Genomic DNA, 144,179 nt, shown 5'->3' with positions numbered 1-144,179 from the left:
GGAAGGAATCCAAGTGTTCTACTTGCAATTACCCTAATATAATATATTCCCTATATTCTCTATGGCTTTGCATATATTTTCCTTTCTATTTGAACTGCATTTGCCCTCTTCTCTAGCTTCTGTACCTATGTAAGTTAAACTCATCCTTCAAGAATCATCTCAGATGTCAATTACCCTACTGTCATGTAACTGTTGTATCATTGTCTATTTTCTCACTGGCCTGAAAATCCCCAATGTTCAAAAGATGTTTTATTTATCCGTGTGCACTCAGTACACCTGCCATATAGTTGGTGCTCAAGAAATGACAGGCAAATGTGTCAAAAATTCAAAAAATGAGAAATCACAGTTTATTAGTATGATCAGGAAAGTCTTTATGGAGAAATGAGATTTAAAGAGTAGGTATGATAAAGAGGAAACTTTGAAAACCTGGAATTTCATGGAAGGAAAAAGACTGTCCAAATATACTAGTTACAAATAGTGGGCTGCCCAATCAGACTGAAAGGGCTTGATAAAGGAGAAAGATAAGTCTTGGAAATGTAATTGTTAACTGGAATGCCAAGGCAATGACTTTAGAATCTATAAGATATAGGAAGGAACTACAGTTTTGTGACCAAGGAAGTGGTATGCCCAAAGCAAAGGTAGCCAAGCCTAACAGAATATCTGGCCCACATGGAAAAAAAAATTAACCACAAATTCCTAAGATCCACTCCAAGAGATTCTGATTCAGAAGCTCCCCAGGTGACATAGGCATAGCTGGATTTGAGAACCACCACCCTAAAGTAATTGTTTTTGAAGATTAATCTCATAGTAGGTGATAAATTTATTTTAAAATGCCCTCTTTGTTAATGATTTACCTTGATAACAGACTGAGTTAATGTTTAATAATCATTTACACACATATTATCACTCGCATTTATCCATAAAGTTTTTTAAGGGAAAGTAATGTTTAATTCATTTTTAAGCTTCTGAACCTTGGCACACCACATGGTATATATTTTGATCTAAACAAATTTTCATCAAATAATTGATAAATATCTTAAATGACATTAAAATCACAACTAGTAGTTTCTAGCTCAAAATAGAGAAATAAACCCGGTCACCCTTTTTCTCCCATTTTTGACTCCACAAATGATAATTTAAAATATACTGTAGGTTGTAGGTATAAGTAGAGAACTAAGAAGAAAATGGGAAAAAGACCACAGTGGACAAGTGCTTTCAGTAAATTTACCTTCAACATAACTTGGATGTGGTAATACTAAAAGATGCATATCAAAATAAGCCATAACTAAAAAACAGCCAAAGGCACATACAGCCAAGGAAGGACTCTACCCTTCTTTCCACCCTCCTGAATCAAAAGAAGAGAAAATTATTTAACTGGTAGGAATATATTTGAACACAATGTCTCTGAGTGGTCACTTTAGAGACTGGCCAGTCTATTAAAGAACTCCCACTGTGTTCCACGTGGAAGGAACACATATGTCCAAGACTGGAAGCTTATCATTATTAAGACCCAGTGGCTGTGGGATCTTAAACTGGGTAAATGTATATCCTGTTTATAGATTTAAACTGGGTTCAAATATAGGCTTTTGGAGAACTAATAATAAAAAGCCAGTGCTGCCACAAGTCCAACCTACCTCATCTCACCCAACTTTTTCAGGAATAAAGCTGATATTCTATCCCCAATATAATGTCTGTCTCTCTTTCAGTTGGTTGTCTTATGTGGAGAAGAAGGTTATGGTGGAAAGGCATGCAAATGTAACCTCAAGGGGAGACTCCAGGAAGAGTCTCAGGAAGACACAGAGGAGGAAATATGGAATTAGTACTGGAAGATTAAGTCAAAATCTTTATTTCTAAAATTATTAATAAACCCTCTGACCTATCTCTTCCATCCAAATCAACAAGTTTCATGAAAATATATGGAGCACACATGCAACTATTTTTAAAATTTTATGTATTTAAAGTATACAAAATAATATGTTGATGTACATACACATAGTGAAATGATTAACACAGTCAAGCAAATTAAACATATCCATCACTTCAAATAGTTACCTTTTAAGTTTTTTTAATTGACATAGTAATTGTATATATTTATGGGGTGCAATGTGATGCTTTGGTGTATGTATACATCATAGAATGGTTACATCAAGCTAGTTAATATATATACCAACTTACATACCTACCATTTTTGGGTTGAGAACATTTAAAATTACACACTTAGCAATTTTGAAATATGTGATACATTATTATTTACTATAGTCACCATGCTGTGCAATAGATCTCTAAAGCTTATTCCTCCTGTCTAACTGAAACTTTTTTCCCTTTGACCAATATCTTCCCATTTCCCATTCTACCCTCGCTTCCACCTTCCAAAGGTTAGTTATTATGAACAGCACTGCACTATTTTTACTTTTTTGAAGAGCCTTTATACTGTTTTCCAAAATGGCTGTATCAATTAAGAATTTTACCAACAGTGTAGGAGAATTCCCTTTTCTCCACTCTTGCTAACACTTGTTTCTCTTATCTTTTTGATACTAGCCATCCTAATATGTGTTAGGACATATGAAAATATTTATTGTCTCATTCTTAAACAAATATGAGCAATGAAAGAATACCAACTTGTTTAAAAATGACTAAATAATGATATACCTAGAAAAATGAACAGAAAAAGATTCCAAAGGAAACAAAACAATGTTCAAAGAATAGAAATTGATTTATATGTTAAATATTTCATTGGAATCCTCAGAGATGTTTGAAAAGATATTTTATACATAAAACCAGGACTAAGTGCTATGGAAAACAAACAAACAAAAAAGCATGCCCAGAGAATAAGAAAAACATCTTAGAAATTTATAATAACAAGGTTAATTTTTAAATTTTAGTATTTAGGCAAGAGAATAAAGATGCATTTTTACATAAAAAGCTTTGTGCATAATCATCTAAAATTGGAAAATACCTAAATGTCCTTCAACATGTGAATTCATTCTAAATTACATCTAAACTGTGGTATGTCCATAAAATGGCATGCTACTGAACAATAAAAGGTAACAAATTATTGATAATAAACAAAATGGGTAAGATTTAAATGCATTAGGCTAAGTAAAAGTAACCAGATTTAAATGTCTTTATACTCTTTGATTCTATTTCTCGACATTCTCAAAAGGGCAAAACAATAGGAACTGAAAACAGATCTGTAGACCTAAGGGTAGGAGGAGGATTTGACTACAAAGGAAATAGGGAATTTTTTTTTCTAATCTATATCTTCATTATAATGATGTTTACATTACTGTGTATGCTTGTCAAAGCTCATTGAACTGTATACTAAAAAGAGTAAATTTTACTACATGGAAAAGCATGACTTAATCAATCTGACTTTAAAAAATTTCAGCAGAATAACCAAAAGATGAAGTTAAAAGCCTTCCCTAGAAATCAAATAAAAATGACAAAAAGATGAAAATTAGACATTCCAAAGGATAGATATGATTTAGATTGTCAATTACAATTCAAAATAAAATATCAGAGCTCTAAGTCTTGAATCTTCAGATTGAAAGAAAAAGAAAAGATACATTTAAACATGCCATTATGAGCTTGAACATGCAGAGAACTGGAAAGAACATTGCTCCCATGGTTATAACATAAAAATAGCTGTACAAACTCCTCAAAATCAATAACTTTTATTGAACCCATTAAATAACTGAGTTTAGAGAAAGCAACAAACTTGTAATCTGAGGAGAGACAGAAATTTGCAGGGAAAAATAGAACCCAAGTATTTGCTAACCTCAGGGAGACACTGCTGGATATCATATACAGTAGGTCCCTTTTATCCATGCTTTCACTTTCCATGGTTTCAGTTACCCATGGTCAATCAAAAATATTATATGAAACATTCTAAAGACAAACAATTCATAAGTTTTAAATTGTGTGCTGTTGTAAGAAGTGGGATGAAATCTCATGCCATCCTGCCCCATCCCACTTGGAATGTAAATCATCTGTTTGCCCAGTGTATCCACACTGTCACTTAGTAGCTATCTAGGTTATCAGACCAACTGTCATGATATCACAGTGCTTGTGTTTAAGTTACCCTCATTTTACTTAATAATGACCCCAAAGCACAAAAGTTGTGAGGCCAGCATAGTTATAATTGTTTTATTTAATTATTAGTTATTATTAACCTCTTATTTTGACTAACATTTATGTTAAACTTTATCAGAGGTATATAGAGAGAGGTATATACACTTATCATAGGTATATATACAGACATATATATCAACATATAGGTTTATAAGTATATAAAGTTTATACTTATACCTATACCTATACCTACAGAGGTGTGTGTGTGTGTATATCGGGGGATGTGTGTGTATATCGGGGGATGTGTGTGTGTATACACACACAAATGTATACATATAATTGACATATATGTGTATGTATATATAGGTATGTATGTACAAATTTTACAAATTTTATCATAGGTATGTGTACATACATTCCATATATATGGAAAAAACAGTGTGTGTACACATATATATTATATATACATATATACGTATATATAATACGTATGTGTGTATATGTATATATACTATATATGTGTATATGTATATATACATATATAATATATATAATATTGTATATATTTATGGAGTGTAATGTGATGCTTTGGTGTATGTCTACATCACGGAATGGTTACATCAAGCTAATTAATATATATACCAACTTACATACCTACCATTTTTGGGTTGAGAACATTTAAAATTACACACTTAGCAATTTTGAAATATGTGATACATTATTATTTACTATAGTCACCATGCTGTGCAATAGATCTCTAAAGCTTATTCCTCCTGTCTAACTGAAACTTTTTTCCCTTTGACCATATATATATATATATGACATATGTCATAGTACCTAATTATATATATAATTAGGTACTATCCATGCTTTCGGCCATCCAGTATGGGTCTTGGACTCCAGCCTAGGCAACAAAGCGAGACTCTGTCTCAAAAACAAAAATGAAAATAAATAAACTAGATAAGAAAGAAATTATGGCCATGAGGGTAAATGAAGTTGAAAAGATAACAGTATCAAAACACTATATAGGTCTCAATGGGTTAGTGGAAATCAGAGTACTATAATACATGGAGCGGATTTTAGCCCTCTATAGTCAACCTATAGACAAGAGTTACACGACAAAGTTTAGTGTCAAGAATTTCGATTATATAAAAGTAAAGTTAGAGTTGGAGAAATCTTGAATTTGTTAGAAGGATATAAGCTGGAAAGACGACTAGATATAGTTTACAATACAAAATAAGGAGTCAAAAGATGCTGCCTATGGAAGAAGAAATGGAAACTAAAAATGTAATCTAAAATTGTAGTGGTAAGTATAAAAATACTAAATAACTAAGTTGAGAAGAAAGAGGAAGCAAATGGGTGTGCTATAAGAAAGTTAAATCTTTATTTATCACAGCAGTAATAAACAAAATCAAAAATTAATAAATTAAAAATAAAGACATATAAGCAAACGTAGGGAAAAATAATCCAGGAGGATATTGGACAAAATGTCTGAGAGTGTAACTAAAACCAGCATTTGTTCTGGAAGAGGAGAACTAATGGAGAGGGTAGGTAAAAGAGGAATGATATTGTTTTTGATGAAAATATCTTCTGTACTATTTGAATTTTAGTCATGTGAAGGCTTTTTATCAAAGCCCTTACTTTGATGAAAAAAAATTTTAAATTAACAGCCAATGCTAACACTAATCACAAGAAAGCAGAAGTAGTTATATTAATTTCAGACAGAACAGACATCAGAGCACGGAAACTTATCAGGGATAAAGAGAAGCATTACATGATGATAAATGAGTCAATTCTCTAAAAAGATATGGCAATTCTTAATGTGCATGTGCATAACAACAGAGCATTAAAATACATGAGGAAAAAACTGATAGAATTGCAAGGAGAAATTATGAATTCACTATTATAGCTGGATATTTCCACAATCCTCTATTAGAAATAGACAGATGTGGTAGGCAGAATATCAGTAACTCAACAACATCATAACTGGGTATAATTAAAATCTATGAACTACCACATGCACTGACAGTAGAAAACACATTCTTCCCAAGATCACGTGAAACATTCACCATGATAGACTATGCTCTGGGTCATAAAACACACCTTAACAAATTTTAAAAATAGAAATTATACATTGTCTGCTCTCAAACCACAGTGGAATTAAACTAGAAATACATAACAGAAAGCTGGAAAATCCCAAAATATTTGGACACACAGTTCTAAACAACCCCTGAGCCAATGAAGAAATTCTCAATAAAAGTAAAAAATATTTTGAACCAAGAAAAATGAGAATGCCACTTATTAAAATTTGTGGGGTATAGTAAAAACAATGTTTAGAGGGAAATTTGTAATACTGAATGAATATAATAGGAAAGAAGAAAGATCTAAAGTCAATCATCTAAGCTTTTATCTTAGGAAATTACAAAAAGAAGAGCAAATTAAATTTAAAATCAGCAGAGGAAAATACAGCATAAAATTAGAGCAGAAATCAATGAAATTGAAAATAGGAAATCAATAGGGAAAATTAATGAAACCAAAATCTAATTTTTTTTAAAGATCAATAAAATTGATACACCTTTAGCTGGGCTAAGTAGAAAAAAAGCACAAGGAGGCAAATTATTAATATCAGAAATGAAAGATGGGACATCACTACAGACCTCATGGACACTAAAAGTATAATAAATAAATACAATGAACAATTCTACGCCCACAAATTGAAAACGCTCAATGAAATGGACCAATTCTTTAAAATATACAATCTTCCAAAACTCTCACAAGAAGAAATAGATAATCTAAGTAGGTCTAAGTTTATTAAAGATAATAAATCAATAACCAATTACCTTCAAAACAGAAAGCACCAGGCCCAGATGGATTCACTGATAAAGTATATCAATATTTAAAAAAGAGATAATGTAAGTCATTTGCAATTACTTTTAGAAGAAGGAAGCAGAGAAAATACTTCCTAATACATTCTTTGAGGCCAGCATTACCTAATATCAAAACCAGACAAAGACATTACAAGAAAACTACAGAAAAATATCTCTCATGAACATGGATACAAAAGTCCTCAACAAAATTTAGTAAATCAAATTCCACAATATATAAAAAGAATTATACAATACAACCAAGTTGGATTTATTCCAGGTATCTAAGGCTGGCTCAGCATTCAAAAATTAATATACTCCATCTCATCAACAGGCTAAATAATAATAATCACATGATCCTATCAATAGATGAAGAGAAAGCATTTGATAAAATTAAACATCCATTTATAATAAAAACTCTCAGCAGACTTGGGATAGACCTTTCCTGAACTCGACAAAGAATACCTACAAAAATCCTACAGCTAACATTACACTTAATCATGAGAAACTTGAAATTTTCACACAAGATCAAGAACAAGGCAAAGATGTCCCCCTTCACCATTCCTTTTTAACATCACATTGAGAGTCCTAACTAATGAAATAAGAGAAGAGAAAAGAGAAAATGGAAAAGAAGAAAAGATTATAGTGACTAGTAAGAGAAAAATATAACCATCTTTGTTCTTAGATGACATGATTCCTTATGTAGAAGATGTTTAAAAAGACAAAAAAAAAAAAAAAAACTTGCTGGAACTAATACATGATTACAGCAAGGTTGCAGGTTACAAGGTTAATATACAAAAGTATAGGCCAGCAATAAAACAAATGGAGTGTGAAATTAAAAACATAATACCATGTACATTAGCACCCCCAAAAGTGAAATATTTGGGTATAAATGTAACAAAATATATACAAGATCTATATGAGGAAAAGTATAAAACTGTGGAACCAAATCAAAGAATAAATAAATAGAGATATATCATGTTTGTGAATAGAAAGACTCAATTTTATCAGGATGTTAATTCTTTCTCATTTTATCTATAGACTTAACAGTTCCAATAAAAATACTAGTATGTTGTTTGGTGGCTGTCAGCAAAATGATTCTAAAGCTAAAGACCCAGAATAGCCAACTCATGTTGAAGGAGAACAACAAAGTCAGAAGACTGATACGACTCAAATTCTAAGACTTATTATAAAGCTACATAAATCGAGACAGTGTGGTATTGGTGAAACAATAGACAAATAGATCAATGGAACAGAGCAGAGAGCCCAGAAATAGACCCACATAAACATGGTCAAGTAACTTTTGACAAAGGCAATGCAATAAAGCAAAGATCATCTTTTCTGCAAATGGTGCTGGAACAACTGAACATCGCCATGCAAAAAAAAAAGAAGAAGAAGAAGAAGAATCTAGACATCTAGACACAGACACACACTTTTCAAAAAACATAACTGAAAATATTTCACAGACCTAAATATTAAACAAAAAAGTATAAAACTCCTAGAAGATGACACAGGAGAAAACCTAGATGACCTTGCATATGATAATGATGTTTTAGATACAACATCAAAGGCATGACTTATGAAAGGAAGGATTGATAAGCTGGATTTTATTAAAATTAAAATTTTCTGCTCTGTGAAAGACACTGTCAAGAGAATGAAAGAATAAGCTACAGACTTGGAGAAAATATTTGCAAAAGACATCTGGTAAAGGACTATTATCCAAAATATGTAAAGAACTGCTAAAACTCAACAACAACAAAACAAGCAACCTGACCAGAAATGAGCCAATGGTCTCAACAGACAACTCATCAAAGAAAATATACAGGTGGCAAATAAGTACATGAAAATATGCTCCATATTATATGTCATCAGAGAAATGCAAATTAAAACAACGAGACACCACTACATACCTATTAGAATGATCAAAATCCAGGACACTAACAGCACCAAATGTGGAGCAGCAGGAACTCTCATTCATTGCTGGTGGAAATGCAAAATGGTATAGCCACTTTGGAAGACAGTTCGTCAGTTTCTTACAAATTAAACACACTTTTACCATATAGTGCAGCAAGTTAGCTCCTTGTAATTTATTCAAATGAATTGATAACTTATGTCTACAAAAAAAACCCCACATGCAGAAAGTCATAGAGATTTTATTTGTTAATTGGAAACTAAGATGCCTATCATTAGGTGAATGGATAGATAAACTACGGTACACCCAAATGATGGAATATTAGTCACTGTTAAGAAGAAATGAACTATTAAGCCATAAAAAGACACAGAAGGATCTTAAATCAATATTACTGAGTGAAAGAAGCCAGTCTGTAAAGACTATATATTCTGCTTCTAACTGTATGATATTCTACACTATAGAGATAGTAAAAAGCTTAGTGATTGACAGGAGAGGGGGGGATAGACAGAGCACAGAGGATATTTAGAGTAGTGAAACTGCTCTATATGACACTATAATGGCGGAGGCATGTCATTACACATTTGTCAAAACTCCTAGAATGGGCAGCACCAACAGTGAACCTGATATAAACTAAGGACTTTTGGATGTACATCTCTGATGGTGAATGTTAACAGAGAAAGCTGTGCATGTGTGGAGACAGAGAGCATATGAAAAATCTCTGGCCATTTGCTCATTTTTGCTGTGTACCTAATCTTTAAAAAAAAAAAAAGTCTATAAAAAAAATTTATGGCCTCATAAATTAGCAGTCAGATCTGGTGATTCAGCTGAACTTCTACCTTAAGTATATAGAAAAGAGCACTTGTTTTGATGTTTGAAAAAAAAATTGTTCTTTCACCTGGGAACCAAAAGGAAAAAAAGGCTAGATTTACAACCTTCTTATTCCTTTAGTATCCTTTAAAAAATCTGTAGCCAGAGTCTTCATATCTAAAGTTTCCAATTTTACTTCTAATTCACAAGGAGTGAGGAAAGGTTTTTAATTCTTTTTAAGAAAAAAAAACTAAGAAAATTTTTTTAGCAAATAGATTTTGCCCATAAACATTTTGATGAGTCCCATAAACATTTTGATGAGTCCAGTGGAAACAAACCAAAAATAGCCTCCCCCAAAAAAATGTGGATTGCGGGGAAAGTGCTAGAAAAACACATCTTGTTTTTCGTTATTGCAAAATATTTGAAAAAGGATTTGTGACTTCATTGAATGTGCAGAGCAGATAAACATGCTTGATTTAGTAGACAAGAGACTTCTTATATTCCTATCCACATCATGTCACAAAGAGTCTTTCTGGAGACAACTTATTTCTTCTGAACCTCTCAAGAATGCTGTATTGTCTCCCAAATCTACTGAAACATTTGACCCAGTATTTTCTCATCACCACTTTCAGATTTTTTCTGTTTCCTAAACCCCTATTCCAGCCACTCTCCCACCTTGCTGCCTTCAGCCCCTAACTTCCAGGTCACTCCCCATTGCTCCTATAGCTCCCAGCTCATTCTCAGTCTTTAGCTCCACTCCTAGTTGTCATCTTTTCAGTAGTCAGACCTCTCCATTCCTTGTATTCCTCTTGATCTTGTCCTCCACCCTACCTCCATCACACATTGCCACTGTACCCTCATCTTATCCTTAGCAATAGTTGCAATGACTTTAATCTTTATTACAGCATTCCACTCTCTTACTATAAGCTCATAGCTTTTCCATTTATTCTCCATAACAGACCCAATTACAGTAATTTTAAACCACATTTGGATATTGATGTATTAATTCTATCAGTGCCCATTCTTCCTTCTACTAAAATTTCATGGTCAGTCATTACAAAGTAACCCCCTTGTATACATCCTCAGTTCCTCAACACCTCTCACATTTTAATGTGCTAGCTTGACAAATCACAATCCTGATTAAATCCAACTCTTCTCTCATTATAGGCCTAACTTGGTTGAAGTGAACCACAGAACCATGATGTCAGGACTCATGAACCTCAAGTGAGCCCTGAATTCAGCCAGAAGTTGTACATTTCCCCAGACCATAGTCTTCAGTTTACTCTTATGTTTATTCTCTTGTTCACACCTCCAATTCTTACTCTCAGCAGATGATTCGACTTTCTCAGAAAATTGACGCAACCAAGGGAAATTTCACCATCTCCCACCATATCAATTATCAACCTTCCACAGTCTGTACCACACCTCCTGCCTTCCTGCTTATTACTGTGCTCCCCTCTAGAAACTGCCCCCCGACCTGGTGCCCTCTCACTCACTCAAGAATGCCAACACTCCAGCAATTTCCCCATCTTAATTTCACATCACATTTTGTCTTTAATGGATAGCTCCCATCAGCATGTAAAATCACTGCTATTTCTCTCATCTTAAAATCAAAACCACAGACATCTGCTCCTACCTCTACTTGTCCCACCAGCTCTTCTCCTCAGTAATCTCCACTTTTCTGTTCCCATTAGCATTTATACTCAAATACGTGTCCTGATTGACCAACAAAAAGAGAGAAAGGGGGAAAAAGTACAAATGAATATATTAGGAAATTTCACTACTCACATTGTAGATATTTTAGAAAATATTATAAGCAGCAATTTCATATATAAGTGTGAATTAGATGAAGTAGATGCATCTAATTCTAGATGAATTAGGGAGGATAATTTAGATGAAGGAGATAAGTTTCTAGTAAAAATATTAATTGCAAAACTTGATTCAAAAAGAAATAGTAAATATAAATAAAACAGTAGCCTTTAAATAAACTGAATTGGTAGTAAAAACCTTCACCATATGCCCTCACCAAAAAAAAACCCAGCAGATGCAAATGACTTAATAGACCAGTTTCATAACACCTGTAGGAACAGATAATTCCTATACCAGCTATCCAAGTGACTATGAACCCAGTATTATCTTGATAACAAGATATGATGTAGTCAGTATGAGAAAGGAAAATTGTGAACCAATCTTACTTAGTTTTTTTTTAAATCCTAAAAAAGAAATAGAGTCCGAAGCACACACACTATGTCCAAGCAAGGAGACATCTAATGGCTTTCCCCACTTTTCCTTTTTGAAGAGATATTTTAACTCTGATGTGTGCTTTGCTTCCAGAGTCCTTACTCTGTGGAATTAGGTGTTAGAACTGGCGCTATAAGAAAACTTGCATTATCTCCATTCATGTTAAGAAAATATATTCACAATGTTTTTCAGCTTACAAAAGGATATTAAGATTAGCTAGCCAATATTGTGACATTGAGTCACAATGTTCAGGAGCTAGCCAGTATTAGTTCATACAGAGTGTATTTTTCTGAATTTCCCATGTTCCTGATATTCCTGAATGAATAAGCATAGTCAGTCTGATTAGTAAATTGGCTTCAGTTCATTATACACTCTGGAGAAGGTTATACCTCAAAAGTAGCCACTTGATATTATTTTGTGTTAGGCTCTGAAAGTGGCTGGCAGACAGTCTTACACACATGAGATCCAATAAATGTTAGATTTTGTTTATTTCATTTCATTTCAGTCTACAACTTAGGGGAATTCAAAATAGGGAATGAGCCTAACCCTTGCACATGGACCAATCAAATTGAGCCTTCCTAGCAGTAGGCATTTTTATAAAGTGAAAAGAGGCAAATTATTGAAATCATGGACGAAGAAGAATGGGACACCAACCCTCTATGACCTCTCACCTGCCTGTCAAGCCTCCCACCCAAGGTCCCAAGACAGCAGAAGTTCATGGTCCAGGAGGCCCCCAAAGGAGATGAGCCTCTACAAAGTCTACTGACTGGGAAGAACTGAAGGCCATTGTCAGGGCCCCATCTGAGAAGGAAGAAGATGCCAGTATGTTAGGCAGACCTCACAACTATGGCTCAGATTCTACGGGTTCCCTCTCCTTGCTCTTCTCCATCAAAACCAGGTTCTACCTCTCATTGATTTATCTTCCCAAGTGGCTATGTCAAAAGAGTGAGGCAGGAGAAAAGAAAACACTCTCATAATCAAATCTTGCACACCCATAGAAAGCTATCTCCATTACAGAGTACATTCTGAGGCCTAAGTGAGTTCATAGCTCTCATATTGTTTTTTCCCAAGATAATCACACCAATGACCTTTGAGAAAATTTCAAATTCACCTTTCTTCATTCTTAATTTTTTCCCATGACTTCCTTTCAGAAACCAATAATAAATTGAGGTGGTTCTTCTCAAAATGGGATACAGTCTGCATATGTGGCTGTTCTTTGAGATAAATCATTTCTTAATCATTATAACATCAAAATATGGAACTTATTCCTGTAGTCAAAGATGTGGGGTGAAAACATTTAAAATTACAAGAAGCATGAATAAATTGTTAAATAGAACAAAAAATTCACATTAATTGTTAAGATAAAATGTTAGTCTCCAAAAATGTATTTTATCTCTGATATCTAGATATCAGCAGCTGGTATCTGACTGCAGCCAGCTCCCATTCTTTGCTCCCTTTTCTCTGCCATTGAGAATTCTTCAAGATTACTTCAGTAGAAAAGTCTGAAAAGCACTGTTTATGGTAACATCTTACAGTGAATGAGAGTATTGCAGTTTTACCTTATAACCTAAGACATTGTGGAAGATATCTGAAAATCTAAAGATCAAATAGCTTTTAGCCTTTGACTAGTCCTGAGTTTGGGGGTCTTATGTGAGCTTGCATCGTAATTTCTGCATGTTCATCTCCGTGAGAAAGTTCTTAGTTATTCTTGAACCTCTCTACATATGCACATGCACAGTTTTAGACACATAACTTTCTCTCTCTCTCTCTCTCTCTCTCTCTCATGCAAGGACACACACACACACAAACAGTGAGAGAGAGAATTCTTGGGACAATAGGCCCAAGGGACCAAATGTAGAATTTCAGGAGCTAGGTTCCCACAAAACACTCTGCTGAAGATAGAGATGACTTATAGCAAAAAGATGAGGCCTAATTAACTTGGTCCTACAAGCTTTCAAAAATGTTTTCCTTCCTGCTTCAACTCATCTGCCCAGCTTCTAGGCATCCATGTCCCCCTGGACTTCAAAGAGTCCCTACTGCAGCAGCTACAAGGACTCTAATTTTCTTATTTTCTAGTCTTCATCTCAGTTTAAAACTCACTCATTGAGTGATCCATTCAATTACATTGCTTTCCTCATGCCTGGTGACTATGCAAGGCAATATTTTCTTTTGCTTTGTTTGTTTGCTTATTGTTAAAATAACAAACATGCTAATCTTACTGATATACATATTTATTTGTGGCCATCCTAGAGTGCTATGATTATCAAAATGAAAAGAAAGGACATACCTATTGTAAGCTGTAGAAAGATGAATCAAAATCTCCAGCAAGATGTTGAGGATTGGAGGTAGAGGCAGTGGCATTCTCTTGAGCCCAAGAAGATTCTGAATCACACTAGGGTGAAGTACTTTGCCCCACTCTCCACTTCTATTCTCTATGGAAAAACAGTGCATACTATTATTAAGGTCACTGATGAGTATATTTGCCCATTTAAATAATATGAAGGCAGAAAAATTAAAAGTTGTGAATGAAGCCAATAAAATATTGGGCACTTCAAACACTGATTCTCTGTTGGTATGTCACAATTGCATATAAGTTACAAATGCCAGGCTTTGAGTAGTTGCTGAATAAATATTAGATGGATTAATTCTACCCAGAGTTAAATAGAATTTAAACCTAGTAACGAACCTACCAATAAACATAAAAGCAAACCAAAATTGGCAAAGCTAGTGTAGTAGGGAACCAAACCAACAACCAGAGCCATATCATCTGAAATAAATTGTTAAAGTGGCTCTGGTCACCACACAATACAATCTGCCACATAACCTCAGATAAGGAAGTGGTACAGTCATGGAGTCAAACAGAAATGGGTTTCAGGCCAGGTGAGATGGTGAACACCTGTAATCACAACACTTTGGAAGGCCAAGGAAGGAGAATTGCTTTAGGCCAGGATTTCAAAACCAGTCTGAGAAACATGGTGAGACTTTATATCTACAAAATAAAAATAAATTAGCCAGGCATGGTAGTGCAATTTGGGAAGCTGAGGCAGGAAGATCCCTTGAGTTCAGGAGTTCAAGGTTGCAGTGAGCCATGACAGAACCATTGCACTCCAGTTGCAGTGTAACAGGGCAAGGCCCTGTGGAAAGAAAGAGAAGGAAGAAAGAGAAGGAAGAAAGAGAAGGAAGGAAGGAAGGAAGGAACTGGTTAAACCAGAGCAGGCCGTGAACAGGCAGGCCGACAGGCGACGGGCAGGCAGGGCAGGATCAGGCGGGCGAAATCGGGCGAAACCGCTGCCACCAGGCGAAGCCGGAGGATCAAATCACTCGTCGATCCTGTTGTGGGGGCTTAGACTCCAAATTTTTCAGAAGATCTGCCAAATCTCAAAGTCTACTATCGGCTTGCTAGAATTTGGATATGGTTTGTTTGCCTCCAGCAGATCTCATATTGGAATTTGATCCCAATGTGGGAAGTGAGCCTAGTGTGAGAACTTTGTGTCCTGGGGGTGGATCCCTCTTGAATAGATTAATGCCCTCCCTTGCGGGTAAGTGCATTCTCACCCTATCAGTTCCCAGGAGAGCTCATTGCTAAAAACATCCTGGCACCTCCCTCCTCTGTCCTACTCACTCTCTCACCATGTGATCCCTGAATAAGCCAGCTCCCCTTTACTGTCCACCTTGAGTGGAAGCAGCCCGGGGCCCTAACCATATGCAGATGCCTAATCATGAACTGTCCAGCCATCAGAAATATGAGCCAAATAAATCTTTTTCTATAAATTATGCAGCCTCAGATACTCCTTTATAACCACACAAAATGGACTCAGATGTTGCCTTGTCAACCACTTTCTCTTGCCATGTTATCTGGGTAAGCAGCTTGTCCTGCAGCCAAATAGATCAGGACAAAGAAAACCAAATGAGAATATCCTCCTGTTTCTATGAACCAGAGTAGGTGAACTGTGTGGGGGCTGGGCGGGGAAGGAAAATTTTATTTTGTTTTAGATTCTTGATACAGGTGATAGAGTCAGTGCTCAACATGAACTGTCCCTGATGGAAGCTAAGCTAAGGTAGTAGATTTCTGTGAGATAAGGGCCTAGACTCTGTAGAGGATTATCAGGAGAATGGCCATCTCCTATCATTTTAATTCTACTTGAACTTTGTACTCAAGAAGCCACTCATGCAAAGAACATCTCACAGTGGTGCTTCAACCCAGGGTGAGCTGAGAGGGACAATACCAAGGCATGCAGAGGACCTTATGCACTGTTGGTGCATTTTGGGTTTTGGGGGTTTTTTGCTGTTTGTTTGTTTTCATTTTCTATTGATGCTGTTGGATGTTTGCTATCTCTTTGACTCTCAACCCCTTAGGAATTAAATCAACATTGTCTTACAATGTTGACAATGTTACAATCTAACAGCCCACGGCCTGTGTGGCTGAGGATATATTTACTCTTGCAAGTTCCAGTAAGACTATTATCCTTTTAAAGGAAAAAATTAAGTTTGTGCATTGGTTTCATGATTTCTCCCCAAATTTTTGCTTCCCCACCGATTGATTCTCCTCTAATTCCATTACTAAAACATCAATTTTTTTTTTAAGTTTAAGGGAATTTCCTATAAAAATGTAAGATTCCAGGGAGGAGTATGCTGTAATATATTTTAGCCATTTTGACTTGCTTTGCTTTCTACGAGCTGAAGAACAGGATTTCATTAGTTGAAAAAAAGAGAATGAGATATTCGGCTGTACTGAGGAAGAAGCAGAAGAGGGCAGTCAGAGTGGTGGATATCGTCAGTTACAAAAAATCTATCTCTTATGACCCAACGAGAATGAAAATATAGATATCTAAGAGGGTTGGTGCAAACAAACCTCTAATATACTATGTAGGGTATTACTCCCAAGAAAACAGAACATGCTTAAGATATATCCTCAAGTTCAAGTCATGAATACCATTATAAATTTTGGTTTTTTTTTTTTTTCTTTTAATTTATTTATTATTATTATACTTTAAGTTGTAGGGTACATGTGCATAACATGCAGGTTTATTTATATGTATACTTATTGCCATGTTAGTCTGCTGCACCCATCAACTTTCGTCATTTGCATCAGAATTATAACTCCCAATACAATCCCTCCCTCCCCTCCCATGATAGGCCCGGTGTGTGATGTTCCCCTTCCTGAGTCCAAGTGATCTGGTTGTTCAGTTCCCACCTATGGTGAGAACATCGCGGTGTTTAGTTTCTGTTCTTGTGATAGTTTGCCTTTAGAATGATGGTTTCCAACATCCATGTCCCTACAAAGGGCGCAAAACTCATCCTTTTTTGTCAAGCTGCATAGTATTCCATGGTGTATGTATTGCCACATTTTCTTAATCCAATCTGTCACTGATGGACATTTGGGTTGATTCCAAGTCTTTGCTATTGTAGACCAGTGCTGCAATAAACATGCATTATTGCATGTGTCTTTAGAGCAGCATGGTATAATCCTTTGGGTATATCCCCAGTAATGGGATGGCTGGGTCATATGGGTACATCTGGTTCAGATCCTTGAGGAATCGCCATACTGTTTCCATAGCAGATTTGAACTAGTTTACAATCCACCAGCAGTGTAAGGGTGTTCCCTATTTCTCCACATCCTCTCCAGCACCTGTTGTTTCCTGACTTTGGATGATAAGCCATTCTAGCTGGTGTGAGATGGTATCTCATTGTGGTTTTGATTTGCATTTCTCTGATGGCCAGTGATGATGAGCATTTTTTTTTCATATGTCTGTTGTAGATGTCTTTTGAGAAATGTCTGTTATCCTTGCCCACTTTTGATGGGGTTGTTTGTTTTCTTATGCCAAATTTGTTGGAGTTCTTTGTAGGTTCCTGGATATTAGCCCTTTGTCTTGGCAGATGGTGATTGCAAAATTTTCTCCCATTCTATGGGTTGCCTATTCCACTCCTGATGAGTAGTTTCTTTTTAACATTACGCAGAAGCTCTTTAGTTTAATTAGATCCATTTATCCAATTTTAGCTTTTGCTGCCGTTGCTTTTGGTGTTTAGACATGGAGTCTTTGCCATGCCCTATATACAGATAGATTTTACTACCCTAGGTTTTTCCTCTAGGATTTTATGGTGTGGGTCTAACATTTAAGTCTCCTAAAGAAATCCATCTTGAATTAATTTTTAGGTATAAGGGTAAGGAAAGGATCAGTTTCAGCTTTTCTACTGATGGCTACAGCCAATTTTTCCCAGCACCATTTATTAAATAGGGAATCCTTTCCCCATTTCTTGTATTTTCTCAGGTTTGTCAAAGATCAGATGGCTGTAGATGTGGTATTATTTCTGAGGACTCTGTTCTGTTCCATTGGTCTATATCTCTGTTTGGGTACCAGTACCATGCTGTTTTGGTTACTGTAGCCTTGTAGTATAGTTTGAAGTCAGGGCCATTGATGCCTCAGCTTTGTTCTTTTGACTTGGGATTGTCTCTTGGAGATCGCGGGCTCTTTTTTGGTTCCATATGAACTTTAAAGCCAGTTTTTCCAATTCTGTCGAAGAAACTCATTGGTAGCTTGATGGGATGGCATTGAATCTATAAATTACCTTGGGCAGTATGGCCATTTTCACGATATTGATTCTTCCTATCCATGAGCATGGTATGTTCTTCCATTTGTTTGTATCCTCTTTTATTTCACTGAGCAGTGGTTTGTAGTTCTCCTTGAAGAGGTCCTTTACATCCCATATGGTTGGTTCTAGGTATTTGATTCTCTTTGAAGCAATTGTGAATGGAAGTTTATTCATGATTTGGCTCTGTGTGTTTGTCTGTTATTGGTGTATAAAGAATACTTGTGATTTTTGCACATTAATTTTGTATCCTGAGACTTTGCTGAAGTTGCTTATCAGCTTAAGGAGATTTTTGGGCTGGAGACAATGGGGTTTCTAAATATACAATCATGTCATCTGCAAACAGGGACAATTTGACTTCTTCTTTTCTAACTGAATACCCAGTTTCTTTTCTCTTGCCTAATTTGCTAATAGAACTTTAACACTATGTTGAATAGGAGTGGTGAGAGAGGGCATCCCTGTCTTGTGCCAGTTTTCAAAGGAATTTTTCCAGTTTTTGCCCATTCAGTATTATTGGCTGTGGGTTTTGTCATAAATAGCTCTTATTATTTTGAAATTACGTTCCGTAATGCGAATTTATTGGCGTTTTAGCATGAGAAAGAGGCTGTTGAATTTTTGTCAAAAAGCCTTTTTCTGCATCTATTGAGATAATCATGTGGTTCTTGTCTTTGGTTCTGTTTATATGCTGGATTATGTTTATTGATTTCTGAATGTTAGACCAGCCTTGCATCCCAGGGATGAAGCCCTTGATCATGGTGGATAAGCTTTTTGATGTATTTGGTTGAATCGGTTTGCCAGTATTTTGTGAGGATTTTTTGCATCGATGTTCATCAGGGATATTCTAAAATTCTCTTTTTTGTTGTGTCTCTGCCAGGCTTTGGTATCAGGATGATGTTGGCCTCATAAAATGAGTTAGGGGAGGATTCCTCTTTTTCTATTGATTGGAATAGTTTCAGAAGGAATGGTACCAACTCCTCCTTATACCTCTGGTAGGAATTCAGCTGTGAATCCATCTGGTCCTGGACTTTTTTTTTTTGGTTAGTAGGCTATTAATTATTGCCTCAATTTCAGAGCCTACTATTATTGAGTCTATTCAGGGATTCAACTTCTTCCTGGTTTAGTCTTGGAAAGGTGTAAGTGTCAGAAAATTATCCATTTCTTCTAGGTTTCAGTTTATTTAGTAGAGGTGTTTAAGTATTCTCTGATGGTGGTTTTACAGCCATTTCTGTGGGGTGGGGTGGTGATATCCCTTTATCACATTTTTAATTAGCGTCGATTTGATTCTTCTCTCTTTTCTTCTTTATTGATCTTGCTAGTGGTCTGTCAATTTTGTTGATCTTTCAAAAACCAATCTCCTGGATTCATTGATTTTTGGAGGGTTTTTGTGTCTCTATCTCCTTCAGTTCTCTGATGTAGTTATTTCTTGCCTTCCGCTAGCTTTGGAATGTGTTGCTCTTGCTTCTCCTAGTTCTTTTAATTTAGATGTTAGAGTGTCAATTTTTGATGATCTTTCCTGCTTTCTCTTGTGGGCATTGGTGCTATAAATTTCCCTCTGCACACTGCTTTAAATGTGTCCCAAGAGATTCTGGTATGTTGTATCTTTGTTCTCATTGGTTTCAAGAGCATCTTTATTTCTGCTTAATTTCGTTATGTACCGGTAGTCATTCAGGGCAGGTTGTTCAGTTTCCATGTAGTTGGCGGTTTTGATTGAGTTTCTTAGTCCTGAGTTCTGGATTTTGATTGCACTGTGGTCTGAGAGACAGTTTGTTATAATTTCTGTTCCTTGTACATTTGCTTGAGAGTGCTACTTCCAATTATATGGTCAATTTTAGGAGTAAAGTGGAGTGTGGTGCTGAGAAGAATGTATATTCTGTTGATTTGGGTGGAGAGTTCTATATAGATGTCTAATAGGTCTGCTTGCTGCAGAGATGAGTTCAATTCCTGGACATCATGTTAACTTTCTGTCACCGTTGATCTGTCTAATGTTGACAGTGGAGTGTTGAGAGTCTCCCATTATTGTGTATGGGAGTCCTAAGTCTCTTTGTAGTCTCTAAGGACTTGCTTTACTTATGAATCTAGGTGCTCCTGTATTGGGTGCATATATATTTAGGATAGTTAGCTCTTCCCTGTTGAATTGATCACTTGACCGTGTAATGGCCTTCTTGTACTCTTTTGATGCTGATGGTTTAAAGTCTGTTTTATCAGAGACTGGGATTGCAACCCCTGCTTTTTTTGTTCTCCATTTGCTTAGTAAATCTTCCTCCAACCCTTTATTTTTGAGCCTATGTATGTCTCTGCGTGTGAGATGCGTCTCCTGAATACAGCAGACTTGTTGGTCTTGACTCTTTATCCAGTTTGCCAGTCATGTCTTTTCATTGGAGCATTTAGTCCATTTACATTTAAGGTTAAGATTGTTTATGTGTGAACTTGATTCTGCCATTATATTATTAACTGGTTATTTTGCTTTCGTTAGTTGATGCAGTTTCTTCCCACATAGCCTCGATGGTCTTTACATTTTGGCATGTTTTTGCAATGGCTGGTACGGTTGTTCGCTTTCATGTTGAGTGCTTCCTTCAGGGTCTCTTGCGGGGCAGGCCTAGTGGTGACAAAATCTCTAAGCATTTGCTTATCTGTAAAGGATTTTATTTCTCCTTCACTTATGAAACTTAGTTTGGCTCAGATGAAATTCTGGGTTTAAAATTCTTTCTTAAGTGTTGAATGTGGCCCTCTCTTCTGGCTTGGAAGTTTCTGCCGAGAGATCTGCTGTTAGTCTGATGGAGGCTTCCCTTTGGCCAGGTGGCCCGACCTCTCTCTTGCTGCCCTTAAGATTTTTTCCTTCATTTCAACTTTGGTGAATCTGGCAATTATGTGTCTTGGAGTTGCTCTTCACCGAGGAGTATCTTTGTGGCTGCGTTCTCTGTATTTCCTGGATTTGAATGTTGGCTGCCCTGCTAGGTTGGGGAAGTTCTCCTGGATGATATCCTGAAGAGTGTTTTCAACTTGGTTCCATTACTCCCCCCCTCACTTTCAGGCACCCAATCTGAGTGAGTTTGGTCTTTTACATAATCCCTTACTTCTGCAGGCTTTGTTCATTCTTTTTCTTCTTTTTTTCTTTTGGTTTTCTTCTGCATTTCATTTCATTCATTTTGATCCTCAATCCTTCGATACTCTTTTCTTCCAGTTAGTCGAGTCAGGTTACTGAAGCACATTGCATTTGTCGCGTATTTCTCGTGTCATGGTTTTCATCTCTTTCATTCGTTTATGACCTTCTCTGCATTAATTAGTCCTAGCCGTCGAGATTCTTCCACTTTTTTTTTCCAAGATTTTTAGTTTCTTTTTGCTGGAGTGCTGTGTAATTCCTCCCTTTAGCTCTAAGAATTTGATGGACTGAAGCCTTCTTCTCTCATCTGATAAAGTCATTTTCCGTCCAGCTTTGATCCGTTGCTGGCGTGAGCTAAACTCCTTTGCCGGGGAGATGTGCTCTTATTTTTGAATTTCCAGCTTTTTCTGCCCTGCTTTTCCCATCTTTGTGGTTTTTATCTGCCTCTGGTCTTTGATGATGGTGATGTACTGATGGGGTTTTGGGTGGTAGAGTGTCCTTCCTGTTTGATAGTTTTCCTTCTAACGAATCAGGACCCTCAAGCAGTCTGTTGGAGATTACTTGAGGAGTCCCTCCAGACCCTGTTTGCCTGGGTATCAGCAGCCAGAGGCTGCAGAGGCCAGGAATATTTCTGAACGCTGAGTGTACCTGTCTGATTCTTGCTTTGGAAGCTTCCTCTCAGGGTATACTCCCACCCTGTGAGGTGTGGGGTGTCGGGCACCCCTAGTGGGGGATGTCTCCCAGTTAAGGCTACTCAGGGTCAAGGGACCCACTTGAGCAGAGAGCAGTCTGTCCGTTCTCAGATCTCAGCTCCAGATGTTTGGGAGATCCACTGCTCTCTTCAAAGCTGTCAGACAGAGTCGTTTTGCGTCTGCAGAGTTTTCTGCTGCTTTGTTGTTGTTATTGTTGTTGTTGTGTAGCTGTGCCCTGTCCCCAGAGGTGGAGTCTACAGAGACAGGCAGGTTTCCCTTGAGCTGCTGTGAGCTCCACCCGGTTCAGAGCTTCCCAGCAGCTTTGTTTACTACTTAAGCCTCCTTGTGGCTGAGCCCCTCCCCAGCCAGCTGCTGCCTTGCGGTAGATCACAGACTGCTGTGCTGGCCAGGGGAGGCTCCGTGGGGCAGGACCCTCCCAGCCAGGTGTGGGATATGATCTCCTGGTGTGCCTGTTTGCTTAAAAGCGCCACAATATTGGGGTGGGAGTTACCCGATTTTCCAGGTGTTGTGTGTCTCTCAGTTCCCCTGGCTAGAGAAGGGATTCCCTTCCCCTTGCCCAAACTTCCCAGGTGTGATGCCAGCCCTGCGCTCAACTCTCGCTAAGGTGGGGCCTGCAGCAGCTGACCAGCACCGATAAATCGGCACTCCCAGTGGATGAACCCAGTACCTCAGTTGAAAATGCAGAAATCACCCGGTCTTCTGTATGCGGCTGAAGCTGGGAGTTGGAGACTGGAGCTGTTCCTATTCGGCCATCTTGCTCCGCCCTCCAAATCGACTCTATAAATTTTGTTTTATTTTGTTTCAAATCACTGTACACAATGTTTTAGACCCATTAAAACAGAACAGTATCCATAACAACCAATACTTACTGAGCTAGGTTCTTCTAGTAAGTTACCTTCTAGGAATAGATCCATGTACTCTGAGAATTCTCATTAATTCTTTTAGACCATGAGGGTCTCATTACATGAATTTCCAACTCAATATATTAAACAGTACCCAGGTGGCTTTACAAAATACTCAACCACTCATACAAGACAGTATGTTGTCCTGGGAGAATCTGTCTTGTTGATCATTTACCTTGTGTCACACATTATACCAAAACTGGCATTGCATAATTTTAGATGCTTGCATTATGTTAAAGTCTCATAACCAAACTAAAATACAAAATATTCACACCTACTCACACATGCACATACAACACACAGGCACATATTGAAAATACTTTTTCATATTTCTTCAAATATCATCTCCAGATATAAACAAAGCAGGAAACTGCATCATTCTAAACAAAACAAAAATTTAAAAACTTATCATTTCCTTATCCTCACATTCTCCCATTCCAGCACATATTTAAACCAAAGCATTTAACCTTTGTACGTCAATAGACTGTATACCGCATTTTCATGGAAGTACCCATACAGCCTGTACTACTTTCCTTTTCTTTGCAGTTCACTTAAGAGCCTACCATCAATTTTTTGTGGTAGCACATTCACAGTAACAGAATATAGTAGAGAAAGTCTCTGCCTAGAGATGCTTTCTTTTTTGCCAGTGTCAGACCTACTACACAAGCTCTTTGAATTATGCAACCCTGCATAAGCATTTGCTGCTATTAATTAACTCTGGAATCTGCCCTTAACTCCTTTCTGTAATGCATTTTTCTCTCCATTTCCTTGCTCTCTTTTCCACTCTCAGGTGAGTCTGTTTTGATGTAACCCCCTTTTTCCCATTTTCCCATTCTTTCCCTCCTGAAAATGTGGTCCATTCTTTTGCTGAAAAATAAAATTACCAACTAGCATACAAATATATGGCCATGTATGTTCTAAAGGAACAGCTGCAAAATTGCTAATATTAGGTCTAATTTAGCGACAATAAATTAGCAAATGTGTGGAAGCACAATGATGACAGCATAATTATAACAAAAGTCGATGTGTTGAAGTATATGGATGACAATACGTACTAATTTTAGAAGAAAAGAACCCTAAACCAAATGAAATGCATGTGACGAACAGACGGGACTAATAGCTCAGACACATACACTTAATGTGGCCAGTCACTGTAAAAACAAAAAGATAGATGAAGCTGTTCAAAAATCTAGCTAACAAGCAATGTAGTCTGAAACCATTAACTGTCAGGGGTAATAACACTCAAAGTGCTGAAGTGCAGTAAAGCAACCGCACTTCCCTGGGATGGAGGCTGTTGTACCAGTGCACACCTGTGAAGAGGGCGCTAAATCTATCCTTGCATTCATTATAACAGAGAGAGGAAAAACAACACTAATAATGTAAAGTATAAACGGAAATAGCAGACAGCAGAGAGTGACATTTGCATGGTCCCAGTCAGCTTGTTAGCTGAAGTGGGTTTTAATTAGCTATTTTCCAGCGAGCAAATGAGCAAATTAGTGGCAGCTATAAACAAGAAGAGACAATCAGGCCCAAAGAAAAGGAGAAAAGATCAGGGTGTCTTTGCAGGGAGTGGAAAGGAGAGGGTGAGGAAATACAAAGGTTTTACTTGAGACTTTTCTCCATCACAGAATTAATGTTTTCTTTTGAAAATTCCTTAGAGATGATCCAGTCCTTTCTTCTTCTGCAGGTAAGGAGACTGAGGTCCACAGAGGTTAGCTAATTTGTCCCAAGTTACACATCACATCTAAACATAGCTATTAAAAGGGACATGGTACATTTCCAAGTCTAGTTTTCTTTAAGAAAATTGTTTTTGAAATATTTTGAGTGGATCAATTCCTTAAAAATACAAATTGAAATATTTTGAGCAAATCAACTCCTTAAAAATACAAAGAATTGTGAAACCATGTGCAAAACATACATGATAATTTAGGGATACAACTGGTTATAATTTGGAGTCCAACTATGATGAGAGTTAAAACAAAATGAGAAATAATATTACAAATAGGATACTAACACCTTCATACAGCCAAACGTACCTTTTGATAAACTCTAAACGAACACTCATCATGTAGTCAATGAGTGCCTATTATGTAGGAGGCACAGGATTAAACCTAAGAATATAACCTTTGGTGTTTGGTAGATGTGCAGACAAGTAAAAAGACATTACACAACAATGGGATGCAAACCTTGATGCAACAGGAGACAGTGCTGAGGAGCCCTCCAGAGATGCTGCTAAGCTCATGGAGAAAGTCACAACGAGGCAAGCTTTTGAGAGGAAGGGCCATCAAAGCAGGATATGAAGCATGCCCAAGAGAAGCCAGCTCTCTCCCAACTCCACAGCAAGCAAGCATCTGTGTGCTCAAGGCTGTCATGTCTGTAAAAAGAAAATTCCAAAAACTAGTTATCCCACTGAACTAGATAAGAGGACCCCCAAATGCTCAAACACAAAGAAGCTCTTTATATAGTTTTCATTATCTAATTTCATCTAATTTACAACCTGACATATGTTCTTTAAAAAGAATAAAGTAATTGGGATAAAGGGAAAATCTCAGAGCAGGGGATAACAGAAGTCAATAGACTTATCCCTTTCTATCCTAAATTTGACTGATATATTAAGAAGATTTAAGCAGATTAAAGTATGAGATAACACAAATAGAATACAGAGTGGGGAAAAAAAAACAGCCAGGACAAGAGACTGAAGCAAATATTACCACAAATGTTTGTCACTGCTATAGATAATGAACACAAGGACAGTTCATATGAAAGGGACCAAGAAACTAGGGGCTATATTTACCGAGAGGCATCAATATCATTATCTTCATAGCTTGCGTGTATAGAATTATGATTACGTGAAGATTCTGCATAGGACAGAAAATTGGTCCTGCATATGACTTCACCATCCACAGAATGGCTTCAAATATGAGACAGATAAAAAAGATGGATAGATACAGGAAAATGAAAAAAGTAGCTGTCCTCTCTCAGCTAAATGAGATGAATATATAGTGCCATTAATTGTTAATTCATCCAACAAACATTTATGGAGCTCCTACTATATATAAAGCATTGGATTAGACCCTGGGCATATAGACATTAAAGATGATTCATGGATGTCTGATTTCTCTCCCACAGGTCACATCTTTAAACAGTAGAAGAGATGCTTCTCTAATTCTTCTTTTCCTGATGCTAAATGACCATATTTAGTTCATTTTTTTCATATAATATTTCCAAATGTATCCAACCTCCTTTTTCTAGTCTTCAGAAGATTGTTTCTATCCTATCAAAAGCATGATGTTCAAAAATTCACAAGTGGGACCTAACTAAGCTAGAGAGCTTCTGCACAGCAAAAGAAGCTATCCATCAACAGACAACCTACAGAATGAGAGGAAATATTTATAACATCATTAAAAAATGGGCAAAGGACATGAACAGACATATTTTTCAAAAGAAGACATACAAGCAGCCAACAAACATGAAAAAATGCTCAACATCACTAATCATGAGAGAAATGAAAATTAAAACCACAATGAGATATCATCTTGCACCAGTCAGAATGGCTATTATTAAAATGTCAAAAAAAAAAAAAGATGCTGGTGAGGTTGCAAAGAAAAGCAAATGCTTATACACTGTTGGTAAGAATATAAATTAGTTCAGCTACTGTGGAAAGCAGCTTGGAGATTTCTCAAAGAACTTAAAACAGAGCTACCATTTGACCCAGCAAACCCATTACTGGATACATATTCAAAGGAAAATAGACCATTATACAAAAAAGACATATGCATTTGTGTGTTTATTGCCTTGCTATTCACTATAGCAAAGACATGGAATCAACTTAGGTTCCCATAAAAAATGGATCAGACATAGAAAATGTGGTACATATACATCGTGGAATACTATGCAGCCATAAAAAAGAATAAAGTTGTATCCTCTTCAGCTACATGAATGCCCATGGAGGGAATAATCCTAAGTGAATCAATGCGAGAACAGAAAATCAAATACCACATGTTATCACTTATAAGTGGGAACAAACCATTGAGCACACAAGGACATAAACATGGGAAAAACAGACACTTCAGACTACCAGAGGCGGAAGGTAGGAATGGGGGCAAGGGTTGAAAAACTACTATTGGGTTCCATGCGCACTTCCTGGATGCAATATACCCATGGAACAAACCTACATACATACTCCCTGTGTCTAAAATAAAAGTTGAATTTTTTTATAAAAAGCATAATGTTTAGACACTGTTGTCTGTTTATTATCATTTAAACATAATTATCACTTTCTTTGGTCTACTTACTACTTTATTAATCTAACCCCAAATCACATCTGCTTTTTTATCAGCCACACACCATATTAACTAACCTGGTTTATTGTTAACTAATATCTCTAAAATGTTATCACAAAATAACGTTTCACATTTGAGAATACTCAATTGCAATATCTTAATCCTTTAATACAATTTTGTTGCACTTATCCATTTTCTAGCCTATGAAAATTGTGTGGGTCCTGATTCTGTCATCTAATATATTCACGACATCACCCACTACACCAATACTATGTCATCTCCAAATTCATTACAAAACTTTCTACATCTTTATTCAAGTATTGATAAGACTGAGAAAGATAAGGAAAAAATACCCTCCCAGTGTAACATTAGAAACATTCCTTCTGACTTACATAAACCAAGTAGCAATCACTGGGTTATGAAACTATTTTACTTAGATTATGAAATAATTTTATTTGTTTTAGAATCTAGTCCTTACTTCTCCACGTGTTACACTGGGCTCCCCAAGAAGCATGCTGTAAGACTAGGATTTGAAGAAAGGCCGTTTGCTTATGAGGTTTTTTCTCAGAAAGTGCTGGTGGAGGAGAATGGGAAGTTAGGCACGGAAAGGAAAGATGAGGGATGGATCCCTCATGGAGGGATGAGGAGGAAGCTGAGGTATGGATCCACCGATTCTCCTCTCAATGATCGAGTGCCGTTCACAGGGGTGTGAACTCCCAGGTCTGTACAGGGGCCAAGCACACTTTTGGGGACAGAGAAGTCCTCAGGCAGAAAGCGGCAGGTGCTTGGAGTAATGAGCTATCAGAATGCTGAGTGCTGAGGGGATATGGACAGGGGACCAACATCTGCTACACTGCAGCTCATCCAGTAAGACTGCATGAGACTTCTTTTCAAAAGCCTTGCTCAAATTGAGATACATAATATCAATCCCATTACCCATATTTATTCATCCAATTACATTTTTCAATTCTCCTTGTTGCTAAATATTGTAGATACAATACTATTATCTGGTGCCCTATTAAATGAGTGACCTTGTCCAAAAATGATATGTATCTTGTAACTTAATTTTAATAAGTTCATTCTGAACCCTAATAATTTCTGCTTATTTCCTACCAATCTTTTGACAGTTTGTTGATAATACTCTTTAGAACTGACACATGATAATCTATTAGAAAACTAAAGAATGCTTTTTCTTTATTAATTTTCATAAATCAATTATTCCCATTATTAAATTTTATTTGATCTCTAAAGTTTTCAAGACCTTCAGCAGCATTTTTATTTTCAGATTTTTGACAGACTAGATATTTTTCTACGCCAAATAAACAAAGAAACTAAACTTGCTAGGGGATAAACATAACAAACATCCTTATAAATAAATGTGCAAATGAACATAAGGAACCAGGATGCTAAAACCAGAGTATTTAGCAGGCTGTAAAACGCTGACTTCCTTGGGGCTATTTGTTAATATCAGTAGTCAAGAGAGTTGAATTGTAATGGCATGTGATAGTAATGCTTGGGCTCACACAACTTAGTGACTTGAAACTACCTACTACCAGAATAAATCCAAAACTTCAGGAGGTCACATTCTTAGTCAAAATTTAGCTGGAGAAATATTTTCCTACTAGAAAAAAAAAAAAAAAGGTAAAAATAACTGTTCTGTCTCATCATGGAATCAATGTGTAAGACAAAAATAATCTCCTCGATAATTTGAAACATGCATGTTTGGGGCTACAATATAGACTGTCAGCATGATCTTAAAAACCCTAAGGCAAGGAATTAATTTAATAGTCCTAGATTCGTAGCACCCCAGGGTCTGGCAGAGGCAATTGTGCATCCTTTCTGGAGAGATGTACCCTTCAAGCCAAGTTCAGAGAATTCTCATGGATAAATTATGGATATAAGCTCCCTATTCAAAATTAGAAAACGTACAGACCACCATGAATAAAAAAGAATAGAAACAACAGTAGTATTGGATCTCCTAAAACTTCAAATGTGGAATTACTAATATTGGTATTTATTATTAACATTATTAAAATTAAAACATAAATTAAAAAAGAAAGAGGCAAGTACTTAAAAAGAGATTTGAAAATGTATCAAACAGAACTAGAATTAAGTTAATTACATTTTGAAATAGTTGAATAGATGAGTTAGCACAAGAGATCCAGCTGAAGAAATCATTTGCAAATTGGAAAATGCAGAGGAAGAAATTGGTCAAATAGCAATTTAGAGAGATAAAGAGATGAACAAAATGATAAATATGGTGAATAGAACAAGATGGCCCCCATGTACATTAAATGTTGTAGAAAGAGAGTACACAAAATATGAGGAAGAGAAAATACAGAGATAATCACTAAAATTTTTGAAGAATTGACAAAAGGCAGATATTCTCATATTTAGAAACACAACAGATCTTGAACAAGATATGTAAAAATGAATTCATACCCACAAGCATCACAGATAATTTGCAAAACATAGAACAGGAGGAGTCTTGGTAGCAATGAAAGAGAATTGGAGTTTACTTTCAAACCAATGACAAAAACCTAGTGACACACTTTTCAAGAAGGAACAATAAAAGCCAGAAGACAGTTGAATAATTTTCAGCTTGCCAATCGCTCTCAACCTAAAATTACACACCAAGCTAAACTCTTACTTAAGAAAGACAACAAAATAAAGAAAAATAACAGAAAATGTACCGTTACACAAGCTCTCTTAAGAAACTTCTAAAATCTCCACATCAGAAAAAAGGAAATAGAACCTAGAAGGGAATATTGATGTCTGTGTCACTGCGAGGCACGGCTCTGGGTGCCACCCTTCACACCCTGCAGTGTGAATGCTGCTGCCTACCACCATGCCACCTCACAGAATTTTCATAGATGTAAGTACAAGGTGGCAAAAAAATCAGTAACACTTACCTAAATCTCAACAAACATCAACTGTACATTTAAGAAATAAGCATAACAATGACTATGCTTGGGATACGGGAGAAGGTGACCAGGGTGGGTTGTTTTTAAACCAAATATCTAAATTAGAAATGTAAGGCCAGGCGCGGTGGCTCAAGCCTGTAATCTCAGCACTTTTGGAGGCCAAGACGGGCGGATCACGAGGTCAGGAGATCGAGACCATCCTGGCTAACACGGTGAAACCCCGTCTCTACTAAAAAAAAACACAAAAAACTAGCTGGGAGAGGTGGCGGGCGCCTGTAGTCCCAGCTACTCGGGAGGCTGAGGCGGGAGAATGGCATAAACCCGGGAGGCAGAGCTTGCAGTGAGCCGAGATCTGGCCACTGCACTCCAGCCTGGGCGACAGAGCGAGACTCCGTCTCGGAAAAAAAAAAAAAAAAAAAAGGTAATATAAGCATTGACATTAGAAATAGAATGTATTACTTCTAAACCAGTAGATGAAAGTAGAGAGGGTGTGTTTCATGAGTCCAAATTAAAGGAGTAGAAAAAGCATAAGAAAAAATGCAAGGTGGTAGTCATAATCCAAATATCATTAATCACAATAAATAAAAATAGACTAAACCCACTAAATTTTAAAAATCTGGAATTGTCCGAATAGATTTAAAAACACAAAATTCAGTTCTTTGTTATTAAAGGAGACACACCTGAAGTATAACCATATCGAAGTGATGGTAATAAAATACTGAAAAGCAAGACAAATACTATTCAAAATAGAAGTTGGTGATATTAAAATATATAACTTTATTATACATACAGTGTTAGGGACAAATAATCACTATATAACCATTAAAGGCATATTTTAGCAGAAAGATAGTAAATAATTTGAGTCTGGGTGATAATGATGTGTCAGTGTAGGTTTATCAGTTGTAACAAATGTATCATTCTGAAGCGGATGTTAGCCATGGGAGAGGCTGTGTGTATTTGGTGGCAGCAGATATATGGGAAAACTGTGTACCAGCAACTCAATTTTTCTGTGAATCTAAAACTGCTCCAAAAAAGAAGAAAGAAGGAAAGAAAGGAAAGAAGGGAAGGGGAGGGGAGGGGAGGGGAGGGGAGGGGAGGGGAGGGGAGGGGAGGAAAGGGAAGGGATCTATTTTAAAAATACTTGTAAAAAGAATCAGGACAGAACTAATTGGACATTGAAATTACATGTGTGCTAATTTAAAGTATTTGTGCATTAAAAAAGAAAGAAATGGGCTGTCAAGCCATTAAAAGTCATGGAGGAAACAATGTATATTACTAAATGAAAGAAGCCAATCTGAAAAGGATGCATCATTTCTACTGTATCATTTCTACTGTATGACATTCTGGAAATGGCAAAATTATGGAGACAATAAAAGCAACAGTGATTGTCAGGGGTTAAGGGAGAAGCGATCAATAGACCCTGCAGAGACGATTTTCAGGACGGTGAAACAACACTGTTAGATACTACAATGGTGTATACATGTAATTTTGTTTTCCCAAACTCACAGAATGTACCACACCAAGAGTGAACCATAATGTAAACTATGGTCTTCAGGTGACAATGTAGGTCGATTGTAACAAACGTACCACTTCAGTTAAGGATTTTGATAATGGGGGAGGCTGTGTGTACGTAGGTATGGGGGATAGATGGGAACTTTCTGTATCTTCTGCTCCATTTTCTTGTGAATCTAAAACTGCCCTAATTAATAAAGTTTATTTTTTAAAAAAGGAAAAAAAGCCATAATCATTAAACACATTGATTAAGAAGTGAAAAACCCACCTATACTCCAAATAATAATGATTAAAAACTGAGGCATTATAATTATTATGTGGCTTTAGCTAATCAAGGTTAAACTGCTTCATTGTCTTTTGGCTTTTGTAGCCTCTAGTGATAAGTTGGCTGTCTTCCTTATCTTTAGTTCTTTATGTCTTCTTCTCTGGCTGCTTTTAAGATTTTCTTTTCATTAGCTGGGCGCGGTGGCTCTCGCCTGTAATCCCAGCACTTTGGGAGGCCTAAGCGGGTGGATCACGAAGTCAGGGTATCAAGACCATCCTGGCTAACACGGTAAAACCCTGTCTCTACTAAAAAAATACAAGGAATTATCCGGGCACGGTGGCGGGCGCCTGTAGTCCCACCTACTCGGCAGGCTGAGGCAGGAGAATGGCGTGAACCCGGGAGGCGGAGCTTGCAGTGAGCGGAGATCTGGCCACTGCACTCCAGCCTGGGTGACAAAGTGAGACTGTGTCTCAAAAAAAAAAAAAAAAAAAAAAAGATTTTCTTTTCGTCATTAGTTTTCAGCAGTTTGATTGTTTGATTATTATGTGTCCTGCCTATTTTCCTTTGCTTCCTCTACTCTGAGTGCAATGAGCTTCTTCAATCTGTGATCTTCTAATTTTTATCAAATTTGAAAATAGTCTGCCTATTATTTCTTCAGTGTGTTCTCTGTCCCCCTTTTTTCTTTTTTTACTTCTAGGATATCAATTACTCCTATGTTACTCCTATGTCAGACTTTCTGATATTTCCTCAAAGGTTATTAAGGCTCTGTTCATTTTTCTTTAATTCTTTTTTCCTCTCTGCTTTATTTTGGAGATTTTCTAGTGCTATGTTTTCAAAGTCATTGATTTTTTTTTTCCTGCAAGGTTTAATCTGCCATGAACCCAAGCCAGTGTACTCTTTTATTCCAAGCATTTTAGTTTTAATTTTTAGAAGTTTTATTTGTCATTTTATATCTTCTATATCTCTCCTCATGAACAGCATGAGTATAAACTCATGCTGTTCTCAAACCTTCAGGAATATAGAGCATATTTACAATAGTTATTTTAACATCTTTGTCTGTTATCTCACAATTCCACTTATTTCTGGGTCTAAGTCTATCAATTAATTTTTCTCTGAGTTATGGGTCATAATTTCCCAATTCTTTGTATGTCTGGCAGTACTCTTTTGGATACTGGACACTAAACTTTATGTTGTTGGGTATGACATTTTGTTGCGTTGCTTTAAATGGTATTGACTTTTTTTTTGTCTAGGAAGCAGTCAGACTATTTGGAATTGCTTTGTTTCTATGCAGCATTGCTTTTAAGCTGTGTTAGGTCATGTCCAGAGCAGCCTTTATTCTAGGGATAATTTAGCCTTCTGAATAGTCTACTCAATGCCTCATTTATTATGAAATCCCTCCGCTCTTGCTGACAGGAACAGAATATATTTCCAGCCTGTGATTAGCTTCAGGAATGGTTCAGCCTACTCACTTCCAATGTCCAGCCTACGTATATTCAGCCTTGGATAATTTATTCTCATGCATGAGCAAATCAGTACTCCACCAAAGACTCAAAGGGACACCTTTGCATATCTTCCAAGCTCTGTCTTTGTGAAGCTCCCTGTGCTCCACCAATGTCTCCCTGAACTACAATCAATGTCTCTAAAACTCAGAGAGATTCCTTGTTTTTAATTTGTTTCTTCTCTCCCTGCACAGCAGAGGGAATACAGCCTCTAGGTAGAAAACTGGAGTAATTATATAGTTTACCTTGTAATCAGGGCTAATAATCCTGTGCTGTCTATCACATGTCTGAAAACAATTGCCTTATATATTTTGTCTGGTTTCCTAATTGGCTAAGGTGAGAGAGTAAATCTGGCCCCTGTTATTTCTTCATGGCCATATTTAGAAATCTCTTACCTTGAATTTTGAAAAGGAATGATTTTGAACTGTATACAGGATATTTTCTTATGCTCGTAGTGGTGGTTGTGTTGCATTTGGGGAGACTCATGGAGGAGAAGACCATTAAGCATTACCTCACAATGTAGGGCTAGCATATATAAAATATTATATCTCATGTCCATCTTGAAGAATGGATTGATATTGAATTGAAAAAATATTTCCAGGTCTCATAAAACAAAAAACCATGTTGGCTAAAATATACAGGTTATAAATATGAATATTCCCAAGTGCAGAGCTCATTGCAACATTGCAAGTTTTGAATGCCACTCAAATTCTGTTGGGGAAGAAAGATATGTAAGGAGAGGAAGTGTATATGTCTCAAACAAAACTTGGCTTTTTTTTTTTTTTTAACAAGATACACTGCAAAAGCATGTGGACACTTTATTATAACTGTTCCTAGGCGAATAAAGAGTGTACTGTTTAAATGTGCATTGTTTAAATATTTGTCATGACTAAAGCTCACATAATTTTTATCAGAAAATTGGCTTTAAAATTTTCCCAAAATTGTTGGCTCTTGGTCTGTGAAACATTTGAGATGTCCATTTACAGAGGCCAACTATTTTTCTACATACCAGTGGTCTCAGAATCATGAACTTTGGTATAAAATTTTAGTGGGTAATGAATACTCAATATGTAATACTTTTACATATTTGGGGCTTTTTTTGTAAAATGTATCCTTTAAAACACACAACAATAATAACAAAGCCTCTTGCTCATAAAACTAAGACAGATTTTTATGAGTTTTATAAACTCATAAAGTTTAGTTTTTCTTGTATATTTCCCAATAGATATTGCAGAATAATATTGCCAACACCAAAATATTTGAACATGGGCCTTGATTAAAATTCGCTCTTTTTTCTGATTCACTCTTCAGATTTTAACAGAGCCTTTAACACCCAGTATTCATAGTATTTCAAAACTCTAACGTGTTTTAGTTTCATTCCTGATTTTTTTCATTATTACTTAGAAAACATAGTATGCCAGATTGAAACATATGAATATAATATTTTGAATTTTCTGTCTTTTATATCTTAAATGCATTTTTGTGGTTTTGACATTAATATGCCTACTTTTATAACTAACTCAATATGTCTTCAATCTCTTTAAATTTTGCTTTCAAAAGTCACTGCCATCCTGTATCTAAAATGTCATAGTTTTTTCTGTCTCATGGTTTAAGATATTTTCAATTGCTTCTACACATTTTTTGAAAATTAAAGAAAGTCATTTATAGCAAAATGCATCTATTTATTATATCCAGCATTAATACCTTCTTTGCCATTTTGTGCTGTTACATAATGACATAGTGATAGGGTTATTTTCATAACTGATATTATATACCCTAAAGGCCACAGAGCTTCTCTTATGGCTCCAAAGATATTCTTGCTACCTGTTATTCTGGTCTATTAGGCATTGTAATTATGTAATTAGATGTTCTTTAAAGACTATCTTAAGTACCTCATAGATTAGAATGGTTCCTCTGAAGCAGTTACCAGATCTGTTATGTAATTACATAATTAAGTCCATGTAGTAAAAATCTTAACAAAACTCTTTAAAAAAAAATAAACAGCCTGCACTGGGGCAAGAGATGACTTTGATTGCAAATTAGAAGTAGAACAAAATTGGCAATATATTCAGTGTCAAGAACAAAGGTGTCTCAACACTAATTTTGATATTGAGATTGCATCTCTCAAGGAAAGCTCCAGGGAGCTGGATCTGGCTCCTCAATCATCCAGAAGCTTGGCCTACATATGGTTTTATTAGTGCTACTGCAAGAGAGTTTCCTCTTCGCAAACTTCATATTCTACCTTCCTCAGAGACACTCATAAAATCAATATGGTTTGGAAGCCAACAAAGAAGATAAAAGATGACTAAGACACTAAATAAAATGAAAGCTCTTTATATTGTCATTTTATGTATTTTTAAGTCAATTAAATTTTGCCACATCCTATGTAGCCCAAACTTAACTACCAATTACATATGGTGGATTTGCAGAGTAGAATTCAAGCAAATTAAATGATAAAATTTGGAGTTAGTATGTACCCCAAAACTCACAAAGATAATACTTTTAAAAAATCTATAGGCACTAAAATACAAAGGCATCATGTTACTAAGCACCAAACTATGAAATTTGCAATGTGAAAGTTGGCCCTTCTTCTAATACTTTGTATGACAGAAAGAAAAATCTATCAATCTACCAAGAGAGAGACACTTCCAGGCAAAAAGTCTTTAGCCACTCATTTTCCCTTTGTCAGAACATCTTTTCTCTTACACCTGCAAATCCCCAAGTCACCCCAGCCCTTGACATGTATGCTACACTCAGCTGACTCTCAGTGGCCACATTATCAGGCTTCTTTCAATTCTCTTTACCACCAACCCCATGTAAAACCTATGTCTGTATATTTCTCAATTAATATTGCTTTTCCACTCCCCTCATCAATTACTTTGGAATGCTATCTTCTATCTTTCTATTTTGGTAAAAGCTATCATTATTAACTCCAATGTTTACTTCCTGCTAATTTTCAAAGAAGAAATATTTCAAACCAAAGAACTGTGCTTCCTCTGTATTAATTCATTGTGCTGGTTTTCTATCACTGCATAACAAACCATCCTAAAACTTAGTGGCTTAAGCAACAATTTATTGTTACCTCCCACAGGTCTGTGAGTTGACTGGGCTCACTGGGTACTTATTGCTTCTGATCTTTCACATGGTCATAGTTAGATAGTGTCTAGGACTGGAGTTATCCAAAGATATGACTAGACTGGAGTGTCCTGTCCAACATGGCTTCTACGCTCACATCTCTTTCTGTTTATTTTATTTATTTTATTTTTGAGACAGAGTGTCACTGTGTCACCCAGGCTGGAGTACAGTGGCGCAATCTACGCTTACTGCAACCTCTTCCTCCTATGTTCAAGCGATTCTCCTGTCTCAGCCTCCTGAGTAGCTGGGATTACAGGTACCCACTACCATGCCCAGCTAATTTTTGTATTTTTAGTAGAGATGGGGTTTCACCATGTTCGCCAGGCTGGTCTTGAACTCCTGGTTTCAAGTGATCCACTCGCCTCAGCCTCCCAAAGTGCTGGGATTACAGGTGTGAGCCATGGCACCCAGCCTACACTCCCATTTCGGGGGCCTCAGCTGGAGGAGTTGGACAAATTGGGAGCTGACATCTCCCTCCACATGACCTCCCTACATAACTGTCTTGAGATCTCTCAGTGCATGGCAGTTGCAGAGTAACAACTAACTCCTCACCAGAATGCATACACACTCCAAGAGATCATGGTGAAAGCTGCCAGTCTTCTCATGCCTAGCCTCAAAAGGCATGCAATGTGGCATCACTTCCATCACATTCCATGAGTTACACAGGGAGAGGCTACAAAAGTGTGGAAGGGTCAGGAGATGTGGCTCCTCAGAGGATTGTATTTGAATAAATGCAGGGGCCACACTCATCTAATATGTTATCTAACTCATCAAACATATGACAAAGCAGGGTGTATGAGCTAGGAAATATGATACAGCAAGGTATAAGGTAGTGATGACATCATTGAAGTTGCTATTATAAACATTTTTAATGTGACTGAGCAACTTCCAGTTTGGTTGAGCCTACAGAGTACTCCAGCCCCATTATGTTGAAGCTAATCAATTTAGACTCCAACCCCACAGTACTCAAATAAATTCCAGATGAGTTCAAGTTCCTTAAAAAATATCTACACCACCACAACTCTCCAGCAATCAAAGAATGAGATATCAATTAGTCTATCAAATAATATAGATACATACACACACACACACACACACACACACACTGCTGGCAAGACTATGGTGAAACAATCCTATTCATACTAGGCTGATGGAAATATAAATAACCACAGCCTGTTTAAGAAGAAATTGACAAATATTCATCTTGCTCGACTCAGACATTCTGTTTTTGGAATTAAGATAATTCAGAAAATAAGCTGAACTACAGAAAAATCTTTTCATACCAAGATATTTATTCCAAGATTATGTATAGAGGTAAAAAAAAAACTATAAGCAACATAAATATCCAAAGATAGATAACCAAATAATACTAGGTACAAAAGATACTATTGTATGCAGTCATGTAAAATTATATTCCTGAATATTTTATAATGATAGGAGAAAGTTAAGAGTCAACATTTATTGAGCATCTGCTATACGTCAGGTATACATAATATGTGATTGCTTAACATACTTACTCATTGGATTTTTCTAACAGCTCGCTGAAGTGCATATAATTGTTATACTCATATTTGGGGAGAGAAAAGAGATTTAAATAAACTGAATCACATTCCCAAGTTTGCAAAGATGGGGAACTCAGGATTTGAACCCACACACTGCCTTCACATTTATACATTCATGACCATTTTGCTATATCACTTCTGATGAATAGCACTAAGTAAAAACAAACAGCCAATACACGCGCATGTGCACACACATACACACACCATTTTAGAAAGAATGCAAGTGCAACTATTTTATAAAATAAAATATACAGAAAACAATCAGATTAGAAGGATATAAACTAAAATACTCATAATAATTGCCTTTAGGTAACGGTACTCTGGGTCATTTTCCCCTTCTCCTTTACATGTTTTTAAGACGTTCTAAAATAAACAAGTTTTTTTCAGTCCTGTAGGGAAAAGAGAATTATTTTTCAATCCTGAGCAGCTGTTTCTTTTTGTGCAGATAAGAAGGCCAGCTAAGTGCATATCTATCACAAATAACCTGGGGATGTGACATCTTCACATGAGCTAGTAAGGTTGCGGCTAAGAAAGGAACCTTGAAGATGTCCTCAAGAGTTAGAAAGACAAATAACACTTTTCACATAAGCAGTGAGCAGGAAAATCATTCTTTCCAAAAGGAAGATGGTTTACATAAAGGCATCTGGCAGAAAAAAAAGACTCCAGGAACTTTGCCAATGGTTACAGTGCAAAGGGAGTCCCAGAACTCCGCCAGTCCGACTGAGTCGGATTTACTAATGCCCGGAGAGAACCAAGGCAGCAGAAGCTTTTCCAGTCTCAGTTGCAGATTACAAACAAGGTATGTAACCAGCCCTAGGTTTCTTTGCAATTGTGATTGCTTGATTGACTGATTCAAATTTACCCTATGCTATACATAATTTTCAACGATGTAATTGATTAAAATATTAATGTTCACCACTTTAATAAAAACTTACTGTCTAAGAAAAGGCATATTGAGTAGAAAGCAGGCAAGTCTTTGTTTTCTCACTGAGTAAATCTGACCTTTTTAGTCCCCCAGACCCCAGCCTTGTGGCCCTTTATCTGAATCTGAAGGTAACTAGGAAGAAATAAATAGGTCGGTGGATATTAGCCTGACAAACCCAAATCTTTGCTGGCAGCAAATGTCACAGAGCTGTAAGTGGCAATGAAGTGAGAGCTTCCCTGCACGATGCTTCCCTGTACTTGCCCAGCTTCCTCGTTTGGTGATTACAAGTGGGCAACACCCAGAGAACAGTGTAACTAGATGGTAAATCAGCAAGAGCTCATCCCAACTGTTAGATTTTCTCTTCCTTTTCAAATGATTTTTCTTTTTGTTTTTGTTTGAGACAGGGTCTTGCTCTGTTGCCCAGGCTAGAGTACAGTGGCGTGATCACAGCTCACTGCAGCCTTGACCTCCTGGGTTCAAGGGATCTTCCCACCTCAGCTTCCCGAATAGCCAGGATTACAGGTTCACACCACCATGCTCAGCAAATTTTTGTATTTTTTGTAGAGATGGGGTTTCACCATGTTACCCAGATTGATCTCGAACTCCTGGGCTCAAGCAATCTGCCCACCTCAGATTCCCAAAGGGCTAGGATTACAGGTGTGAGCCACTGCACCTGGCCCAAATAATTTTTTGAAACATCAACTAGAAGAAAACTATAGCCTTGTAGCAATTCAGTAATGTACTCAATTCTAAGGTAAACTAACATAAAATGAACTTCACATAAAGTTTATTTAATTGATTAATAATGATGAAAATGCAAGAAATTATATTCATATTCAGCAACGGAACACAAAACACTGTGGTCCTCGTGGCTCGTACCTTTACTTTTAGGCTTTTTCTTCTATGAATTGCTATTTAAATTGAATTTCACTTGGTTCCTTTAACAAGGAGGGAAGGAAAATTGTTCATCCATATGAAAATATGGTATAGACTATGGTATTCTGTAGCATGGTACACATTCACAACGTTATAGATCCAGCTTAACATGCCTTCTGCACTGGCTTCTCACACAATAAACAAAGCTTGGAAGTTTTATGAAATGGACACATCCTAGAAAGTTGGAAAGCTTAATCAATCCCTATAAAATAACATTCTGGCTGGATGTGGTGGCTCACGCCTATAATCTCAACAATTTGGGAGGCTGAGCTGGGAGGACCACTTGAGCCCAGGAGTTTGAGACCAGCCTGGGCAACACAGAGAAACCCAGCCTCTACAAAAATTTCAAAACTTAGCCAGGCCTGTAGTCCCAGCTACTCAGGGGGCTGAGGTGGGAGGACCACTTGGGCTCAGGAGGTCAAGACTGCAGTGAGCTATGGTTGTACCACTGCAGTTCACCCTAGGTGGACAGAACAAGACTGTGTCTCAAAAAATAAAAAAATAATAATAACATTTTAACTGTAATAATTGCTTGCAACTTATGCTTTATTTTACATAAATGTTTGATTCAAGGCCCTGTCTCAAAATAATGATAACATTCTAACTGTACTGATTGCTTACAATTTACACTTTATTTTATACAAATGTTTGATTTTAAATATAACCCCCGAGTTGGGTTCTAGTGTAACAGGCTCGGTGCATCAGGAATCCAGACATTGCTGGTAATAATTTCCCAGGCATGTTCCTTTAGTATCTCTGGGGCTGGTGCCAAAACCAAATTAACACTGAGCAACCTGAACTTTAGAGAGGAATCTTAGACACCAATAAAATCTGCCTTAAAATGGCACTGTTGCTTTTCTGAGCTAAGGAAGTTTGATTATTATTGCTTTTCTCAGAGTTTTCAGCATGCTTGTTATTGATCTTAGTAAATTTCAGCAAGTATCTTCATCCCCGGAAGATGAGTTTCTCCCCTAGTCCCTTGTTCATCATCTATTTCAAGCCCTTCCCCTCCTCTCCAACAATGTCTACCCACGCTTTGAAGTCCAGCTCTGTTCATTCTTGACACTGCTTCCGGCCTTTTTAATCATTCCACCTCACAACAAATTGTCCCATCTCTGAGCTCTATGGTATTCAATACCAATACCATCTGTTATAGATTGACTTGCATCCTCCAGAAAGATATGTTAAAGTCCTAACTCCTGGGACTGTCTAATGTGACTATATTTGGAAACAGGTTTTACAGATGTAATCAAGTTAAGATGAAGTCATTAGAGTAGGCCCTACTTCAATTTGACTGCTGGCTTTGTAAAGAGAGAAGAGACATGAAGAAAGAATGCCATGTGAAGGCAGAGGCTGAAATTAGAGTGGTGCATCCACAAGGCAAGGATTGCTGGCCATTGACAGAAACTAGGAGAGAGGTATGGTACAGATTCTCTCTCAAAAACCTCAGAAAAAAATCAACCCTGCCCACACCTTGATTTTAGACTTCTAACCTCTGGACCTGTGAGAGAATAGGTTTCTGCTGTGTTGTCACTCAATTTGTGGTATTTTTTATAGCGGCCATGGGAAACTAACATGCCATCGACATATAACTCTCCCTTTCCATGCATTTTCTACCACCTATCTCTAACTTTATGCTGATTTTCTCACCTTGCATAAAAATTCCCTTGGGTTATAGACCATGTCTTATTTTTTTCTTTATCTTTATTATTTTATTTTATATTTTATTTTATTTTATTTTATTTTTTGAGGCAGAGACTCGCTCTGTCACCAGGCTGGAGCGCAGTGGCACGATCTTAGCTCACTGCAACCTCTGCCTTCTGGGTTCAAGTTATTCTCCCATCTCATCCTCCCAAGTAGCTAGGGCTACAGGTGCGCGCGCCACCATGCCTAGCTAATTTTTGTGTTTTTAGTAGAAACGGGGTTTCACCATGTTGGTCAGGGTGGTCTCAATCTCCTGACCTTGTGATCTGCCTGCCTCAGCCTCCCAAAGTGCTGGGATTACAGGCATGAGCAACTGCGCCACAGAGAGCAGCCCTATGAAAACTATGTTAGAGTTGTCAAAATACAAGGCATTCAGTTAACTGGGCATCTGTATTTTTATTTGCTAATCTGGCAGCCCTAATTTATGTACCAGATAGATGATGAATAAAAACTTAAGAAATAAATGGATGAAGCCCTAGTTCATCAATTTTATGGAATTTCCCTTCTTGATATTTACAGTAATTAATCATCCACGATGACACTGAAAACTTTAACCTACCTCCTATTAAACTTTAGTGGCCTGCTCCTGGAATACTGAGTAAGATATTATAAGGGTGCATCAATCATAGATAATACCAAAAAAAGAACAACTATAATGGTCAGAAATATAAAGGCAGATGCCATTGTCAAGACAGAAACTAAAGAGATTGGGACCCTGCCATTTGAAAAGGCTGAACTCAAAGATTTGTGATCAAAATCTAGAATAATATCAGACACATTAGTAAAATAATTCGTGTCCCAAATCTAGAATACTAGGCTGGAAATAGAACTAATATTAATTGATTATGCTTCTATGTGTCAGGCTTTTTACCTACATTAATTTATTTTACCTTACAACAATTAAGTTAGGAGGTAGGCACAAATGTCCCTGCAATTTAGAGATGAAAGAGCTGATGTTTGGAGGGCAGAGCCAGGATTCAAACTCAGGATCCAACACCTATGCTCCTTCCACACTCCTAGACTGCCTCTCTAAGCCTTTGTTTCCTGAGCAGTGCAAATTAAGAACAATTAAAGGAAGAACATATTCACCTAACAGATAATATGTATTTAAAAAGCCACTGATGTAAATAGCAGCCCAGCAGCAAATATTAAGTGATGGAAAATCTATGAGGAAAAACCATTAGTGGAAGAGGATTCACATAGAACTCACCTTTGAAATTGCATCAGATACTACTAGAGCTTCCAGAACACCTAGCTAAATTGACATAGGGTCTACTTCAGGATGCCCCGCTCCATATTCCTGTGGAAATGAAGGACTTCATACAAAATCCAGTTATATTCTCATTTAGCATTCTCAGGTGCTACAGAAGCTGGATTGTGTGCTGCAAAGAGCACAAGGCTTGTAATCAGGATATCTCGGGCTGTCTATTATTCTGTTACCTATTTGTTGTGTGACAGCAGAATAAGTCACAAGCAATCTTGGCTCAGTTTCCTCCTTTGAAAATAATGGGCTGATTTCTAAATTCCTATCCAGCACACATTTAAGGGCCTATTATACGCTGCTTTTATTTTCTAATTATACCAGTGCTTTTTAACTGGTGTACTGTTTCCCCCATGGATTCAACAGAATGTCTCTTCTCTTTATGTCTTTGTACTTCATTCATTTATTCAATTAATTGATCTCCTACTCGATGTCATGCACCATGCAAAGCGCTGGGGATATAAGTGATAAACAAGAAAGACAAGGTCCTTACTTTTATTAAGATTACAGAAGAGAAAAAAAGAATAATTAGAATGGGCAGAAATATAAAGGTAGATGCCATTGTCAAAAGACCTTAAAATAATAAATATATAATTACAATTTAAATAAACGTTTTGAAGGAGGATTATAGAGTCCTGAGAAACTAGTTAATAGCTTAAATTAAGTCTCTGGGGTCAAGGAAAACTTCCCTGAGGAAATTAACATGTAAATTTAAACTTGAAAGGAGAGGAGAATTTGGCAGATGAAGAGGATGGGGAAAAGCGTCCCTGGTAGAGAGATCAACTGTGAAGGTTGATTCGGGAAAGAGATTGGCATTAAGAGGAAACAAAAGAAAGTCATCAGGGATGATGCATCTTCAGTGAGACTACAGTGGCTTGAGAGGTGGCTGGGCAGTCCCAAAGGGACCACTTGAAATGCAATAAGTAGAGTTTAAATGTACGGCACGGACAAAACTTACATGCTTCCTAAAATATACTCTTTGCTGTTTGAATTAGATAACAGAAGAGCATATAAAGGAATGACAGGAAAACAATTAGAAGGCTTAGCCAGCAATTCAGGAGAAAGACAACCATGGCTTCAGTTAAGATGATGACCATAGAGATGGAGAGAGTGGACACAGTTCACTTCACAGTTTGGGAGCTAGAACGCCAGTAGCCACTGAAGGTAATAGGCAGAGGAGAAGTGAAATCAAGAATGGCTCCAATTTATGGTATGAGCACCCGGAATGTTAGGGGAGCCATTCCCTAAGGTGTGGGCTACCAAAGGAGAAGTAGGTATGAATGGGAGAATCAAGAGAGGAGTTTTGCACAAGATCAGTGTGAGGCTCCTATGATACATCCTGTCACGGAGCCACACAGCACCTGTGTAATTCAAACTATCAGGACCACCACAGGCCTTTTGCTAGCTCCCTGAATGTGGTCACGACCCATCAAACCAACGTTTGCTTGACCTGTGATTGATGATAAATGAGCAGAAAAAACAAAGAGCACAGAGGAAGTGAGTGGAAATGGAGCAATTTCTTTTAGCAGATTTGATCAGTGTGCAAAGCAGTCCAGTGTTGCAAGAATCAGATTAGCAGAGACAGAGTTTTGATACAGAGTAAAAGATTCCTTCAGTCCCAGCCTTTTTCCCTACTAGTCTGACTCTGTGTCTGCCTACCTCTTTATGATTTACCAATGCTGAAAGTCAAACTGGTGAAGTCTCCAGAAAGTCCTTATTTAAAGGTTACAAATTACTTGAGAGACACCTCTAGCCTCCTCTACCTTCAGCACAATGGTATAAATTAATGAGCTCAGCCAGGTAGAATGAGCAAGTAGGGACTGAAAGATATTTGAGACCAGTGAATGTCCACATCGAGGACATTCCTCAAATAGCAGTTTCTACCTGTGGATGCCAAGCCAGCACAGGTGATGAAACAATAACCTTGAAGGCCAGTAAATTAAGATAGATGGGCCTGAAAGGCAGGAGTGTGTGTGGTAAATGGTTAACAACTGACTCCCTGAAGATTTGTAGGATTTACTGATTTCCATGGTGTAAATACTTCTACCATGACCAAATTTAAACTGTCCTTAACAACTGGCTTGCAAAATTCCTGACAATTTAGCAATCAGATACCATAATCAAGAATGGGCAGGCTGCAGCACACCCCTGTGTGTGGGTGAACTTGGCACAAAGAGAATGCTGAGAAATCTGCTTAATGTCTCAAGTTTGCCCAGGGCTTTTTCTGAATAGACATTCAGACTTCAAATGAAAAGAAAGAAAAAGAAAGAAAGAAAAGAAAGAAAAGAAAAGAAAGAGAGAGAGAGAAAGAGAGAAAGGGTTAGGAAGAGAGAAAGAGAGAAGGAAGGAAGGAAGGGAAAAAGAAAGAGAGAAAGAGAGAAAGAGAGAAAGAGAGAGAGAGAGAAAGAGAGAGAGAGAGAGAGAGAGAGAGAGAAAGAGAGAAAGAGAGAAAGAGAAAGAGAGAAAGAGAGAAAGAGAGAAAGAGAGAAAGAGAGAAAGAGAGAAAGAGAGAAAGAGAAAGAAAGAAAGAAAGAAAGAAAGAAAGAAAGAAAGAAAGAAAGAAAGAAAGAAAGAAAGAAAGAAAGAAAGAAAGAAAGAAAGAAAGAAAGAAAGAGAAAGAGATCTGGGGTGGGGGGAAGTCACACTGCCACCACCTCCTGCTTTGCCTTAACCTAAAATTGGACAGGGGCTTACTTTTTATTAATTGCATCAATTATCAACATATTCATTTGGCTAAATCCCAACCCTGGTAAATCCAACTCTTTGCCTACTCCATCCCCATAGCTGGAAGAGAACACACAACCACAGTTCTAATGTTGCTATAAATTCATGATGAACTTCAAGGTGGTCCTCAACGTCCCCGGCAAGCCCACTGTGCTTTCCTAGTTATTCATTCCTCTCTCTCCTAAACCAGTGGTCCCCAGCCTTTTTGGCACCAAGGACTAGTTTTGTGGGAGGCAATTTTTCCACAAACCAGGGAGGGGCATGGTTTCAGGATGATTCAAGCACATTACATTTATTGTGAACTTTATTTCTATTATTATTACATTGTAATGTATAGTGAAAGAATTATACAACTCACCATCACGTAGAATCATCAGTGGGAGCCCTGAGCTTGTTTTCCTGCAACCGGAAGTTCCTTCTGGGGGTGATGGGAGACAGTGACACCCAAAGGGTGTTGCTTATGTTCAATTTACTCTATAACCCTGTTTTGGTTGCTGTCACTGCAGAATGCCCTGCTGCACAAAGATAGGATGCTGGAAATGGAAGCAGGCTTTTCAGTGCTTTTGTGGCAATGTCAGGATATTCCACCTGGACTTTAATTCAGAACATACGGAGATTTGAAGTTGCCTCAAACATACTTTTAAGGCCACCAGATGCAGCTGTACAATTGAAGTACACAGACTCACTTGCCACTCTACAGCCTGCCACCTTCATTGGTGCAGCTTCATTGTCACTTGCCACTCACTGATAGGGTTTTGATATGAGTCTGCAGGCAACTGATTTAATATTATGGTCTCTGTGCAGTCAAATGTCTCTGCTAATGTTAATCTGTATTTGCAGTTGCTCCCCAGAGCTAGCATCACCACCTCAGCTCCACCTCAGATCATCAGGCATTAGATTCTCATAAGGAGCCCACAACCTAGATCCCTCACATGCACAGTTCGCTATAGGGTTTGTGCTCCTGTGAGATCTATATGCCGCCACTGATCCGACAGGAGGCAGAGCTCAGGTGGTAATGCGCATGATGGGGAGTGGCTGTAAACACAGGTGAAGCTTTGTGTGCTGCCCAGTTCCTAACAGACCACAGACAGGTACCAGCCCATGGCCTGGGGGCTGGGGACCCCTGTCCTAAACAATCACTTCATATCTTCTCCTGTCTCTTCAAACATATAACATTTCTTTTATATCATCAGTCTCAGCTGATGTGCTCACTTTCTACTTCACTACAAAAATCTAATTTCAAGGAAAACACTGGAAAGCTCCCAGCACTATCACATCTACTAAAAAATTGTACCCCTGCCTTTATCCTCTCTACCCATACCCACTGCCTTCTGTCTCACTATACTGGGTGAACTACCCCTTGCAAGTCCCCACAGAGGCCAACCCCTCCACCTGTTTATGAGCTCCTATCCTTTCTAATCTGTTCCAGGTCATTGCTCAATCCCCTCTCCTTCCTCTTGCAACATTAATTTTTCCCATTCTACCACTTCTTTCCCACCCACACTCCACCTTGGTATTATTTCTCTCACCTAAAAATATCCCTCATAATTTTACTTCCGTTTTTTACCATTTTTAAATGAAGCCATAATTTATATACTATGTAAGTTGCCCTTTTTGTTGTACACGTCTGCAAGTTTTGACAAGTGCACACAGATTTGTAACCACCACCACGATCAAGCTATAGAATGCTTCCATCACCCATAATATATTCCCCTTCACCCCTTTGTAGTCAAATTTCCCCCTCTCACCACCATCTCTGGCAACGACTGGTTTGTGTTCTACCTCTATGGTCTTGCCTTCTTCAGAATATCATATAAATGGAATTATATAGCATGCAGCCTTCTTGAAACCGGCTTCTTTCACTGACCATCCATGTTTTTATGTTAATCAGTAATTTGCTCCTTTTTATTGTTTAACAGTATTTCAGTGTGTTGATGTAATACAGTTTGTTAATTCATCCCTGGGGAGAGGGACTTTTGGGCTGTTTCCAAGTTTTTGTGATTAAATGTAATGCAGCTATAAATGTTAATGTGCAGGTTTTTGTATGAACATAAGTTTTCATTTCACTTTGGTAAATATTTAGGCATGAAATGATTGGTCATATAGTAAACATATGTTTTAAATGTAGAAGAAATTACCAAAGTGGTTTTCATACTGGTTGTGCCATTTTACATTCCCATGAGAAGTGTGTGAGTTCCAGTTCCTCCACATCCTCACCAGCACTTTGTATGACCAGTAAATGGTAAAAATCCATCCTCCCAATAAGTTGGGCGAAAATGTCTGGCATCATCACCAATTCCTCTACTTTGTTCATACCCTATATCCAGCAAGTCAAAAAAAAACAATCAGATCTACCATTGAGTCATATCCAGAACCTACATCACTGATTACATTTGCCATTAGATCTTCATAACATTTTATTGCAAAAACTTCCAAACTGATTTTCAGGTTTAACTATTCTGAACTCAGATGCTTAAAGTGTAGGTTAATCATCTCATTTTCATGCTCAAAATCCTGCAATCCTCCCATTTCACTCAGTAAAAGTCAAAAGTCCTGGTAATCCCCTAAAATACTCTGCACAATCAGGCTCCCCAAGTCTGACTTCCCCTTTGCCTATCCGTCGCCCAGGCAGGAGTGCGGGGGCGCGATCTCGGCTCACTGCAACCTTCGCCTCCCCAATTCAAGCAATTCTCCTGCCTCAACCTCCCAAGTAGCTGGGTCCACAGGCACACGCCACCACACCCAGCTAATTTTTTGTATTTTAGTACAGACAGGGTTTCACTGTGTTGCCCAGGCTGGTCACGAACTCCTGAGCTCAGGCAATCCGTCCGCCCTGGCCTCCCAAAGTGATGAGCCCCTATGCCCAGCCTTTTCTTTCTTCTTTTCTTTTTTCTTTTTCTTTTTTCTTTCCTTTTCTTTTCTTTTTTTCTTTCTTTCTCTCTCTCTCTTTCTCCTTCCTTCCTTCCTTCCTTCCGTCCATCCTTGACAGGGCCTCACTCCATTGCCCATGCTAGAGTGAGGTGGTGTGACATCAGCTCACTGCAACCTATAACTCCTGAGCTCAACTGATCCTCCCACCTCAGCCTCCCCAGTAGCTGAGACTACAAGTGCATACCATCACACCTGGCTAATTTTTTTTTTTTTTTTTTTTTTTTTTTTGTAGAGACAGGGATTTCAGCAGGTTGCCCAGGCTGACCTTGAGCTCCTGAGCTAAGGTGATCTACCCACTTTGGCCTCCCAAAGTGCTGGGGATTACTGGCATGAGTCACTGCACCCGACCTCTTTCCCTTAAGTTTCACTGTTTTTTTGTTGTTCTTCAAACATGCCAGGCAAGCTCCTACTTCAAGGCTCTTATAATTGCTGTTTCCTTTCTTGAAATGTTTTTCTATCCAAAATCTACATGTTTTATTTCCTCACCTCCTTCAAGTTTTCTTCACTGAAACACCACCTCCTCAGAAGCCTTTCCTGGCCACCCACTCTAAAATTGCAGCTTACTCTTCCACAGCTGTCCTGCACCCTCATTCTCTGCTTTATTTTTTCCTTAGTATTTATAGTCATCTTATATGCTATACATTAAATTACACATTTGTTTATTGCCTTGATTTATCCCATAAGAACATAAATAATGGGAAGGCATGGAATTTTGCAAGCATTGTTTACTGCTGTATCTTCAGCCTTGAAAACCATACCTAGAACACAAATAGGGGTCAATAAATCTCTGTTGAATCAATTAAATTTGTCACAGTCTAGAATTTGTTAAATGGTCAGGAATTTCACTCTGCCTTAGCTTAAGAGCTACTTTGCTTTTCTAGGCAAAGAAAGTTTTTGTCTTGTTTTGTTTCTCTAGGCACCCTGATATGGTGTTTCCATCTGCTTTAATGCATCAGGATGTTAGAAGGAGGTTTTATCTGCTTCTCACACTGGCAGCTTACATGTGCTCAGATTTACTGATCTCTGAGGGCACTTAGGCACCCACTGTTTATTTATTTTGGAATTATTTTGTTATCAGCTTTATATGGTTATGAACCGTTGCCAAGATGGAAAGCCCTTTGAGGACTGTTATTCCTCATCCTTAGGATGCTTTCTGACCTGACCTTGAGAAACAACTGTAGTTCCTTGCAGAAGATGAAAAATATAAAATCTTCATTGCTTGCTCTGGGCCAAAGAGATTTCTGCCCAGCACCGAGAGCAGGCTGCTGTTAGCCATGGCGTGCTACAACTCTCAAGAATCACCCCTCCGAGCCCTCTATGAGGTATGTCCTCCCCCACATTAGAGAGACCACTGGAATCAGCCATGGTCAGGAGTCTTTGAAGATGGTTCATACGTGTATCCTTCTGTCCTCACAACAAACAAATAAACAAGCAAACAAAAACCCTCACAAGTCCTGGCTTCATTCTTTAAAAAATATATCCTTTACATTATGAAAAGAAAATTATTCCACAGAAAGTTTGAAAAATAGTAAAGTGACCCATAATCACACCATCCTAAGACAACCAGCACCTTCAATTTTGTAGATCACCTTCTGTCTTTTATAATATGACTATTTTACATAGGTGTAAGCTTACTGCACATGTAATTGCATACATTTTAAAATCAATGTTATAATTATTCATTTATCAGGTGGTTAACAAAACAATTGATGAGAACAAACTGGGAGTCATGGACCAAGAGTTAACCCTGTCTTCAAAGGGCTCATAGTCTAGACAAGCACTTTTCAATGGAAATATAATGCAAGCCAAATATGCAAGTTCAAATTTTTAAAGAAATGATTGAAATTAATTTTGCTACTATATTTTATTTAACCCAATATATCTAAAATGTTATCATTTCAACATGCAATAACAAAAAATTGTTAATGAAATATTTAACAATTTTACCAAGTCTTTGAATTCCAGTGTCCAACGTCTTTTGCTTTCACAGCATACCTCAATTTGGACAAGACCTATTTCCAGTGCTCAAAGCCACAGGGCACCAGTAGCCACCATCCTGGACAATGCAGTCTGCGAGGGTACCTTTCTATGTTTCTAAGAGTTTTCAGCTTTGCAATTATTATCTTTCATACTTTCATAATATGCTATTGGGTTTATGTAGTTGTTCACTTTTTATTGAACATCCAAGTTAACTCCATTTTTTTCACAATTATAAATGATACAGCAATGGATGTATTTTACCATATTTTGAATTAGTATTTAATTAGATTACTCTCACAGATGTGGAATGCTTGAGGTAAAAGGTTCAAACACAGTAATGAGTTTTGGTACACATTTTCAAGTTGCTTTCCAAAACCGTTGAATGATTTTACCCTGCCTCCAGCAATGTGTGTGAGCCAGTTTCACTGAGTATACCCTAGCGCTGGCCATACAAATCTCCATCCTTCCCGACTCCTTGTCTGGCTTCCTAGGCATTAGCTTTCCAGAGTTATTTTATTGTTATTTTGGTTTTTGTTTGTTTATTTCTTTTGAGGCTTTTTGTTTTACTGTTCTTTTTGCGTTTTTTGATTTAGGGTATACATTTCTAATGGTAGTGTTTTTATGTTCAAATATAAAATTCTAATTCTAATTTCTCTCTATTCACAGTATTTCCTTTTAATACTGGGCCAACACCTACCTAAGAAGGAAATTCAAACTCATGGCAAGATGACATTTTCTATTACCTTCACCATCTTTGTTTTTCCTCATTCTCGTTCCTAAGAGATTTTCCTGAATGGGAATATGCTTCAAGGTTATGCTATGAGAGACAAAAACTTAATTAGCGAAAGATACATTTAGGAGGCTTATTTGTTCTATGAGTCTAAACAATATGAGCACTCAGGGTAACTGGGCCTGTTTGTTTGAATGCGAGAGGCTGCAGCAGGATGAAGCAGAGATCCCAAGGAAGGATAGAGAACAATGGACATGGGAGGCCAAATTCCAGAGTAGGTGGACTCAACCCGACATAGGAAACCAACTGAGATCAGTTTTACTGATCCTACCTCCTGCCTCCTATAAATATTTCTTTCACAGAAATGTTTATATTATCATCTGGCTTCCAAGAGATAAGGCAAACCTAAGCTTGTGTTATTTCTGGTGATGAATTGAGTCTGTACACTTTTCTTGTCATTGTAGGTTCAAACTAGTAGAGCCAACACATACATTTGGCTAATTCATGACATGAATATACCCCATTGGTATATTCGCATTTTTGAGAGGATATTTGCATTTTGGGGCATATATACTTTTAAACTTTTTATTCTGAAATAATTTTAGATTTACAGAAGAGTTGCAAAGACAGTACAGATCATTCCAATACCCAGCTTCCCTAACCTTCACGTTTTACAAAACCAAAGTAAACTTATCAAAACGAAGTATTTAACATTCATCCAATACTATGAACAAAACTACTGACTTTATTCAAATTATACCAATTCTTCTACTAATGTTCTCTTTCTATCCCAGGATCTAAGCCAGGGTAACAATCATATCTAGCGACCTTCCTCCTTAGGTTCCTCTCGTCGGTGAGTTTCTCAGTCTTTGTCTTCCATGTCCTTTACGCTTCCAAAGAGCATTCTGGTAAGGCATTTTGCAGAATGTCCTTCACTTTGTATTTTCTGATGTTTACTCATGATTAGACTGGAGATAGAGTTTTAGGGGAAGAATACCACAGAGATGAAGTAGCATTCTCACTGCATCCTTGCAGAGGGTACTTGTTAACAACACGACTTATTGATAGTCTTGGTTATATTTTTATTTAGATTGCTCTTGGTTTGTTTTATCATGGTTTTTCTCCTTAGTTATTGATCTTTCAAAAATGACAAAGGAAGAGAATAGTAACATTTGAATACAAATAACGTTTTTAAAACATCTGAGCAGTTACATTTTAAACGCTACTGTCTTCAAACTAGTCTCCATTAGAGACTTCCTTTTCCAATGAAGCTATCATCATTTCATTTTCACAGTTTTACATAGCTAGTTTTAATTTTTTAAAAGTTGCAAGAATTGTAGAAGTAACACTTTTTCCTGAACTACTTAAGAGTAAGTAGCCAATATAAGGCTCCACCACTGAATATACTAGTGTGTAATTCCTGCCAGCGAGGACTTTCTGCTACATAACCACACTACAACCATGCAGTTGACATTGCTACATTGTGACCATCTATTAATAATTCACAGTTTCCAAGGCAGGCAGATTGCTGGACCCCAAGAATTTGAGACCAGCCTGGGCAATGTGGTAAAACCTGGTCTCTCCTAAAACACAAAAAAATAGGCTGGGTGCACTGGCTCATGCCTATAATCCCAACACTTTGGGAGGCTGAGGCGGGTGGATCACCTGAGATTAGGAGTTTGAGACCAGCCTGGCCAACATGGTGAAACCCCACCTCTACTAAAAATACAAACAATTAGCTAAGAATGGTGGAGGGCACCTGTAATCCCAACTACTTGGGAGGCTGAGGCAGGAGAATCGCTTGAACCCAGGAGGCGGAGGTTTCAGTAAGCTGAGATCCCACCACTGCACTCCAGCTGGGGTGACAGAGCGAGACTCTGTCTGAAAAATAAATAAATAAATAAATAAAGTCAGGCATGGAAGCACACACTTGTAGTCCAGCTACTTGGGAAGCTGAGGTGAGAGGATCACCTGAGCCTGGGAGGTCAAGGCTGCAATGAGCTGTGATTATGCCACTGAATTCCAGCTTGGGCAACGGAAGTAAAGCTCCACCTCAAAAATAAAAAATAATAATAATAGCAGCCAGGCACAGTGGTTCACACCTGTAACCCCAGCACTTTGGGAAGTCGAGGCCAGCGGATCATCTGAGGTCAGGAGTTCAAGACCAGCCTGGCCAACATGGTGAAATCCCATCTCTACTAAAAATACAAAAATTAGCCAGGCATGATGGTGGATGCCTGTAATCCCAGCTACTCAGGAGGCTGAGGCAGGAGAATCATCTGAACTCAGGAGGCAGAGGTTGCAGTGAGGCAAGATTGAGCCATTGCACTCCAGCCTGGGCAACAGAACAAGACTCTGTCTCAAAATAGTAATAATAATAATAATTTACAGACTCTAATCAGGTTAGCCAAAGAGACTCTTTCCAAACAGAAGATCCACCCAGGTAAATAAAGCATATTTCATTGCTGTATCTGCTTGATCACCTAATCTGGAATGGTCCCTCAGTTTTTCCTCGACTTTTGAGTCCTTGACACTTTGGAAGGTTACAGGCCAGTTCATTTGCAGAAGGTTCCTTAGTTTAAGTTTCCCAGACCTTTCTTCCTGCTTCAAGTTATGCATTTTTGTCAAGAATAGTATGAAAGTAATGCTGGATTCTTCTGGTTGCTTCTTGACATGTGACACATGATGTTGCTATGTTATGTAACTGGGGCTGTTAACCTTGTCTGACAGGTTTCTCCATTATAAAGTTTCTATGTGTCTCCTGTGAGGAAAAAGTATATTAGGGGAGGGATTCTGAGTCTGCCAATTATCCAGTTCTTCGTCCAGCTTTTACCCATTAGTCTTAGCATCCACGGGTGTTTCTTGGTTGAATTAATTATCACTATGTTATTTATCAAGTGGCTATTTTCTAACTCCATCATTTTTTCCTACATTTATTCATTGGCAATCTACCATAAAAAAGCTTTTCTTCTCCCCATATCCTATTCTTTTATTTGTCTATATCAGTACAGATGCATAGATTATTTTAAACAATTGGTTATAATCTGTCACAATGTGTTGTTATTGTTGCTCAGATTGTCCCAGCCTTGACCAGTGGAGCCCTCTCAAGCTGACTTCTGTGACATTTTGATATGTCTATAACATTCTTTGAATACTTTCTTACTTCCTAGTACAACAAAATATTCCAGGCTCATCTTATACTTTTCCTGTCCCTGCCTTGAAATCAGTCACTGCTCCACAGAGCTGCAGAGTGGTAAAAGGGATTTACAAGCCATGATGAGGGCGTTGAGTGTGCCCATTGCTATTAGGCTGTTCATGTTCCCAAGATACTGCATAAGTTCACATGGACACCATCAATTACAATCCAATCTTAAATTATTCATGATCTTTTTCTCCCATTCCAAATTTGTAACTCCTTTCTCTGATGGTGAGCAACTGGCTCCAATTATGCTCAACGTACTTGCTTATTTGATCAATCCCTTTAAATGGGTGCAATTTTTCATCACCACCACCACCACTGTCAACTCATGCAGACATGCATCCTCCTTACCTTCTTGACCTTGGACATTGTACTCTGGTCCAATGCCATGTAGATGCCATCCCATTCTGCCCAGAGGACAAGTGAGCCTCTCCCACTACCACACTCATAGCATGGTGCCTCCCCGCCATACTCAGGCACTGACAACCATGCTGGAGTGCTCTGCACACTACCCCAAGACATGGATGACTGCCTTGCTCAGCCTCACCTAATCGCTTTTGATACTGGATTAATCAGGAACGAAAGCAGGAGGGAAGGCAGGAAGGGAGGTAGGAAGGAAGCATAATCTGAAATAGTTGGGACTCTTGTCAAGGGTATATGAAGTATATCTTAGTCCATTCAGGTTGCTATAACAAAACACTGTAGACTGAATGGTTTATACACAACATAAATTTATTTCTTATAGTTCTGGAGGCTGGGGAGTCCAAGAACAAGGCATTAACAGATTCATTGTCTTCTGTTTCATAGAATGTATCTTCTTGCTGTATCCTCACATAGTGGAAGACACAAGGCAGCTTTCCGGGGCCTCCTTTATAAGGATACTAATTCCATTCATAAGGGAAGAGCCCTCATGAACTAATCACTTCTTAAAAGGCTGTACCATCTAATACCATTATTTCAGGGGTTAAAGACCCACTGAAGATAATCAATATTATACAAGCTCTGTCACACCGATTAGAATAGCTAACTATCAAAGGGAAAATAATGACAAGTGTTAGTAAAGACATGGATAAACTGAACCCTTGTGCATTATTGGTGGGAATGTAAAATGGGCAATTACTATGGGAAATAGTAGGGAAGTTGTTCAAAATTAGACAGAGATCTAGCAATTGCAATCCCCAGTATATAACCAAAAGAAGTCAAAGCAGGGACACAAAGAGATATTTGTCCATTCGTGTTCATAGCAACACTATTCACAATAACAAAAAAGTTGGAAGGATCCCAAGGATCCTTTAATGAATAAATGAATAAACAAAATGTGGTATAAACATACAATGGAATCTTATTATTCAGACCTACAAGGAAGAAGATTCGGACACATGCTACAATATGGATAAGCATGTTGAGGACATGCTCAACAACCTTGAGGATTTCATGCTAAGGAAAATAAGCCAGTCACATAGGGACAAATATAACATGATTCCACACATATGAGAAACCTAGAGTGGTCAAATTCAGAGGGACACAAAGTACATTACAGGTTACTAAGGATTACAGGGAGAAGGGAATGGCGAGTTATTGTTTAAGGGTATAGAGTTTCAGTTTGAAAGATGAAAAGAGTTCTAGACATAGATAATGGTGATGGTTCCAAAACAATGTAAATGTAATTAATGCCACCGAAGTGTATGCTTAAAAATGGTTAACATGATAAATTTTATGTTATGCGTATTGTACAATAAAAAATGTTAAAATATTACATGATTTGTGAATATTATTTCAAAAGACTTGTTTTAGAAACTTTTCAAATGTGCAAACATAAATGGAACAAGTATATAGTTCCTATATGATGACTACATTAATAAAACAATACTCATACTGCTATATTATTTCATATATTTTCTCAAATACCCACATATTTAATTAAACATGATAGTTAATGATTTTTAAATATAAGGACAGAAACCTTGGAGTAAGTATTTTATTTTTGTCTCAGAGAAGTTAAAACAAATTCCATTTATCCATATTTTTGGAAGAAACATTTGTTTCCAAAATAAATTATTTTCAGACTTGGCTAACCACAAGTCTGAAATGTCCACAAAACTCCCTCAACCATACATATAGTAAAATAAAGGTAAAGGGAACAACAGATAATGCTGAGAATAAATTTTTCTGAGTCCATGAAACAAATTGGAGTCAAATTTGAATAATGCAATCAGTCCACATGAATATTTTAGGCCACTTGGTTTAATTCAGCAAACTTTCATTGAACACCTGTTTATGCCAGATACAGTATTAAGCAATGAGGCTATAGAGAGGAGCAAAACACTATTTCTCAAAACACTATTTCTATCCTCTAGGATTGTAAATACTGTAGTTGGAATAAGATGGAGCCGAGAGAGGAATCGGCATTACTGAAAACCTGAATACATCATCTTATATGAGCCTCACAATTTCTCGGTTGGTTGTTGTTACTCCCATTTTTTAGATGAGAGAACTGAGATTTAAAGAGATTAAGTAAATCACCATGAGACAAACAATTCACAAAAAGCAGAGATCTAATTTTCCCCCATTCATCTGATTCCAAAGTCCACACTCTGTCTCCAATCTTACCATGATATATTGAATTATACTACACTGTATTACACAATAAAAGTAGGCATGGGAACAAATAATTACAACCCACAACAATACAGGTGATAAGAAAAATATCTGCCACATAGACGAATGTCAAAGAAGAAGCCATGGTCAACTTTGTTCTTTGGAATAGGTTCAGAGAAATTTAAATAGGGTGGTTAATTCTGTGGTAGAATTTGATATTAGATAGAAATTTTACAAGTTGACAAAGGAGGAAAAAATACTCAATGGAAACATGCAAAATACTTTCTTTACTCTTGTCTTTTTTCATTCATTTGCCCTTCCAATTCACTCCTCTGGTCCGCAGCTCACCCACAAGAAGGTATTTCACTGAAATGTCGCTTATAAATGTTGTTAGATCTTTGCCAAGTGAGGATGCTGTGTTTCATTATCCCCTTTACATAAATAGATACACATATATTTCTTTGAGTACAGTCTTTATTTTTTGTAATATGTTTATATTTGGCAGATCTCAGTGTGTGGTGTGCATATAACATGGTACACATATATGCACTGCATGTACCACCTTTGATCTCTTTTGTACCCTCACATAGTTTCTGCAATCATCTCCAGCACATGGGGATGCACTAATTGATTTTAAGTCTTCTCAAAGAACATTCATTATCATTATCATTATGCCCACACTGGAAAAGTGTCAGATGTCAATGTGCACTTGGTAGAAAGAAATTGACTTGTGAATGTTAATACCTTGCTGAAACATTTTTCCATAGATACAAATTTTCTGGGGAAAAAAAAATGCTCTTTTGATGTAATGGCCACAAACAGACTTATTCTTTCTCTGTGGAGGACAAAAAAGGCACCCTTACAACACACACTGTCCAGTCTGTGTTAGTGATGGCGCTAATACAGATGCCCAGAGCTATGTCCCCTGCCCAGAGCTGACAGATTCTTTTTAGCCATTATACCTCAAGCATCAGATCACTAATTCATGTACAGGATAAGACAACTGCCAAATTATTAGACTACAGAGGGAAGCTCCTCAGACACCTGTCATGTTGATGAAAGCAGCACCGTCCTCTGACCTTTGCCAGTTCAAGGTCGATAATGAGAGGAGTCAGGCAGGAAGAGCAGCGTGTGTCGGCTCCATTAATGTGCACTGTGTGTGCACTCAGGAGCACTGCATCTCCTGTCAATTATTGTGGGGAGACCGGAGACCGCTGATTACCAGGGACATGGTGTAGCGAGCCGCACTTACCTCTACTTCTATACCCTGCTGCATTTTAATTAGCGCAATCCCTTGACTATATCTTCAGAGCTTCATTATTGAGCTTCGAGAAACTCAAGTAAGGCTTTTTACATTTCACATCACTAATTGGAAGAAATGTTGAACCTTCTAGTAATGGAGTTTGATGACACCAGTCTCTGGGTAAACGCTTTGCAGGCTTCTTAGAACAGGACAATCTTGCCTTGCTGAGAGCTGTGTGTAACAGAACCGGCCACAGAAGTACAAGGGGTGAGGGACAGTTTCCAGTAAGAAAGCCATAGAGAGCAGCTAGGAGAGCAGCAAAATAAATGCGGGATGGCAACCCCACAGCCCGGCCTGTCTGCGTAGGGGTCCCTGCATATCCATACGAAGAAGAATGCAGTGAGCAAGCAGTCTTTGAATCCACAAATAAAGGAACAAAGGGAAGGAATTTAAAAATCTGAATAGGGAACTGTCTTCATGGTTTTCATACTTTTCTCTTACAAAAAGAAACTGTTTGAGCCTTTGCAAAAATCACTCGTTTAGCAGAAAAGAGTCTAAAATATCAAAGTCAGAAGACTTTGATTTTCATAAACCAACACCATGATTCTCCCAAGGCAGTGATTTTTAAATGGAGTAAGCATCACCATCATATAGAGGGCGGGTAAAACACAGATTGCTGGGCTCGCACCATTTCTCCCCAAGTTTCTGATTCATTAGGTCTGAGGTAGGACTGGATGATTTTGCATTTCTAACAAGTTCCTAGGTGATGCTGATGCTGTTAATGAATGGGAGATGACCATATTTAGATAATCGCCTTGCTAAAGACAGCTACCCAAATTGCAGGTAGAGTGCCCGAAAGAAATAGTTACCCCTTGCCATTTAAAGCAAAGATATGTTACCTATGATCACCTAAGTCAGTCATTGAAACACGAGCGTGAAACCTTATATACATCGACATCAATGTTTTATTCAATCACAGTAATATGTGGGGGTTTGTAGTAAATTCTTTAGTGTAAGAATATCTAAGGAGTTCATTGCCAAGTAAAAAGCACTTTCTTCACTAAGGATATACCTCTTTAATGTCACCCTCGTACCTGAAGAAACTTAATCTTAATTTATATAGAATGAAGAATCACTAGCCATCAGCTGAACCATAAAACAGTGACCTAAAAAATATTTGAAGTAGTCAGCTATGCATGTGTGGTTATGTTACAGATTAGTTAGGTATCTTAGCTCTTGATTTAAGTTTTCAGGATCAAATGTTATGCATGATCACGACAATTATTGAACAGCTTGCTTTAATCTATGTAGACTTCAGTTAGTCATATGTGAGATGTGGAAATACACTTAAAAATCCTGGTTCCTTCTAGCTTTAAAATTTCATGACATAGATCCCTATTTTCTACTTGAGTCAACATGTTTAGCACCTGGTGTGACACTCAGATTAGAAGTAAACTCTTTAAATTCTGAGCTCAGTCCCTTTAGCACATTTTATAATCTGGATCAGCACCAAATTGAAAATACCTTTTAACTTGTTATCTACTCGGTGTTTCTGCAGGCAGAAGTTCACAACCACATTTCACATTCCAAAACATCTACCAACCCAGAAACTTCCAGAATAAGTCATGCAGTGGAAAAAGGTCACATTCTACCTGGCATAAAGATCAAATCTATTGATAAATTAAACCAATGGCAGAAATTATCCATTGAAATTCTTGGAAAGCATGCTAGGAGGGCATTACATTCAAATTCAACTGAAAATTTACTTTCATAGATACTTTCCCCATTTACTTTATTTAGATGTAATACTGGAATGGCCAAGTTTATTAACAGCCTAATGATCTCAAATTAGTGAATTCTAAATATCCTCTGTACTGTTAAATTTATTGGGAGCTTTCAATATATTTCAATGTTTATTCTGATTACATAAGAAAGACTGCTAGTCAAGCCTTGGATTACTGAGTTCAATCCAATTTTTTAGAAGCATGGAGACATGAAGTGTTCATAGAACATATCTTGAATCAGGACTGGCAAGACGGAGCATGCAGAGAAATGGTTCCATCCACTTGGTTTAGGTCTACTGCTTTGTTTAGGTCTAAGACTATTTCTAGCAATGTTTCGTCAGCGGTAATAGGGGTATCTCCAAACACATTTTTTTCTCCTTTTGACTCAACGAATGCATATGAAATTAGACAATGAAAAGTAAAAGCTTTAGTGAAAGTTGAAGCCCTCATTCAAAGATTTTATAATAGTTTCAGGCTTCTTCTCACACCACAGGGCTGTAATCCCAAGTTGCTTATGATGTTGGCAGATGGAACACTGAGAACTTGGTGAGCTCATAGACAAAGAGTATTGACAGGCCAGTAAATGTTTAAACCCACTCACCTGGATAATTCAGCATTTGCCTTTGTGAACACAAATATAGCCCAAACCATGAAACTCTCTTCTCCTTTCTGCCCCCAGCATTTCAGCATTTGAGTGGGTCTCCTAGCCACCTGTCCTTCTTCAGAGAATTTATATAGCCCCTCATTTTGCCTCTCATTGCATTAGATAATGAAGTTAAAACAGACTTTCTTTCATATTTGGGATGAAAAATCACCAAGCTTCTATGCAGAAAATTTCTTTTCTTTACTCAAACCTCTGAGGGATCCAGAATGGCATTTTCAGGTGACATGGACATGTGTAGGTCAGCGAGGTCAGGAAGAGGGCTGACTCAAGACCTTTCTTCTTGACATTGACCTGCCACTACATATTAACATACAGAGAGCTTACGACAACCTGAGTTGAAAATACTTCCATTTATGAAGAAGTAAACTAAGGCTCACAGAATTGCAGCAGCTTACCTGAGAACAGAGGCAGGACCAAGCTCAAGAGGCAGAGCTGGCCCTGGAAGATGTGGAAAATCACTTTCTATTAAGTCACTCTGCAACTACTTAGGAATCATATTTTTAAAACATATTTTATTAACCAGAATTCTACTATAACTGTAGCTCCACTATTCAAAAGGATCATCACAAATTGGTTGTTCAATGTTGTATTAATTCCTATTATACATTTTCATGGCTAAATATAGAAAAATAATGACTTGCACATTTTTTAAAATGAGAGTGTAAAATTCTTGAATGCTAGAGTGATATATATTTAAAGGGACCCAAGAAATTAGTCTGCTGATTTTCCGTGTCTTATACATCCAAAATCTCACAGCTCAAGTTTTCATTTTCACCATGTATTTTGGCAGCTTCTAAGATAACCCCAAATAATGATACTGTTTTCTTAGGGCTGTTAGAATAAGGGTCTACATACTCCTTCTAGAAACCTACGACAGTTTGAGTCTTCACAAATCAAATCATTGAGACTACACACCCACACAGAAGCTATAATGAAAGGAGTTTATAAATAAAAGGTTTTTTTTACTACCTACTCTCTGAACCATCATAGTCCTCTGGGAGGAAGTTTTAAAGGAAGAAAAATGAGAGAAAATGGCTGTGTGTGTGTGTGTGTGTGAGAGAGAGAGAGTGAGTGTGTGTGCGCGCGCGCGCGTGTGTGCAGGATCAGATTGCCCTCTGGTGGACAGTTTATTTCTTCCTTCTTTTAAGATACAACAAAGGAGAAAGAAAAGTAACAATAAAAAACAGGGAAAAGGGAAATTAGAAAATTAAAAAGCAGAGGAAAAATTGTAAAAGGAAAGAATATAGGAATGGAATTAGGAAATACTGGAGAAAGACAATAAGAAAATCAAGGAAAAGAAAAGAAGATTGAGGATCGTGAGAGAAAAAAAAAAAAAAAAAAAAAAAACCCAAAGACCAAAAACTAGCTAGTGTCACCTTACTACTTAATCAATCCTGGAATTATTCATGGAGGAATAAAATACTTGTAATTATAAACGCTAACTATATCTGGTATTTTAATGTTTTAAACTTTTTCAACATATCTGCTAACTACATGCATCTAAAGTGGTTTTTTTTTTTTTAAGGAGGGCATTCATTTTATTTTTTTTAATTTTTTTAATTTTTTTATTATACTTTAAGTTCTAGGGTACATGTGCATAACGTGCAGGTTTGTTACATATGTATACTTGTGCCATGTTGGTGTGCTGCACCCATCAACTCGTCAGCACCCATCAACTCGTCATTTACATCAGGTATAACTCCCAATGCAATCCTTCCCCCCTCCCCGCTCCCCGTGATAGGCCCCGGTGTGTGATGTTCCCCTTCCCGAGTCCAAGTGATCTCATTGTTCAGTTCCCACCTATGAGTGAGAACATGCAGTGTTTGGTTTTCTGTTCTTGCGATAGTTTGCTGAGAATGATGCATCCATGTCCCTACAAAGGACACAAACTCATCCTTTTTTATGGCTGCATAGTATTCCATGGTGTATATGTGCCACATTTTCTTAATCCAGTCTGTCACTGATGGACATTTGGGTTGATTCCAAGTCTTTGCTATTGTGAATAGTGCCGCAATAAACATACGTGTGCATGTGTCTTTATAGCAGCATGATTTATAATCCTTTGGATATATACCCAGTAATGGGATGGCTGGGTCATATGGTACTTCTAGTTCTAGATCCTTGAGGAATCGCCATACTGTTTTCCACAAAATGGGAGAAAATTTTTGCAATCTACTCATCAGACAAAGGGCTAATATCCAGAACCTACAAAGAACTCAAACAAATTTACAAGAAAAAAACAAACAACCCCATCAAAAAGTGGGCACAGGATATGAATAGACATTTCTCAAAAGAGGACATTCATACAGCCAACAGACACATGAAAAAATGCTCATCATCACTGGCCATCAGAGAAATGCAAATCAAAACCACAATGAGACACCATCTCACACCAGTAGGAATGGCAATCATTAGAAAGTCAGGAAACAACAGGTGCTGGAGAGGATGTGGAGAAATAGGAACACTTTTACACTGTTGGTGGGATTGTAAACTAGTTCAACCATTATGCATCTAAAGTTTTAATAGCAGCTGTTAGACTTAATAAGAATTGGGGGACCATTTAGCAGAACTTAACTGAGAAGAACGTTTAGAAAAGAAAAACTGCTTTTCTTTACACTTTTTAAAAGTCGCATATAAATCCCAACCAAACATACAAGTCAAGACACAGTGTGCTTTGAAATTTTACATATTTACCATAAAAAAAGGAGTTTAAAAGATATAATTTTTTTATTTTATTGACTGATTGAATAATTTGCTCATAGATTTTTTTTTAGCCATTTGGATGTCTTGAGAGGGAAAAAACACGGGTTAAAATATTATAAAATTTAAGATAAATAAGCTTTTAAAAATCCAGTTGGTTCCATAAGGACTACCACAGACAATTGTCTTATTGACAACTGCCAATGTCTCCCACTCATTCTATCACAAAATTTTGGAATGTGTACCATTTATGTTAGATAAGAGGAAAGAGACATTCAGAGGAAGCTCAAAGCACCATCCTCATGCCCTCAAACCTGCATTTACCAGAAATACCCGCAGCCAGAGCCATGGCCCGTCTGTGCAGGAGTAGACATAACACTTCCACTGCCTACTGTGAGCGCATGCTTCAAGGACCCAGAAGAGCGGCTCTCAAGCCCAGCTTCTAATCTTTTCTCCTTAGCCTGCACCAGCGTAGAGCTCAGGGCCTCCCAGGGGCTTAGTATCACCGCCCTGCACTACTGAAACAAACACAGTGGTCTCCCACCTTGTTGAATTCACAAACAATGGCTTTCTGCTGTAAGACTGTAAGCTCCTTTAAATGGTTATTCAAAGAGATACTTTAGGAGAGAATAGAATTAGGTTCATTGAAAGTATTAAGCGATCTTGGAGCTTACAACCAAACTGAAGCTCGGTAATGGAGAAAGGGAATGCACACATATCGGTTGTGGCAGAAATCATCGGCACAGATGTAACAGAGGGGGAACAAAAACAAATTCTGAAGTTCTTTTTTCCGTACACAGATCCCTCCCTTCTACCCCAGAAAGAACAGTTAATGAAGCCACAGGAGCATCCCTCCCTGCCTACAGGTAAGATGCCTTGAGGCTATGACCCCTTGTCCCTCCTCCTCACGGGCACACCTGGGCCCAGTGGCATCTCCCGAGTTCATTCCTGGCTTTCCTACCTCCTCTCAATTTATTTACTACCATTATTTCTTTCTATACTGGAAAGGAAAACCTACTTATCTCCACTAAGAACCTTCATTTTTGCTCAACCACAAGAAAATGAGCTTCCTGCTTCGCGTGCAGGGTTCAGACAATAGGAAAGATAGTTCTGCAATGGTGGGGGTAGAAACTCTAAATATCGTCAATGAAAAATGTCTCCCAACTTTAATGTGATAAAGATTTCATACTCACGATAAAATGTATTCCCCATGTTTCAAAAGTTTTAACTTGGAAGATCACTGTTAGAACAGTTAGCTTTGTAGGGGGAGGCATCATAGACTACACAGAGTTTGATGATACTAGAAGGTAAGTCGTCAACTTTAGAACTGGATACAAAAAAAAAAAGTTGGCAATTTTCTTCTGAGAAATTACAAATTTATCAAAACCAAAAATGTGGGGGCTTTCTTTCTCACTAAGCTAACGGGGTCAGTTTTCCCAAATGTCTAAATCAATCCATGATTGTAAGTAGGACAATAGTAAAAACATCAATTATTTTAGATGATAAAGATGATACACTTAAGCCTATTTCTGCTTTGCAGCAATTTGAGGTGTTTACAAACAGTAATACTAACTGTTGGCATTTATTATCAAGTGTGATGGGTACAGTACCTCTCTAAACATAATCCAGGGTGCTAATGACAGAATGATCAGCTGTATTTCAAACTGTTTGTAATACAAACTTTGTGCTTTCAGCAATTTGAGAAAATCAAAGTGATCTCAATTTTTGAAAATTACATCCCATTTAACCTAACTCTAGAAGAACGAAGTTTCAATCCATCAAGTTAGTTAAACTGTAACTAGATTAACTCATGCAATTATCATTTATAAGATTAATTTTACTTGAGGCTCATAATTATTTCCTTAGTAATTACTAGCTTAGACCCACAGCTATTGACTCTAAATTTCTTTATTTATTCAGAAAACATTTATTGACTACTAGGTGCTAGGAATATAATGTTCCATTTTCAATTCATATTTTTCAGGTGTCTACATTAGAGACAGACATGTGACATAATTGGATAAATGTCTCGACAATCTGTTACAGCAGCACAACAAAGGGCCACCTAATCGAACCTGGAAGTATCAAGAAGACTTCCTGGAAAAGATGATATCTAAGTAGAGTTTTTAATAATAGTAGTAATAATAACAACCTTGTTATTCTAAATGGTTCATATTTATTTTTTATTTAATATTCGCAGCAGCCCCATGATCAATGTACTATTATTATCCATTTTACGGATAAGCAGGTGGAGGCAAAAAAGGGGTTAAGTTACTTGCCCAAGTCAGTATAGACAGAGTGGAAGTGTCAGGATATAAATCTAGTCTAGCCTGAATCCACAGCCCATTTTTAACCACCTACGATGCTAAAATCTTTTCTATTTCAAGCGGAGGAAAGAAGGTGTTCAAAGTGCTGAGATATGAGAAAACACCAAGCATTCAGGGACCTGCAAGCAGGTCAATAAAGTTAAAGCATAGTATATGAGTAATGAGTGCCAAAATAAGTGTAAATTTATCAGTAAGAATTGCAGACACTGTTGATTATAACTTTTGATTCACGCACACTGGTCAGAAAGACAAATTTGTGCTGCAATAACAACACAACTTCAACATTTCAGTGACTTAAAACAACAAATGTTTATTTCTTGCTCATACGACACATCCAGTATGGAAAGTTCTGCTCATCAGACCCACTTAGAAACCAAGGCTAACGTGGGCCATATCTTAACTCTTGGCTTCCAGGATTGTTCCGGCAGGAAAAGAGAGAATTGCAGAATCAAGCACCCGCAGTTAAATGCTTTGGCCCAGAAGTTATGTGTTTCACAATGGCTCACATTTCATTGTCCAGTGCTAGTTACATGATAACACCTAACTTCAAGAGGGCAGGGAAGTACAATCCCTGTACTTGTACTTTGAAGTTGAGCGGTACTTGATATTAGTAACTGCATACCATAAGTGATTGTCTTCAGTATTGAAAGGTAACACCATGCAGCACATAAAAATACGATTTGAAGTCAGACACAATGAGGTGAGAATCTCAACTTCACGATTCATTAATCTAAGTACCATTAGCCCTCAAAATTGCAGTTTATTTTTCTTAAATATAGAGATATTCCCTTTCGAGATTGTTGTGAGGTTTAAATGAGATTATGTATAAAAGCTTAGTGCTTATGACATAGTAGAAGTCCAACAAATGGTGGTTTTATTTGGAATTGATCAAGAATTTGCAATTTAGGAAAAGTCAAGAGCAGACTACAAAAAGGATTGTAGTTGATTGGAATCATCACCATAGGTTATATAACAAAATATTCAGTGAAGAAGCAGGAAATTATAGTTAATGTGTAACAAACCAGGAATTCTCTACCTAGTTTCTCACTTATATTCGTTTTTTTAAAGCTGCATAACAAATTACCATAAACTTACTGGCTTAAAACAATTCCTGTGTATTAGCTTACAGTTGTGTAGGGCAGAAGTCCATGCAGGGTTCCGTTTTCTTACCAGTTTCTCACAGACTGAAATCAAAGTATTGACCAGGCTGCATTCTCATCTGGAGCTGGGTGCTGCTTCCAGTGTTATGTCCTCACTGCAGAATTCAGCTCCTTCCAGTATGAGACTGACGTGCCTGTTGCTTGCTGGCTGTTAGTCAGGAGCTGCCCTCAGCTCCTAGAGTTCATCCACAGTTCCTTGCCACATGGCCCCCAAAGACAATCACAATATGTCTTCCACCAACATTCATAAAACCATGCCACACTAACAAGCTTACTTTACTTGCTTAGCTTGCAAGTAGAGTTAAAATCTTAGATTTAGATTACTATAGCAGAAAATCATATGAATCTTAAATGAATATTATCAATATATGTTTACTTTTCTCTAATACTGTTAATACAGAGCATATCTATATTTATATAAAATAATTTTTAAAACAGGTTTTTCTTTAATCAGGTCATCTCTACAGATAATTGGCTTATAATTCTATAAATGTTGTAAATTATTTCCAATTTCTGTCACAAATACAGAACACTTGTAATCACAGATTTTACTTTTAAGGAAACATATAACTTTATGTATAGAAAACCACTCCACTATGACCAGAGATTACAGATTACCCAAGGTAGATAAACATTATTTTTCTGATAAGTGTTTTTAACAAAAAAAAAATTAAAGAAATTTTTGTAAGAGTTTGATCGATCACCAAAGATTATTTTTCCCACTTTTATTCATTAGTTCTACTACTGCATATTGCAATAAATATGTACACATACATACATCCCTAGATTCTTGTATAGAAAAGCGAATTTATTAAGAAGTATATATATCTTTTGAGAACTCACTGGAATAGAATCTCACATTCATACTGATATTGACATGTATTTGACATTTTTGTATACATTTATTTCTCGTTGACTTATATTCGTTGAATATTTTACATGATACAAAATTATTCTGGCCTCTGATTTTCAAAAAGTGAGTTCCTATAACCAGGGAGACTACAAAGACATCCCCTGTACACCCTGTTCCAGATTCCTTAGTTTGGCACAATTTGTTAGTTCATCACTTTTAAAACATTTCTATTTATGTTATGAATGTGGCATAAAGTTATTTATTATGTTCATCTATAAAATTCTTGATTATGTTCATTTTAGGCATAAGACATCAAATAGTTTGAAAGTCCATTAAAGTTTCTATTTCAGTTGGTTGCAATTAAAATGATAAAGCCCTTTTCCACAGCAGGCATCCACTTGCCACCGAACTCTACCTCACTGTGGACTAAAAAATCACTAAGCATGAGTCAAAATTATATCAGAAGTCATATGAAAATATTTCCCAAGTATTTGAACATTCATGGGTAGTAGTTTACAAAGAGTTCATTTTGCAGAGAGGGCAAAGACTGAGTCATAATCCTTGCATTGGAGCTTGTGATGTTTTCTGCTGTTACTCAGTTTTTGTTTTGGAAACTAACAGTTCATTGGACAAAAACCATACTCACAATGGTATCTTTTCTTCATCAAAGAGGCCAGGAGATATGTGTCATTCTTTGCCCTTTTATTTATTTAGGTGGTCAGAATCATAATCCAAAAAAAAAAAAAGAAAAGAAACACACACACACACACACACACACATACACACACAGAAAAGAGTCTAGGATGGTCTTCACTTTGAAATTTTGTTATATGAAATAGATTCCAGAACTTGGAAAGCTGGTTTTAATTTAGTGTTGTGAACGTAAAATAATAGATAGATGGAGATAGAGACATATGTTCATGGATTTATAATGAAATCCATGATTTACATTTATAATGAAACTTGTTCAAACTTCAGAAAATAGATTAAAATGTAAACGAAATATTGAATTTATCTCATATCACACCACCCCGATCAACTCTATTAACATTTGGGTGTAATTCCTTCTAACACATTTTTCTTAAGTATGCAAACACACATATTCATTAGAAATTGGAGTGCTGTGTTTTATATTGTTTTGTGTAATTTGCCCGTTACACAAATACCATTGAAAAATGTCCTAAGAATGTAAGCATTGGCTTTGACATGGCGAAGTCAGCGTGTCCACAGGAGAAGATGAGAATGAGTCTTGGAAGGAAGAGGTTTATTACCCTTACAGGTTCCAGAGGCGGGGGTCACCGTATGCCACACAGGGCCCAGGAGAAAACACTGGGGTAGTCAGGAGATAGAAGCAGGAGTGAGAGCAAAGTCTAGGCCAGAGCATTGACTGGGGTTTGGCAAGGCAGGACAGAGGAAAAATCTTCGGACTGGCTAGTTTAAAGAATTATACTGGGCTTTGGGGCATGGGGGTGACATCTAGTTTCCTGGTAACTAGCCCTGTAATAATTTAGGGCCAGGGACACGGCTTGGTATCTGATAATTAGATAAGGAGATGGCTGGGGAAATGGTTGGGGATTGGTTGGAATGCATACAAAAAACACGTTCCCAGACTGAGTCCCGTGTTTTTTTTTTTTTTTTTTTTTTAATTTTTTTCAGGCATCTGGCTCTGTGGCCCAGGCTGGAGTCCAATGGCACGATCTCGACTCCGCCTTCCGGTTTCAAGCGATTCTCCTGCCCCAGCCTCCCGAGTAGTTGGGATTACAGTTGCCCGCCACCACACCCGGCTAATTTTTTGTATTTTTAGTAGAGATGGGGTTTCACTATGTTGGCCAGACTGGTCTTAAACTCCTGACCTCATGATCTGCCCACCTCAGCCTCTCAAAGTGCTGGGATTACAGGCGTGAGCCACCACGCCCGGCCAGCCCTGTGTTATTTCTAGGAAAACGCTAGCCCTGGGAGGGGCAGTCTCTCCCTACTCAGCAAGAAATGCCAGAGCATCAAAAGTACAGAAAATAAGAAAATATACTTAATATAATCTGCCCTGTGATGAGCAGATGTCAAATACAGAATCTAAGAAAATGCGGAGCAAAAGACATGGCTTCTTCGTGGCTGCCTAGTAATCCATACAAATTACACAAAAATGCATAAAAATGTATTCCACAAATGACACAGTAGTTCTGCTTTTATTGGATGGTTATCTCTTTGTGGATGTTTGATATTCTAAATAATTCCTCAATGAATGAACAGAGAGGAAAAAGGTAAAAAAGAGAATTTATGAATTTACTTTAACTGTTATATATAAATATGTATATTATGTATAATTATATATGATACAATATATAATACGTATGTAAAATATAATCATATGGTTATAATAAAACTGAATACAAAAATGATACCATTATAATGATATATAATTTTTTTTGCTTTTGTCTACCTTAGGAAGTTAATAAAGCAAGCTTAGATCTGTATTTACTGACTTCTAGAAATGCCCACAGTATATTGACATGTGAAAGAAGCATACTACAGAATAATGCATGTATTTAAAGTTCATTTCAGCACTAACAATTAACCAACCAAAGCCCTTTAGATAATATGCTATATATATTCATTTGAACAAGGAGATAGGTATGAAGGTACATACCAGACTACTAAAATTGGTTTCCACCAAGAAATGAGAAGCATAGATAGAAGGCAGGCAGGGAGAGATAATTAACTTTGTTTTTATACTTTTTCATATTGTATCTTTTAATGTATTACAACAGAAATGTATTAGTATAATGTGAAGACATTCAACAAATACATTTTTTTAAAAAAAGATAAAAACATTTTGGCTGTTCTTATTCTTTCCTTTCAATAAACTGTTAGAGAGAATTTATTAATTTAAAACGTATGAATATTTTAAGGATATATATATATGTATTACATATAAAACATGTGCTCCTATCAGCAGTGTACAAAAGCAGGTGTCTATTTCCCCCATAACTGCCAATACTGAACATTAACATTTCAAATAATGAAAAGAAATTGTAAACATACTTTATTTTATATTACTGGTAAAAATGAACTTTTTAACTACTTGTTATTATTGTGAGGATAAAATGACCATTCTCTTTTTTTAAAGGAAGTTCTTCTTATTGATTTGTGAGAAATCTTTGTATATTAGTTATATATATAAACACAAATAGGTCAATGATATTATCCATTTGTCATGTTGCAAATACATTTCCCTTTTTGTCATTTGACCTGCACGTTTTGGTATGTAAAATGTAGGAGATACTCCTAATGGTTGGTACCTTGGTGTTTGCTGTTGTGTACTGTGGACAGAATCATTCTAGAAGGTAACTTTTCATGATTGATATGGATGGATGCAGTAACTCCTGAAAAAGCCATTTTTTCCTTCTGAAGTCCAGGAAAAAGCATCTAAAATTATTTTAATTTTTAGTAAATTTGATGTTTATTTTATTATGACCTCATAGAATCCCATGTTTTCAATATTTTAGCTTCATATAAAACATCAATATCTTATAGGGAAAATCTATCCTTATTATGTCTTTTCCTAGGAATTTCCCAAATATTCTTTCCAATTTATTATTCAAAATATACTCTGAGGCTGGGCACGATGGCTCATGCCTATAATCCCAGCACTTTGGAAGGTCAAGGCAGGAGGATCACTTGAGGCCAGGAGTTCAAGACCAGCCTGGGCAATATAACAAGATCTTGTTTCTACAAAAAAAATCAAACATTAGCTGGGCATGGTGGCATGCACCTGTAGTCCCAGCTACTCAGGAGGCTGAGGTGGAAGGATCACTTGAACCCAGGAGGTCAAGGCTGCAGTGAGCGGTCATGCCACTGCACTCCAGTCTGGGCGACAGAGTGAGACTCTGTCTCAAAAAATAAATTATACACACACACACACACACATATATATGCACATATATAAAGAGAAAAATACACACACACATACATCATACATACATAGGAAGTATTTTGTTTGAAAAATATGCTTAAATTTTTCAATGGCTTTATTGAGGTATAGTTGATATACTAAAAACTGCACATATTTAATGTATACAATTTGATGAGTTTGAACATTTCCATATGGCTGTGAAACAATCACCACAATCAAGATAATAAGCATATCAACCACCTTCCAAAGGTTTTTTGTGTGTGTGCCACTTTGTTTTTGTACTAAAAACATAACATGAGATCTACACTGTTAACAAATGATTAAGTACACAATACCGTATTAACTATAATCCCTATGCTGTAGAGAAAATCTCCAGAACTTACTCATCTTGTATAACTGAAACTTTATACCCATTGAACTACTCCCCATTTCCCTCCTTCACACAGAAGTGGGATTGCTGGATCATGTGGTAATTCTATTTTTAATTTCTTTTGAGGAAACTCCATACTGTTTTCCACAGAGGCTGTACGATTTTACATTCCCACCAATAATGTACAACGGTTTCCATTTATCCAAATCTTTGCCAATACCTATTATCTTTTATTTTATAATAACCATCCTAAAAGGTATGAAATGATATCTCACTATTGTTTTGATTTCCATTTCCCTGATGGTTAGTGATGTTCAGCATCTCTTCAAATACTTGTTGGCCATTTGTATCTTTTCTCTGGAGAAGGTCAATTTAAGTCCATCGCCTATTTAAAAATTGAGGCTTAGATTATTATTGGAATTGTATTCGCTGAATAAATAAATTTGGAAAAGTCTACTTTTTTATCAATCCTTACCACACCATTTTACTCTATCTATTAAAATTTTGTTTTGTGTTATTTAGCAAACTTTTGGCTTTGCTACCTTTTTAGAAATTCACTCCTGCATATGTTTTATATATTTGCTACTCTTCAGAGTAAGATTTTTATTAAATTTTCTAAATAGTTATTTCTGGTTTATGGGAAAGTTACTGATACCAGTGTGGTTTTCAATCCGGTCAAATATCTGAGCTGTCTTTCAATTTGATTAGCATTTTATTTCCTTGGAATTCCTAGCTCCACCACCTATAATTGTAAGAATTCTGCATTTTCCTTTCCCATAGGTATTTTAATTACTATGGTTTTCTACCTCAGTGCATTAATGAGAACTTCCAGAATAATGTAAAATAATGATGATAATAGTAGGTATCCTTGCCTTGGTTACTGAACTCTCTGGGAGCATATCATTATTATGTATTATATTGGCTTCAGCTTAAAATAGACATATTCTTAATGTCAAGGTATCTAATTTGCTAAAATTTTTTAAAGATGAGGATTACATATTGACTTTTAGTAAATACCTTTTCAGAATGTGTTTGGAAGCTTGTTTGTTTCTCCCTTCTAATCAATTAATTTGATGCACTAATATTTTTAAAATGCTACATCATTCTCGCATCCCTTAAATACAACTTAACTAATAAAAATTTTATTGGATATCAATGTAAGAATTAAAGAAGGAGGAGAGAAACACGAAGGGTGGCTTGCCAGTTAACAATCAGTAGAGGCACACATAATTTATTTTTGTTTGTGTTTCCCTGATATATATTTTCTTTTTTTTTTTTTTTTTTTTTTTTTTTTGGTTTGTTTGCTTGTTTGTTTTTTTTGTTTTTGCTTTGTTTTTCTGGTGGAGTCTTGCTCTGTCACCCAGGCTGGAGTGCAGTGGCGTGATCTTGGCTCACTGCAGCCTCTGCCTCCAGGGTTCCAGTGATTCTCCTGCCTCAGCCTCCCGAGTAGCTGGGATTACAGGGACACGCCACCACGACTGGCTAATTTGTATTTTTAGTAGAGACGGGGTTTCACCACGTTGGCCAGGCTGGTCTGGAACTCCTGACCTCAGGCGATCCACCCACCTTGGCCTCCCAAAGTTCTGGGATTACAGAAGTGAGCCACCGCGCCCAGCTTCGTTTTTCTATTAAAGTAATTTTGGTTATTTTGTTTTAACTGTCTCTTATAAATGGAGCTTAGTTTAAAATATAATATGAGCAATTTTTATTAACAAATATATACTTATTGCCATTACTAGTACAGTTAGTATTGTTGGTAACATCATAGTTTATACATTTTTTTCAATTTTTAAAATTTATTTATTTTTTCCATAATATCAACTATCTTGTTACATAATTAAAAATTTTTTTGTTCTTTTCTCCCCCTGGACATTCAGCGTATCACATTTTCCTAGTGTCTTTCTAAGCTGTCTTCTTTGAGTCCAATTTTAGTAAATAAAATTTCCCTTGAAAATTATCCATCTAAGTTTTCAAATTCATTGGCTTGGAAGTGTGAAAAAGAGTCACATTTGATAATATCTCTTTCTTGATTTCTTCTGATTTCAATGTTTATTTCACCCTTACCGTCTCTTTATTTGTGTTTATGTATGTGTCTTCTTTCTCCTTTTCTTCCCTTGACTAAGTTAGCTGGTGTTTTTTCTATTTACCAATTGTTTTCAAGAAACAGAATTTTAATAAGTTAACTGTATCTTAGATCTACTATTTTTCTATAGCTCACTAATTTCTACTTTTATCTTTACTGTTTCTTTCTTTGGTTTGTTTAATTGTCTTTGCTTTGCTGGGGGGAGGTTCTTAACTTTTCAGCTGAGAATTTATACTATTTTACTTTTATTAATAAAAGTGTTTAGTTCTATGAATTTTTCTCTGATATCTACTTTAAAAGTGTTCTATAAGTTTTGATATGTAATATTTTCATTATTATTAAGTCTTAAGAATTCTATATTTCTCTTTGTCTTTGCCATTTCATTCAAGAGTTTTAACTCAGATGGTTTTATGATGTGCAGGTTTAATATTGGCCCTTCAGTTCTTCCTCTTTTATGTACTTTGACAAGATGGGATGGGGCAATTGGGATACTGCTTCCTCTCCACAAAGACTTGTGGCTAGAGCTTAAGTTGAATGTTCTGCTGAAATTCAGCTTATATTTTTCTACTAACAAGTAATTTGAAGTTGGGGGGCTATTTTTCTTCTGGTTTGGTTGACATTGTGGGTTATGTGGGTTGCATTTATGTTTCTTACTGGTCTGTATAGTTTTCTGGAGGATGTGTGGAGAGATCCAAATTCAGTAACAGTCATTTTCCTGGGCTACCTGAAGGTCTACATCATTGTCTATAACCTGAAATTTTCATTCCTTCAGGCTAAAATTTTAATATTTGACATTTAATTGAATTGAATATCTTTCAGGTTTCTAGTTTCTCCCATCTTCTTTTCTTTCTCTGAGTACCATACGGAATCTCCAATCTTAAACCTATTATAGACTCAAAGAACTCTGAATTATCTATTACAATTTAAATCTACTGTAGGAATCTTTTCTACACCTGATCCAAAAAAATGTGAAAATGGCTACTCAGGCTCTGGTCTCTCATTTTCAAGTTTTCAAGGCAACACGATAAACATTTAGAAAATTATATTTTGGTTTTTGTTTTGAAAGATCTTTTAAAGTAATAAATGAAAAATATAACTCTTAGGAATGCATGCCCATTGGTCATATCTCACCCTATAGTATGAATACCTAGGTGCACTTATTTGCGCATTCCAGAGACTATGCCTGATAGCACAGAATAAATATAAATGCTCTGCCCTGAAGATACGAAGAGAAGGAAGAGAAATCATTTATTTACATTATACCAACACAAACACATTATGGTATAGAATGAAACATGTGGATAATATTTTTAATGATATATGACTTCTCAAAGAAATTTGACAAGTATCACTAAGAATACTTTGGGAAAAATCTAAAAATCACTTCTCATCTAAAGTAGCAGGAAAAAACATGCCTGTATAGTCTATACAAAATCGTCTATATGGCTTCCAATGTTTTCATGTTCCCTGTAAGTTTTCTGATTGTCATAATAAGTATTTTTATTTCCCCTAATTATTCTGTATATGACATAGGTTTTGGTCTTAACTATGCCAGTCTTACTTTTTTATTTCGTTTCCATTTTGCAATAAAATAAAAGTAATGGGGCAGCTATAACACTCCAGGTATTCCCAGATGTTCTTGCATGATCTGAACTATGTATGCTTTTATGTGTGTACTCTAACACTTAATTAGAATTTTTTTAACTCTTGAATCCCATGTTTGGTTTTGATTGCAAACCAATTATTTTTATTTAGATAAAGCTACAAATCCCAGGTATTTCTGATAAGCATTCCTGTATGTGTGTGCACGTGTGCATGTGTGCGAATGCATATGCAAATGTATCTACATATTTCTCTCTATATCTATACTTCTATACATTTGCTAAAAATATTTACATAGATAATTTCTTAAATATCAAATTTGATCTTTTTCTACTTAAATTTTACCTGGTCAATGTCAATTCCTCTTACCTATTAAAATAATTTTGCAGCATAAAACCTAGGAAACAACCTGAAAATGGGGTCTCCGAAGAGATAAATTGGTTTTAAATGGACACCGGGAGAAACAGGAGAATTTTTCTCTAGTCAACAACTATGAAAAATCCAGTCAATCAAAAATCAATAATAACTTTGCTTCTTAAGATATAATAGTGCTTGAAACAAGGAATTCATTGAATGATGTTAAAAGGCTTACATATCACTGAGAAAAATTAAAGTTTTTATAAATCAAGATATTCATTCCAGTGCCAGGAATCTAACTATGACATATAGAAAGTCATGAAGTACAATTGCTTCTGTCACAGAAACCAGAAAAAAAAAGCAAAAGAGGAGAAACAATGTACCAAAGAGTAGATAGTACAAATAGCAAAATGTTAGACTTAAACTCAACAATATTTGATTAAATGTAAATGAAACAAAAAGCCAGAGTTTGTTGTCAGACTAGATTATTTTAAAAAGGCCCCCAAATGTATATGCTTTCTACACAAAACACATTAAGTAAATACATATCACAGATATGAAACACATATGCTGACAGTAAGACAGTAGAAAATGTTATACCAAACAACTGGAAATCAAAAAGTATGGCTATCTTATTATCAGGAAAAGGAGACTTCAACACACAGAATATGTTAAAGTCAGGGGAACGTAACAACCCATGGTATGAATGCAGCAAGTAACATAACTTCAAAAAGTATTTTGAACAGATGCTCAGAAACTAGCTTTCTGACACCTGATTTTCTGTGAGACAGTATAGAACATTTCATATAGGAGTCTCTCTCCAGTAAATTGTAATTGGTATTAACATATTTCTTAATACGAAATATTCTGGCAAGTGTGCCTCACCTATCTTTGATAATAATGATGATAACAATAGTAATGGCAACAGCTGTTAATGGTGTTTGGATGATTCCAATCTTCCAGGCACTGTGCCAAGAAGTTTATGTCGTTTCCATAACAATTTATCCTATTTCAAAGATAAAGAAACTAATGATTATAAAGAGGTTGAAGGATTTTTAAATGTTCATATTACTAGCAATGACTAGGCTAAGATTTGAAGTTCCTAAGTGCTCACATTAACATTTTAAAGTGAATTACTCTGATGTGCCAATGAGCCTTCTCTTTCCAGTAACTACTTAAGTAATTCAGACACTTGATTTGCAGCAAGGAAGAAGAGGAATAAAATGAAGAGAACTTTGAGAAAAAGTAGCCAAATCAAGAGATTGTTGTGAGATGTGACATAAAGTCCATGGGTTGTGAGGAATAAGCAGGAATTGGATCATGGTGGTAGTACAAAGATAGACGTCAATCACAAAAAAATAAATTCACTTGCTTTGTAATTTTGCCTTGAGCCAGTGTTCCCAACCTTGCAATAGAAACCAATATTGGCACAGTAGTAACACATCTGGTTGCTGCCTAAGACTTTCTTGGAGATACATGTACCATTTTATGATTTTTTTCCTGTCGACTTTTATTTTTAGGTTTAGGGGGCACAGGTGCATGTTTGTTATGTGGGTAAATTGTGTCTTGAGGGTTTGGTGTACAAATTATTTCATCACCCAGGTAATGAGCATAGTACCTAACAGGTAGTTTTTTTGATGCTCACCCTCTTACCACCTCTACCCTCAAGTAGGTGCCAGTGTCTATTGTTCTCTTCTTAGTGTCCCTGTGTATTAAAGGTTTAGCTCCCACTTATAAATGAGAACATGTGGTATTTGTTTTTCTGTTCCTGCATTAGTTCACTTAGGATGATGGCTTCCAGTTGCATCTATGTTGCTGCAAAGGACATGATCTTGTTTCTTTTCATGGCTGCATAGCATTAATATCCCATGGCATATATGTACCACATTTCTTTTACCCAGTCCACTGTTGATGGGCACCTAGGTTGATTTCATGTCTTTGCTATTGTGAATAGAGCTATGATAAACATACATATGCATATGTCTTTATGGTAGAATGATTTGTATTCCTTTGGGTATATACTCAGTAATGGTATTGCTGGATCAAATGTTAGTTCTGTTTCATGTTCCTTCAAAAATCTCCAAACTGTTTTCCACAGTAGCTGAACTAATTCACATTCCCACCAACAGTTTTTAAGTGTTCCTTTTTCTCCACAACCTCACCAGCACATTCCCGCCAACAGTATATAAGTGTTTCCTTTTCTCCACAACCTCACCAGCATCTGTTATTTTTATACTTTTTAATAATAGCCATTCTGACTGTTGTGACATGGTATCTCATTATGGTTTTGATTTGCATTTCCCTAAAGATTAGTGATGTTGAACATTTTTTCATATGCTTGTTGGTCACATGTATATCTTCTTTTGAGAAGTGTCTGTTCATAGACTTTGCCCATTTTTAATGTGGTTATTTGTTTGCTTGTTGATTTCTTTAAGGTCTTTAAAGACTTTGGATATAAGACCTTTGTTAGATGCATAGTTTGCAAATATTTTCTCCCACTCTGTAGCTTGCCTGTTTACTCTGTTGATACTTTATTTTGCTGTGCAGAAGCTCTTTAGTTTAATTAGGCCCCACTTGTCAATTTTCGTTTTTGTTTCAATTGTTTTTAGAGTCTTCACCATAAAATCCCTGCCAGGGCCTATGTCCAAATGGTATTTCTTAGATTTTCTTCTAGGACTTTCATAGTTTTAAGTTTTATGTTTAAGTCTCTAATACAGCTTGAATTGATTTTTGTATATGGTGAAAGGAAGGGGTCCACTTTCAATCTTCTGCATATGGCTAGCCTGTTATCCCAGACCACTTATTAAAAAGGGATTCCTTTCCTTATTAATTTTTATTGTCAACTTTGTCAAAAATCAGATGGTTTTAAGTGTGCAGCTTTATCTCTGGGACCTCTAAGCTGTTCCATTGGTTTGTGTACCTATTTTTGCACCCACTCCATGCTGTTGTGGTTACTCTAGACGTAAAGCCAGGTAGTGTGATGCCTGTAGCTCTGCTCTTTTTGCTTAGGATTGCCTTGGCTAGTCAGGCTTCTTTTTTATTCTATATGAATTTTACAATAGGTTTTCCTAATTCTGTGAAAAGTGTTCTTGGTAGTTCAATGGAAATGGCTTTGAATCTGTAAATTGTTTTAAGCGATATGTCCACTTTAACAATATTGATTATTCCTGTCTAGGAGCACAGAATGTTTTGCCATTTGTTTGTGTCATCTCTGAATTCTTTCAGCAGTGTTTTGTAATTCCCATTGCAGACATCATTCGCTTCCCTGGTTAGTTGTATTCCTAGGTATTTTGTTCTCTTTGTGGTTACTATAAACGGGATCATAATATTGATTTGGCTCTCAGCTTGGATATTACTGGTGTATAGAAATGCTACTGATTTTTATACATTGGTTTTTGCATCCTGAAACTTTGCTGAAGTTGCTTATCAGATCTAGGAGCCTTTGGACAGAAATTATGGAGTTTTCTAGGTATGGAATCATATCATCTACAAAGAGAAGTAGCTTGACTTAACTCTCTTCCTGTTTGGATGCCATTTATTTCTTTCTATGGCCTAATTGCTCTAGCTGGGACTTTCAGTACTATGTTGAGAGCAGCAGTGAGAGAGGACGTCCTTGTCTTACTTCAGTTCTCAAGGGGAATGCTTCCAGCTTTTTCCCAGTCAGTATGATGCTGGCTGGGGGGGTTGTCATAGATAATTTTTGTGAGTTTGAGGTATGTTCCTTTGATGCCTCGTTTTTTGAGGTTTTTTAACATAAAGAGATGTTGAATTTTATCAAAAGCCTTTTTTGTATCTATTGAGATGATCATTGGTTTATGTTTTTAGTTCTATTTATGTGATGAAATCACATTTATTGATTTACATATGTTGAATCAACCTTGCATTCCAGGAATAAACCCTACTTGACTATGGTGGATTAGCTTTGTGATATGCTTCTGGAGTTGATCTGCTAATATTTTGTTGCAGATTTTTAAATCTATGTTCATTAGGGATATTGGCCTGAATTTTTTTTTTTTTTTTTTTGAGACAGAGTTTCACTCTCGTTGCCCAGGCTGGAGTGCAATGGCACAATCTTGGCTCACCACAACCTCTGCCTCCCTGGTTCAAATGATTCTCCTGCCTTAGCCTCCCGAGTAGCTGGGATTACAGGCATGCACCACCACTCCCGGCTAATTTTGTATTTTTAGTAGAGATGTGGTTTTGCCATGTTGGCCAGGCTGATCTTGAACTCCTGACCTCAGATCTGCCCACCTTGGCTTCCCAAAGTGCTGGGATTACAGGCATGAGCCACTGAAAGAAAACAGGCACATTCCTCAACCCCGGACTCAACACAAACAGGCCCAGTACAAACACATCCCACCATATATCTCTCAACTTCCTGAGCCCAGTACAAACACATCCCACCATATATCTCTCAACTTCCTAGGCCCAGTACAAACACATCCCACCATATATCTCAACTTTAGAAAAACACCACCTGGAAAGTCTCCGATAAGGACACAGCCGTTCGTGGTTTTACTGAAAGTGCGGGAACCAATAGAAAACTGCTAAATGTATAACTTAAAATGTTAACCAATTGTAGTGCTGTAACCAAAAGAATTCCCTTGTTCCTCTGTAACTTTACGTATCCTATTTACATCGGGCTATAAAAGGCAAGCACTCGCATTGTTCGGGGCCCTCTTGTATGCTGTGGAATGGAGGGACCAAGTTCAAACTTGCAGTAAAAGATCCTTGCCGCTTGGCTTTGACTCTGGACTCTGGTGGTCTTCTTTGGGGAACAAACGGTCTGGGCATTACACCACGGCACCTGACCAACATCCTGATCTGCCCACCTTAGCTTCCCAAAGTGCTAGGATTCCAGGCCTGAATTTTTGTTTATTGTATCTCTGTCAGGGTTTGGTATCAGAATGATGCTGCCCTCATAGGATGAGTTAGAAAAGAGTCCCACTTCTCAATTTTTTGGAATAGTTTCAGTAGGATTGGTCTAACTCTACTTTGTATGTCTGGTAGAATTTGGCTATAAATACATCTGTCCCAGGGATTTTTTTGGTTGGTCAGTTTTTTATTACTGATTCCATTTAGGAACTTGTTATTGGTCTTTTCAGAGTTTCAATTTCTTCCTGGTTCAATCTTAGGAGGTTCTACAATTCCAGAAATTTATCCATTTCTTCTAGGTTTTCTGATCTGTGTGCATAGAGGTGTTCACAATAGTCTCTGGGTTTGTGGTTTGTTTTTTGTTTGTTTGCTTGTTTTGTTTTATTTATGTAGGATTGGTAGTAAACTTCCCTTTTACGTTTCTGATTGTGTTTATTTGGATCTTCTCTCTTTATTTCTGTATTAGTCTAGCCAGTGGTCTATCAATCTCACATATTCTTTCAAAAAGCCAACTTCTGGTTTTGTTAGTCGTTTGTATTGTCATTCATGTCTCAATTTTGTGCAGTTCAGGTCTGATTTTAGTTTTTTGGTTTGTTTTTTTGTTTGTTTGTGTTTTTTTGCCTAGCTTTTTAATTGGTTTGTTCTTGTTTATTTTAGTTCCTCTAGGTGTGATGTTTGGTTATTAATTTGAGATATTTCTAATTTTTTGATGTGGGCATTTAGCATTATATGCTTTCTTATTAACACTGCTTTAGCTGTGTCACAGAGATTCTGGTAAGTTGTATCTTTGTTCTCATTAGTTTCAGCAAATTTCTTGATTTCTGCCTTAATTTGATTATTTACCCAGAAGTCATTCAGGAGCAGATTGTATAATTTCCATGTAATTGTAAGGTTTTGAAAGATCTTCTTAGTCTTGATTTTCTTTTTCTCTGTGGTCCAAGATTATGGCTGGTATAATTTCAGATTTTTTTAAATTTGTTGAGAATTGCTTTATGGCTGAGCATGTCATCAATTTTAGAGTATGTGCCATGTGCAAATGAGAAGAATGTACATTCTATTGTTATTAGGTGGAGGATTTTGTAGATGTTTGTTAGTTCTATTTGTTCAAGTGTCAAGTATAGGTCCTGAATATCTGTATTAGAACAGGGATACCCTGTTAAACGTTAAACATTACTTTTTATTTTGGCAATGCTTCCCATGTAATTTAACATGTCAAATAATCCTGTTGACCTCTCTTTTGAATGCTTTAGGAGCCCTTTGTAGCATCTTAAGGTTAGAGGTTAGAAAAGACAATGTTGAAGCTGAAATTTTATTTTTGGAAGCCCATTAAATATGTTAAAGGTTTAAAACACTTGATATTATGAAATAGAATTCCAGGTCACCATAAGTCATTCATTTAGCCAAAGTGATGACTCAAAAATTTTAAAAAGGCAAAAACCTTTACTCATTGATAGAAGGAAGACTTAGTTTTCCAAACAATGTCTCTTGTCTTTTCCTTCTTATTTTTGGTAGTTTATTTAAAAGGCAAACAAAAATTTTTATGATCACTTAATATTACATGAAAATCTTATTCAAGAGAGAAAGTCAAATTTCACCCTTGTATTGGGGTACTATTAATGTCAATCCCAATTTCTAATAAAACATTATAGACAAATCTATTCAGCTTTAATCAGTTTGATCAAAAGGTGAGATTCTTATAAATCTTTTATAACCCTTGACAAATTCTTGTTAAAGAGCAAGTCAGTGCCCTAAGAAAACCCTGTTGTGTTTTTGTTCCAATGTTCAATTTATGGAAAATACTGAATAATACACCTTTAATGTTAGCCAGTGTGTTTACACACAGAATTTCTTTTACAAGATCAATTTTCACAAACCTTCCGTTAACTTGCTCAAACCTTCAGCTTTATCCCAACAAAAAGCAATCCTTTAACCCTTTAATCTAGGTCAAAAAAAATCTGCATTAACCTACCTTCTTATACTCTTTCACCAAAAACACATTTCACTTCCCTTACACACCTTGCACGTAAAACTGTTTCTTCAGTAGTCTCAATTACATGCTACACTATTAACTCTTAGCAATTTTTAGTGAAAAAATGGTTAGTAAGCGATTTTAATTATGTACTAGGTTTGGAGCCTAGGACACCAGGCAGAAGTGCAGGTAAAGTCTGACTCTTTCCAGTATAGCTAGGGGTACGGCTAATGGCTAACTCCACATGTCCCCAGGTCTTACCTAGCTGTAAAGCAGACAAGCTGAACAATTTTCAAAAGCCAAAGAAGCAGTTTATGACATCAAAGCATTGAGTAAACCTAATACCTGACCTGCATAATTTAGACCAAATATCTTTATTTTACCAATAATCTTTAAAACTGCTGTTATTTTCCAAAGATCACTAAAGTCACATGAACTAAAAGGCGTCATACTTTTTACTTTTCTGACAATATTTGATTTAAGCACCTATTATTTTTAAGCCAATTAATCAGAGCTTTTTTATATTAAACATCACACACACGGCACACACATATAAATACACAGACAGACAGAAGAACCAGTAATTGTAAGATTTTTGATTTGCCAGTTTCTTAATTGGATTACTGGCTTTAGGGTGGTACCCTTGGAGGAACAGAACCAGGAAATCATGCAGTTTCTATAGCCTAATAAGCGGGCACAGCTGGAAAGCAAAAACAGATCTCCCAAATTAAGGGTCCCACTTTTATACCACATCCTGGATTCCCAAAAAGAGGAAATGCTATGGGAGAAGACAATGCAATGCTTTTATCATGCATTTTATTACAAAGCAACCCAAAGCCAATCAGCCCATTCTGTGATCAACCCATCCCCCGTGGGAGTCTTATCTCAGTGTGGGTAGCAACATTTCCATACTTTCTAGGTGGCCAAGAGCATGCTTCTCCGATTCAAAGGTGCAAAGAGTTGAGTATTCCCCCCTAACGGCCATTGGCTATCCCCAAAATTATATATTATACACCAAAGCTTTCTCATAATGCAAAGTAATTTCTGATAGCCCCAAAAGTCAAAAATTGTCAGATAATGCAATGTAAAACAAAACAGAGCCTTAAATTTTGAGAGGGATCTATCTGCTTTTAACCATAGCACTCTAAAAGTCCTTTTAAATCATCTTATTACCTGACTTTAGCTAGGCCAAATGGCCAATATTTCTGGCTTTTGAATTTTACCAAAGGTAACCTTCTAGGTGCTGAAAGAAAGGAAAATTCAAGACTATACATGGAGGGGAGGGGATTCAACAAATGGTAAAGGTCATGCAAATATCACCAAAAAGGACTCACTCCCTAAGCCAAGACTGAACCCGGGCTACCACTGTGAAAAGACAAAGCCTTAGCTACTAAACTACAACACTGGGCAGTTTCCATTGCTCTGCCTAGAAGGATTCTAGAGCAGTTAAATTTGAGCTCACAAAAGCTTTTTTTTTTTTTTTTTTTTTTTTTTTTTTTGAGATTTAGTCTCGTTCTTTCACCCAGGCTGGGGTGCAGTAGAGCAATCTCGGCTCATTGCAACCTCCGCCTCCTGGGTTCAAGTGATTCTCTCCTGCCTCAGCCACTAGAGTTGCTGGGATTACAGGCATGCACCACCATGCCCAACTAAATTTTGTACTTTTAGTAGAGATGGGTTTCACCATATTAGCCAGGCTGTTCTTGAACTCCTGACCTCAAGTGATGTGCCTGCCTCGGCCTCCCAAAGTGCTGGGATTAGGGGTATGAGCCACCGTACCCGGCCTCTTTCTTTTTAATAAAGATAAGATCTTGCTCTGTTGCACAGGCTGGAGTACAGTGGTGTAGTCACAAAGGCTTTTAATTGTTCAATAATTTTTAGGGCTAACTATGACATGAACCCCCCAATTCCTGTTCCCTAGATGGCAGAGACCAAGAGAAAGTACTGCCACAGGGTTACGAGGTCAAATTCCCAAGGACATAAAACAAGATGGAAACCTCATCCAGTTTTTTGTTTGTTTCAGGTACCTGCAGTAAAATTTGTTACTGACCAGCTTGCTGGGCCATCTTGAATAGTGAGCTTATGGTGTCCGAAGCCCATGTTCTATCCTAACGTACTCCTCTTTATGACATAACCATACAGAAGACACACAAAGCACACCAAATTTGCTACAGCTTAGGAGCCTTTTTCACATTAATTAGAACTTTACAGAGGAGATAAACAGTGATTTCTTTTTTTTACCAGTCATCCAACCATTTTGCACAGAAAGAGAGAGGTGAGAAGGATAAGGATGAGAGAATCTCCTGAATGAAGGCAAAAGGAAGTCCCAGGACAGCAGTTGTGCAGGATGCCTGGAAGAAAGCTGTCCAGTTGGAAGCAAGTGAATTGAGGAGCCCAAAAGAGGAAAAATAAGGATCTAACCATTCACCTGATAATTGTATTGAAGTTGTTGGGAATAAGAGGAGAATTAGAATTAGTTTCATATGAACTAAGCAAACAAAAAATTTGAGACAATTTTTAACAGCAGGAAAACAAACGTATTAGAAGACAAAATCCTCAGACATAGATTTTAGTATGTGACTCAGAGTGAGTTATACTTCATGAAATATTATGCTATTTTGTAATCATAAAATGTAAACTTAAAAATATTATTAACAAAAAACTTGAAATAGAATTACATTGGAAAGGAAGGGCAGCAAATAGGGTGAGGGACAGGGGAGAGAGAAAGACCAAATTCTCATGTACTATAGAAAGAAGTGGATAAAATACCTCTAAAAATGATGACCCAAGCAATAGTAGTACAAGAATATCATTTATGATACAGTTTCAATTACTTTGATACAAACAAAATATAAAGAAAATTGATATAAATATATATCAAAATATAAGCAAAATTGATATAAACAAAATAATTAAAACTATTTTTCTATTAGAAGTGAGACTGGTGGAGAAGGATACCAGTGTTCTTCATTATAAGCCTTTAATGACATTTGTCTTTAACAATATGTGTATATTACTTTGATCTAAAAGACCTTTAAAAACAAATAAAACAGGGTTACATAGATCTGTTTCTCTCAAAGGATGTTCCTAATGTGCAATTAAATGAAAAAGCCATGATGCATTAATGTTTGTGGTAAATTTCTTATTTTTCACAAACTCAAAAAGAAACAAATACACTTTACATGTGTGTAGGAGTATGACTATGGATAATACCAAAGAATACATAAATGTTGACCCTGATTCATTGGGGGGGTGGGTAGAACTGGAGTTGAGGAGAAGGAAGATGGTTAATTTCCACCCAAACCTTTAACCATTGACTTTTATCATTTTTAAAGTTTAAAACCCAATCTGCCTCCTGAGCCAAAATTATTTTTCTTTTGCCATAAAGGACATTAGTGGGACAACTGATGAAATTGAATAAGCTCTGTATGTTAGATAATATTACTACATCAAGCTTAATTTCCTGATTTTGATCATTATACTATTGTTATTTAAGAGAATGTCTTTATTTTAGGAAATACACACTGAAATGTTTAGTGATAAAAAGATCTTTATGTCTGCAACTTACTCTTAACCAGTTCAGAAAAAAATCACACAGAGAGAGAGAGAGAGAGAGATAAAGCAAATATGGAAAAATATTGTAACACTGGTATCCCTCCTGAATGCAGGGTTTAAGGGAATTCTTTGCACTATATTGCTAACCATTTTGTGCATCTAAAGTTATTACAAAATAAAAAGTAATAATAATAATAATCGTGTACAAAAATGCTCTCAAGTTACTCCCAGGAATATATCCTTGAGATTGGGACAAAAATACTGCCTTTTTATCATAGTGTTATTAGCAAGTTCCTACCATCAGATATTCATTATAGAAATCATTTTGGAGCCAAGAGATATTCCATTTGAGTTCTTCCTAAGACAGAAGAAAGTTAAAAATGACAAACATGACTTACCACCCTGAGGTGGTTTTAAAAAAATGGACCGTAATTGTTTTAGAAAGAATTATTTGAAAAGGGAAGTATTTTTTGCTCTGCCTCTCATATTGCACCTATATCAGACAAGTTGATCTTATTAAAGATAATTGAAATGGGATTTTAAGGCATATTTTTAAAAGTGCTTCAAGAACCCTAAATAAATTGAAATGAAGCCAGTTCCCTCAGATACATGCTTGAAGTAATTGTTTTGTTAAATTTTATCGAAGGCATTTCTGAACTAGGTCAGAGTTTAATGCAGGTTAACTTTTTCTAAATTTTTGCTTTTCTTCAAGGGCAACCAATGATAACTGTGCTAAATTCAATGGTGGACAAACAGCACTAGAGTAAGCCATATTTGATCACTCATCTAATCTACCCACTAACAGCAATCTTTATATAAAAATTTTAGACAGTCACCTATACATATATATTATCTCTGCTTTGAGTATTGTTGCTCAAAGAAGAGAAGTTGCTGCTTACTTATATGTGCAATAAATATGATATATGGGAAGTGTAACTCCTTAGCTGGGTAATTTAGGTAAATTCACTTGTTTCTCTGAATATCTCTTTTCCTCATCATTAAAAAGAAGAGCATTAGGCTAGATGACTTTGAGCTCCTTTTTAATTCTGATAATACCTGTATTAGTAGTCAGACTTCTTCAGAGAAACAGAATCGACAAGATATACATGTGTATATATGTGTACACATATATGCATATGGAGAGAGGGGATATTTTTAAAACTGGATCACACAATCGTGGAGATGCAAGTCCAAAATCTGCAGGGTGGGCCAGTAGGCTGGAGACCCAGAGGAGTACTCAGTCCAAGTTCAAAGACAGTCTGCTGGCAAAACTCCCTCTTCTTCCAGGGAGGTAAATATTTTTCTAATGAGGCCTTCAATTGATTGGATGAGACCTACCCACATTTTGAGGACAATCTGCTTCACTCAAAGTCTACTTAATTTAAATGTTAATTCCATCCAAAAAAGCACCTTCACAGTAAGTTCCAGAATAATGTTTAACCAAATATCTAGGCACTGTGGCCTAGCTAAGTTAACACAAAATTAATCATCTCAATATTTTATACTATAGTGATAATTTCTTAAAGTCAAAAACAGTGTGAGAAGCATTGTTACACTTTTTCTACAGAAAAGCCTAAGAAACTCCACTATAAGTCCCAGGAAAACTGTTATTTTTAAACAACTAAGGTTCTTCTCTATGAATGTTTCAGCCATCACAACATGGAGTGAAATCAGATCTTAAACAGCAATTTCAGCTACCAACAGGACATCTTATGCAATGTCAGTATACACTGACTTCAAGGAATTATATTGAATCCTACTATTGACTCTGTCTCAGACCTACAAATGATGGTTCTGGCTTGAGCCTCAGAATGCAGATCTGGAAAGGATGCAGAGGCCCACTGTCTGTGTCTTTTCCTTACAAAATTGTATCAACTTCCTTAGTAGGGATTCCAACTTATCATGTCAGTATTGTGATATCATATTTGGCATGAGAATAACTCATAGCAGTACTCCCATCACATTTTAAGGAATTATTTACCTCAGCAATAAAAATGCATTAACTAGTAATAGTGTTATCACTTATTTAAAAATAAACAGATAGTTTTGAGAAGTAAAAGTGTACCAAGCAGCATTATATTCATACTACTAAAGTATAAATCTCTTTTATTTGTGTTTTGACTATTTTTCTTCCAAGGATTCTAATATTTTGGGATGTGGAACCAACTATAAAGAAAAAAACAATCAGGCCTTCACGAGCATTCCCTCATTATCACAAAATAACTTTGAACAAACCCCATTTCAATTACCATGGTGCCCAACTAGAAAATCTAAGTGAAATATAAAGAAGCAATTTGAGAATATAATACACCCTGGTCTGTATAATTCTCAGTTTTGCACTCACACATGAACCTGAGGACTTCAGCCATAAAGGCAAGAAAGAAGTCACGTGGTGGGCTAGTTCCAGAATTCTCAGCAAGATTAACTTGAGTGTAGTTAAAATGAGTAACCAGAAGATTTCTTTGCCTGTACATCCTCAGATAGGTTTGAATGAAGACAATGGAGGTTAGTCTTGAGCTGCACCCCAAGGGTTATTAGCAGGAATGACTCTATTTGCTGAACATGGAGTTTCAACAGCAGTTTGAGGAATGAAAACCATGGTGGGTTTTATGCATAAATGTCCTCTAACCCTCCACAGTAGTCTACAAATCCCCCGTCCCCAGACAGGGTGTAAACAAGGCCCTTTTGTAAGCTTGCAGTTCCTCATTGAGTGTTATGATAAATCCTTTGGTACCTCCCCAAGATCCAGCAGTTCTGTAATCCGGTCCTTTCCAGGGAGTTCTGCTGGAGGACACACAACTTAGATGCTTCAAACTATTTTTTTTTGCTAGGCCTCAGCCCTCCACAAGCCAGACCTGATGACAAATTATCAAGTTCACCAAGATGGCATCTATGTTCTGACACATTAAGAAAGGCTGTTTGCCTTCAGTTTCAAGGGCAAAAGAGATCATTGTGGTAAATAATAAAAGAGGATTGTTTTAAAAGCATAAACAAGTTCTTCAATTTGACAAAAGTATACAATGATCCAGTCCAATTACAAGCAAACTCGGAGGAGAATGGGAAGAAAGTTGATGCCACCCCATTCTTTTCATGGGGTGTTAATTGAAAGAAGACAGGGAAAATGAGTCATAACCTCCATGCTCATGGAATGAAAAGGAGAGTGTCAAATGCATGGCTGGTCAAAGGCCCAGGTAAAGAAAGTCCCTTGTAGCTGACCTTAAACCAAGTAGGAGTGCACTGAGGTGTCCTTTGCTTGCAAAGCCCAAGGATAGCTCCAATTTCAAAAAAACACTAGAAATATCTGGGCCATCCATTGGTGTCCCAGCTCCTCATTTGAGTCCCTTGATATGGAACAGTCAGTGAAACAGGAGGTTAAAATGTCTCTCAGTTGATAAAGCAGAGACTCTTCCTTAACCATTTTACAGGCACATTATGAAGGAACATAAAGTGACACATGTTTTCACACATGGAGTGGGTTGGTCATTGAAAAGCAGCTTTGTGCATACATGTGTTATGATAAAGACACAGGAGATGTTGCCTTATTCCTGGACTTTGTCTTTTTTTTTTAAGTGCTTCTCGCATATGTCCATTGCAGCACTATTCACAATAGCAAAGACATGGAATCAACATAAGTGTCCATCATTGATAGACTGGATAAAGAAAATGTGGTACATATACACCACAGAATACTATGCAGCCATAAAAAGGAACAAGATCATGTCCTTTGCTGGGATGGAACTGCAGGCCATTATCTTTAGCAAACTATCGTAGGCACAGAAAATCAAATACCACATGTTCTCACTTATAAGTAGGAGCTAAATGATGAGAACACATGGAGAGGAACAACACACACTGGGGTCTGTTGGAGGGTGGGGAGTGGGAGGAGGGAGAAGATCAGGAAGAATAGCTAATGGATGCTGGGCTTAACACCTAAGTGATTGGATTATCTGTGCAGCAAATCACCATGGCACATGTTTACCTATGCAACAAACCTGCCCATCCTGCAGATGTACCCTGAACTTAAAGTAAAAGTTGGAAATTTTAAAATAAATAAATAAATACTAACGAGGTTTTTTTGTTTTGTTTTGTTTTTAAGTGCTTCCTTGGGAACAGAAAACCCTTTGGCTTCATGACATCACTCCTTACCCACTTTGTTGTGGTTGATACAAGGAACTAGTATCTAGTAAATTATACAAGGGACTAGTAAATTATTATTTAGAAATTAACTTCAGGTAAGCAAGTGTTGGTTTTCGAAGGGATGTATTAATTCCACTTGGGCCACTAAGAACTATTCAGATGGAAATTACTTTGCACAACCAGCCTGGTTCATAGTATAAAAAAAAAAAAAAAAAAAAAAAAACTAGCCATAAAAATCTCAGTTCCTTTCAAACAAAATGGTCAAATAATATTTGCTTGGTGTCAGAAGCAACAAGTGGTCATATGTTTTATTTAATTCCTGCCTCCATGAAAAATAAAAGCAATAAACATAAGAATCAAGTGTTTGAAAAATTACCAGTCGTAGGTAATGCAGTGTCACAACACTGTTCCTCAAGGGACACAAATTTTTCTCCATGATTTTTTAAAATAATGGCTGTAATTATTATTAATTATAAGGTACTTGACAAGGTGCTCAGCAGTATACTAAACATGTACTTTCCCTAATGGGTTTACAATCTATAAAAATATGTTAATCTCACTTTCCTAGCACTGACTTCATCAACCCCTTCCCTCTTTACCTTCACTCTTGTCCCTTTATCTTCATATATATATATATATACACACACCAAAAATAACTCTATCCAGCCTCCTACACACAGATCACATCTGTTTTGTTCCCCACTCTCTCAAACAGCTTTGCTCGCTCCTCTTCCCTTGACATTTCCCCTCCTTTTTCTCTTCCATTTTCCATCTTCTACCCCCTTTCTCTTTGTGTCTCCCCTCTCTGCAGCCAAGGTTCCTACTTTCCATATCTACCTTTGCTTAATTATCTAATATTTTTATACAAACACCTGAAGAAATCCCCAGAACCCTCACTAAGTAAAAAATATATATATAAGAAAGAAAGAACTTCAAAATGAAAAGATGGCACTAGGGCAAAAGAAGGCTGACTGACTGCTTGTTATGGAGAATAACGGCAAATAGGACTTTGAGCCTATGCAATCAAATCGCCCTCTGCTGAGCTCTGCCAGCAAGTGGGACTGGAAAGTTTCAGGAAAAGTCCTGTGTGCAGTCAGAAATACTTTAAAACTTGGAAACTCAAAGGACAGAAATGGTATCCCAGAATAACAAAGGCCAACCCAGCTACATAAATAAATAAGTAAATAAGCATGGTGAGAGGGAAGATATGGTTTCATTAGACAAGTCTTTCTGAGTAATAGAAAACTAAAGAAATATTATGAGAAATCAGTCAAAAGAAAATTAGGAGTCACAAAACTGGAGATAAAGTAGAATTAGAAGTAAAAGAAGCAAAGGCAGGATACAATCTAGAAGGTCAATTGATAAAATGTATAGCAAGCACTGAACCAACACCAATCAATACAGCTCAGTATGAACCGAATCACAGCCTAATAACCACATCACATCCATTTTATGGTACTATCTATCACAAGAACAGCAGGGAGCAGTTGCAATTCAACTTACTGCACACTCGAGTGGCCTGGCTTCCAAGCATCGTTTTAACAAAATAGTGTGGCGGTAGTTGCTATGATAAAGGAGTGAGGCAGCAGAGAGACAGTTTGCAGAACAGCCTGTGAGCTTCTGTAAATACAAATCTGGGTAATACTAAAGAAGAGAGTTAGGGTGGGAGAGAGGAACCAGAGAGAGTCGGGGACACACGGAAGAAAGTTCTGGAAGCAAGCCTGCTCAGGCTCCACATCAAATTGGAAAGTCCTATTGGATACTGTTCCAATGCAATAGGCAGAAAGCAATCAATAGCAATCAGAAGCAGGGGGTGAAGGAGAGAGAAGGGCTGGAGGGAATCTGAATCATTAATCGAATTACAAAAAAGCAGAGGTTTGCAAGCTAGTCAAGTGTCAAGTCAAGATGAATAACCAACGGCCTCCACGAGAAAAATTCAGTATTCAAACGATGTTTTTCTTCTATGTGCACATCACTGTGGCAGTTTTGCTTTTCTCCTGGAAAGGAAAATATAAATTTATGAGAGAAAAAATACATATATTACACACGTCCTCTAATAAGAACTCAGAGTGCAAGCTGTACACCCGAATATAAAGGCTGCTTGCTGGCTTCGGGGCTGTCAACCCACATTCTCCCTTCTCCCTTAGCTTAGAAGAGCCTACAGTCTCTACCCGGAGCAAGGCAGGCAAAGATAGCAACCAAACCTCCAAAAATTGAGTCATGGACATTCTGCAAATGTGTTTGATAAGAACACATTGTGTTCATAAGAACTCAGACTGTGGCCTCTTTTTCTTCACTTGCTATTCTCCATCATCAATTGTTTTCCATGTGCTGTATTTTGACTTCCTTTCTTAATAGAGATGTCAAGTCTGTTGTAAGCTCAAAGTAGAGATACCCGACACAAATACTTCAGAGAATTAAATCCTTTGCAGTGTGAAAATGCAGACTCCTTAACAACGAAAAGGGGCACAGATTGAAGCCGTGCCCCAACACTTACTCTGATTACTCTAGGGAAAAAGCTAAGCATTTAAGTTGGTTAATTGAATGACACCTACCTTGTAAAGTTTATATATAATAGATTATATTTATAATAAAATGACAACACATACTTTGATTTTAAGATCTTTTCGCCATTTATCAGACACATTAAACAATACATTAAGCAAGAAACTGCTCAGATTAATCTAAAAGGAATATAATAATCTACATGAGAACTTAGTCAAGGTATTTTATGTAACCACACATCTTGAGTGTTGGTATGAAGACATTTATCTATGTAAATTTTGGTGTCATCAACTTTTGGTAAAAATATTTGCAAAATATTTTCTCTTAACTTAAAAGCATTATTTCCTGAGAAATTTATATTTTTCTTAAAAAGTATTTGGCAGCCTAGGTAGGAAGATAAAATTCTTCTCTCCTCTCATTGTAACAAGTGTGGACGTTAGCGGAGATAAGAGAAAAACCATAGACTTTGCAAAACTTAACGTTTCTGGAGCCAAAACCATACAAACTTCAAAGGCTTTCAGTTTTGTCCCAACTTTGAATCCAGAGTTTAAATCCAAACATCTGAAACTACATACTTTTGGCCTTCAAGATCCACCGCAAATAGATATTTTTCCTACAAATCAACTTGTAAACATGTCATTTATCTTCTCAGATCATTTTTTTTGTGTTCAAGTTTTTTCAAATGACATCAAATGAATTATTTTCAAAATGAGACTTAAAATATACAATTAACTTACCTAACTTTCATCTAATAACAGACGTCTGCAATCCTATAGTAATCACTCTAAAATCCTCGAGGCCGCAACCTCTTCATGCGAACATATGTTTTTATTCTAATCTAGCTTGCATACTGTCAGATCTGAATAGAGTCAAGTGTTGTAAGTTGTACACTCTATGGAAAGAAGTCACACGCATGTATGAAAAGCCATGAATTTGGTAGTAGAAACATGGGGAGGGGGATTGGAATGAGGGAGGAAACTAGAGAAACAAGAGCGAAAATCTCTGTGGGTGTACAGGGCATCTGGAAAAAGATGAATCAAGGCTGATGCATTTTAATGCAGATTATGCCTTTAAACTCAGAAAGGTAGAACACACAGAGGTAGGAAAAACTAGAAATGCAAAAGAAGTAAGGAAACTGAAATGAATAAATCAGTTATTTGAACAGATTAATGTGGGCCAGGCACAGTGGCTCACACCTACAACCCCAGCAGCTTGGGAGACTGAAGCGAGAGGATTCTTTGATGCCAAGTGTTTGAGACCAGCCCTGGCAAAATAGCGAGATCCCGTCTCTACAAAAATAAAATTTAAAAATTAGCATGGTGGTATGTGCCTGTAGTCCCAGCTACTCTGGAGGCTGAGGCTGCAGTGAGCCATGGTCACATCAATGCACACAAGCTGGGCAACAGAGAGAGACCTTGTCTCAAAAAATAATAATCTAATTAATTAATTAGCTAATTAATTAATGTGGATTAATTAATTAAATTATTAATTAATTTAAAATCTGGATTTTTTTAAAAGAGGAAAGAACAAATCTATGTAGTTGTGATTTCAAGAAATAGTATAAAAAAGAAGACTGGAGCTGGACAAATGTCGTTCTCTAAAGTAAATTTTAAATTGGTTCTGGAAAACACAGACTTGTTTCCTTCATTTTATTGCATTACAAAATTGTTGTCATTAAAATCTAACAGGATTCATTTAGTTCCAGCAAATCAACTGCACGAGTACAACTTAGGGGGACCTGACTTGGACAACAGTTTCCCAAAATGGATTCCTGATGAAAAAATAATAATAATACAGAAGTTTAGGAACTACCTGATCTTTGAGCACTGGACGTGGTGGTGGTATGGCCCTGGCCACCAAAGTTCTCTGGTGCTTAGCTTCCTTGTCAATAAGATGCATACACTATCATCTTCACTGCTTGCATCAGAATTATTTTTGATGCCAGATAAGACATGTGAAAATACTTTGTAAACTGTAAAGCATCACGGAAAAGCTAGGAGATAGTATTATCAATTGAAAGAAGACCTTTAAAGTTTCAATAAACTACTCAATAAGAGGGAATCAATACCTGATGTCACTAATGCAAAAGCTATTACCTGATGAAACAGCAATGAGAAGTGATCCTTGTTTCATCCTCACTGGTTAGGCAACACCTGTAGAGGACGTTAGAGGACATGATTTCTATATTCCTATGTCTGGAAAACTGGCAATGAAGAAGCATCATACTATGGACTAAATGACTGTGTCTTCCCAAAGTGCTTATGTCAAAATCCTAACAGCCAAGGTGATGTTATTAGGAGGTGATGACTTTAGGAGGTGACTAGGTTATAGAGATGGAGCCTTCATGAATAGGATTAGTGCTTTTATAAGAGAGGCGTGGCAGACTACCTAAGGATGCAACAGTGCAATCTATGTGAGGATGCAACAAGATGGTCCTCTATGAACCAGGAAGTGGGCCCTCACCAGACGCTGAATCTGCCAGTGTCTTAATTTGGACTTCCCAGCCTCCAGAACTGGGAGAAATAAATATCAGCTGGTTATAAGCCACCCAGTCTATGGGAGTTTATTACAGCAGCCCAAATTAACTAAGACAGACCATTTGCCTCTCTCCATGCAAAGCAAAGAACCAAGACAACCAGATAGAAATTACATGGAGGGAGATTTCAACTGGTTAAGAAACTGAGTATAAACATCTCTGGTGGTTTTTCAAATCCAGTATCTTACAGGTTTAAGTATGGAAAAGGGAAGAAAAGAGTTGGAAATCTTGGGAGGAAGCCCTTGACATCAATTCTCTGTTGAAAGGCCCACACTAGAGATGCAGAGAGTACACCATGCACAGCCCTATACAGCAGAAGACCCTTCTCCCTATTCGAGTAAGGCAATTTTTCCTGTACATGAATCTGTAGAGCACATCAAGAGTTACAAACATCACTCTTTAAATGGCCATCCAACAGCCTGTGAAGAATACATGCTTTCCCTTCCTAATCTTCAAGAAATAGTTTTCCAGAGTGGGCAATTCCCACTTTCCAACAAACTTTTTCTCTGGTTCTAGGAAAATCGCCACCAACTACAAATGGCCTCTCACACTTAGGGTGTGAAATGAGTTAAATAAGTGGACAAGCCTCGTCTATACATAAGCACCTCAGCTTGGAAAATAGAGCAATGAGCTCATCACAGCCAAGAATCCACATATATTCAAATACTAGCGATTTTTGTAGTCAAATTTCTAGTTGTTTTGAACAGAATATTTTAAAGTGAGAAAAGAAAGGTACACAGATAATGGGCCAAAACCACAACTATGATAACCGATGGCTAAAGAGAAAAGAGACTATGAGAAGAGTCTGTCAGAAATAAAAAGCAGTCCTTGCACAGACTTTCTCAGTTCTGTACTAATCAAAACTAAAATGGTTGGAAAGCAGTGGATCCCATCCTGAAGCTTGTGTGCAGTATGTTGATGTATCTGGCAGCCAAAATGTGGCCAAGAAGGATGCCAAAAGGGCATTCTTCCCTGTATTTTCTTCTTGAGAGGATCTGCCAGAGTTGCTCCAACTGCAGCCTCCCTGTCTTGCCAGGGGTTGTTGAGAAATCCTTGCAAACTCACACTGTGCCATAGTGTGGAGAGTGCTGGATTCACATATGAAGCTAGTCTTTTATCTATGCACCTGACATCAAAACACTTAAACATACAAAGCAAATATTAATAGACCTAAAAGAAAATAACAGACTCTAATCCAACAGTAATTAGGAAACTATAACACCTCACTTTCGGCAATAACATATCATCCAACACAAAAACAAACAGAAACAATGGAATTGAAACTGCACCCTAGAGCAAATCAACCTAACAGATCTCTACAGCACATTTCACCAAGTAACTGCAGAAGACACAGCACAAGGAACATTCTTTTCAATCACACATGGAACATTCTCCAGGCTATACCACATGGTAGGTCAAAAAACAAGTCTCAGTAAATTTTCAAAAATTGAAATCATATCAAGTGTCTTTTGACCACAATGCAATAGAACTAGAAATCAATAACAAGAAGAACTTAAGAAACTATACGAATAAATGGAAATTAAATCACATGCTCCTGAATGACCAATGGGTCAGTGAAGAAGTTAAGCAACACAATTTAAAATTTCTTGAGATAAATGATAATGGAAACAACATACCAAAACTTAGGAGATGCAGCAAAAGCAGTGTGAATAGGGAGGTTTATAGCAATTAATGCCTACAAAAAAAATAGATCTCAAATAAACAACTTAACATTACAACCCAAGGAACTAGAAAAACAAGAAAAACCAAATCCAAAACAAGTAGAAGGAAAGAAGTAATAAAGTTCCGAGCAGAAATAAATGAAATAGAGACTAAAAAATACAAAAAAAATCAACAGAATAAAGAACTGGTTTTTTGAAAGATAGACAAAATCAACAAACCTTTAAGCAGACTAAGAAAAAAAGACACAAATAAATAAAATAAGAGACAAAAAAGAAATAATTAAAACTGACATCACAGAAATACAAAAGATAATTAAAGACTCTTATGAACAACTAGATGCAAACCAATTGGAAAACTTAGAAGAAACTGATAAATTCCCAGACACATACCATCTACCAAGATTGAACCACAAAGAAAGAGAACATCCGAACAGACCAATAATGAGTATCAAAATTGAATCAGTAATAAAAAGCCTCCTATCAAAAAAAAGCCCAGAACCTGTTGGCTTCATTACTACATTCTACCAAACATTTAAAGAAGAACTAATACCAATTCTGCTCAAATTACTCCAAAAATTTGAACGGGAAAGAATTCTTCCAAACTCATTTGAAGAGGTTAGCATTACTGTAATACCAAAACCAGACAAGAACATGACAAAAAAAGAAAACTACAGGCCAATATCTCTAATGAACATGAAGTCAAAAATCCTCAACAAAATACTAACAAGCCAAATCTAACAGCACATCGCAAAGATTATTCACCATTATCAAGTGGGATTCATCCCTGGGATGCAAGGATGGTTCAACATATACAAATGAATAAACATAGTACATCACATTAAAAGAATGAAGGACAAAACCATATTATCATCTCAATAGATGCAGGAAAAACACGATAAAATTCAACACCCCTTCATGACAAAAACTCTCAACAAATTAGGTATAGAAGGAACATAATAAAGGTTATGTGTAACAAACCCAAATCTAACATCATGCTGCATGGGGAAAAGCTGGAAACTTTCTCTCTAAGATTTGGAAAAACATAAAGATGCTCACTTTCACCACTTATATTCAACATAGTGCTGGAGGTCAAAGCAACTAGGCAAGAGGAATAAAGGTAACCAAATTGGAAAAGAGGTTGTCTCTGTTTCTAGATGACATAATCTTTTGTATAGAAACCTCAAAGACTCTTACAAAAAAACTGTTAGAACTAATAAACAAATTCAGCAAAGATTCATGATACAAAATCAACATACAAAAATCAGTAGTATTTCTACATGCCAATAGCAAATTTACTGAAAAAGCTATCTTTTTTACAATAACTACAAAAATATCTAGAAGTGAATTTAATCAAGGAAGCTAAGGATCTCCACAATTAAGCCTAAAATGTTGATGAAAGAAATGGAACACACAAAAAAAATTGAAAATTATTCCTTGCTTATGGATTGAAAGAATTAATGTTGTTAAAATGTCCATACTAGCCAAAATGATCTACAGATTCAATTCCTATCAAAAGTCCAATGACGTTTTTCACAGAAATAGAAAAAAAATCCACAAATGTATATGGAATCCCAAAAGTCTCCAAATAGCCAAAGCAAATCTTAACCAAAAAGAGCAAAACTGGAAGCATCACACTACCTGACTTCAAAACATACTACAAAGCTATATAGTAACCAAAACAGCACGGTACTGGCATAAAAACAGACACACAGACCAATGGAACAGAACAAAGTGCCCAGAAATAAATCTTCACATTTACAGCCAACTGATTTTTTACAAAGGTGCCAAGTACACAAAATGAGGAAAGACTGGCCTCCAACAAATGGTGCTGAGAAAACTGGATATTACATGCAGAAGAATGAAACTAGGCCCTTACCTATGACAACATACAACAAAACTCATAATAGATTGAAAAGTTAAATGTAAAAGCTGAAACTATTAGGAGAAAAACATGGAAAACTCCATGACATTGGTATAGGCAATGACTTTTTTTATATAAAACCTCAAAAGTACAGGCAACAAAAGCAAATGTAGACAAGTTGGATGACATCAAATTAAAATGCTTCTGTATGGCAAAGGAACCCAACAACAGAGCAAAGATAACCTACAGAATGGGCGATTATATTTGCAAACTATACATCTAATAAAATGCTAATATCCAAAACATATAAGGAATTCAAACAGCTCAACAATAAAAATTCAACTAACTCAATTTTAAAATGGGCAAAAGACCTGAACAGACATTTCTCAAAAGAAGACATACAAATGGTCAACAGTTGTTTTATGAAAAAGTGCCCAGCATTACTAATCAGGGAGATGCAAATCAAAACTACAATGAGATATCACTTCACTCCAGTTAGAATGGCTACTATCAAAAAAATCAAAAGAGAACAAACATTGATGAGGGTGTAGATAAAAGTCTACACTTATGGACTGATGGTAGAAATGTAAACTAGTACACCCATTACGGAAAACAGTATGAAGATTCCTCAAAATACTCAAAATAGAACTAACACAGGATCCAGCTCTCCCACTACTGGGTACATATCCAAAGGAAATGAAGTCAGTTTGTTGAAGAGATATCTGCACTCTCATATTTATTACAGCAGTATTCGCAATAGTCAAGATACAGAATCAACCTAAATGTTCATTAACAGATGAATGGATAAAGAAAATGTGATACATACACAGTACATACACATAATGGAATACTATTCGGCCACAAAAATGAATGAAATTCTGTTATTTGCAGCAATATAGATGAACCTCAAGGACATTATGTTAAGTGAAATAAACCAGAGAGAGAAAGACAAATACTGCATGATCTCATTTATATGTGGAATCTAATAAGTTGTTCTTAGAGAAGTAGAGAGTAGAATGGTGGAGGGGAGGATGGAGGGGAGAAAGTGGAAGGTGAGAGATTAGTCAATGGGTACAAAACTACAGTTAGATAGCAAGAATAAGTTCTGGTGGTCTATTGCACAGTAAGGTGACTAGAGTTAACAACAGTATATTGCATATTTCAAAATAGCTAGAAATTAGCTTTTTAAATGTTCTCATCACAAAGAAAAGATAAATGGTTAAGGTGACAAATATGCTAATTACTCTGATATGATCATTACACAATTTATACATGTGTTAAAATATCACATCACATTGTATGCCATAAAACATGTACAATTACTTCATGTCAATCATACATTTAAAAATGAAAATAAACAATAAAAATAAAAATTCTATAAGTACTTGCAACTAATATTAAAACTATCTGTAAGTTTAATATACTCCTTCCATTACATAACTTATGTTCTAAGCTGTGAGCTTTTCTTTGTACAGAGTATTATTTTAAAAGCAGATTAGAATAGATAAATCCATAGAGTTTCGAGGGTTTGGGGTATGGAGAGGTAGGAACCAGGAGCAACTCTAAGAAGTATGGAGTTTTCTTTTGGGGCAATGAAAATGTTTGGAACTAGAGAGAGATGAACACACTAAATGCTGCTGAATTGTTTACCTTAAAATGGTTAATTTTATGTTGTATGAATTCCACTCAATTAAAACCAAAGTTATATTAGAATGAAATTGATAATTCTGAAAAGGAAGGCTTATGTTCATTAGAAAAATCAACCTCCAAGTCCACAGGAAAACGTATTCTCTTTTCTGTACTTCTTATATGGAAACTGTATCATAATCATACTCAGAGACATTTAAAAAATCATCTTCCCAAACCAGGGAAGCTTTGGCCTGCAATCAGTTAGTCAACAATGATTGTTCCTCTGGGGCCTGGCAGTTGGCATTTAACATCTTCCTTCCTTTTGAAGCTCAGAAAACAATAGAAATACTGTTTTCGATTTTCAGACTTGCCACAACTCTTACAGAAAGATCCCTATGAAGAGGTTTTTGTCCAATGTACCAACTGAAGTGTGTCCAATTATTATTGCTATTGTACATTTCCCCAGACTGACTTATTACATGATTTATATCTCCAAAACTCAATAAACAAAACCTATTTGAAATTCATCTAATCTATCTTGGATAAGTTGACTTCCAAGCACAGACACTTCTCATAGAAAAGGATGTGTGTGGCAAGTGTGTATACACACACACACACACACACACACGTGTATCCATGCTGTCCATGAAGTCCATGCTGTCATTCAGAGTCCAAAGGCGTAACAACAAGGCAAGCCAATATTGTAACTCCCAGTACAAGGCCAAAGGCCAAATTACTTTGATGCCCAATTTGAGGCTTCTTCCTCAGCCTTTTCATTCTATTCAGATCTTCAACTGACTTAGGGAGGGCAATCTTCTTTACTCAATCTACTGATTCAAATGTTAATCTCATCCAGAAATAGCCTCACACAGACACACCCAAAATAATGCTTGACCTGGGCATCCCGTGGTCCAGGCAAGTTGACACACAAAATTTATCATCACATCTCTGGTCACAGAACTTTGTACTGAATGTTGCACGCTCCATAGCTCTCAACTCAGGGTCTTACCGAAAAAAAAAAGGTAGAAACTCAAATACTTGTTGAATGAAGAATGTAGGTTTTTTTTCTCCAAATATGTTTATTCCGAAACATATTCAATAGAAATATCCAAGTGGTTTCCAAGCCAAATGAACCACTGAAAATAAATTACATTAACTTTGTTAGCCTTGAGTGAAAGGTATAATTGCTTCCAAAAATGAAAAGAAAGAGCAGGGAGAGGTTTCCTGGCAGCATAGGTCACCTTCTTGAAAACTTTCCAGACATAGAAATGCCCAGTGATGGACATAAGAAGAATTGAATGAGAAGTGACCCTAGAGTGAACTAAAATAATGTGGGGTAAGAATTTTTGTTGCAAATGTCTTCATGTAATCCATATAATAAGGAGAAAAATATTCTATACCAACAGAGGAAAGTTACACAAAATCATTCTCTGATTCGAGTGGCAATAAGTAAAACAACCTTATTGTGCCTGGTGATTCTAGGCAAGTTTGAACATTTCTTTCAGCTTCTTTAGTTGTAAAATGGGGAAAGTAGTATTTGCCTCATATGGAAGCTGTGCCGAATAATTCAGATATTATTCAACATGGCAAACACTCAAGACATGTCAGTTATCTTTTAACTATGTAGATGTTTTCTAAATGTACATAGCCAAATGATTCTCTTCAAGACTGAAGAGTTCAGCATCTCAGATGGGCCATGAATGGCGGGCAGAAGCCACACACACAGCTTCACTGCAAGATCAGATTAAGATCCCAATTTATCTACTCAAGTTTACAAATGTATCGGGGTAACATGGCCAAAGGGGGAAAAGGCAGACACAGCCCATTTCCCTGGACTCCAGAGTACTTAGTGGGGAATGACTCACGTCAATTCACTGCCTGTTCAGGAAAGGGTTTTTTCAGATTGTGTAAGCCTTTTCCTGCTTTGGACAAAGGAAGAAAACATACATTGACATACACAAACCATCTCTAGGTTATTAATGGAAATAATGAACATGCATCTTACTTTTGATCCTCAAGCCCAGCTGAGTACCAGTCAAAGGGGGGAGTAGAGATCCTCAGCAGACACTGAATTGCTTCTCAGACTCTCATTCATCCCCATCCTGGGAGGTCAACTTGCCCTAGGTCCACAGCCTACTCCACTTAACGCTATTCTATCTTAGTGTTCCAATACGAAGTGTGGTCCAAGATATAAATCCACAGTCTACAGTGACCGTCTTCAATGTAAACTTAGTGTTTCTTATGCTCTTAAGACCTTACATTTTAACTTTCATGAAGCAAGCTTCCCACTTTCTGTGTGGCTATGTCAGACACCTGGACCCAGTACAAAGGGGGTATCATCCAGGCAGAGGGTTTGAGAGGCATTGAGAACAGGCTGCTACCCTTCTCCCTTAATATTATCTCCTCCACTCACCTGCATTAATGCCTGAAAGACCGACCCCAGCAGAGCCAATTACTTGGAGAAAGTCAGGATTTTTCATTGTTGTTGTTCAAATTCAGATATTAGAGACAGAAAGAGAGAGAGAGAGATGCTCAAGCCTTGCAAGTCACTTTGCATATCACAATTTGAGAGAAAATGGACAGTGAGTTTTAGAAGTGGAAGAATGGTGAGGAGTGAAAGAGAGAAAACAAGCAGCAGGCACAGTAAGGCCAGGTCTCAAGAGCACCAAGAGACACTGAATATCTGTCAAAGCAGTGACAAAAAAAGAAACAAAATAGATAAATCTGAAACTGGAGTGAAGAGGTCATCAAAAAAAGGACCCAGTGTGCTAATGGGCAGCCTTCCCATTGTTCTTTCCTCACTCAGCAGAGGAGTCAGAGTACACCCCATGGCTCATGCGAGAACACTGCCTTTGTAAAAGCCTTAACTACAAAAATTAAGAGAGTGAAATAATATCCTACAAGGCTAGTTGATTAACAATGAAAGGTTTACAACATGGAGGAGGGGTGACCATGGCTTTTAATTGCTCCTTAACTTTTGAATAGTTCTTCAACTCTAACCCTATGCAGAGAATTGGATCACATATGGCCCCTCATACACACAGCTTTCCTCCACAGTTCTACTTTCTTGGCAATGCCTCTCTATGTGCAACTTGAATAGACTGAGTGATAACACACCCTAAACCCAAATTTTCCTGTGGGCCTGTGCCAACCTGAGAAACCATTATCCTTCTATGGGTTGAAGATAATGTTATATTCTTCTCCACTACTACTCCTCCTCCTCCTGCTATACACACACACACACTTTTAGTTATGAAATTAAGCTTAAGATCTGAGTTTCTTGCATACTAATAAATTTTGATTCAGGTAGCCCCACATCAAACAGAACATTGTGAGATTTTAAGAGAAAAATCCTTTCAGCAATCTGAGTGATTTAGAGCAGCACATTTCAAACACTAATGTGAGCACAAATCATCTAGGGATCTTGTTAAAATTCCATTTCTGATTCAGTAGCTCTGCAGTTCTAACACACTCCCAGGTAATGCTGAAGCTGGTGTTCTATAATCACACTTTGAGTAGCAAAAATTTGGAGAACAAACATGTGAAGGTAGACGGTGTCCATTTCCAGGTGGAGTCAGAGTAGTATTAATACTGCTTCAAATAAACAGAATTAGAAGGTTCCTTAGCAACCATAAGCATGCATACATTCTTAAGATCATTCAAAAGGTCACCAGTAGAGGAAGAAACCTTCCTTTAACTTCTAATTCTAAAATTAATTTAATTTATGGTACTCTAACTACTGTAATGGCAAAAGGCACAATTACTTTTGCACCAACCTAACAGTAAAATCCAAAATCTAAATTTGTTCATGGGAAATCCAGTAACAGCTTCCTGAAAGTTTCAACACTTGTCATGGTTCAACTTGTCAATGGTTAGGATTTCACTTACCAAAACAAACTTACACTTCCTATTAAAGTTATCTTTCCTTCAAGATCTTTGGTGGAAAGTTATGGTGATCAGGATACAGAGATAAGGGGACTTCTTCTTATACAGACTAGATTAGAAGAAGAGGATTGAAAAGGTGCTATGTAATTTCACTCTCTAGTGTAATGAGGAAATTTATCTCATTTTGATTGCTCAGGGTCCCCTGGCTAGCCACTTAGCTAATCACCGGAAATCCGGAACTAAAATCATAAACTCTAAGCTCCCAATTCACTGCTTTGTCTGTCTTCTACAGTATTAAGCAAGACTTTCCATTTATAACCTTTAGTTTTCAAGGAGTATTCTCCAATTATAAAACTTGACAGAAAAAAATGAAATACATGGGTTCTAATAGAGATTTGGCATCTCTAATGGCTTACCAGAAAAGGGCAGACCTGGTGACCTCTTCCAGGAACACGCAGGGTCAGTCATTTCTACTGATACCTAAGGTCACAGAACCAGGAGCAAAAACTAGCTGTTTTGGAAAACTATTATCAAGTATGGGTAACTTGGGTGTATTATAAGTATTCCAAAGAACTAAGTCCAGATGCACTTATTGGACAAAGCCAGGCTCTAAGGAGACTAACTGAAGACAGGGTTATTTCAAAAGCAAGTACTATGTCATCCAACTGGGAAAAAAAAACACCGCTAAGGATGCTTACTCCTGCATAGAAACAATTGGCTTGTACGTATGTTACAAAGAACAGAAAATGTGCTTGTGTCTTTCTAAGATCAGGTAAGAAACTATATGAGGCCTGGTCCTGTGGGAAAATGTACCACAAATTGACACTCACTTGATGCTGAACTTACTGTATTTGAACTTTAAAACAAATCTCCTAGTTATTTTGATTTTCTGCACTATGATCAAACATTCTGGTACATATTCTTTTCAAATCCCTGAAATGTCTGCTTCAGGTATCTTGTTGAATACTTATTATAGAAAAGTCTAGTTCTAGATGGCAAGAGCAGATACAAAGATTAAAAGCCCAGCCTTTACCTTTACACAGCTCACAGTTTATTCGAGGAGATAGACATGTACACAAACAGCACCTGAAGGGAATGGGGAAGTTGACCTTGGCTTGGTGTGAAATTAGATAGCCTTAAAATTCCAAAACAGAATGCTATGTAGCCACCTGGTAAGCAGCACAGACTGTAACCCTAAACTCCCTAAATTCAAATCCTGGCTCCCACTGCCCTTATTATCTATAGGATTTTGGGCAAGTTACTTGATTTCTTTGTGCCTTGGTTTCCCCATTTATAAAAATCACATAAGAATAGTACCTTCTCTCTTGGAGTTGGTGTGAGGATGTAATGAATTAATACATGTAAAGATTTTAGAATAGTGTCTGGAACAGATTAAGTGCTACATAAGTGTAAGCTTCTTTAATTACTATTCTGCAGAGAGATCTGTTTGACACCGATGACTTCATTTATATTACAATCTTCCCAGAACCCATAGGCGAAGAGAGCAAACCAGGAGAACTATGATCACATAGTTGACATATGCCTGCTACCTGCCATGGTGTTGGGAGTAGCGAAATAGTTCATCTCCGAGTGTCACAAAAGTCTAAGAAAAGTTTGCTTTGCGTGGTTAACATTTTCTCACTCAGTCACGTGTACTATACCAACTGGCAGTATACTTACTCACTGTGTTTCCAACCACTGAAAAGAGTCTCAGCCCAGTGGGCTTAATCTGTTACCCGAAACCTTGGCAAGAACATTATGCTCAGAGCAGAACTGATTTACAGTAGAGGAAAAAAATGGAAGGGAGAAATATTAAAATAAAGTGCAATCATGTTTCTATTTTAAAATGGTTACTGCCAGCAGCATTGCAAAATAATGCTGGCCTGCAACCAGAAAGCTGCACCTGCACAGATTCCAGCTGTAGGACGCTGGAACCCTCACTGTGATTGCTCAATAACTCTCCTATTTAGAACCACTGGCAAAAATTTGGCAAAGCTTACACAAACACACACACACACACACACACACACACACAAAGGCAACTTGCTTTGCACTTGTATCCTTAAGAACACTAACTCATTCTCTTCAGAATGGTCAAGGTAGTATTTTTCTTTTATAACTACTTTTAGAAATATTTTTATTTTATTCTCTGACTTGAAATTACACACAGGTTTATATCCAGCCCTATTGAGCTCCTCCTGAATCCAGTGTCATCTGTATTATGAATGTGCCTTTATTTCTTCCATTTAACATCTGTACATCTCTAGAAGAGCTTGTCTACTTTTAGGAATAGGCACTAAAAAGGCAAGGTTTGAGATTCATTCATGTAGTAATGTAGTTCCCTTTTCTGAGGAATTCCTAATGCAAAAAGGGGCATTGGAATAGAAGTAATAGAGCAAGAAGACTAGAGGTTAAGCATTGGCCCAGTCACTTAGCAACTGCTTGCCTGCTTGACCATATACAAGACACTCTCTATACCTCAGGTTACCCTTCTGCACAACAGGAATATAGTCCCTACCCTATCTAGCTTATAGAATTGCTGTGGGGGAAAAAAATCTAATGAAATATACATGGAGGGGATTGTAAATTACACAGCACCTCACATATGGCAGCCAAGTTGTTTAACTAAAACAGGATCTTATTTTAAACCCCATGAAAGCAATTCCAAAAAGTGGCAATGTGTGGGTCTCCATTTTCCTTCCTTATAGGGACCCATCTTGGTCACTTCTAAAATCAAGTATTTTCTGTTCCCAAAAAACGTTCTCGTAATATTCTATAGCATGACTGTGAAACACAAAATACTGGAGAAAGATTAAATTTTGTCCCTTCAAACAAACCTTTTCTTTGGTATCCTTTAGATATCAATCACTTAAAGGTCAATGACAGGGGGAGGAGGTCTCTAAGACTTTCTGTGAATAAGACCAGAGGAGGCCAGGTGTGGTGGCTTCCGCCTGTAATCCCACACTTTGGGAGTCTAAGGCTGGTGGATCACTGGAGCTCAGGAGTTCCAGACCAGCCTGGGCAAGATAGCAAGACTCCATCTCTACAAAAAATATAAAAATTAGCCGGGCCTAGTGGCACATGCCTGTAGTCTCACCTACTCTTGAGGCTGAGGTGGGAGGATCACTTGAGTTCAGGATGCTGAGGTTACAGTGAGCAGAGCCACTGTACTCCAACCTGAGAGATAGAATGAGATTCCATTAAAAAAAAAAAGAGAGAAAAACTGGAGAAAATAAAGGAAGTTTAAAAAGATGAACAACAAGAAAAATATAAGATTGAAATTGATTTATCTAAATCATTTTCTTATTTTATAGCTGTGCTCACAAGAACAGCCATTTTAAACACTTGTACCTATTTTCTTTTCTGGTTATTGTGTCCTCAAATAAAAGGGCACAGCGATATAAACAAACAATTATAATAAAATGTACTAAGTGACTAAGTGCAATCACAGAAAAGTGCAAAGAAGAGTTATAATCCAGCTGATAGGAATCAGCGTCGCTATGTTCCAAATGACTCTGGTATGCTCTGGCACCTGCTTCCTGCCTGATCCACCTCACCTCCCAGCCCTGTAAAATGATCTCCTGGCAGCCATGCCAAAGCTCTGCCTGTAATCCCAGTGACTAGAATGATGCCATGATCTGCTTGAGTCGGCATCTGCACTCCCAGCCATATGTCCCGCCTCGGCACATTTAAAATCAGCTGGCGAAAGGTGGCGGCGCCTCTGTAGTCCCAGCTACTCTCGGGAGGCTGAGGCAGGAGAATGGCGGGAACTCCGAGGCGGGAGCTTGCAGTGAGCTGAGATCCGCCAGCACTCCAGGCCTGGTGATAGAGCAAGTATCTGCCTCAAAAAAAAATATCTCTTATAATTCAAGGTAGACCTTCTTATGCCCAGCCTCGGTGAACAGTTTGTTCAGTTCCAGGCAGCTAACTCTTTTGGCAACGTAAAAGTTTTATGGGTATTTGCACATCTCTTTTAGAACAAACACAAAAAAAAAATCCTTTGCTCTTTTTTTCTGGAAGTCAGAGATCAAGCTTTCTGCCATCAGGAGAACATTTGAATTTTAAGATATGTGTAATCTGGGCATAACACATCAAGTTAAGAATGCTGCTGGTGCAAGAGAAGTGAAACTTCAGTGTCATTTCACATTTGAGTTGTTAGGATAAGAATATGGCAACAAAAGCCAAAATTGACAAATGGGATCTAATTAAACTAAAGAGCTTCTGCACAGCAAAAGAAACTACCATCAGAGTAAACAGGCAACCTACAGAATGGGAGAAAATTTTTGCAATCTACTCATCTGACAAAGGACTAATTTCCAGAACCTACAAAGAACTCAAACAAATTTACAAGAAAAAAACAAACAATCCCATCAAAAAGTGGGCAAAGGATATGAACAGACACTTCTCAAAAGAAGACATTTATGCAGCCAACAGACACATGAAGAAATGCTCATCATCACTGGCCATCAGAGAAATGCAAATCAAAACCACAATGAGATACCATCTCACACCAGTTAGAATGGGGATCATTAAAAAGTCAGGAAACAACGGGTGCTGGAGAGGATGTGGAGAAATAGGAACACTTTTACACTGTTGGTGGGACTGTAAACTAGTTCAACCATTGTGGAAAACAGTGTGGCGATTCCTCAAGGATCTAGAACTAGAAATACTATTTGACCCAGTCATCCCATTACTGGGTATACACCCAAAGGATTATAAATCATACTGCTATAAAGACACATGCACACGTATGTTTATTGCAGCACTATTCACAATAGCAAAGACTTGGAGCCAACCCAAATGTCCATCAGTGACAGACTGGATTAAGAAAATGTGACACATATACACCATGGAATACTATGCAGCCATAAAAAAGATGAGTTTGTGTCCTTTGTAGGGACATGGATGCAGCTGGAAACCATCATTCTGAGCAAACTATCACAAGAACGGAAAACCAAACAGCACATGTTCTCACTCATAGGTGGGAATTAAACAATGAGAAAACGTGGACACAGGGTGGGGAACATCACACACTGGGGCTGTCGTCGGGTGGGGAGAGGTGGGAGGGATTGCATTAGGAGATATACTTAATGTAAATGACTAGTTAATGGGTGCAGCACACCATGTGGCACATGTATACCTATGTAACAAACCTGCACGTTGTACACATGTACCCTAGAACTTAAAGTATAATAAAAAATTTTTAAAATTTAAAAATAATAAAATAATAAAATTTTTTTAAAAACAAAGAATATCTCAAAATGAAGGCAATTTGCTCCATGCCACTCTACCAGCCTAGTCAATCTACAGCCTCCTGCCTAAAGATAGATAAAAACACAGAACCCTGGATTTTAGCAGGTAACAAGGTATACGCCAGTGAGGACAGCACACTGTGATGTGAAACAAACGGAAGCAAACCCCCCAGTACACTTATCTGATCTTCTCTTCCTTCCTCGTTACTTTTTCAGGGCTTCTAGTTCTTCTAGGGACCACATTCTTCTCAAAGGGGAGGCCTAATGTGCCTCCATCTTGCTTGTTATTACAGAAATTTTATTTTCATGGTCCACAGTAGTATAAAGGAAAGCCATTGAAAACTAATAACAGTGTAACACCTAATGTCTTGAGCAAACATAAGAGAAGTTCTGAAAAATATTTCTAAGCTGTGAGTTGTAAGTTAGCTAATGACTACAAACTTGTCTACATTTATTTAAACCACCATGCCTTCTTTGCCCAAGAGCAGAATTATCTCATTAATTTCAACTAAATGAAATTGGTCTGACAATTAGTTAGTGCCTTAACAGTGCTCTGGAATAAAAATGTCAATAAAAGAGATATCTTAAAAAAAAAAAAAAAAAACTCTCCTGCATATTCTCAATGGCTTAGGGTGACCTAAGATCTTCTTCAGATGGGTATTTTCATTTCTGTTCTGTTTACAATCTTTCTACAAGTATGAGGATCAAAAAAATACACCTTTGCATATACCAAGTCTAGATATATGTGCACCGTGAATTCAGGGTTATTTGCATCAGTGGATTCCGGCTGACAAACTCTGAATGAACACAAAGAAATTCAGGTCTATATTTTATATGCAGCCCCCTTGCTTCGCAATGAACTGGGCTACCCACTTTTAAATCTGTAAACTAGGTGTCTTCTTTCTGAAAAGAATTCATCAGAAACTCATTAGTAAGACTGTTGGTCTGACCCTAATACCTGCTTAGTAATTTGTTCCTAGGTACTGTACTATAATCAGAATTTAATGTTTCAAGGACTACAAGAAAATCATCTAGAAAAGAATGGAAATTTGGTTCTGATTTTTCCACTAGCATTCAATTCTTTTGAAAATATGTGTCTTCTCTATGTGCTCAGCCTACTAACACATAACTAAGAGCCCAGGGACTGAAATCCTGACAGTTCCTATTAAGGTAAAAATGGGGCTACAGAATTCATTTTCAAAGTTTCTTCTAGGTTTTTTTTTTTTTTTTTAAATTAAACTGGCACTACCAAATTTAATGACAAGGCTACCCTGCTGAGTTCAGAGCCCAGAAAGCTATTGTCTCCCTGGTCTATGGATCCTACTCTGCTCTAATGTTTCTTATAATGCCACTAATAACCAACCATCAGCCATAAATGCCTTGTCATCTCATTGTTGCATACAGCAATAGCTGGAGCAGTGATACTGACAAATGAACCTGCGTAATCACTTTGGATTTCTTTGTTACATCTCACAGTGTGAAGATGGCTTCCGCTCAGCACGTCACCAAAAAACAAACAAGCGCTATTGCTGTCCTCTCCATCAATCTTTCCTTATTGTTGTCATCCAAACCCCGGCGCTGCCCTCATCACCACCTATCCTCACAGAAGAGTGAAACGTCCCAGGTCTTTGAGTTTAGACTTTTGATATTCCTCTCCTACTGTTCCTTTGCCAACTGTACCTCTAAGAAAGAAATGGAAATCCAGAGAGCAAGGGATAGAAAGAATGCGAACCTTCTCTACTTTCCAGCACTGTTTTTCTTAGGAAAAAAATAATAATAAGCTCATTAAAATCCAGTTGAGTCTGACATTTTCCCTTTTACCTTTTCAATCTTTTTATAGTTTCAAATCATTAACTATCAGCATGAAGCTCAAAGGTAGCTCTAGCCATCTATGAAACAGTGACACATTTGACAATAATACTTTTGAAGAGCCTGTCACAGTCTCTCCCCAAACAAGTCTCATTAATGCTCAAACTGTCTTTCTTTTCTCTCTGCTTCTTTTCTCCTGATTTCTCCCTAATTAGCTTGTTTTTTTATGCTTCCTCGTTCCACAGTATGCGCTTATAACAAAAAAAAGAGATGAATGTCATTTCCATGAACCCCAAGGCCAAGTTAATCAGCAGAATTAATGACTCTATTACCCATTAGACTGGGGGCGGTGGCACTTACCTCCAAGCACCCAGCATTCACTATCTCCCATACTTTTTCATTTTGCCCTGACAATTGTAAACTTTTGCTCTCTCAGAGCAAACGCTGAGGTTCGATCTACTTATACAACATTTCTGTTCCCCTTCAGGGTGTGAATCAGGGGAAGAGGTTGGAAAGGCAGCCACCTCTGTTGGTCTGCAGTGTCCATGCTGAGACGGTATCATTCCATTAAATGAGGACAGATCAAAGGAAGTCTCAGGGAAGGCTGGGAAAGAGTCATAACCTAGTGGTCCCTGTATGACTCGCCACAATCGATAACTCCTTACTGTAGAACATTTCATAGTTGCAGCATCACAAAAAATCCCCTTGTACTTTTTAAAAATCATGCTATGAAAGTAAAAGACATGTGGAGATTTAAGCCAGCAGACAAATTGATTTGATAATTTTTTAATAAACAAACATGATTGGGGGTCGAATAATTTTTGAAAATATAATTTTGGATGGAGGTGCAAACATTTTTAACAGTTATTTCCTCTTTAACAGAGTCCAATAAATACCTTTTTATCCTAAAAGTCAATGTAACAAAACCAATTAAGCATCTTGTGTGTATTCAAAATGTTTTATTTTAGAAGCATCTACCTCAAACCTATCAGAAGAGGAGAGGCTTTACTTTTCATAACTCAACAAAATATTCCTCCCCACAGAAGTTCTCAGTTTAATTTTTAATGATATCTCTATTGATAAAAAGAGAAAGAAGATTAATACAGATTTATCTGGATTACCCAAATAGACTTCCAGAGTATGCATATGCAGGCCATTTCAGAGAAAATACTTTCTTTCATTTTGCATTGGTTAGAACTCCACTCCTATCTAGTATAAAAAGTTTTTTGGTATCATTTGGTAGGTTATCTTTGCCCTGATAAGAGATTATCAGAAAAATCATTTTTTAGGATAAAATTCTGCTCTAGTTAGTTTGAAATATCTTGAGCCAAAAAGGAATACATGTGCTTATGACTTCCAGCCTTTGTTTGTCCTTCATTCTCAATTTATCCTACAAAATATACCTGAAAGGATATTGGCAAGAATGATAATCCTGACACTGACTTTATTCTTTTGCCACAGGTATTCATAGAGACAATGCCATCCTTGTTATGTGGTCTTCTTTTTTTATTATAAAGGGAAATCCTCAGGGCATTAAAAAAAATTAAATCAATAAGCAGACCTCAAACTTCCAAGAAAAATAATTACAGAAAAAATGACATTTCAATGGTTATTAATGAGAATTTTGTGTTACAAAGGGCAATTGCTTTACTTGGAAAGAAAAGGAAGGATAGTTGCAATGCTTAGAAAATATCATTTAGTATAGCTATCTTCAAATACCACTTAAAATATAAGAGATCCAACATATCTTTGATGTGTAGATAGTCAGCAGGTGTGAAATAAAAGAGAACACACCATAAAAATAAACATATGATATTTATTCACATAATAATGGGGCCCTAACACTGCATTTTGTGAGTCAATGTAGCACAGTGAGCTTTGTCCCAACTCTGAAACTCAGAGAATAAGAATTCTAGTTCCAACCTGCCAACCCTTGAGATGATTAAGGGGGAGAAAGGAAGGAAAAGAAGTGCAAATTTTAGCATCTTATTTGCCTTATCTGTATAAAAGGAATAATGAAAATCGTATCATATTAAACCATGGTACAGGTAAACAAAAAATAGTTTCTAAAAATCATTACAAAGAGTCCTTCCACAGCAAAGAGAAATTAATTACCAGGACACTTTTCAAGAATGTACACACACATACATTGAGAGTTTTGTGTGTGTGTGTGTGTGCACGCACGCATGTTATTCCTTTGTCACAGAGAAATGCTCACTTTAATTTTCCTTCTCTAGCCTTTGCACAGAAGATGCAAGATAATAGATTTTTGGAGATTTCTGAAATGTCTTCGTGTGAGGTTCTCTTCCTGAGTTTCCTCATAACATCCTCTAGTTACCTTCCTGTGACATTTATCTCATTTATTTCTGTCTGTTTCATCAGACAGCAGTGAAGACAGGAACTGCACAGTGTGTCCAGTCATTCCCCAGGACCCAGTAGTGTCTATCTCATAGTTAGCATGAGCTATTTGTTGAACACACAAATGGGGGAAAACTGAGTCGATCAATTTAAGCCTAAATGAGCAGATATAAACTTCGTTTTCCTTATAGAGCCATTCACAATTACTTCTGGATTACCTATAATCTGCCTTTTAAAAAACCTAAGACATATTTCGGAAGGTATAAAAGTATGGGAATGGTTTTGTGTTCATTGCAGATGAGTAAAGTTGATAGAATAAGTGCTCAGTCAAACATATTACTTTACTGGTCATTCTTTTATCCTTGATTCCTTTAATATTGAAAATTTCAATAATATAAATAAATAGAAGAAAGTAGTCAGCATTTTTAAGTAGGAATTTTTCCAATTTCCAGCAGAGAAAGAGTTTGTTACTTACTCACTTTACCCTACTTGAGAAACAGTGTCCTCAACCCTGACTGTACATTAGAATCATTTGGAGTGCTTTAAAAACTGTTGCTGTTCAGGCCCCACTGCAGTGATTCCAATTTAATTGAACTGGGTTGGGGCCCAGGCATTGTCATTCTTATGTGCAGCCTGGGTTGAGAGACCTGTCCTAGAAGATGGTGAATGGGAGTCCCAGCTATGGAATAACACCTTTACATTGGGTTCTCCCACAAAGATCCACAAGTGCCATGAGTAGTCAACATCTTCCTTCATAGGGACATTTACCTTCTCTGTTTCAGTGCTTCACGTGGATGAACTCTATAGATCATTCTCAGTGCAGCAATCATGCTGCAAGGCACTGATGAATTCAGATTCACAATGTAATTTCAACCACGGGGGGCAGTGGCATAATTTCTCATTTCTAAATCTGGCCTGATATCAGAATCAACTGAGGAACTTTAGAAGAGGATTTTTAGGAGAGGAACATCTTTAAAATGCAGATTTCAAGGCACCACAGATGATTAACTGAATCAGAGTCTCTGAGGATGAAGTCTTGTAATATGCATTTCTATCAAATTCCCCCAAGTGAGTCTTACATTTCAGCTAAATAGTTGTTAGACTTGTACAGATTTTTAAAAGGTTAAGTATGTCATAAATGTATGGAAATACATATTTCAGTCTGAAAAAAAATCTTTCTATGGTATAGTAGGAAGGCTGTAGCCTTTGGACTCTGACACATGTGCATTAGAAGTTCAGCTTCATCAAAACTACGTCATATGACCATGGGTAAGCTACCCAAAGCCTCTGTGCAGCTAAGAAAATAAAGGATAACAAGAATATGTCCTTCATAGGGATGCTGTGACCTGCCCAGCGATGTAGAGCACAAGAGACATGTCAAGACATGTTCATTATTTTCTCCCCCTTCCTACCCTGTGAAATGTGACCAGTGAAAAAAAGAATAAAATAAATAGGTAAAGCAGAAATGAAGGCTGACATCCTAGGAAATATGAGCATATGATATCAAGAACATGCGAATCATTTTCTTTCAATCTAAATCATTTCCAATAATCAATGGGTAAGAAGAATCTCAATGCTAAATTTCTCTGGCATTCAAATTACTTAAAGACTAAATGATTTTCCAAAATATTTTGATGAACTCATGGCATAGCCATGTGTAGTCGATTTTAGTAAAGGATTGGGAGACAATTCAGACGTTTAACTATGACTCATGATAAACTCATGAAAGAAAAACAATCAGATTCTATTTGAAATTGCAGGTATTGCTTACAATAAAGAAAGATACATTAAAATCAGGTCCCTCTACCTCCTATTTCTCCAAGGAGTTCACTTTTCTCAGAGGAGAAAACTTGGCTTCTATTTCTTTATTTATCAATAATATCAAAAGTCAATAGCTCTAGGAAATGTCTCCTAAAAATCCTCTTCTAAATAAGGTGAATTCAGTTCAACAAATATTTATTGAACAACTTCTATGCCAAAAACATCCTTCCCTGTACTCCCAGATCACCTGGAACAGGCCTTTATTATTGCACTTTCACATGATTTTGTAAATATGTATTTCCTTTTCTCTCTCTCCTACTAGACTGTGTGTTCCTCCAAGAGAGAAACCAGGGTATTTATTTTTGAATGCCTCTTGCTCAACACAGTGCCTAAAATACAGTGGTCTGGGGTTGGGAGAGAAACAGAATGAAGAGTGCTAATTTATCTAACAATAAAGTACTGTGTATGAACTTTTTATGTACGTATACATCAAGCATTTGATAAAGCCCTATCCTATTCATAGATTGATGCAAAAGCAATGTAAATAAAATATTAGCAAGTTAAATGAGGCAGTATGCTAAAATAATAACTAATGAATCATTACTAAATTATGATCATGTCATCTCAAACATTGTGTTTTTCATTTTTACAAGTTTGTTTCTTTTTTATATTTTTCATAATTTTACTTAGAGCACTTATGCTCTCCTCTATTTAATGTATGAGATATATTTATTGGTTACCCCAATGAGATAGTGTGTGGGGGTGGTGCCTTTGGGAAGTGATTAGCTTTAGCTCATATCAAAACAGTGGGACCCTTATGATGGGATTAGTATCACTATGAGAAAAAACAAAAAACATAAATTTTTCCCTCTGTCCAGGCACACATACCTGGAAAGGCCATGTGAGCACCTAGCAAGAAGGCAGCTGTCAAAAAAACAAGAAAAGAGTTCTCACAAGAAACCAAATCTGCTGGCGCATTGATCTTGGATGTTTCAGCCCCCAGAACTGTCAGAAAGTAATGTATGTTGCTTAAGCCCCCCAATCCACAGTATGTTGTTACAGCAGCCCTAGCTACCTGAAATACAAACTAAGCAATGAAACCTTGATGAAAATTCTTGGACACTGAGGCTCTAGAGTGCTTCCTGGTTAACAAATAGATATGCTGGCAAGATGATGCATCTGATTCCCTGAGGAAAGGGCACGGAAGCTCTGAACCACCCTCCCTCACAATCCTGCCCTACATGTCTCTTCTGTTTGGCTATTTCTGAGTTGTAGCCCTTTTAATAAAACTGTAATGGCAAGTATAGCACTATCCTGAATTATGTCTTTCTACCTAATTATCGATCCTGGGAGTGAGCGGGGATTGGAGGTGTGGCAGTCCCTGAATTTGTAGCCAAGTCAGGAAGAAGTTCAGGTGGCCTGTGGACCTCATGTGTAGCCACAGAGTGACACTACATTCCATAGTGTCAGAACTGGATTGAACTGTAGGACAACCCCTTGGTGTCAAAGAATTCATGTCAAAATGCAGGTCCTCATTAACAAAGCTTAAAAGCAAACCTCAAAAACTCTTTGCAAGTAACTTAAATAAGTCCAAGAACCCAAAAATATTTTTAAAATATTTTAAAAACAATCAGAACCCATAACATAAAATTCACAATATATGACATCTAATAAAAATTACCAGGCATGCGACTGGGCCCATGGCTCATGGCTGTAATCGCAGCTACTTGGGAGGCTAAGGTGGGAGAATTGCTTGAAATGGGGAGGTGGAGATTGCAGTGAGCTGAGATCACCCCACTGCACTCCAGCCTGGGTGACAGAGCAAGACCCCATCTCAAAAAAACAGAAAAGAAAAGAAAAAGAGAAAAAAGAAGAGAGAGAGAAACAAAGACTCTAGTCAGTACACTTTTTGAAAGGATAAAAAATAAAAGCTTTTAAAAAGAATATCCGGAACGCAAAGAAGTAGGAAAGCACAACACATATGATGAGAAAAAAATAAGCAATATAAACAGACCTAGAAATGACACAGATAACAGAATGAGTAGAAAATATAATAAAACTACAATTATGAATATACTGCATATGTTCAATAAGGGAGAGGAGAGCATAAGTGCTCTAAGCAGAAATACAGAAAATATAAAAAAGAAACAAAACAAACTTCTAAAAATGAAAAAATACAATGTACAAGATTAAAAAATATTTCAAATGGGATAAACAGCAGATGAGATCTTCCAGAAGAAAACATTAGTGAGCTTAAGCACATGACAAAATAAACTACATGAAATGAAAAAGAAAAAAAAATAGGGAAAAAATTGTGAGAACATGAGAAATGTAAGACAACCTCAATTATTTCAATACACATTTAAATGAAGTCCCAGAAAGATAAGAGGAAGGAAACAAAATATTCAAAAAAATGAGGGTCACATATTCTCTAAATTTGATGAAAACTACAAATGTGCAGTTTCCAGAATCTCAACAAACCCCAAGCACACGGAAGGTGAAGAAAATGATACCAAAGATTATTATAATCAAATTGTTTCAAAAAAGTGGAACAATGAAAATCTTAAAGGCATACAGAGGAAAAAAAAAAGACGCATTATTTGTGGAGGAAAAAGAATACCATCAGACTTATCAGAAGCAATGCAAGCCAAAACACAGTGGAACAACAACTTTAAGGTACTGAAAAAAAACACCTGTCAAGCTAGAATCCTATGTATACCCAGAGAAAATACTTTTCAAGTCATTTTTTCAAGTCAAAATATTCTTCAAAGTCATTGGCAAAATAAAGGCATTTTTATACATAAAAAAGCTGAAAAAGTGCATAGCCACCAGATCAGCACTATAAAAAAATATTAAAGGAAATTCTTCAAGCAAAAGGTGCAATGTCAAAATCCTTCAGGCAAAACGATAAGGAAATCTGGATCTAAGCAAAGGAGTGAAGAACACCAGAAATAGTAAATATAAAGGTGGATATGAAGGATGTTTTGTGTTTCTCTAAATCAGCTTAAAAGACAATTGTTTAAAGCAAAAATAGTAAAATATGAGTTCATTACATATGTAAAAGTAAGTGTGTTACAAAGGTAGCACAAAGGCTTGAAGAAGGGAATAGAAGTATATGGTTGTAGGATTGTTATACAATATGTGAACGGGTATAATTCTAGCAGGCCTTTTTAGAGAAACAGACATGCTGATTCTAAAATTTATATGACAATGCAAAGGTCTTAGAATAATTCTTAAGAAGATGAACAAAGTTAGAAGACTTACACTACCTAATTTCTAGATGTACTATAAAAGCTACAGTAATCCAGACAGTATGGCGTTGGTGTAAACATAGACACAAAGATCAACAGAACCCAGAAATAGACCCCCATACAAATCATCAATTAATTTTTGACATGTCCCGAACATGTAATGGGGGAAAGGATAATCTTTTCAGCAAATGGTGCTAGAACAATTAATTAGATAGCTATGTGCAAAAATGAAATGAAATTTCATTCTTAACACTCAAAATATTTAAAATTAACTCAAATAAGAACTTAGGACCAAATGCAAGAACTAAAACTATAAAATGTATAGAATAAAACACTATGTTAGACACCTTCAGCTTGGCAAAGGTATTTTTTAAGTAGTATATCAAAAGTCACAAACCATGGGAAAAAAAAACTGATAAATTGAGTTTAAAGTCCTTTGTTCTTCAAATAATAATGCAATTAAAAGGAAAAGGCAAGGCACAGACTGGAAAAAAATTGCAAAATATATACCCAACAAAGAGGCTAGTAACCTAGAATGTATAATAATGTTGTACAACACAATCATAAGAAGACAAACAACCTGGTAAAAATTGAGCAAAATATTTGAACACACTCTTCACCAAGAAGATATGCAGATGGGAAATAAACACATAAACAGACGCTTAGCATTATTATTCATTAGAGACTTGTAAATTAAAGTCACAATAAAATACCCCTACATATCCACTAGGATGGCTGAAATTTAAAGATCTCACCATACAGAATAAACTTAATGTTCTTTTGTCATAAGAATCAAGAAACATTAAACAAAAAAGACTGATAAATTGACCACATAAAATTAAGCACTTCCATATAGTGGAAAACTAAAAGCATTATAAACATATTTTTAGAACAAAAATTAAAATGGAAAATAACATTTACAAAGCATATAAAAATGAATTACTCACCTTAATATGCAAATAATTCTTACAAATTATTTTTTAATTCAAAAGGACATAAACTACTGAGTCCACAAAAAAAAGAAAATGATCAACAAGAATATCAACAATGCTCTTCTCATTTATTATCAAAGAAATAAGCAACTAGATATCATCTCAATAAATTGACAAAATTACCAGCAAGCCTGTAACATTCCACTAAAGGACACAACAGAAAAAAATGTGAATAAATGAATTAATGTTCTCTTGAATAGATATTACATTATAAAAACATAAATATTTCTATATCAATCTATATTGAATTCAATTAAAAATTTTTAGGGATGTATTCAAATGCCCATTCAAAATTTCAAATTAATAATTTTGAAAACTTGGCGAAATGGAGTTTAAAACTATTTCCAATTATTGTTCAAAGTCATTAGGGTCATAAGCAATCACTTGGGCCCAGGAATTTGAGACCAGCCTGGGCAACAAAGTGAGACCTCTGATTCTACAAAATATTTAAAAATTGGCCAGGTACAGCGCCATGCACCTATAGTCCTCACTACTTCAGGGGCTGAGGCGGGAGAATGTTTGAGCCCAGGAGTTAGAGGCCACAGTGAGCTATGATCACGCCACTGCACTCCAACCTAGACAACAAAATAAGACTCTGACTCTAAAAAAAAAAAAAAATTTGAAATATCTTTTAGCATATCATAAAACCTCAGAAGCATAAAGCAAAAACACTAATAAGTTGATCCTATAAACTTAAAACATTGTAAGAAGAAAATAAAGCATATTCAACATATTTTTTAAATAAAAATCCATACTGGGAAATGACATTTGTAAAACATATGACAAAGGATTATTAGCCTTAATATTTAAAGAGTTCAAACAAATTATATGGGATTTTAAAACATGTGATAGGACAAGAGCAGGCAATTACCCAAAGGAAAAACTTTAAAATAGTCAGCAATCATAAAAAGATATTCTTTCTTCTAATCAAAGAAACGCAGATAAAAGCAACCATATATGTATTAGTAGATTGGCAAAGGTGAATAATATCAAAATCTGTATTAAAAAGGGAACAGAAAATCAGATACATGTGATTTATCAACGAGAATTTCAATTAATATGCCCGTTCTAGAGATCATTTCGGTAGGCACCTAGCAGGAAAGAAGAGAGAAAAGAGAAAAAAAAGGGAGAAGAAAGTGAACAAAGGAGAGAGGGAAGGCAGAGAGAGAGAGAGGAAGTAAATTGTGAAATAAACAAGGCAATGCCCTGCATCTGTTAAAATGATCATGTAAAATATTTTGTCATGAATGAATATTCAAAATCTGTTTAAATATATACATTATTTATAAGTGTGTGTGTGTATGTATATATATAAACTGTCATATATATATATATGACAGTTTGAATAGTGTGATCCTAATTATACAACATTGGGTGTGTAGGCACCTGTGTGTGTGTGTGCATGCAGAAGAGGTATCTAGAAGAGTTTTCACCAGTGTATTAACAGTGGTTATTTCTCAATGAAAAAATTCTATGTGATTATTATTACATTAACCTTTATACTTCTCTAATAGTTTGAATTTTTAAAATAATGAGCATGTCTCAGTTTTAAAGCAATAAAGCTACTTTTTAAATGTGAGTCATCCAATGAGATGAGAATTTAATAGTATGTGAGTGATTACATAAAAACATGTCTTCTTGGAGCTGTCTTTCTATTAAGATCAATGTCTTTACTCCTTTCCCTCTTCACTTTGGAAGAGACAGAGGAGAAGCAGAAAGCAGGAAGAATTTGATAATAATCCAAATGTAAAACCATTATTTCGTTTTCTTTTTAGTAGTTTTAATAACTGAATTTCATTTTAGATCAGCATTCTTTTGGATATTTAGAAAGAGACAAAATAGAAGGTAAAAGTAATATGACATCAGTACATTTTAAGGATTGCTCGTGTTCAAGCAAAGCATTAGTGTGGCATGCAAAGGAAGGGAAAGAGGCAGACGGAAGCAAGATAACAAGCACTGAGCATGAGGAGGTGGAATGGAAACCATGAGAGATGCTAAGGGGAAGGGTGAAAACAGAAAACGATTGAAAATTCAAAATCAAGAATTACAGGATAGGATGAATTTGGAGGAACCGTGCAAAAGAACAATTTAAGTAAATCAAATGCTCATAGCCAGTGCTCATTCATTTATCCTTTTGGTCCAAATCCAGTCAGATATTACCTCCAGGTGCAACATTTGGCACTGAGATGAGCATTAAAGTTAAATATTTATTGGTGCCTTAATATTGTCAGAGACTTGTTCCAACACTGACCCAGGTTTGTCTCCCTCAGGAAGCGCTGTATGATGCTTAATCCTGATCTCTCTAAGATTTAACAAATATCCTAGAGGTCTTATTTTCATTTCTAACGTCAGCTCAAGGAGGTCAGCTGTCTTTTACATTAGTGTCTGGGCCATAACTCTGTCCTTAAATATTGAAGGTAATCTGGATTATTTTCTCTACTGCGTAAATTTAACCAATATGGAAGACAATTACTATCCTAAACAATATCAGACACTTTAAATAGATACTGTTTATGACAAAGCATTTCAAATGCCTAACACTTTCACCCAGCCATTCTAATTCTAGAAATCTCCACTAAAGAAATTCTTGGGTAGACATAAAAATTTATTTACAAATGCTAATATAACACTGTTTTCAACAGAAAAAATATTTTTAAAATCATGAATGCATGTTACATGTCCAAACAATAAGAAGCCAGATAAATTTGAATATAGATATTACATGTTTCCCATTAAAATCTATTAATGTTAACTTTCATTAAAATGACAATTTTCAGAACCAAACTGTGTACAAATAGTGGCATCAATAGGGTAAAGAAGTTCCACAGTGCTCTTTGTGGATATGACATTAAAATGTTTGATGATCACAAGTCAACACTTCCTGTATGCTGCACACAGGGAAGACTGAATTGTGTGCCATATTTATAATGGCCATTGAGTGCTGTCTTCATATCTACTGCACATGATGGCTTACTTGACTTCTCAAGTACTATTGCCTTGTCTCCTCCATTCAGAGTTTTGATCTAAGACTACTGCCTTTCCCAGTTGGTCAAACTGTATAATTAAGCAGGAAACATCTCAGATTGGTCCATGTTTTGAAGTGGGTTTGGGAGATGTTTGGCTATATAGTAACCTAAGAAAAACTCTGTGTGTAATTCAATCTGTCATTTTGCAATGCCTGCTCATAAAGGGCACACACATGGAGCAGTCTTGACATCATTCCAAAGGGCTGTCATCACATTATCTAGGTCACACTATAAGCAATGTACTTAGAAATTGTTCATCCCAAAGTTTAGGATAGGGAAGATATTTTGATCTGAAATTGATCATAATACTAAAAATAAAGTAGAATTGCACATGCCACGTTATTGAGCATGAGCCAAAAAAGATATGTTTTACTCTAACATGAAAAGTAACTAAGAAGCCTTAGTTAAGAAATCGTAATTTCTTTCAAAATTCAAAGGATGATTTTGTTGATTACGACTGGCTTCCTTTTAAAGAACTAATTCCATCATAAACCTCTGTTGCGAATTTTTGAGCCAATTATTTGGAACGCAAATTTCAGACAAGCTAGATACTGGCAGTAGTTTTGAATTTACTTAGTTTGGTTCAAGGATTCAATTTTACCTGTGCCATTTCTCGTTCAAGCAACGGGTCAGATTACAATAGCATAGATTAGGAGATATGCTTCAGTGAAGTATTGAGAGAGATTTGCCTAGTTCCTGCCACTCCATGTTCAACAACTGTTAAATTACTAATAGGGAGATATTTCAAGACTTGCCTTGACTGATTTCAAACTTACTTAGGAAGCAACAAATAAAAGAAGAATACATGGCTTTGAATATAGAATCTATGTGGCCCTTGAGAATCAGTTTCCCCATCTATGAAATGCAAAAAAGGTCTACCTCAGAGAACTGTCAGAAGAATTAAATGAAATATGCTGAGTAAACCATAAAGACTACATTAATATTCATTATTTTTTCCACTTTGTCATACAGGTTCTTAACATCAGGACTATAGTTTTTACTATAATGTTTACTTTTGTTGTTGTTGTTTGTTGTTTTTAACACTTTATTTTTTAGGGTACCTTTAGGTTCACAGCAAAATTGAGGGGATGATATAGAGATTCCCTATATACCCACAACTCCTACATATGCATTGCTACCCCAAGAGCATCCCCACAAGAGAGCATGTCTGTGGCAATTGATGAACCTATATTGACACATTTCATACAAAGTCCGTAGTTCACATTAACGTTCACTCTTGGTATTGTGCATTCTCTGAGTTTAGAAAAATACATAGTGATATATGTCTACAGCTATAGTATCATACAGAGTATTTTCACTGTCTTAAAAATCCTCTATCCTCCACTTATTCATTCCTCTTCTTTACCACCCAACCCCTGGCAACCATTGATCATTTTCTTCATAATTTTGCCTTTAAAGAAATGTCATGTAGTTAGAATCATACAGGATGTAGCCCTTTCGGACTGGCTTCTTTCGCTTAGTAAGATGTATTTAAGTTTCATCTCTGTCTTTTCATGGCTTGCACAGTCATTTCTCTTAGCACTAATTAATATTTCATTTTCTGGATGTTCCACAGTTTATTTATCCATTTGCCTGCTGAAGGATATCTTGGTTGCTTTTAAGTTTTGGCAATCATGAATAAAGCTGCCATAAATATCTGCATGCAGATTTTTGGGTGAGCATAAGTTTTCAATTCCTTTGGGTAAATACCAAGGAGTGTAATTGCTGGATCATAGGGTAAGAGTATGTTTAGCTTTGTAAGAAACTGCAAAATTTTCTTGCAAAGTGGACATGCCATTTTGCCTTCCCACCAGCAATGAACAAGAGTTCCTTTTGCTACACATTCTGCTGAGCATTTACTGTTGTCAGTGCTCCAGATTTGGGCCATTCTAATAGATGTGTAGTAGTATGCCACTGTATTTTAATTTGCATTTCTCTAATGATATATGATATAGAGCATCTTTTAATATTCTTATTTGCCATTTATATGTCTTCTTTGGTGAAGTGTCTGTTAATTTGGCCCATATTTTCAGCCAGATTGCTTGTTTTCTTCTTGTTGAATGTTTACAGTTCTTTGTATATTTTGCATTACATTTGTTTTTCTGATATGTCTTTTGCAAATACTTAATCCCAGTCTGTAGCTTGTCTTCTCATTCCCTTGACACTGTCTTTTGCAGAGCAGAAATTTTTAATTTTAATAAGCCCAGCTTATCAATTATGTTTTTATGGATCATGCTTTGGTATTTTATCTGATGTCATCATCACACCTAAGGTCATCTAGGATTTTTCCTATATTTTCTTGTAGAAGTTTTATGGTTTGGTGTTTTATATTTAGGTCTATGATCCATTTTTAGTTAATTTTTGTGATAAGTGTAAGGTCTGTGTCTAGATTATTTTTCTTTTTTTTTTTTTTTTTTTTTTTGGCATGTGGCTGTTCAGTTGTTCTAGCACCATTTGTTGAAAAGACTATCTTTTTTCCATTATATTATCTTCACTTTTTGTTAAAGAACAGTTGATTACACTCATGTGGATTGATTTCTGTGTTTCCTCTTCTGTTTCATTGATCTATTTGTCTATTCTTATCCCCATACCACATTGCCATGATTATGATAGCTTTATAGTAAGTCTTGATGCGGTTACTTTTTTCTCTTTTTCATTACAACAGTTAATTTTTGCTAAAAATCCTGGAGTGATCATAGAAGTAATGAAGTCTGTGTCATGTAAAGTCCATCATACCTTTGGGTAGTTATGGTATTTATGGTCAAATATCAGCAGAACTATTGAAAACATCTTTTCTAGAACCATGTGGCTTCGTCCTTTCACCTTCATATCATCATAAAAATTACCACAAAATTTAGTGACTTAACCAGCAAACATTTTATTTGCTCATAATTGTATGGGTCAATATTTTAAACAAGGCTCAGCTGGGTGGTTCTTCTACTCCAGGTAATGTTGACTGAAATCATTTTCTTGGCTACATTCAGTTGGTGAATGGATTATGCTAAAAGTCCAGGAAGTCCTCACTCACATGTCTAGTGCCCCAGTGCACCTCTATATGCCTTTCTTTCTCTCCAAGTAACGAGCTTAAGATTACTTGCAGCATTATGGTCTCAGATAGAGAACAGTAGTAGCTCTGAAGCCACTTGCTTCCAAGAGGAAATAGTCTAAAAGAGAACTGCAAGTCCCTCAAAGCCCAGCCTCAGATGTTTTGCAACAACTCTAGTTCCATGTTCTACTGATTAAAGCCAGTTGCAGAGCCAGCTCAGATTCACGGAACAGGGAAATACACATCAGCTCTTGACGAGAGCTGCAATAAAGAACTTGTAGCCATTTTTAATCTACCACAGTCATGTCTTCTAGAGACACTGTAGCGCAGTCATGGTGCTCCTTTTGATTCCACCTCATGATTAGTAGTTATGTGGTATAGTGAGTTGGTGTAGAATTATCCCACAGTGAGTTTTTACTCCTCCCCAAAAAATCTGGGTAATTTATAAAGAAAAGAGATTCATTTGGCTCGTAGTTCTGCAGGCTGTACAAGCATGGCACCAACACCTGCTCAGCCTCTGGTGAGACCTCAAGGAGTTTACAATCATGGTGGAAGGCAAAGGGGGAGCAGCAGTGCCACATGGCAAGAGAGGGAGCAAGGAGAGGAGGAGGCACCAGGCCCTTTTAAACAGCCAGATCTTACGTGAAGTAATAGAGTGAAAATTCACTCATTACTGCAAGGACAGCACCAAGGCATTCATGAGAGATTCACCTCCACGATCCAAACACCTCCCACCAGGCCCCACCTCCAACACTGGGATCACATTTCAACATGAGGTTTGGAAGGGGCAAATGTCCAAATCATATCACCCACTTGACCAGGTTCTCACCAAGGATGTCACTCTTACATCTTCACGTGGCTCCACAGAAAGTGGCTCAGACAGTGGCAGACTTGTTGAACTGCCATTCCTATCACATTGCAGGAAGAAAATCCATCATTCTCTTACATGTATGCTGCTTAGAGGGTGATCTTAATTAAACTGTAGAATGTCAAACGTTAGTATGGAGGAGGAGCAGCCTATAGGGAGAGGATATGAGTCAGGTTTATCTGTCACTAAGCAGCAAGTTGGTAGCCCTTGTCTCAGAAAAGATTGTTTTAAAAAGCCAAAACTTCATAGTATATAAAGCCACCATCATTTCTTCATCTACCAGTCAAAGTCGCTCCATCCTACCTGCCTTCAAGGCACACTCCACTACTCTTGGGGCCTCACACAAGCGTTTGTGAAGAGGAAGATCTGGAGAGGATGTTTCAAGTTCACATTTAGAGTCTGCAAGTCACAGGTGGTATTCCCTTAAATACCATTCCTCGGACATTCAAACCCAATTGTTTTAGAAATGAGGCAGAATATCTAAATAACAGCACTCCTTGATCTTCAAGACCCAAGATGCTGGCAGGCTCCTGCTTTAAGACCAGTGGCAAAGGAAAAGCAAACCATAATGATTTCTGAACCCTGACTCAAGAAGCTTCTGGCATATGTTCTTCCTGCCTCTACTTATGCTTTGCCTTAATTTAGAACCCATTTCTTTCTGGAAGCCTTCTATGGCTCCTACCAGGTGAGCTGCACCTCCTTTTCTATCACCCTGTATTTGTGCCCATCAAAGCCTCTAATACACTTACTGTAATTATGCATGTACATACCTGTCTCCTTCATTAGATATCCTCCTCCAAAATAAGAACCCCGCTTTACCCACCCTTGAATCCCCAGTCCTTGGCACAGTGTCTAGCACAGGTCAGCTGTGCAATGTTTCTTGGATTCATGAGCATCTTTCAGCAACAGCATCCCATTAACTCTTGACTGCAGCCTTGTGAAGGAAGTGGAGAAACCGACACCGAGTGGCTCAGGGACTTGTTTCGTGGCTGAACCATCAGCAGAGATCCTGACCTGTGACCCAATGATCTTTTCTCTATGCTGCAAAATCTAGTTTCCATCCTGCATTTTGCTTTGTCTTCTGTGCCATTAAAATACAAAGCACAGGACTTTCAGCATCACAGAAAGTTGGAGCTGAAAAGGGCCCTAGGGACTGTGCTGCCATAGTCCAATCCCAGCACTTTATGCAAAGGAAACCAATCCTGGAGAAAGGTGACTCGTGGCAGATCTTGGCCTAGAACTCAGGCCTATTGTTGCCTCTCCATTTTCCTACCTCTGGTAGAAAGGTACAACAGTATGATACAGGATTGATAAATGTATCTTTTATACCAGATTTGAGCCTCCATCCCAGCCCTATTAATGGAATGCAAACAAGTGAATTCAAAAAAAAGAACATGATTTTCCATTCATGTTTCCATTCTGCTTGCACATGCCACAAATGGAGACCATTTGGTGGGGGCTGAAGAGGTGAGAATAGATCCACGACATGCAGTTCTGCATCGCCGCTCAGCAGGGCTGTCAGTAATATCTTACTTAACATACTGTCACAGAATTTTCCTTCAGTGTCACCTCGGTCGCTACTGTAACACTCCATAAGAAATAATGCCATCTGTTAAAATACACAAGGCAGGGAAACGCAGCTGCTGTCATCGCACAAAGATGGAATTAGCCAACACTAAGCAATTACTTTCCTTTTAAATTTCACAATTAAAATTTTAGTCTTGCTTTATTTGTATCACAAAAGTCACCACAACACTGTGCCTGTTGAAGTAACAACACCACTCTCTTGATGAAAACATAGAGGAGGAGGAGTTTAGTTGGGGATAATGGTAATTGTTACTCTGTTGCCTTTTTTATAAATATTTTTTAAATTCCATTGGGCGGTGTTAATTATAGGTAGCAGTACTAAGAATAATGGATTTGCTTATAGCATTCACATTTTGGATCTCCTCGTACTCAATTAAAGAAGAAAAAAAAAAAACCCTCACAAAGTGAAGTTGCTAGCTGATGGAATGATCATTATGCTGCATATCCAAAATCTTTTTTCTCTCTCTCTCTCTCCTTGGTAGTAGAAGATTTAATGGAGAAGGAAAGGACTCAGGTCCTAAAGAAACAGGTTTCTAATTTGAACAGAAATGAAATCCTGCCTCTCAGCTTTTATTTCATTCATTGGAAGGGAGCAGATTGCTGGCTAAATAACAGAAGGGTGGACCTATTCAGAGCTTAACTGCTTCAAAAAGCTGTAAGAGATCAACAATTGCATTGGCCATACTCCATTATGAGAGTGTCAGCAAGCTGGTGTTTCTCTCTTTGATGCATTTTTTAAGCATGGGAATTATGTACTAAATTTTCTGGGAGGAGAGAAATAGGCAAAACCTGTCTTAACTGCTTTTCTGATGGGCAAAGTTCTCTTATGCGATAGAACAAAATCAGTGACTTTAATAAAGGGTTAAACTGCCAGCTTTTCCCAACTTCTGATGTGTTTATGAATATAAATCATGTGATGAGACCATATGGCAATGATGCCATGAGTGTGGAAATACCTAGGTGTTTGTTACTTAGGTCTTTTTAGACAGGAAGACTTAAATATCCACCCTTCTTATGGTGTCTTTAATAACTCTTTAACTTTCAGCAGTGTCCATCTAAAATATCGTATTTGCTTTTAACAACCTTCCATAGTTGTCTGGTTTATAGATAGAATGGTTTATGTACCAGTTCATAGATAGAATGGCTCTCAAACTACATGGTAAAAGCACTTAGATCCACCTTAGGATAAGTTCATTCTAAACTCTGCAGTGCAGAAAAAAAGCCTTCCTAAAAAAAACTACTTAATAAGTAGCATGTACTTGGCACTTTAGTAACACAACTTTCAAAATTAGTTATTTTTTAAATCTGTATACAGCTTGACTTCCCAAACACTGAAAATTCCTTCAGAACTAGTACCATACCATATCTTTTTGGTTGCCCCATCACATACAGCACAGTGTCATCAGTAAGGCAGGCTCAACTTTTGTGAACTAATTAGCTTCAGACATTAAAACCTGAGATGTTCCCATTTTGGAATTATATGTGTTAGTCATTAGATATCTCAGCTGGGGTAGGGCAGAAGGAGGATAGCTAACAAAATTATTCTCACAAACAAAATATTGGCAAATTCATTACTCACACACATGGATTTTGCCTGGATCTGTTGACCAAAATCTTGATGAATACAATGATGTCTAATGTATGGAGGAAACTAGATTTTATCACAGACCATAAGACTCTTGAGGTCCTCAAATACAAAGGGCCATATTTAGAAATAAATTTGCAATCTGTGAATATAATTCACAATCAAGTCTCTTAAAGTCACAAAATAGCAATGACGACATCTCTGATTACTAATTGAATCAGGCACTTCCAGCACTTCGGTGAAGAGCAACCAGACAGAGGAAGCCCCTGGGCCATGCTTGTCTGCATTTTACACCATGAGACACATGTCCAGACAGTCTTCGGTTCTTAAAGATGCTGTTTCTCTTTGTGGAATGATTTATAAAAAAGAGGAAAAATGATGTGCTAGGCATTAGACCACTCTTTTCAACTGTAGTAATACATCCAGTTTAACAAGAAAACATGTGTTACTAATGACCTCCTTTGTGTCTCACCTGGCTAGGGAGGGATCTAAAGCCAGTTTTCAACTGAGCTTCTGTATTATATTACCCCTTCTTTTCTGAGCTAAGCTTAAAAGAATGTACAGCAATGATGAAAGTACATAGTTAAGAGACGAAAAAGAAGGCAAAGATTATTTTTCCCCATGCAATGTACAAGGAATCTTATGGGTCTCAGAGAGGAAAACATATACACAATCTGTTCAAACCACCCAATTTCTCATTCAAGTCCCCACTTACCCATCACTTACTAGTTCTTCATTTTTTCACAATCCCTTGACTTTCCTACCTTCATCCTGTTGTTCTCTTTTGGGTCCCATAGACTCAATATATATCCACACCAAGACTCAAGTTCTCACATACATTTAGCATAATCATTTCACATAACATATGAATATTGCTCAAAGTAGCACATAGGGGAAAAACATATGCGAACCTTTTTCCCCTTGATTAAAAGCAATAATTGGGGATAAACCTCTAAGTGTGAATGAAATGAAATAAAATCTTTAGATTTCCTCAACTGTAATTGCTAATTTTTTTTATTCCAACTATTTTATCTAAGAATGGGTAGCTTCCTGTAAGTTAAAAAGTAGAAAAGAATGAGCTTTAAGGTGGGTGGAAGTGACTCAAGATGAGTTTTAATTCTGCCTCTGTACCCAGATGTGGTATGAAGTGGTAAATAAGAAACAACTTACACCAGCTGAAGACTTTAGTGTTAGCTGGTGTCTCACCTCCCCACACACGTGCATGTGCCAGATGGTTCCATGGCAGTCAGGAGGTTTGAAGCGAAGCAATCTCTTCATCTGCAGCTGGAACACACAGGATTGCCCAGTTAAATAAGATGCTCATTCATTCAGATGCACCCCAAATAAATAGATTAGATCTCATAAAACATGAGGGTTCTCTTTCTTCAAGTTCCTAAGAAAATTCAAACCTGGTCAACATTTTCACCACATCCCAGCCAAATCACTTTCAGTACCAAATTTAGTTATATGCCTCTAGATATGCATATGATAATTTCTCTATACACCTCAATATTTGTATAGCTTCTCAGGTCAGATTTGAAAATAAGATCAAGTGTTTGCCCCACATTATCTCATTTACAGGAGAGCAGTGAGTTTATCACAATCTATGTGAAGGTTTTCAAAATTTCTAATCTACAATCAATGCTCTAGCAGTTTCTCAGTGGTTAAGCAACCCCCTCCAATTTTATCTGAATTTCACTTACTCTAAAAACGTACTGGGTTTTATGATGTGCACATAATAATCACACCATATTTATGTAATGTTTTAAATTTATTATTGAATGATGTAGCCACTGAAAACTGAGTCATTCAATAAGAAATTTAAATTTCAGCCACTGAAAACTCCTAATTATCCATGCAGGCCCATTTATTTAACCTGAGATTCCGGAAAGGATACAAAACAAGGCAACAACTTAATTCACGCATGAATCTGCCCAATTAATTTTCCCATTTGTATAAGATATGGGGTATCTTGCAACTTAGATAAACAAACAAGATTGTCACCCTAAAAACAGAGTATAAAAATGGAATGTGGATGATGGAGAGCTTCCAAGTCTTCTGGTCCCACCAATATGTTATTCATTTAACAGTATGAGAATGCGTTAACAAGGATACATGCAGAGTTCCCAGGGTAGATAATTTCCATTTCTGTCACTGCCTAGAAACCATCCTTAGGTACCTCCTAAATATTCATGCCTAGGGAAATAGGCAATAAACTGAATTAAGGAAATCATCTCTCACCCAGGATCTCCTTCTAAAGAAGAAAGCATGAGGAGAAAAAGAAAACATGGTGAGAAGAAAGAAAGAGGAAAAGAAAAAGAGTTTTTTCATAATTTGCTTCTTTATCTTTCTTTGAAGCCTTCTATCTGGCCTTTATGGAATTAAGCTTGGCCCATGGTAAAGTTTTACACATCATAATATTAATGCTCATTGAAAGCATAAAGCTTCAAGGAGTTTTCGAAGGCAGACTCCTGAGAAGAAGAGCTCCATACAGTTAAGCATGCTACCTAGCCAAACCCTTCTGCAACAAATAAATAAATAAATAAATCACAATTTAAATTATCAGCGTGTTTATGCCCCACTGTGCATATCAAGGAGAAGCTTACTAAAATATCCCATTAAAATATACAATTTGTGCCATAACATGCACTGAGACATACTAACTACAAGTCAAGCGATACTTTGGCCCAAATATACATGCCAAATTCTCAGATTGTTCCTGTGTAGAATTGCACAAATTCATTACAGTTTAGACAACCAAAATGAAAGGACTTTTCTCCTCACCCTTTGTTATGCACTGAATTGTGTCCTCATCTCCCAATTTATATTTTGAAATCCTAACCCCCAATGTGATTGTGTTTGGAGACAGGACCTTTAGGAGGTAACTGAGGTTAAAGAAGGTCATAAGGAAGGGGCCCCAATCCCATAGGATTAGTGTTCTTGTAAGAAGAGAAAGAGATATGAGATAGATCCATCTATCTCTCTCTCTCTCTCTCTCTCTCTCTCTTTCCCCGCCCCCCGCAATCCTGAGTGTGCACAGAGAAGAGAAGCCACATGAAAACAAAGGGAGAAGGCAATTGTCTACAAGCCAGAAAGAGATGCCTCATGAAGAATCAACACTAACAGCACCTTGATATTGAACTTCTAGCCTCCCAGTCTGTGACATTTTGTTATGGCAGCCCAAGCAGACTGATACATCCTTGTTATATTAGACTTAAATTTTGTAAAAGGACTAATATAAGTTTTTTGAACAGAAGCCATCAGCCTTCATCAGATTTATGAAAGAAAAATAAGAAACCAGCTGCTTGAATATGCTAAACTCTGGTCTCAGCATTGGGGATACAGTCATGAATAAGGATGCAGTCATGAACAAAACAGAAAATGACCAGCTGTCATACAGACTGCATTCTAGTGAGAAACATAAATAATAACTGTGCAAACAAATAAATTAATAAAGTAACTTTGGTTAGCAGTAGTGTCATGAGTAATAAAGTAAGGCAATGTGATAGACAGTGATGAAGAGGGGAGCCAGGTAATGGGAGGTCTCTATAGAAAGCTAGCATCTGAGCTAAGGCATGAATGAAGAAATGAAACCTGCCATAGCAATGAGGAAAAGATCACTTTGGACAGAGGAAAAATCAAGGGCAATGACTCTGAGGCAGGCACAAGCTTTCTGAAGATCAAAGAGTGCATGAGTATCACTGGAGAGTAGTGTGCGAGAGAGGGAGTCACCAGCAAGAGATCAGGGAGGTAGGAAGGAGTCATGCCATGTAAGGACAAAGGAAAGAATTAGGAACTCATCATGAAATACAAAGCATTGGAAGTTACTGGAGGGTTACAAAACGCGGGGAGACGACATGATAGGATTTATATTTTTAAACATCACTGTGGCTACTAGAAGATAAATGATAAGGAAGGTAACCGTGTATGCCAGGAGACCAGCTAGGTGACAATTGTAATAGATGAGGTGAAAGTGATGATGGCACGGCCCTAAGGTGGGTAGGTACGGCAGTTGATTTGGTGTAACAGATCCAGGTTATATATTTTGGAGGTAGAGTCAACAAGCATTCTGACGTACATAAAGGAGTGCTGAACATGAATAATTCCTTTGATGTTCTTATATTTGACAAAGATTAGTAATTTGGATCTGACAATGATGGACGGGGAAGGAAGGGAAGGAAGGAAGGAAGGGAGGAATGGAAGAAAGGAAGAGGAATGGAGGAAGAGGGGAGGAAGGGAATGGAGGGAAGGAGGGAAGGAAGGAAGGAAGGAAGGAAGGAAGGAAGGAAGGGGAAGGAAGGAAGGAAGGGGGAAGGAGGGAGGAGGGAGGGAGGGAGGGAGGGAAGGAAGGAAAGAAGAAAGGCTCTCACTATACATCACTGCCTTGTGCAAATACCCCACTATTTAAATAGAGCAATACCCAAGACTTTCAATATATATTCCACACACATTGCCTATAATTCAATATAGTAATTATTGTGCCTAATAACTGTTAAGCATTGCAAAATTCCAAAAAAGCTTTATAAATAAAAGGTTTAAATTATTTTTAATATAGATTTAGAACAAAGAATATATTATTTTCTTCTACACAAAATTACGCCATTCGTGCTACATGGCCCTTTCCAGAGCCCAAGATTTGTTCAACTCAAATATCCATTCCCTGACCATGTTTAAGAATAGCTAGTTTACTATAATACTAAATTTAGACATATCAGTTTGAAGACCAAGTCTTAAACAGGTCACTTTAGAACTCACATAACATCCAAGGTTTCACCTTAAAATGAACTTTTTTTCAGTCTATAATTTATAACTATAATCATTATCTTCCTTACTAGAAATAACTGGAATAGCCATTAACTCAAAGTTTGGGGTTTTAAAATTATGCATAAAAATATAACTGTGAAAATTGGCAGGAGTTCCCATGAAGAAAAAATACTGTCTCTATGGAGAAGTCTAGATTAACATCAGGACTAAAATATGATCTATTCCTATGGCTACATTTTAAATGGTAAAATAAAGTATGGCTTCATATTGCAAGTAATAAAGATCAAACAGCATATAAGGTGAATCTAGAAAGTCAGAAAAGTCCATCTTGATTATTCAACTTAACAGGCAAAACAGTGTCTCCAGAGTACAGGGTTCAAAAAGTGGGACCTGAGAGAGTTACGCAAGGAACAGCAGTTTGAATACACTTGGAGAGTAGCACAGACATCATAGCTTGATTCACATGAAATGCAACTGTGCCGAGGAATGCCAGTCAGGGATCCATAACAACTTACCCAATATAGAAGCCCATGAAAGTTTGCCTCATCTGGTATTAGCAATTTAATGTCTTGGTTCCTAGATGGGAAATTTATTTTTTCTAATTTGGCCAAGTCCTAAGACAGCACCTAAATGTGAGTACCTAGTTGTTCATTGTGATTATGGAAGGGTAAAATGAGGAAGTGAGATACAGATAAATGATGCCAGTGTCCTAGCTCCTCCTAGCACCTGCACCGCATCTGCCATTCCATCTCATGCTATCTCTACTGACCACAGAGCAATCCAGCCTGGAGGAGCAGAGCCACGTGCACATCCCTTAGGGAACCTCTAGAGGAAAAAGTTTTCTTTTCCCTTGTCACCATTTTCTTTATAAAGTAATCTTTCAAACATCCAACATTTTAAATATCCAGATAATCAGGAATGTTGAGCCAAAAGTTCAGATACATCTTCCTTGATGTCTTGATGACTTCTAAGACCTCATCAGAAGCACCCCTCATTCACTTCCTCTTTCATCAACTGGAAAACCAGGAGTATGATAGGAGACTCAGTTCCCATGGCGAGCTTCAAGGTGATACAGGACAGATTCATGCCGAGCACCGAGGTTCTTGTTCTTCCACACCACTTTCACCTTGGACAGCTCTGAAAGAATGTTTGGTTTCTGTCCTCCTCTGAACAACCGGGGAAAGCTCTCTATTCCAGAAGTCCTAACAAGAAAATGCAAGAGAAAGCCAGACCAGCAAGCACGCCACACAGCCCCTCTATCAACACAGCCAGGCAAGAGAACGTTGGAAGCCTTCTCCATACACCAATGAGTAAAGGGGAGGAAAATCAGTTCCTTGGCTATCCTTGTGCATTATCTTCACTTGCCTGTACTTTTTACCAGCATTATCAAGGTCCTATATCACCCTGCTGGCAATTGATTTTATGACTGATTCTATCCAAATTCACTTTCTGAACTTCTCGGGAGAGAAGCAAGCAGGTGTTTCACAGAATGCTGTCTAACATAATAGATACTTAGGACTACATTTTAAAAATGCAACAAAAGAAATGTACTCCACAATTACTTTCTTTCATACCATGAAGACGAACTTTATTTTAAATTGACTGAAATATGCTCATTTTAAGCACTTATTTTTCCAACTAGTATAAGCAGAAATATTGATATAAGCAGAAAGTCTTTGACAAATGTATATTTTGTGCATGGTCATTGATTATAGGGTGAGGAGGAGTCTGTCAAGATAGGTGGAGATAGTCCTCCAGAGTACAGGACCGGAGACAGCAAAAAAATGTCACAGCAAAGAGTCCCGAAGAATAAGACTCTCTTTTGCAGCATAGCAAGATTAACTCATCTCACACAATAACGTTGCCTGTCATGCTGGGGAGAGGAACATGATTTTTGCTTGCCCTCAGAAAAATAGATGAAAAATGTGAGCTTTCTAAAACAAAGCAGTCTGGAAATATGGGGTCATTTATAAGAAATATTTCATATTCTTAATTCAACAACAAAAGCAACATGGGTTGCAATTAGAGTTTTAGGTTGCAGAATGCAAAGAGGAAAGATAAATAGTAGAAGGGGAGATAAGAAAAGCAGTTTTAATAAACTGAGAAAGAGGGAGAGGGAACTGAGAAGGGGCAGCTTCCTCTCAACTTCATCTTCTATCACTTTCCAGAGAAACAGGAAGTCAATTATGTACCACAGCATCGCCTCATGCAGTTCCATTCCCTGGCTGACCTTCTTTGAACACACTTCCCTGCAGGATGTCTTGACAAGTTGCCCTGTACATCAGCAGAGAAAACTTTCACTGCCTGTAGATCTAGAGAAGCTCATTAAAAACACACCGAGTATGGCATGGGGCTGTAAATTACTTTAAAGCTCTCAGATTTTTCTTCTCTCTCACATTATACAAATCAATTATTAAGCTTTGCCTCAGAAAAGTGGATCATAGTATCTGTTAATATATCACAGTTGTATTAAGCTGCCACTCATGATCCACCATAAAGCAAGTAAGTTTTATGACTATGTTAAACCGAGTCTTATCACAAAGAAAAGGAACAAAGACAGAGAGGGAGGCAGGGAGGGAGGGAAGAAGGAAACAGGAGGGATGGAAAGATGGAAGAAGGAAGGAAGATAGGGAGGGAGCAAGGAAGGAAGGAAAAAAAAATGAAAGAATCAAGAAAGGGAGAAAGAAAGGAGAAAAAAACTTTACAGGGTAAATAAAGAAAATTGTAACAGCAATTAATAAAATAACATTTGCTGTATTAATTAGCATCTCCTACAGGGTTTGTATATGTGTTTATATCAGTGAAAGGTTGCCTCATATGACAAGAAAATACCCATATATCTTACATCAAAAGCATTTCTTTCCTGTTTCTCTTCCTCCCTTACTGTAGTGAACACAGGAGAGCGCATGAAGGAAGGTAGAATAATTCATTACTTTGTCTCCCACTGCTTTGTATGTTCAACATTTTTTGAATAAATACAAAGTCATAAATTAGCTTGTAGCAAAACAGAATTAATTGAATGTCTTCAGTAGGATCATCAAACCAAGGTTTGAGTCCATTTACCTGCCTAAGATTCGCTAATGCAGTTTCAGCTCATTAGGGCAAGAGTTGATTCTGGAGATGGGTCATTTTTGGAACATAGAAAGGGAAAAAATAAGATTAAAATATTCTGACTTCCTCTGTTTTTGCAGGAGAATTCCTTGAAGGCTATCTAATGGGTACTACAGATCATAAAACTGCCCTTCAAACAATCTATGATTGAAAAACTGAAGATGTTTTCATAGAATCTGAAGATATTTACACATGTACTGACACCGAGGAGGCTCTGCCCTTTATTCTTTCAAAAGCTCTTGCCAGAAAACATCTTAGAAACACTGCATGGAACTGCAATTGTGTGTATGTGTGTTGTGCACGCACTTGCGTGTCCATGGTGTATGGAACAGCAATGCACACAGATATATGTAAATATATTTTTATATATACTTATATATGAAATTTTACTTTTCCATATATATGTAGAAAAGTAAAACATATTGTACATATGTGTTATATACAAATATAGAGAGATATTATTCAGTTGTTTTCTTGGAATAAATTTTTCAAGCATCCAAGTGAAACAAAAATAAGTGTATGCACCAAGAAAGAAACAGCAGCAAGGCTGTGGGGGAAGAAGATTTTCTTGCATTTGCAGTAATGGAATCAATAATAATCTGTATTCTTCCAGCAAAAAGGCTTCCCCACGGGAGAACTGATGACAGTCACTGAGTGTTCTTCCTGACCCTGGTCAAGCAACAGTGGCACAAGTGCCCAGTTCTGCTCTCTCTCCATTTGGTTAAATGAACTCTTTCTTCATAGACAAGATAACAGGACCTTGGAAATCCTTATGCAACTGCTTGCACTAAGTAAAAATAAATTAAGGAAAAAACTAAGTTTTAGACTAAGGCTTATATAATATTAGGCCCAAAGACACCACATCTATGAATGGATATTTCATTAAAATATTACAGAATTCACATAAATGAATCAAGACTGTACAAAACATCATCAAGGCTAAAAAACTGGAATAAAATGACCAGAAGTAGACAAAAGTCTGGCTTAGAAGAAAAAAAAAAAAGTCACTTACTAGATGTAACCATGGTCAGGCTATGCAACCTCTAATTGTCAATGTCCTCCCTCCTCTGTAAAATCCAGATAATTTGCTGTGAGGATTAAAATAGGTGATTTATTCAAAGCACTTAGCACAATACCTTGCACATAATATGTACTTCATACCTATATGCTGCACTATTTTTATTATTCACCAGATAATTTCTCAATTCTAATTTCAGGTAACTTTTTATTACAGCCTATGGTGGTATAATGGAGTACAGGTTATACACACCCAGTAACTTTGAACACACACATACATACACACATACACGTATTCTTCATCATGTTTTTAAAAACTTACCTGGTTTTGGCCAGGCGCAGTGGCTCATGCCTGTAATCCCAGCACTTTGGGAGGCTGAGGCAGGTGAATCGTGAGGTCAGGAGTTCGAGACCAGCCCGGCCAACATGGTGAAATCCCGTCTCTACTAAAAATACAAAAAATTAGCTGGGTGTAGTGGTGGGCACCTGTAATCCCAGCTACTTGGGAGGCTGAGGCAGGAGAATTGCTTGAACCTGGGAGGCAGAGGTTGTGATGAGCCGAGATCACATCATTGCACTCCAGCCTGAGCAACAAGCGCAAAACTCTGTCTCAAAAAAAAAAAAAAAAAAAAAAAAGCTTAGTTGGTTTTAAAAATCAGGTTTAAAAAACTAAACCAGATACTTTGTATTTCTCCTCTGGTGGTGGTGAAAAACCAATAACTGAAGTAACTCCATACATCAGAGATCTGTGACATGTCTGACATTATACCGCATATACTGTGCACGGCCTCATATATTCATAAGGTTAGTGTGTTTAATTTTTGCAGTGACTTCAAAGAGAAACTATATACATGTATAAATCCCTATCACCCATAAGGATGGAATATTATGCAAAACTATTGCTTCGTATTTTACTGTAGTACCTCTTTAAAACTATGCTTTCCTAATTTTCATATTTCCAGTGGAGTTGAAATTATAATTAGTATAAATTTCTAAAGTTTTCACTCTTGCACAGGAAAGAGTATTGCTGTTTGCCAGAAAGAGAGATGACCTTGCCCAAATGGGGGGAACAAAAGATTGTTTACTTGGGATGAATTTACATTTATGGCCAGTTAAATCTTTCTCTGGTGCCTCTGATTCTCCTCTCTGGTACTATGAGAAGACAACTTTGGTTAGTCGCTCCCACTCACATCCGAGCAGAGCTGCAATAACAGCAAATGGTCCTTGGAAATCACAATCACATTAGGCTGCTGTTCAAATAGCTTTTAGGGTTGTGATAATAGGAGGCATTCCTAATAACTGGTGACTCTGTGAGACCCTGCCCAGAAGGCCTCCAAATGGCAGCACACAATTTAAATTTTAATCTGGAAGCAGTGGAAAAGATGAGATTCCAGCTGGGGACCTTCTGGTCTGAGGGCCGGTGTTCAGCCTCCCGATTAGATGCCCCAAAGCTTCATTGAGTTGATGAGTGAGTGCCCCTTCTCTCTCTACTCTTTTCTGCCGCATACCATCGCCCACCTGATTGCCTGGAACCTCAGGAGATCCTGTTTCTTTGCTTCTGTGGAGGCTGTCTTGGAGCTGATCGAACATTCCCACGTTGCTATGATCCAACAAACACATTTGTGCTTGTTGTAGTGGAATGACACTTTTATCATTCTGACAAGTGGTAACGGTCCGAACTTTTTTCCTTCCATGTGCTGAGTGGGCTTTGGGACATATTTACCCACTTAAAGCTTCAAACGAAAGCTGGCAGATGCATGCCATGGGCAGGAGGAAAACACTTTATTTTTTTCTACAATAAGCAATAACCCTTAGGATAATAACTCAACACAAGTTAAACAGCTAAAGGGAACATTAGTGGGACCCTGTCAGCATGGAAAGGAACAGCTGGCCATGTTAGTAATCATTGCATATCATTACTTGGGAAGTCCACTCCCAATTCTACCACCAACTTGTATTTCCTGAGTGTTTAAGCAGTAACACATGACAGATGAGAAAGTATGATAACAGGACATCAGACACAGAACTCTAGATTTGAATGTTTGGCATTGCCAGATTCAGTTTCCAATGAGCCAGGAGGGGGAAAAAAAATCTTACTAACTGGAATAAAGTTGGAATAAAATGTAAAGCCTCTTCAAACATCTCTCTCATGTCTCTGACTCAATTATTTTTAATAGGAAACTTTTTTATTCCCAATGCATATCAGTGACACCCAAGAATGGCGATTTGTCTCTCAAACTAGGAGTGTGAATCTAACGAAGGGATGCACATTAATACCTGGATGTTTGCAATACTCAGAGTGTAAACTCAGCTGCTTCCACTGGGCTCCATTAGGAAGCCTATTTCAGTACCCCAATACTCTCAGCAGCAGAATTAGAAAGTTGTTTTGATTTTTTTTAAACCACACACAGGAGCAAATTTCAGCAAGGTGGAAATGGGAATAAAAACCAGTGTTTTGGAATTTTTTTCTTTGCAGATAGTCATCAAATGAGGTACAATATTTGCTAACAGAGGGTAATTTGAATTATCCACGGATAGTTCAAAAACACAAAGAGTTCATTACCCAGATATCTCTATTTAAAATAGATTTGCTTTTGTTCATCAGTGCAGTGCACATGGCTGGGAAATGGCAAAGTGCCAGAATGAAACTGCTCCTAATTTTCAGAGGAGGCCACCAGCTAATTACACAGACTGCAGGTGTGAAGAGAGAAGCTCAAAGTAATCAATAGCAGTAATTAATCTGCTAGACTGGAGCTAAAGAGCTAACAGCTGGACATCAGAAATGGACACATGCAACAAGATCAGCAATAATTACCTCTTTAAATATTGAATTTCCATAGCAACAATTAAGCATATAAATAAAGGCTGGAAACCAAGGCTTTGAGGCATGACATTGCATGGCAAGCACAACATTCCCCAAATCAACCCTTTTAATAAAACACCAACAATATGCTTGGGCTGGGCTGACCGATTTCCAGGGTTGGAAAAAGCTGAATGTAGCTTGTCTTACCTCTGCTTTCCTGGCTTCCAGTCATTGGCTATCCCATCCCCAAGACACAAAGACGGACCTAGACGTTTGCTTTGGGCAAGATAACAATACCTTCCCCAGTACAGCTGAGCTACCGGCTATAAGACACTTTTCCTCTCAACTGGAAAATACATTCCTTTCCTAAGAATCATAAAATCGATAAGCAAAATTCCTAATTAAGGTTCTGGAAACACTAATCTTGAAAAAAGCAATTGGGCAGTATTTTGAGAGTCTCTTCAAGACCAATATGACACGCAAGAGACTCATACGTTGAGGTTTCTATAACATTTTTTGCTTTGTGAAAATAACTTAAAAAAATTTTTATTGTATTTTTTTTCTATTTTACTTTAAGTTCCAGGACCCATGTGCAGAACATGCAGGTTTGTTACATAGGTATACGTGTGCCATGATGGTTTGCTGCACCTATTGACTCATCCTCTAAGTTCCCTCCCCACTTCCCCCATCCCACATCACCCCCGGCCCTGGTGTGTGTTGTTCCCCTCACTGTGTCCATGTGTTCTCATTTCTCAACTCCCACTTATGAGTGAGAACATGCGGTGTTTGGTTTTCTGTTCCTCTGTTAGTTTGCCGAGGATGATGGCTTCCAGCTTCACCCATGTCCCTGCAAAGGACATGATCTCATTCCTTTTTATGCCTGTGTAGTATTCTATAGTGAATATGTAACATTTTCTTTATCCATTCTATCATTGGTGGGCATCTGGGCATCCATGACTTTGCTATTGTAAACAGTGCCACAATAAACATATGAGTGCGTGTGTCTTTATAGTAGAATGATTTATATTCCTCTGAGTATATACCCAGTAATGGGATTGCTGGGTCAAATGGTATTTCTGATTCAGGATCCTTGAGGAATCCCCACACTGTCTTCCACAATGGTTGAACTAATTTACATTCCCACCAACAGTGTAAAAGCATCCCTATTTCTCCACAGCTTCACCAGCATCTACTGCTTCTTGACTTCTTAATAATCACCATTCTGACTAGCACGATATGGTATCTCATTGTGGTTTTGATTTCCATTTCTCTAATTATCAGTGATGTTGGGCTCTTTTCATATGTTTGTATAAATGTCTTCTTTTGAGAAGTGTCTGTTCATATCCTTTGCCCACTTTTTGATGGAGTTGTTTCTTGTAAATTTAAGTTCCTTGCAAAATTCTGGACATAAAACCCTTGTCAAATGGGTACATTGCAAAAATTTTCTCCCATTCTGTAGGTTACCTGTTCACTCTGATGATAGTTTCTTTTGCTATGAAGAAGCTCTTTATTTTAATTAGATCCCATTTGTCAATTTTGGCTTTTGTTGTAATTGCTTTTGGCATTTTCGTCATGAAGTCTTTGCCCATGCCTATGCCCTGATGCTATTGCCTAGGTTTTCTTGTAGGGTTTTTACGGTTTGAGGTTTTACATTTAAGTCTTTAATCCATCTTGAGTTAATTTTTGTATAAGATGTAAGGAAGGGATCCAGTTTCAGCTTTCTACATATGGCTAGCCAGTTTTCCAAAAACCATTTATTGAATAGAAGATCCTTTCCTCATTGCTTGTTTTTGTAGGTTTGTTGAAGATCAGATGATTGTAGATGTGTGGTGTTATTTCTGAGGTCTATGTTCTGTTCCATTGATCTATATGTCTATTTTGGTACCAGTACCATGCTGT

This window comes from Papio anubis, chromosome 6, assembly GCF_008728515.1.
Source record: "Papio anubis isolate 15944 chromosome 6, Panubis1.0, whole genome shotgun sequence".
Classification (NCBI taxonomy): Eukaryota; Metazoa; Chordata; class Mammalia; order Primates; family Cercopithecidae; genus Papio; species Papio anubis.
This window is presented reverse-complemented; position numbering follows the sequence as displayed.